Source organism: Astatotilapia calliptera, chromosome 11 (genome assembly GCF_900246225.1).
Source record: "Astatotilapia calliptera chromosome 11, fAstCal1.2, whole genome shotgun sequence".
Classification (NCBI taxonomy): domain Eukaryota; kingdom Metazoa; phylum Chordata; class Actinopteri; order Cichliformes; family Cichlidae; genus Astatotilapia; species Astatotilapia calliptera.
In genome coordinates, this window is record NC_039312.1 from 34,811,436 (window position 1) to 34,952,963 (window position 141,528).

The window sequence follows — 141,528 nt, forward strand, 5'->3', positions numbered from 1 at the left end:
AGGACGATCAGCTTCCATCCTGAAGCGAAAGCTTGCGTTGTCTCCCTGCTGAACATCTCTGATCTGTAAAGTGCAGTTTGTCTTCTTGTCTCCCAGATATTGATAACGAGGATCGATGTTTGCTGAGTTACTGTCATACACAGATGGCATGCTGCCCTGACAGAGTACATGGTTCTTACACCAGCGGACTCTGACGATCTTTAGAGGAACTTCTCTCTGACCATCACTGAAAGACTTCCGAGGTGTGAAGGTGCAGGGGAGGGTGACAGTGGACCCTCTGACAGCACAGGTAGACGTGAAAGGATAGACCACAGTTTGAGCCACAGCACCTGTGTGTGAAATATACAAAGCTGGTCAGATTAAACAAAGAATCATGGCAGGGTATTCTGGGTAGTTGTTATGGTTGCACACAAACTATCAACACAACTTTTTTTTATGAACATAACTCCAAATTTCGAGTTACTTTTCTCAAAATTTCTGGTTTTTGACACTACGGGCTTCCATACTGTAGTGTCTGCTGTTATACTGACAGGAACAAAGTCAGGTACTGATGAGTTAGCGGTTACTAATTGTACCTGCTAACTGTTTTATATTTTCTCATCACCTGTACTGCAGCAAGCCACTAGAGGGCGACTGTGATATTAAAGGCTTCGTGCAGTCCAGATCAGAGGGTTAAGATCACTTGAAAAATGGCAAAAAATCATGTTTTGCATGGTTGGATCTTAACAAGGTTCCAGGTCGAGCTTCAACATGAAACAAGGAGAAATGAGAGTGAAACAAAACATTTTTTGAACATGCAATTTATTGACAACACTGATTAAACTGAAACAGGGTGTTTCGAAAAACAAAAATACCCACAATTTAAACTCCATAAAACCAGTTTTAGACACCAGCACACAAACAACGGTAGTTCCTCTACTTTCTAACAAGAGTTTTTGATACGATGCAAAATAAGTAAATAAGACAAACTGTAGAGATGAAGACAGAAACACATCTGATAAGCAGGAAAACGTTGGCCGGAAAGAAGAACGAAGGAACTCAAGTGTCCCAACAACTTCCTCAAATAACTGCCTGACTGTTCACCAGGTTCCCAGCGCCGAGCAGCACCGATCTCAGGAAGGAGGTACGAGAAGATCCATGAGCAAATAAAAAAATAAATAAGTGCCAATAATAAAATCAATGACTGCACAATATTAACTGTAAAGTTTTTCTATCAAGTAAATGTGACGTCAGTCAGAAATAATGAGTCTGCTACAAAATGTTTGTGTGAAAACAAAGTAACGTAAAATAACTTCTCCTTTTGATTTCCCCTCAGCAGCTTTGAGGTGGCTACAATGATCACATCCAGCTGCTCGATCACTTATTGATCTTCTACATTCACACTCACATCTCTGACATGTGGTTTCTGCTTTTGCGCCTTTAAACAGGATTTGGATGCAGAGCAGCAGCAGCGAGCGAGTCAAAGGAAAACTCTGAACCCTGTTTCCACTGATCGTCACTAAAACAGGATCAAAATAAGACTTCAGTCTTACCTGCCAGCAGGAACATGAAGCTCCACAGAAGCTTTTTGTCCCAACCTGCCATCCTTAGTTTCTGCTGAGGCTCTGCTGCAGTCAGAGGAGCGAGCAGAGAGTAAAGAGCTGGATGATGAAATGAGGCTGAAGAGTTGTCTTTGTGAATCTGTCGTTTCTTTTATGGTCACTTCCTGAAACCACGTGATTCATTTAAAAAATAGAAACAGTTTGCAGAAACTCAGAGACCAAAGCACTCTGAGCTGCAGGAGGAGGGTTTCATGTTCATTAGATTTGCAACATGCAACAAAGAGAACAAGAACGTTGTGTAAAAATCTTTGTTTCTTGTTTTATTCAAAGTTCTCTGTTTCATCATTTGCATGAAATCTCTGCTGAACATTGAAAACAAGTGTGGACACAAAGAAAGAAGATTGTTTCAGTAGTTCATCGCTAACAATCTAGGAAGTGTCCCAGCCTGATGTGCAGAAGCTCCAGATGTTGGTTTCATGTGTCAGCACCAATCGTCAGAGCTGACGACTGACGATGGTAATTAACACGTTTATCCAGTGAAATGCGTTAACGTGAATACATGACATATTATTTTTATCTCTTTATTTTTTTGCATTGGCTGCATCGAAACAAATAAAGATTGTTATGATCAGTAGATTTTCTCTCATCTAACCTGCACCGAGGATCCTGTACACAGGAGCTTTTTTGTGTTTGAACAAACAGATGTGATGGATGAAGTCATCGCGGTTACTTCTTCAGGTTTATTTTCAGCGTCTCCGTCATGATTTTATTTCACTTCTTTAGTTTTTTTCTTTTTATATTTCTGTAAAGGTTAATTCAGCAGCATTTAGAAGCTCTTTAATGAAAATTACATTTTAAAGCTAAAATCTGATTATTGTTGTCATGCATGAATTTTCAAATTTCGATAGTTTTAGTGGTTAAACTTTATGATTGATTAATTTCTGACGTGCTGCTCAAATATAGATATAAAAATGTAAATTCAGCTTCCTGTTTGTCGAATTAAAAACAGTCGAGATTTTAGTTTTAGTTTAGTTTTTTTTTTTTACATAATTCTGAAATATTTATGTTTTGTTGTTTTCACGACAGGTTTAGTCTCAAACACGTTTCCGTCCCTGCAGGCAGAGTCTGACATCACGTCCTGTCTGCTCATCCTCAGAAGCTTGTGCCATCATCTAATGTTTCACAACTTTGTCCTACACTAAAGGCATTTGTGAGGGATGATTAAACAGACGTCAGAGCAGATTAAAACATTAATATAGTCGATGTTTTCTCTTGTTTGTTTATCAAGAGGAAACAGGAACCCTCGAGAAATTTAAAGACAATCTTAAAATTTTTCATAAAAACTTTTTTACAACAAACAACAAAACACAGACAAATTAAAAAAATCATCATTTTTATTGCAATTAACATAGAAGAAAAATGAAAGTTATTTTTAATAAAGTAATGTGTTCATAACAAACAAAACATTTTGGACTAAAACAGAAGTCGTGACACTGAAACACAGACTGTATATAGAAGATGTCCAAAGGCCCATCGTGACGCCGCAGGTTCATGTTTTTAAGACTCTGTTTTGGTATTTTGACTCGAGATGTGACGAGCGAGGCGGCTCTAACAGTGAAACCGAGACCACCGCAGGCTCGTACGGCTTTTGGATCAATTAAAAATAGACTAAATGATACCTGAAAATAACAGGAGAACTACTTCCTCCTCTGAAGTTCTGCAATCAAGCTGCAAAACATCTGAGGAAGTCTTAATGTGTTGCTAATCTCACTGAGCCAGTGCAGGTATAAAAAAGTGGACTCGTGCAGCTGTGGCAGCCATGACAGGGTAAAGACAAGCCGGTTATTCATTTCCTTTTCTGCATATGTGGCGTCTGCGTGGACGGCTGAATGTGTGTGAATGCAGACAAAGTGCTTTTATGAAAGGGTGAATCAGGCGTGTTGTGTAAAGTGCTTAAAGTGCTCGAGTAAAGCAGAAGAAGTATGGAAATGAACCCCACAAAGCAAAGTTTTAGCTTTTGTTCTCAGAACAACCTGATCAGAGAAAAGCAGCTCAGACTCTGAAGAGTACAAAGTCTGCATTGTTGCATTTTTCCTCGTCCTGGTTTAATGAGCGCTGTAAGAAGAAGTGTGCTGGGTCCTTCACTCAGACTCGAGTTTCAAACCAGCTTCCAGATGACTGAGAAAATAATGAAGTGGAATAACAGAGAGAGTGTGGAGCAGATCATGGCCCAGAAACAAATAATTCGATTGTGAGTTATTCCCGATATGGACAGCGTTCCAGTTTGGACTGAGCTGCATTCATGACTTCCTCCACCTTACAGCACACATGCAGCACCACAGAGCTGCAGATACGCCTTCGACTCATCTCTCTGAAGTTTTTTAATAGTTCTGTATAAAGTCAGAGTCGAGCCGCAGCTTCATCAAACAGATTTACACAAACTGCCACAGCTCACAGCTTCCTGCAGCTGATTGGTGGATGGAGGGAGTGAGAGAGCTGCGATTCATCCTCGACTGGACACTGAGGAATAGACAACGTCATCGCTGGCCGCCTGCAGGCGCCTACGAAGCAAAAATAAAAGAAAATGATCTGATGACAGCTCATGCATGCAGCATAGACAGACACTTCTGTGGTGTTATTGTGATACGTTGTGCCGAAATAAAGTTTAATCTTTCATCGCTGTCTGTTTGTCGCAGCGGCTTCAGTGTCACAGCCACAAATCTGAGCTGTCTGTTGTTTGTGTGACGACACAAACGTGAGTGTTTAAACGTTTCCGGGTCCTACCTGGCCCCCTGTTTCTTCTGTTTGAACTGGACGGAGGCATAGCTGACGTCCTCCGCGGCTCGGCCGGGTTCCTGCTGCTGAGCCGCCTCAGTTTGTGCAGACGTCACCATGTTGCTGTAGATGCTATCAGGATGCTGAGAACCACAGCAGGGAAACAAAGAGATCAGACGACTGAAGGTCCAGAATCAAAGCAGCACACTTTCAATCAATGCACATGTTTTGAACTCGAGCTTGCTAAAATAATAACCTATACAGAATGTCACATCCTATAAGATTCATTCATAGTAAAGTCCTCCCATCACCCACTCACCTTCTGCTCTGGATCACCTCCCACAGCCCTCTGATCCTCTGCTGCTGCCAGCTTCCTGCAACAGTATCAGTATTTATGAGAATCACACAACAGGACTGTAGAAAACAGACACAATGTGATTATAAATCACACACATTAGTAGGTTAGGAGTTAGGAAACATGCTGTGACGTCAGACTTGATCAGCTGATATTGTATTGGTTGTATTGTCTCTTATTAATATGAAAAACTACTCAGATTATTAAGTATTTAACAGAACGTTTGCCAACTGTCTCTTAATCAGCTCTTTCATTCTTGGGCTGCAGTTTGTACCTTTCCTGCATGAGCCTGTGGTGGAAATGTCTTCATTCATGTAAAGGAAAATATTAACATCAGGAAGCATAATAATTTCTAAACGTTATCACGCTGTGCTTCTGCATTTTTCTCATTTATTTAAAGGGATTTGATCAGATGATATTTTCCAGATTGACATAAATATATAGCAAACACGTTTTATTTTATTATTAATTATTTAAAAAAATAAACCTTTATATATTTAAGGTGAACGTGTGCTTCGTGTTTACTGAGGATGAAGTTTGAAATCCACACCAACTTCACATAATTTGCTTCTTTGCTAAAGTAAAACCACAAAAACATGAAATACTTCAAACACTCTGTTTCTGCACCTTTTGATGATGAAGGTGAAGAGTACGAGCAGGATCACAGCCAGCAGGAGACCAAACACCACACCAAGTACCAGACGAAGGACACCATCAGCTGTTAGAACAAACAACAGATCATGAGTGACATCACTGGGTGCTGCGATTTGGGATTTACAGATTCATGAAAGTGAACAAAGCTCTTCACGTGTTTTACATGTGGTTCTTTCATTAGCTGAGTATAAAAACAGTGTGTGCATGAAGGAGTTTTTCCAGATACAAATGTCCCAGTTTTATTCTGCTGCTGATCTGGAGATGATTTGGTGTCAGGCTGAGCATCATTGTGTGTTTGCAGTTTGATGACGTCTTCAAAATTGTTTCAGAAAACTGAACAAACCTCCAGCCTCCACCTGCAGGCTGTATGGCTCAGAGAGAGTCTTCATGTTCTTCTTCAGAGCACAGGTGTAGTTCCCAGAATCCTCTGCAGTCAGAGGGCTGAGATGGAGGGAGGGGCCAGTGTCTGAGAGGGCGTGGCCATCTTTGAACCACGTGACTTCCAGTTGGTGGAAAGTGCAGACTGAAGCGCAGAGCAGTGTGACGTTTTCACCTCTGCTCAACTTTTTATCATCACTGGAGCTGATTATTCTCATTTTAGACGAATCTAAAATCAAAGTGTTCATATTACTTCACACTTATTAATTCTTAATGATGAATGATTATTTGCAGAATTAAGATTTTTGGTTCTCACCAACAACTGTGACATTCACTCCTGTCTGGTTAGTAAAATGTCCTTCAGGATGATCAGCTTCCATCCTGAAGCGAAAGCTTCCTTTGTCTCTCTGCTGAACATCTCTGATCTGTAAAGTGCAGTTTGTCTTCTTGTCTCCCAGATATTGATAACGAGGATCGATGTTTGCTGAGTTACTGTCATACACAGATGGAGTGCTGCCCTGACAGATCGCATGGTTCTTACACCAGCGGACTCTGACGATCTTTAGAGGAACTTCTCTCTGACCATCACTGAAAGACTTCCGAGGTGTGAAGGTGCAGGGGAGGGTGACAGTGGACCCTCTGACAGCACAGGTAGACGTGAAAGGATAGACCACAGTTTGAGCCACAGCACCTGTGTGTGAAATATACAAAGCTGGTCAGATTAAACAAAGAATCATGGCAGGGTATTCTGGGTAGTTGTTATGGTTGCACACAAACTATCAACACAACTTTTTTATGATTGGTTTGCATCAAAATTCAGTTTTTACACATTGAACCTGCAGTTCAACCTTCAAACAGTCACTCATGCTGTGATATGATGCTACGTGCAGCAGTTCACTGCAGCCCTGCAGACTCTGAAACACAGAGTGACCTGCTATAAACAAACGGCTGCAAACTTTCTATAGGTCATTATTGCTTATGTTGATGATTAAGTTCTTTTTTTAAATTACAAAAACTCTGGACACTAAAGGATTATGTTTATTCCCTACAGACAGAGCAGCAACAAGGATGGGGAATATATGCTGAGAATATAGCAGGATCACAGCTGGATAACCTCATCTGGCTGTTTATGATGAGCAGGAAGCTCCTCTAACCTCATCCTGTTTTAAACCACACCACAATGTTTCCCTGAGCCAAACCAAACCTGAACCAACAAACAGCGGTCTATGTTTGGAAACCAGGAGAGAATGGACATTTTGATTCTATTCCTCCCAACAAGGTATGTAAATTTCTACAGAAGATGTATTTTCATAATACTGATGGTGCAATACAATTTATGTTGAGCGGCTTTACTTTTGTACAAGGTGAAGTGTTTGCTATGTGCCAGGGAGCTGGGATATAACAACAACACCTCATCCATGCTTAGGCACTACAGAGCTTTGCATGAGAATAAGGGGGACACCGATTGTGGAGCAAGACCAGGTGAGCCATCAAATGCAATGATAATAAGATAAGATAAGATAAGATAGAACTTTATTAATCCCTCGGGTGGGTTCCTCTGGGAAATTCGATTTCCAAAAAGCACAGCAACGACCGAAGTTACAGTTACAGAATTGTCACACACACACACACACACACACACACACACACACACACACACACACACACATATATATAAATACAGAGACAAATATAAATAAAATATACAAAGGGGATAAATAGAATAAATAGGAATAAAAAATAAAAATACAAGTGAATTGCACATTTCAAGTATTGAGTCTATTGCACTGTTGACTATTTACAAAAAGTATTGCACAAGGTATTGCACAGTGAGGTGAAGAGGCACTACAGCTTAGTTGTTCCCCCCTCCTTTGTCCCCCTGTCTCCCCTCCCTCTCCCCTCCAGAGAGGAGTTAAACAGTCTGATGGCGTGTGGGACAAAGGAGTTTTTAAGTCTGTTAGTTCTTGTCTTGGGGAGAAGCAACCTGTCACTGAACAGACTCTTCTGGTTGTTAATGGCCGTGTGCAGAGGATGCCCAGCATTGTCCATAATGTCCATCAGTTCCTTTAATGTCCTTTTCTCTGCCACTGTCACCAGAGTGTCCAGCTTCATGCCGACCACAGAGCTAGCCCTCCTGATCAGTTTCTCCAGCCTGGATGAGTCCTTCTTTGCTGTGCTGCTCCCCCAGCACACCACAGCATAGAAAAGTACTCCAGCAACCACCGACTGGTAAAACATCCTCAGGAGCTTCCTGCAGATGTTAAAAGACCTCAGCCTCCTGAGGAAGTACAGTCGGCTTTGGGCTTTTTTATACAGGTGCTCTGTGTTGCATGACCAGTCCAGTTTGTTGTCCACCCACAGCCCGAGGTACTTGTACTTGTTGACCACCTCCACCTCCTCCCCCTCTATCTGAACCGGCAGTGGACCTGCTCTGGACCTCCCGAAGTCCACAACCAGTTCCTTAGTCTTTGAGGTGTTGAGTTGCAGGTGGTTTGTGTGACTCCATGCGACAAAGTTCCTCACCAGACTTCTGTACTCCTCTTCCTGATCATCCCAGATACACCCCATGATGGCCGTGTCATCTGCAAACTTCTGAATGTGGCATAATTCAGAGTTGTAGCAGAAGTCAGAGGTGTACAGGGTGAAGAGAAGAGGGGACAGCACAGTTCCCTGTGGTGCTCCTGTGCTGCTGACCACAGTGTCAGACGTGATGTCCTTCAGCCTGACGTACTGTGGTCTGTCGGTGAGGTAGTTGGAGATCCAAGCCACCAGGCAGGGGTCCACCTCCATCCTGTTCAGTTTTTCCTGAAGCATACAGGGCCGGATGGTATTAAAGGCACTGGAAAAGTCAAGAAACAGGATCCTGACCGTGCCTTTTCCCCCATCCAGGTGTGAGTGGGCTCTGTGTAGGAGGTACAGGATGGCATCCTCCACTCCGACACCCGCCTTGTATGCAAACTGTAGTGGGTCCTGGGCATGTTGTACCTGTGGTCGGAGGAGGTTGAGGAAGAGCCGCTCTAGAGTCTTCATAAGATGTGACGTCAGTGCCACCGGTCGGAAGTTATTCAGCTCATTGGGCCGGTTCCTTTTGGGGACCGGGACGATGCAGGATGTCTTCCATAGGGCGGGCACTCTCCCCAGTCGCAGACTGAGGTTGAAGACTCGTTGTAGCGGCTCCCCAAGTTCAGCAGCACACGCCTTTAGCATCCTAGGACACACCTTGTCTGGGCCTGCTGCCTTTCATGCTGTAATGTTACTAAATGATATAACAATATTATACAGCTGTTATAAGTTACGTGTGTGATATTTATATCTGTGCTTTGTCTTTATTGTCTTTCCTCAGGAGAACAATCTCAAATAGATGAAGACCTGGTTACCATGGTGATTGAGGACTCACAGCCATTTAGCATTGTGGAGGACAAAGGAGTTAAAAGATTTGTTAAATCATTAAATCCCAGCTATGTTCTCCCCACTAAAGGTTATAAAAGCAGTGAAAATTTAGTTTTTACAGAATAAAATGTGAACAGGCAGGACTGAGGCTAAAGCCTCAGTCTGTAGCTGTCCATACCTCAACGTTACAAAAGCACAACTACTGTCCACACCCCAACCACACCTCACCTCACAGTAAATGATCATTTCCATTTCAAGCATTTCCAAATAATCATTTCCCATACTGCCACTATAAATATACACAGTATACTGCCATCACTACAATATACATGTTTTACACACTCCTTTTGTTGTTGACATTTACAGGCTGTGTGCAAAAGGCCACACTCTTCAAATTCATGCCAGCTATTATTTTTACGTCCAGTAGGTGTCCTGCTAGAGCAAATGAAGCTTCATGAAGCTTTGCGTTGGGGTGAACCAATTGGATGAAAAGCTTCAGTGCTTCATGGGGCTTCATCTGCCCATCACTAGTTGAACCTGTAGTTTGGTGTATTGTCAGCCCTACCTGTGTCTGTCCTTGGTGATCTGTTCATGTCCCCGTGTTGTGCTGTAAAACAGTCTGGGTGTTTCCTGTTTTACTTTGTAGGTCTGTGTCTCATTATGCCCATTAGTTCCAGCTGTGTCCCCTCCTGTGTGCCATTTCCTCATTACCTGGTGTGTGTATTTATAGTTGGTGTCTGCCTGTGCTCCTCGTCGGCTTGTCTGCATTCGTCTGTGTGTCTCTGCTTTAATCTGCATTCCTCTGCGTTCTATGGTGTTTCGTTCCTGTCTCTGCGGCGCTCTGCCCCGCACCCCTTTTGTATGGTCTCAGGTTTGTCTTTAGTTTCTCCCAGTTTAGGTTTGTAATTGCTCATGCTGCGTTGATTGTTTTTGCCACCACCACCTCTGTGAATAAACGTCACTCGTATCATCAGTTTGCTGCATCTTGGGTCCTCCTTTTCCACGAAAAGGACCCACACAGCTTCCTCCGCCAGCCGTGACAGTGATAAAGTGATAGATCTTTCAGCCCAATTCTACTTTTTCTGCATAATCCATCATACAAAATGTAATCAGATGGAAAAGTCTCTTTTTAAAACTTGTTTTATTAGTTTTAATCTTTTAACTTTATGCATCAAGCAAACATTTAATTATATGCAACATTCTCTGACTGGAAGAAATTAGTTTAACATTTAAACCTATTTTCTGCACATTCCAGCACATAAAATAAAATATTTTTTGTGTTTACACTCACTCTTTCAAATAGATGCAAGTAAAACACAGCAGAAAATAAATAAAGTCAAAGACTCAGCGCTCCTGTTGCTCTATTTTCACCTGTAATGCAGGAGTGGGGTAGGCGGAGGTTTACCCTGGTGCAGGTGTGCCGCGGTCAGTGGAAGAATCCGTGAGTTTCTCTGTGAGTTTCCCATTACGTCGTAGCTACTCGGTGCTTGTTTGGAAGTTTAGGGGTTTTTTCGCTGTAAAAAGAAGTTTTCTTCCCACGCACAGCGGACACTAATGTTTTTGTCACTTTTTATGGAATCAAACTCAAAGTAAGGTCAGTACTTCCACGCTTTAAACGCTGCACGCTCATACTCTCTCCCACACTCGATATATGATCCATTGTTGATCTGCACACAGCTGTTGTCACGAACGTCGCACTCGCTTACGTCACTGTCGTGAGACATTCTCGCAAAAAATCACGGTTTTAGTAACGCAGTGACGCAGCGTTCCTACGGGAAAGTAACGGTAATCTAATTACCGTTTTTGCAATAGTAATCCCTTACTTTACTCGTTACCTGTAACTTTACTTTACGCGTTACCTCGTTACCTTGTTACAAGGTAACGCGTTACTGCCCATCTCTGGTCTTGATGCATGCTCAATATTCCAGGCAAGGAAATCCCAAAACATGGATTCTGTTCATCTGGACGTTTTCAGCGGGAGAAACGTTTCATCATCATCATCCAAGTGACTTCTTCAGTCTCAGCTGACTGCAGGTTTCCAACCTTACACATAATGACTGACACTGGCACCAAACTATGGGCCGAGAGGTCAGTTTCATGCTCATTGATATGCATGACTATTGATCAACGGTGATTTATCAGTCGTCCGGAAAACACAGGTGAAGCACCGGGCAGCAAAGTGGCATTAAACAGGCCCAGCTCACCTGTGTAAGAGCTGCACCAGCTTTCAGAGCACCAACAGCAACAAGCTTTTATTTACAGAGCTTATCTACACAACTGACAGCACAACAGGGAAGAAGGAAAAGAGAAGTAATGAGAACAGACGAGTTTTTATATGACTGCTCCAATAATACTGCAGTAAAAGTACTCTGTTAAAGTAAACGTGGGTTTAAAGTTTCCGTCACTAACAGATAGAAATAATCCGTCTGTTATAAAATACTCGAGTTTGAATAAAAACTAATTTAGAAAGCCTTCTCCTTTCCCCTCCAGCAGCTTTGAGCTCTTCGAAACGATCGTTAACCCTCCGTGTGATAATATCAGCTTGTTTCACATCGTTATTAAGTCTACGTGATTCGAATCATTTCTCAGATTTAATACGTTTGTAGATTTAGAAACAGTTTGCAGACCGAGCAGCAGTGAGTGAGCGAAAGCACAACTTCACAGATCCGTCATTAACAAGAATAAAAACATCTTTTCAGTTTTACCTGCCAGCAGGAACACGAAGCTCCACAGAATCATCTCACCACAAACTGACATGTTCGGGTTTCTGTTGAGCTTCTCCGGGTTTCGTCTGTAATCAGAGGAGAGGGCAGAGAGCGAAGCTGAGAAATGATGATGTCTCGTTTTTGTTTTGAGGAACTCTCCTCTCTGACTTGGCTCTGGTAGTCTGACCAGCCCCGCTCCTTTTGGAGTTACTTCCTTTCACATTTTATATGCGATCAGGCCTGAAATCATTCGTGCAAAGAAAAAGAAAAAACGAGAAAAGAAAATCAGTTTATTGCAAACAGACTGAAAGATTCTCAACAAGATGAAGTTTGTTTTTATCACAGAAACACAAGAGAGTTGTCAGTCTGGAAATAAATGAAGCACTGCTTTGAAAATGAAAAATTCTGCAAGGTTTTTTCTTCCTCTTTTCTATTTCAGAAGCACAAGGAGATATTGCAACAGAGGACAGAGAGTTTTCACAATCATGAGCTCTGCAGAGCAAATATAGATCTAAAAAGGTTTCAGACCGACACAAGTGCAGAGTAAAGGACAGACAGCATAACGAGGAGAGGGGATCAGGAAGAGGCAAAGAACGGGTTTTAACCCAGTGGGACCCCAGAGGGTTAATCCAGACATGACTTTCAGGACAGAGAAACAGCATTTCAGTCTGGATGGAGGCTGAAACATAAAAATGAAGCTATATTTATGAACCTATCCCCCTTGTTATGGATATGGTCCACATCAGATGCATCTGTGGTTCAGCTCTCTGAGGTTTATCAGTAGTTCAGCTAAAACTAACGTCACAAAAAGCTGCAACTTCAACAAAGCGCCAAACAGATCAGCTCGATCTGCAGCTTCTCCTGTGGTCGCTGCGTTTACTTCGGCTTCTGTGAGTGTGACTAAGAAGTGGCTTCAGCTTCGACTGGCTACTGAAGAGCGGACCACAGCAACGTCAGCTTCCTCCACAGAAGAAAGGACAAAGTTATAAAAGGGACTAAAACTGCAAATGAATGCATCAGAGGACATCCACTCAACACTCAGTCAGAATAGATCACACACACACAAGCACAAAATGTTAACGTACACAGATGTGGAGTTTCCATCTGCACAGCTGAAACATCTGTCCATCCTCCCCGTCCTCCTGTGTCGTTTGTTTGGCATGGACGGTGGAGATGATGTCCAGATGCTGATGTCCCCCACAGCTCGGCTGCTTTCACGTTGGCCACCTTCGTGTTGGGCGTTGCTGAAGACCGCAGACAGAAATAAAAACACAGAACGCTCTTCAGGAGTTAACTCTTTGCAGGGTTGTTCTGCATCCTGAATTTTGCTCATTTTTAGTGAACACAAAATTCACATTTTTGCTCTTCCTGTTCATCATTAGGACAACAAACTCCTCCAGAAGCCTCAAGATTCTTAAATTCTTATATCCTGTATTTGTATCATTGTTGTGCCTCATCGTTACATCTAAACGATGCTAAGAATACACTTATTTATTTTGTGGGTTTGATTGTGTGAAGTCATCTTACAGGAACTGCTTTCTCGCTGACCTGCTTCTCCAAAATTGCCCAGAAACGTTTCTTTTTTTGGTACTTCCTCTGAAAACAGCCTTTCACGCTCGAATCAGCCCACGTCCTCAAGGTGAGAAATTAAAAAAAGAAACCGTTTTTTCTGAGCTGCATCCTGCTGGTGCAGTTTCATCGGCACGGATGTTTCCTGCTAAAAAATTCCATATTTACGAAATGATGCAACAAGAACAAAAGTGCTGCTCAGGGAAGCTTTTCAGTATTTATCCTTCTCCCTCTGAGCGAGAATGTGAACAAGAGTGCAGAGTACAGTGCAGAATACAGTGTACAGAGTACAGAGTACAGAGTAGAGTACAGTATAGAGTACAGAATACAGTACAGAGTAGAGTGCAGAGTAGAGTACAGAGTAGAGTACAGAATAGAGTACAGAATACAGTACAGAGTACAGAGTACAGAGTACAGAGTAGAGTACAGAGTACAGAGTAGAGTACAGAGGGTCTCCAGAGGGTTCAGTCAGACATGTTTTGCAGACCAGTGTCAGTGAAGAAATTATTTAAATTACACAAACATAAGAGACAAACTCACACTTCCAGTCGTCACAGTCGCAGACGGTGCTGAGAGGAGGCTCCAGCACCCGAATGTAGACAAAAAGCGCAGAAACAAACTCAGTATTACGTGAAAGCGAGACGTTTATTATGGCTGATGGAGAAATACAAGGAGAACGGAGAAAACAACTACAACAAAAACTGGAAAAACTCAACATGAAAAACTCTAAATGTGAAACTTGGCATACATAGATACCTGGAACATGGAGACTTGACGCACAAGACAACAGACGACGTGACACTGAACAGAGGAAGACAGAGGACCTAAATGCAGCAGGTCCAGTTAGCATCAGCTGAAGGTCGTCAGGTCCTGCACAGATCACCTGAGGCTGAGAAGAGTCCCACAGGTCTGGAAAACCTCCTGTGTGCTACCAGTGCCAAGGACTCCACATCCCAATGACCTCAACAGCTACAGGCCGGTGGCTCTGACATCCCACCCGATCAAGACCCTGGACACCGGTCCTGGTTCAGCCCGTGGTGAGCTCATCACTGGAACCACTTCACCTGGAGACCGCTGGGAGCACTGTGTTCATGTTCTTTGATTTCTCCAGTGCCTTCAACACCATTCTTCCCACAGTCCTGAAGGACAAGCTGGAGACTCAGGAGTGGACCGTCACCTCACTACATGGATCCTAGACTACCTCACTACGGTATGTGAGGACTCAGGGCTGTGTGTCGGACAGTACGGGGGCCCCACAGGGAACGCTTCTGGCTCCGTTCCTCTTCACCATCTACACTGCAGACTTCTCCCACAACTCCACCCAGTGCTTCCTGCAGAAATTATTTGACGTCTCTATAATAGTCGGCCTTATCACTGATGGGGACGACAAAGAGTACCAAGAACTGACCCACGGTTTTGTGGACTGGTGCCGGCAGAACTACCTCCAGATCAACACCAGTAAAACCACGGAGCTGGTGGTAGACCTCCACAGGCACAAACATCCTCCACCGCCACCACCGAACATCCAAGGTATGGATCTTATCTTATCTTATCTTATCTTATCTTATCTTATCTTATCTTATCTTACACAGAAGAGTAATGAGGGAAGTGGAAACACCTGGAAACACAGCTGACACAAATGAACATGATGCCACAGGGGAAGCAAAACTAAACACACTGAACATGGAAACACAAGACTGATTGACAACTGGACGTGGGAAACACAGACATGAAGCATAAAGCACACTGGGAAGATTGAATGATACACAAGGAGAGGAACATGGAAACAGATAAGGGGAATGAAGATATAACTAAAAATCATGCAGGAGGACAAGACAGGCTTTCACAGGAAACAGAAAACAACACACACACAGGGGAGCATGGATGAAATTGTATCTAAACAAACCTAACTAAGACACACTAATAACAACACACGAACTTACCATTACTCTGATACATCATAAGAAATCAAATATACAAAATAAACTTGCTGCGTCACAGACTGAGCGCCCTGACAACAGAGCTCGGTACACTCAGTACTGTACGTGAATGTGATGTCTCATAGTGTGAGAAAACAAACCAGACAGCAACCAAAACCCAGAAGGCAGACACGCCCAACAACTGAGCTTTCAGTAGAGACGCGTCGAGCCTTGACGCTGCCAGTGATGCTGATCTTGAACAAAGCACGATTCCTCTGCAGGGCCTGCAAGAAGCAGCTGCCAAACCAACACGTAGCCCCCCAGGCAGGGTGGACGGGGTCATCACACTAGAACAATACCATTGTAGTACTGATGGAGGCTGTGAAGGAGATTTATGAATTTATCCAACTGCCTGCACCACAGAGCATGAAAGTCAGACTGCAGCAGATCAACACAAAGTGCTGCAGAGCTTCCTGCAGCTTCTCCTGTGGTCAGTGTGGCTCCTTTTAGTTTGTGGGTGAGATTGTGACTTCAGCCTCGACTGGCTAGTGAAGAGTAGACGACGGCATTATCGACTTCCTCCACGTGCCTGTGAAAACCAAGAGAAAACTCCACATGAGCGCCATAAAAACATCTGGGGTTAGAGTGAGCGCCCACATCTGGCTCCCAACAGGGCTGAGCCCCCCGCACCACAGTTACACCACTGTAATGTTTGCAGACGATACCACGGTGGGGGGACTCATTTCTTGGGGGGGGGGTGAGTCAGTCTACTGCGTTCTTTTATTCTTCTTTTGCAGATTTGTGTCTCTATTTTGTTGTTCAATGTTTCATTGCTACAATGACAATAAAGATTCTGATTGTGATGATTGGAAAATTCCATATGTGAAAAAATAAAGAGCCACGAAGTCCAAGAGTTAGAATTAACTGCTGTTTGTAGCTACTGTTAGCTGTTAGCTGTGTTTTATGTTTGTAGGGTAAACGAACAAGTAAAAACAAGTAACAAGTAATAATGATGTTTGTAACTTTTATTCATTTTAATTTAGTTCCTCTGATTTTCTTCTTACGTGTCTGTTTCTCACCTGAAAATCTAAAACACTACAAGCATCAAGCAAAGTCTTTCCATCCTCACAGCTGAACAGCTGTCGGTCCTACCTGCTCCTCTCATGGCTGTGTCTGAACTGCACCGAGGCGTAGCTGACGTCCTCCACAGCTCGGCTGGTTTCCTGTCGGTGACTTTCTTCTTGGATGCTGCTGTAGATGTCATGAGGATGCTGAAAACAGCCAGAAATACAGACGCGTGTAAAGCCATCACTGCCGAGCTCCCCGGCCCGATCCCTAACCGTATGAACCAATATCTTACGATCAACTATTATTATGTTTTTGACCATTAATTGCAAAGACTTTGGAGAACCATTAAAGGAAAACAACGTTTAGGATTACAGTCACTGAGAACCATTTAGATTTCACGTAGTCGTAGACAGATCATAATCTCCCCTCTGTGCTCATTTAAGATGAAATATTCTACGAGAGTCCGAAATTATCTTTGAAATCATAACTCACCTTTGGCTCCGTCTCACCTCCATCAGCTCTCTGATGCTCTGCTGCTGCCAGCTTCCTGTAACAATATGACTGTCATGTCAACAGGAACCAGAAGATCTATCGAAAATCATGAATGTAGAAAATCAGGGGCAAAGAGAAATTGCATTATCATGCAAAAAAAACCAAAACATTTATGTGTTTTGTTGTTTCTGTGTGTCTGCAGCTGATTTCCCACAAACTCAGGCAGCTTCCACGGTTGTCCTTTCACACAAACACAGCAGGAGCTTATCTGCTTTGTGTACACCAGTGGAAATAGTGTGAATTAGGAGAAGTAGCTGCTCGGACGGAGTGAGCAGGAGGCCGTGCTGAACCAGAGTTTTTACCACATTTCTCACATGTAACTCACAGAAAACATAAACTGACCTTGACTTGCTGCCTCGACATTATTTTGTCTTATTGTATCACAATTATGTGCCAGAGACCAGCTTCGCTTCCCCTTCTCCTCCGTTGTGGTCATCAGCACATAACAATAATTTAATGTAATTCTTTCTTGGATACTTGTTTGTCTTTTGACTGTTACGCACAACAGATTCTTTCATTATGCAAAAGTTTAATAATGAACAGACTAAATTCATCTTCTCAGATCGAGGTTTAGAACATTTTGAACCCAAAATATCTTTTCTGCACTGTGGTGAAAGTTTATGCACCGAATTGTATGATTTCTGTGTAAAAGTGTGCTTTAAACATCTTTCATTTTATACATTACTATCATAATCCTAGAGCAGTTCAGAGCTGCAATGCTTGTGTAAAAATAAACGCAGAGTTGACAGTTCTCGCTGCTGCTTCTCGCACTTACATTTGGGGAAATGACTTATATAAAAATGCAGGCAAGTATTCATCAATACTTCGTGTTTATAGTTCTGATATGTTTCCGCTCATGTTCAAAACTTTCTGCACACAAAACATGTCACACACGTCTGTGTTTCCTGTGACTTTTTGGGATCATTATCATTAAAATAACACTCATAAAATAAAACAAAAAATATAATTTACAGTGTGTGTGTGTGTGTGTGTGTGTGTGTGTGTGTGTGTGTGTGTGTGTGTGTCCTTTAAGATTCTTTACACATTAAAAACCACCAAAATGTTAAAAATTTTAAATGTAGAAGAAACATAAAGTGTGATTTGTACCTTCTGATGATGAAGATGAAGAGTATGAATGCGATGACAGCCAGCAGGACACCCGACACCACGCCGACTATCAGAGGCAGGTTACCATCAACTGTAAAAATCAGAAATAATTCATAAAGAAATTTACAAATAAAGAAACAGACTAGACAAAAATCCCCTTGTTCTCCAAAAAACTGTAAACTTTTATTTATTTTTGCATCATTTATGGTTACGTTGTTTGTGGTTTTCCATATAATTTATCATGAAGATATCTAGAAATCCTCACACACCAGTCTGGTTTCCCTTCATCGGCTTACTGTGGAAATTCAAATGTTTTTAAATATTTTAATTGCATTTAAATCCCTGCAAAGCCCGACTCCTCCCCACATAACAGACCTGCTGAGACCTTGTTGCTCTCTGCGTTTTAACTGTTCAATACTGTGCGTTTAAATCCAGAGGTGACCAGGCTTGCAGCTGTGGCGCCTCTGAAACAGTCTTCATCAGAACGGCTGAATTAGTGGTTTGTTTTAAACAGCAGCTGAAGCTCATTTTTAGAGGCTCACTCCTTCTTTATCTTTCACACTCTGGCTACTTTACACCGAATATCCATGAACGAATAGAAGTATGCTTGAATCTCTCTGTTCTATAAAGTGCTCTACTGACTGACATCAGCCCACTCTGCTGTGTATTAGAGAAACGCCTGCAGTGTATTTACAGTTTGTGTAATATCTGAAAAAGATACCAGGCTGTCGTTCCTCCGCCTCCACCTGCAGGCTGTACGGCTCAGAGAGAGTCTCCATGATGCTCTTCAGAGCACAGGTGTAGTTCCCAGAATCCTCTGCAGTCACATTGTCGAGCTCAAGAGAGGAGCCAGTGTCTGAGAGGGCGTGGCCATCTTTGAACCAGGTGACCTCCAGTTGGTGGAAAGTGCAGTCTGAAGCACAGAGCAGTGTGACGTTTTCACCTCTGCTCAACTTTTTATCATCACTGGAGCTGATTATTCTCATTTTAGACCCATCTAAAATCAAAGTGATCATTAGTTTCATTGAACGCTCATTTATGTTTTTTTTATTAATGTCAGGATATTTTTCTCTCACCAACAACCGTGACATTCACTCCTGTCTTGTTAGTAAAATGTCCTTCAGGATGATCAGCTTCCATCCTGAAGCGAAAGCTTGCGTTGTCTCTCTGCTGAACATCTCTGATCTGTAAAGTGCAGTTTGTCTTCTTGTCTCCCAGATATTGATAACGAGGATCGATGTTTGCTGGGTTACTGTCATACACAGATGGAGTGCTGCCCTGACAGACTGGATGGTTCTTACACCAGCGGACTCTGATGATCTTTAGAGGAACTTCTCTCTGACCATCACTGAAAGACTTCCGAGGTGTGAAGGTGCAGGGGAGGGTGGCAGTGGACCCTCTGACAGCACAGGTAGACGTGAAAGGATAGACCACAGTTTGACCCACAGCACCTGGAAACAGATGGTATAGAAGTAATTATATGTATATGTTCACAGGCGTGAGTTTCTCAAAATGGGCTCATTGAGTGCAGCACGGATAAGATCTTGGAGAGGCTACGGCTGCTGTGAACACTCAGAATAAGATCTCTGACTGCAGACTGGATACATCTCGGAAGGGCTCGCTCGGAATAACATCTCTGGGCGCAAATTGGATGACATCTCGGGGAGGCACACTGCCGTGAGTTCTCAGAATCGGCTCCTTGAGCACAAGAAATGACAACATCACAGAACGCAAGTATGGCGAAGCTCGCGGCTCTCCGACGGGAGATTGAGAGACCGGTGTTGGACTGTAGAACTGCTTTGAAATTCATATGAGCTGTTCGCACTAAAGTAAAAAATACCATCACTTCATGCGGAGACCCTCTCGGCACCAGCTGCAAGGCCGGAGCTGAACAAAACACCCTGATGACGACTGTGTTGAGTCTGTTCCTTCCCATTCCATGCAAGGCCACCTGGGTTGGCTGGAAGACTGTTTACTTAGCCTGGCAGGACGAAGGACACTGTCTCAGCTGAACTATGGACACGCACACACATACATATACTGATAAGCACTCACTGACGCATCACCCTCCCTATCCCGGATCCAACGCCACCTCCAACGCTTACCTCCCCTCTGATGTGGACATCGGGTCAGCTGGAGGCGCAGTCGAAGATTGTAGCGGTCCCAGATCAGATGTACACACTGGAACTCTTCCCCATGTTGCTGTCTGTGTTTATTGTGCTATGGTGTGTTGATATCTGTGCATTCCTGTATTATCCTTCTGTGTTACACATTTTGATGTTTTTTTCCTGCTACCCGGCCTGACCTGTCTCCCCAATGTGATGTTTCTGTATTGTATGTACGGTCGGCAAGGTCTGTCATCTCGGTTGTGGGCAAAAGACCTGCAACTGACAAATAAAGGCTATCTCATCATCTCGTCACTATAACTACTGATGCAATAACACATGCTGAAGCCCACCGTAACATCCTGCAAGTGTTCCAAGGAACACAACACGTATTAAACATGCAAACCATCATTTCACTAGCTGGGCCCACGTCCTCGTTTTAGGTTTGACAGTGTTTGAGTAGGTAAAGGTGATGCTTGGACATGAATTGAGCTGCGGTTTGGGGAAGGCCTCCAAGGATGGAGTGGGGCACGTAAACGAGAATGAACAGCTTGCAGAAACCTATATAGATGACAACAGGAAGGAGCGTGTTTAGAGGCGTGGTCCTGCTCCTGAAATTTTGATACATAATCTCCAACGAATAAAGCTCACGTGTGCTTTGCATGGTTCACTGTTAAGGTAGCGGGCCACTGATAGCGCCATCTAGTGGTCGCTATGACACTGAAAGGCCTACATGAGGACATCAGGCCATGTAGTTTATCGAGTATGGAGGGCGCTGAGCTAGAAGGATGTTCAAACCATGGACTTATTATTGTATAGCAACAAAAAACATGTATAAGAAATAAAGTGTTTTTCTCTCTGTCTATCGATTTCCTCACACACCAGTGTTTGTTCTCCCTCACATCTCCGGCCTGACATACGAGCAGATGAGTTGAGGATGTACAGCCTGTGAAATGAAATTATACGTCTATCTGTACTTATATTGCAAAATTAAATATTGAAGCAGTTACTCAGCTACATTTACCTGAAAGCTTTAATCATTCGTGTGTTACATTAGGATTGTGCCACGAAGAGTTTATGATGTTGTGTAATATTGTGTTAAAGTAAACTTTCTTCAACCTCTTTTGACTGAGATTCATTATAGATATTATTATGTAAACATTTCTGCGAGTTTTCTGAATTCCTGCAGAGTGAAGTAAGACTCACTGACAGCTGTCACACACACCACACAACACTTATTAGGCTCAGGCAGCAGTTACTTTGTCGCATTTGTCACAGTAAGTTTAAACTGTTTTTTGTTTTTTTTTTCATTAATGAATGAAATGTTAAAAAAAGCAAATATGTTTCATAGCAGTGCAGCCAGGGTCATCATTTCAGCAAAAAGAGAAAAACAATGAGGTCATAAATTCTTTTACACTAATAAATCTGCTCAGACGCCCTTCTGCTTTCTTCTTTCCTGTTCCTGTGACAGTGTCGGCTTTCTCTGGAGGTTAAAAACTAATAAAAGCATCACTTCAGTCTCACCTGTCAGGAGGAACATGAAGCTCCACAGAGTCTTTTCAGTGCAAACTGCCATTCTCAGTCCTCTGCTGACGTCCTTCAGTTTAACCTTCTGCTGCTTCTGCTGGAGCGAGAGAGAGAGCGATGGCTAACAAGCAATTGTCTGGTGGTGTTTGTGACTGTCTGTCCCAATGTCACTTTCAAACTTCCTTTTATTTCAGCAACTCTTTTCTCTTTGACTCTGTTTCGTAAAGTTGCTAACTCCCTCTTTTAAAGTAACTTCCTTTCTTACAAAACGCTGTCACTGTTTTTAACGTAATTTCTAAAAACAGTGACAGTGTGAAGCAACTCCCATCATGCAGCAGTAAGAGGTGTTTCTTTCCACTGTTGAACCTGTGGTGGTGGTTGGAGAAACATCAGTGACCAGGTTATGTTGGCGTCGCCCCCACTGATGGACACACTTTGTCCTAGTTTGTGTGGCCTTACGAACCCAACAGTGAGATCTTAAGAGATCCAGCCTGCGGCTCTTCAATGGGGTGTCACAGGGTCCCCAGAAAAAAACATTGTAAATGTAAAATAATAAAATAAATATTCTTCTGTAGCAATAACAAAGTATAACATAAATTATTCTGTAGCAATTACACAAGAATATCCAGTAATGTCCCTGCCTACAATTAAACACATTCACTTACCGAAAATCATCTGCTGTGGCAAACGGCTGCAAGCCTTTGACCACAAACTGAGTCACTGCTCGGTGACGTTCGTCTATCCCGGCCTGAAAGGAGACGCTACCGGTAGACTGCAGCGAGAACTGCCAGCATCTGAGCCAGACTCTGTCTCATCATGGTCACTAAATGCACAGTAATGGCAGGTTTGTAATAAGGCAGATCGCGCTAACATAATATGTTAGTTGATTATTGACCTGCCGCATTAACGGGAGAGGACGTGCAAACGTTACCGCTGCTGCTGGGTTGAGATTCACGAGTCCAGAATTAAAAACACGACATTCATTTAAGGTCATCGCGTGTTTGTGAGCAAATGCTTTTGCATATTCGTAGTGTTTCCTCCCTTAAATGAAATATCTACTTTGCAAGTATTGCAAGTTTCCCTGTTGTCATCCGTTCTCGTAAAGTGTAATCAAACTTTTTAGTGTTTGAGCCGCTTAGGCGCCGTGTTTCCTGTTAGGTAAATGACGCTCCGCAACGTGGTGACGTCATTCGGGGCGACTGGAATCGATAAGGGAATCGTTTGCAAAAATGGCAAACAATTCCAAGGAACTGAAACAGTGGGAACCGGTTCTCAACAAGAACCGGTTTTCGATACCCATCCCTACTGATAACATCCGACAATGAGTTGAAACATTAACTTGTTATTTATTCCTGCTTAAAACAGGTTATTAATGGTTACAAAATCTTATTTGGTTTTCGTATGTACCTGTTTTCAGTGATATCAACTTTAATAGTTGTTAATAGTTAACACTATGTATTAACAGACCTCTCTGCATTAAATCATCCCTGTTATTAATCTCTGTCTCTCTTCCACAGCATGTCTTTATCCTGTCTTCCTTCTTTCACCCCAACCAATCACAGCAGATGGCCCCGCCCCTCCCTGAGCCTGGCTCTGCCGGAGGTTTCTTCCTGTTAAAAGGGAGTTTTTCCTTCCCACTGTCGCCAAAGTGCTCATAGGGTTTCTCCATTTCCTCTGTGGAATATTTACCTTACAGTATACAACACCTTGACACAACTGTTATTGTGATTTGGTGCTGTATAAATAAAACTTAGTTGAATTGAATTCCTGCTACTTCTGGTTTATACTGGTTTTGCTACTTGATGCTGTGCTCTTGAAGCAGATATGTTTAAGGGCCCTGTTAAAGGTAAAAATAGTGACACTAATGCTGAGTGTTGACCAGAGACGATGTAAGAGAGAGACATTAAAAACTCGTGAGCTGAAATCTACTGAAGAATTCTGAAACATAAGCAAAACATCCAGTGGAAGAAATAAAAACTCAGAAAACTTTGAGCCTTGTTGTTTATGTGCTGACCACTGAAATAAAGGTTTACATAGATAACACTGTCATGATGGTGAGGTTTGATTTTAGAAGGACTTGACTTGGACTTCTGATTCAATTCAGTTTAATTTATATACATCACCAATAAACAGCAATAACCATTCAAGGCACCCTGTACTCTAACGCTAACGCCAGCACATGCTCGACGAATATGTAAGCTCACATTTTTGGCTCCACTCCTAATTTTACAGCTTATTAAGAGACTTCCTGTACAGGTACATGGTTCCCTGGAGGAATTCCTCCCTTTTCTCATCCTTGCTTTTATCATTATAAACATCCATCATGTATCTGTGCATCTCTTTGGTATCGACAGGGCTCCACAGGCCCTCCTCCACCATCAGCTGCAGTTCATGCTCCATAGATGTTTTGTATTTGTTTCCAGATTCGGACTTTGGGTCCACTCTGGACATGCAGACGTAGCCCCCTGAAGGAGAAAAAAACAACAAAACCACAACAATTTATGACCTTTTTCGTTTTTTTGAAAAACAGAAAGTTTGCTCAGGTTTGCTGGACACTGTAGGATGTGCTCCAACGTCAGGAGAGCATGAGTCCTCTGCCACATGCTGTCACATATCGTGTGTTTTTATTCATCTGAGGTCCCATTTACTGTCATTTGAAGACCCAACAACAACCAGATTATTTTTATATATATATACCAGCACGCCCCTGCGGGCGGTTTATCCTTCTAGCTCGGGTCCTCTACCAGAGGCCTGGGAGCATGAGGGTCCTGCGCAGTATCTTAGCTGTTCCCAGGACCCAGTAAGGGTCCTAAGGCTATGCTAAGCAAGCCTACTGCAGACATGAGCGAGACAGATAAATATGAAGGCATGCCGGCTCGGACATTGCCCGGATCAACAAGGTCCGCGTCAGGTGTTGAAGAACCAGGGCACCCTGACGAAAAGTGGGCGTTGTTGGAATGCTACTACGCAAGTAACCCCGGCGGAAGGGGCTACATGAATAGGATGAGGGACCTATGGATTCTTCGATACCCAACATCCACAATGACGGCGAAACAACTAGTAGCTCAGTGTTCCAACATTCGAAAGAAGGGACTGCTCTCACAGCTAGAGATTGACGAGGTACAACACAAATGCTACGGCAAGGAGGAGTCAGGACGCCAGGTCAGGGGGGAGATATCATCACCCCCACCCGAGATTGGGTACATAGCCCCAAGTGCGATAGGAGAAGGATCGTTGAGTGCGAGAGGAACTGACCTGAAAAATAGGATCATGGCCAAGCTTGAAACCTGGATCCCCCGTAGCCGGTTACCAAGATTACGTGAAGTACCCTCAGAAGGTCTGCTAGATGATGTTAATGCAGCACTACAGACAATACCTACAACCACGATTACCGACACTAACAAGCTGATCTACAATACGGCAGCAGTGATCAGTGAGATGCTTGGCTACAAGTTGAACAGCCACAAGGGGCAGTACCCTCCATGGAGAAGGAGGCTAGAGGGCAAGATCAAAGTAGCACGGAGGGAGGTTAGCCAACTAACGGAGTTGCAGAAAGGTGCGACAAAGAAGGTGCATAAGAAATACAGCAAGCTGTCCATAGCTGAGGCCTTGGAAACTGCCAAGCAAAGACTCACAGCCTTGGCCAGCCGCTTGAGGAGGTACACCAGAGAGATAGAAGGCAGGAGAATAAACCAGCTGTTCGCCACAGAACCAGCAAAGGTGTACTCTCAGTGGCAAGGGAACAATAATAATAAGAGAACAGCACCACCAAGGCCGGAGATGGAGCATACTGGAAGAGCATATGGGAGAAGGACGCAACCCATAACGGCAATGCTCAGTGGCTAGTGGATCTGCGGGCAGACCACAGCGACCTCCCTGAACAGGGTCCAGTAACCACAGTGGCAGATATCCAAGAAAGGGTCTCCAGTATGAACAGTTGGACAGCACCAGGGCCCGACATGGTTCACGCCTACTGGCTGAAGAAGCTAACTGCACTCCACGAGCGTCTGGCAGCACAAATGAACCAGCTGCTAGTTAACGAGAGACACCCGGAATGGCTAACCGAAGGTCGAACGGTCCTCATCCCCAAGGACCCCAAGAAGGGACCGGTCCCCTCCAACTACCGACCAATAACCTGCCTCAGTACTACATGGAAGCTCCTGTCAGGCATCATATCGGCTAAGATGAACAGGCACATGGGTCAATACATGAGCGGGACACAGAAAGGAATTGGCAAGAATACCAGAGGCGCAAAACACCAGCTACTGGTAGACAGAACAGTCAGCCGAGACTGCAAGACCAGACTGACCAACCTGTGCACTGCCTGGATTGATTACAAGAAGGCCTATGACTCAGTGCCCCACAGCTGGATACTGGAATGCTTAGAATTGTACAAGATCAATGGGACCCTAAGAGCCTTCATCAGGAACTCAATGGGGATGTGGCGTACAACACTAGAGGCCAACTCCAAGCCCATAGCACAAGTCACCATCAAGTGTGGGATCTACCAAGGAGATGCTCTGTCCCCACTGCTGTTCTGCATAGGCCTGAACCCCCTCAGTGAGATCATTAACAAGACTGGCTACGGATACCGACTACGGAACGGAGCAGTTGTCAGCCACCTCCTGTACATGGATGACATCAAGCTGTATGCCAAGAGTGAACGAGACATCGATTCACTGATCCACACTACCAGGCTATACAGCAATGACATTGGAATGTCGTTCGGACTGGAGAAGTGTAGTCGGATGGTAACAAAGAGAGGGAAGGTAGTCAGAACTGAGGGGATTGAACTACCAGAAGGCAACATTGCAGACATAGAGGACAGTTACAAGTACCTGGGGATCCCGCAGGCGAATGGGAACCATGAAGAGGCCGCTAGAAAAGCTGCAACCACCAAGTACCTGCAGAGGGTCAGGCAAGTCCTGAGGAGTCAGCTGAATGGTAAGAACAAGATCCGGGCCATCAACACGTACGCCCTGCCCGTGATCAGGTACCCTGCTGGGGTAATAGGCTGGCCAAAGGAGGAGATAGAAGCCACTGACATAAAGACAAGAAAGCTCCTTACCATGCATGGAGGGTTTCACCCCAAGTCCAGCACCCTGAGGCTGTACGCTAAGCGGAAGGAAGGGGGCCGGGGACGGGTGAGTGTCAGCACCACAGTCCAGGATGAGACAACGAACATCCAAGAATACATTGGGAAGATGGCCCCAAATGACCGAGTGCTCAGTGAATACCTCAGGCAGCAGAAACCCAAGAAAGAGGAGGAAGACGAGGAACCATCATGGAAGGACAGGCCCCTGCACGGTATGTACCACCGGCAGATAGAGGAGGTGGCTGATATCCAGAAATCCTACCAGTGGCTGGACAAAGCTGGACTGAAAGACAGCACAGAGGCACTAATCATGGCAGCACAAGAACAAGCTCTGAGCACAAGATCCATAGAGGCTGGGGTCTATCACACCAGGCAAGACCCCAGGTGCAGGCTGTGTAAAGATGCCCCAGAGACAATCCAGCACATAACAGCAGGGTGCAAGATGCTAGCAGGCAAGGCATACATGGAACGCCATAACCAAGTGGCCGGCATAGTGTACAGGAACATCTGTGCCGAGTATAACCTGGAAGTCCCGAGGTCAAAATGGGAGATGCCCCCAAGGGTGGTGGAGAATGACCGAGCTAAGATCCTGTGGGACTTCCAGATACAGACGGACAAAATGGTGGTGGCTAACCAACCGGACATAGTGGTGGTAGACAAACAGAAGAAGACGGCCGTAGTGATCGATGTAGCGGTTCCGAATGACAGCAATATCAGGAAGAAGGAACACGAGAAGCTGGAGAAATACCAAGGGCTCAGAGAAGAGCTCGAGAGGATGTGGAGGGTGAAGGTAATGGTGGTCCCCGTGGTAATTGGAGCACTAGGTGCGGTGACTCCCAAGCTAGGCGAGTGGCTCCAGCAGATCCCGGGAATAACATCGGAGATCTCTGTCCAGAAGAGCGCAGTCCTGGGAACAGCTAAGATACTGCGCAGGACCCTCAAGCTCCCAGGCCTCTGGTAGAGGACCCGAGCTTGAAGGATAAACCGCCCGCAGCGGCGTGCTGGGTGTTGTTGTTTTTTGTTTTGTTATTTATATATATCCTTAGCAGGTGTGTGGTGGTCTGTCTAAAAATCTCCAAAGGTTTATTCTGTTCATCTGGACGTAGCGTTTTGTGGGAGAAACGTTTCGTCACTCATCCAATTGACTTCTTCAGTCTCAGCTGACTGCAGGTTTCCAATCTTATAAACAGGACATTTGCATAATGACTGAAACCAGCCCACTGAAGGAACAATGGCCTGGGAGGTCAGTTCCTTCATTATGATTATGCAAATTCTCATGACCATTGATCAGCAACGCATACAGATCAGTACTTAAAGGTCTGACTCTCATCATCCACTGGAGGATAAACTGGGTTTCATCAGTGAGTAAATGTGGTTATCCCGGCTGGATGTTTGTCAAAGTTGGGAAGGCGCCAAAAGAAAGCTCCAACTGATCCAGGAGAGAAGGACAACCGCTGCCTGAGCGAAAACCTGTAGTGATCCCATATGTGTCAGGAGTATCGGAGCAGCTGAGATGCATTTTTTCTAAACACCGGGTCTCTGTGGCTTTCAATCCCCAAAACACGCTGCGCCAAAAACTGGTCCACCCCAAGGATCGGGTCCCCCGACACAAACAGAGTAACATAGTGTACGCTGTTAAGTGCAGGAGGATTGCCAGGATTTATACATCGGGGAAACCAAACAACCTCTGGCAAAGCGGATGGCACAACACAGAAGAGCCACCTCGTCAGGCCAGGACTCTGCAATCTATTTACACCCACAGGCCAGTGGACACTCTTTCAATGATGAGGATGTAACATCCTGGACAGTGAGGAACGCTGGTTTGAGGGCGGAGTCAAGGAGGCCAGTTATGTGAAAAGGGAAAGACCATCTCTGAATCGAGGAGGGGGTCTAAGGGTACATCTGTCCCCATCTTACAATGCTGTGATTGCAGCCATTCCCCAACTCTCTGTGAATGGGACTCATGGCCTTTGATCAGTGGCCTTTGATCAGTGGTTGTTGATCAGTGGTCATGACAATTTGCATAATTAAGATTAAGGAACTGACCTCCCAGCCCATTGTTCCTTCAGTGGGCTGGTTTCAGTCATTATGCAAATGTGCTGTTTATAAGGTTGGAAACCTGCAGTCAGCTGAGACTGAAGAAGTCAATTGGATGAGCGACAAAACGTTTCTCCCACTGAAAACGTCCGGATGAACAGAATCCACTTTTGGAGATTTACTTACCTGAATGCATGCATCAAGACGTCTTCTAAAAATCACATCACAGCATTGATTATGTTATTATTGAAAGCTAAAGAAGAGTCTGAGTTCATCACATCAGATAAATGGTTTTAGATTAAATGGAAAAAAAATATCTCACTCAGATTAACATCAGTTTGTTTGTTTGAAAGTTGGTTGGTTACCTGGTTTAGTAGCTTTGCAGAGCTCCCTGATAACGCTGACCGGCACGTAATCATCACGTAAAGCACCAGTAATGATCACCACATCAAACCCACCTGAAACCAGAAGCAGACCAGGAGGGAGAGGAGTTAGTAAAATGAGTTATTTAGAGTTATTAGTTAGAGAGAAGTTAGTTACAGAGGAGTTAGAGGAGTTAGTTGTTTTGGGGTGAAAAGTTGGCATTGTCACGTTGTGGGTTTTTCTACGTTTTGGTTCCTCTTTTGTTTTGCACTTCTTTCTCGTGTAATGTTCTCGTGTTCCTTCCTCTATCGTGTCTTTGCAGTAAAGCCTCCTGTGTTCCTCTGTAAGTGTTTTTAGTTTTAATCTTCATCTCATGGATAGTTTCCTGTTTTACTCTGTGAGGTTTTTTCATGTCTTGTTTTTGCTTTTACTGTTTGTCTTCCCCCCCTCTTTCTTCTGTTTCTGATCCGTGATGCGCTGCAGTTTCAGACCATTATTGACATAAATATATTTTGAGCATCTAACTAATCGATATCCTCAATAAAAGTATTTTTTATATTTATAAAATTAAATAGGTAGCAAAAGTTTTGACTACATCAGCATTAGCACCGCCCCCTGACTGTAGCAAATGAATGATCAAATAGTTAATAGTTAAGTAATTAACTATCTTTTAAAGTAAAAAAAAAACATTTTTAAGTTATTAATGACCAATTTCATTACTTATGTATTTATTTAGTTTTTTTATTTTGGCACTTTCAGTCCCCCATATTCTATAAAACCTCAGGTGTTGTTATTCTCAATTGTGCTGTTTTACTATCAGCTGGCGGTGCTGTCTTCTTGTCTGTGGTGCTAATGTGTCTGTCGGGTTATCTGCTTTGTTAGCTCAGAGTGTGAGTGTGATGTACCAGTCTGTGCAGGCAGCGGGTCTGTTCCCAGTAAGGCCAGTTTGAGCTCCCGATAAAGGCCACTCTTAGCAGCTTGTTCCAGCATGCCCTTACTACCATCCACTCCCACAAAGTGTTTGAAGCCGAGGTCAAACATCTAAATACAGAGAAAAGACGATCAGTTCTGAGCCTGCTCCATGAACTCTGGATGTTCGTCTGAGGATGAATTTCACAGATTTTGAATAAGTGCTGAAATTTCCCACTTTCAAAAAGAATCACACGTAAGACGGTGAGTTCATGTTTGCATTTACTATTTTACAAAACTGATTTGGGATTCATTAAAATGTTATTGTTTTTCCATAATTAGATCAATCTGAACATGTCCTCACGAGTGATTCATAAAAATGCTGACCACAGTAAAACTTCCTGAATCCCATTTGTGACATCAGCATTTTAAACATCTACAGGTCTCAAATCAGCTCGGAGTGACGGCTCCTTCCAGCTATTGGAAGGTGCCACCTTCCAGAGTTTTCCAGTTATTGGTTCACCAGTTTTGCAGCCAGTCCAGATCCGCAGGCCACATCGAGAACCTGAGCGTCTCCACGACTTCCACAGAAGTGATTGTTCAGAAAATCTACGGCCAGCTGTGGTGCTCTGTACTTCATTGTCTCTGAATCCTGTCAACATAAAGCAGCGGAAAAAACAAAGTATTCTTATTGGCTGTTGGGATTTAGGCTGTCCAGTGCTGTTTTTGTCACACCCACATGTTTCAGATCATCAAACAAATGTGAACATTAGACAAACCGAGTAAACTGAAAATTTTTATTGATGATTTCATTTATTAGGGGAAAAACTTCCCAAATCTCCCTGCAACAATTGTCCCATAAATAATAACTAGTTGTGCCACACTTGGCGACAAGACCTGAAGTCAAGTGTTTGTGTTATCCTGCCACGAGTCTTTCACGTGTCTGCGGAGGAGCTCTGCTTACTCTTCTTTACAGAATTATTTGAATTTCCAGTTGTTTTCCAGCATGAGCAGCCTCTTTACGGCAATGCTCTGCTTGCTTTTTTCTTGTGACCTCCTGTGACATCATAACCATCTTCATCAGTTTTCCCGCGCTGCTCTCCTCCCTGAGTGTGTCCTGTCCTGCTCTCTTTCCTGTGGGACAGATGTCGCTCTCCCTCACGTATCCTCTGAAGCGTTTACATTTGGCACTCAGAGTGTCTCCACTAAATCAGATCTGATGGTGAATGTTCGGTGTTCATCGGGTCAGCTGTGCCACACAGAGTTTAGGTTTCAACGGCTCAATCTTCTGTAATAATGAAACTCTCCTCTGGATCGATCCTCCGTCGTCGGGGCTTTGTAACGCATTTCAGAGAGAAATAAGATGCGCTTACACTTTATTATTTCGTTCAGGAGTTTCTGCCTCATGAAACGACCTGACTGCATCTTTTTATATAAACTGGCATTTTTATAAATGAATCATTAGCTGATTTGCTCCACTGCTTTCAGTCATACAGCTGCGTCTCTTTGGTGAACTCTGGCAGCAGAGAACAGAGCGCACTGCGACCTAATCTGGGCTCGATAGATGACGATGCCAGCTCTGAGCGCTCATTTTGTATTTAAAACTTTCTTAGATTAAATAATCTGCTCTTACAACTCAATGTCAAACGAATAAACTGTGAACATTTCATCTGGTTTATCGAAGAACAAGAACAGCAGCTCACTCCGTCAGCTCCACACCTGTGAGTTTAGGGTTAGCGGGAGAAAATCTCAGGTCCAATCTGAAAGTTTTCGGGGGTTTTTGCTTGAGGTCAGGGCGGAAACATTCTGATTATTTGAGAAGAAACAAAGAAGAAACGGTAAGAACTGGTCTTCACTGCCAGACGGAGTCCAAAGACCAGTTAAAGCGCGTTTGATATTTATTTATTGGTTCACACAGTCAGCCCAGGAGGCCTTTCTTTCTCCTCACCTGTTCGTACGTCTCAGCCCAGCTGTTGTAAAAATCCGTAGTCTGCTGCGGATCGAAGCCTTCGCAGGACTGAAACATGACCCTCATATCGTCCACAGTTCTTCTGGAGCCCGACATGATGAGGAGCTGAGCTCAGACCTGGAGAGAGTGCAGCGGACTCACTGACACGTAGAGACCCGACTAACCTGACTGTGCCCCCCGGGCAGGTATGCACCACAAGTATCTTCGACACAGACAGGCTGCGTTGGTTTTAGCTGACTGCAGGAGAAAAATAAATGTTTAAGGTAAAGTATGACGACGGTTGATAGCTGTGGGTTTTTATTAATTACAGTGATCGATAAAAACGAACGATTCTCCGAGTCTGAGGCTGCAGTCCAAGCTGTTTAAAGGGATGACATCACTCATAAAAACATAAAACCATTTATTTTCTGAACACATGCACATTCCAGGGTTTGGGCTGCTGTGACTTCACATCTGAAAGAATACGAAGCATAAATGAAATGGATTCCTGAGTCTCTCTGCCTCTCATGGTGTAATGTAAAAAAGACCAAACATGGCAGCTCCTTTAAACTCGATGAGGATAAGAGTGAGCGGCTTCTAACAGATGAACAATGAGGTGACACTGAAAACGAACTAATCATTTGTCTGTTCTTCTGATATGTGTTTCCTTCAGGTGATGATCACTAAATGATTGCTCTCTTCAGATACTTTGTTACAGTTAAACACAATCAGATTTTCTCTGACCTGACTGATCGCTCTCTTCACATCTGTCAGACATTCAGTCCCCTACAGATGTGAGACTGTAACTTCTCATCCTGCTTGGTTTCATTGTAATTTATGAAATAGTTACGAGTTCCAACTCTTTTTAAAACGTGGACACCGATGTTACAGACATGAATTTACTTTACTTACTTTAGTGAAGAGCAGGTTTACACAGCCTACTTGTACTTTGTTGAAGTATTTGTGCTACTTTTGACTTTTACTCTGCTAATTTGAATCCAAATGTCATACTTTGTCATTTATTTTGCTGATCTTCAAGTCACAACACATCACAATCGCCTGCCAGTTTGTTACTCATGTAAATCATCTGTGACTCACATGTTACAAGCAACTCAAGCCAAGTTTAAACCCAGCAAAACAGTTTTTGTTGGCAGGTATTTCAGAAACTGTGGATCTGCTGTAATTCTCCCACAGTCGGGCCTGTCAAAACCTGAAAAAACCTGAAGGGAAGCCAGTATAGGAGAAATATGCTCTCTTTCTACTTACAACATGTGCTCAGCTCGGGTAACTAAAGCTATGCTGTCTGGTAAGGTAAGAACAGACATGGTAATGCACATGTGTTTGACAGTTTATTTCCAGCAAAACGTTCAGAACATTTTCATGCTTTCGAGCAGGTGTGACATTGTACAAGTACAGTGTCCTGGATTCGACAAGTGGCACAAAAACAAAGCAATGGAGGCCCAGTAGAGTGCAATCAGATGAAGAGTTTATTAAGAACACACGTGTGGGAAGAAGTACACAGCATCACATCTGCGGACTTCTTCTGCCACAAATACACAGAGAATGGTTTATATAACGTCAGCGTTAAACGCCCCTTCACGCGTTCTGATAACATATTTTGTATTTCTAAGAACATCATTTGCATTTTGTACAGACAATGAGCAATTTTGAGAGCTAAGGTCAGACACAGAAGTTCCTCTTTCTAACATCTTTTCCCAAATATGGCGATGATTTCAGGCCCTGGAGGTTCCCGTGGACTTTTCTTCCTTTTGACCCATCTTCTGTCACCTGTTACTAAGCAAACTCAAATGCCAAAGGCTACAACAAGAAGCTGAATACATTCAGGCCTTCACTCAAGCCTGTTTCTAGATTATATGTACTATATGTGTTTTGTAAGCGTGTATGCAGTTTTAACCTTCTGTTGCTCTAAGTCACCTACAATAGACTGCCCAAACAAAGCTTGAGACCTTCGATTGACTGAGCAGAATACACTTCTTTAATGAGCACAAAATGCCATGTGTATAAAATGGTCTTAGCTGTAGCTGTAATAAAAAGTTAATGTAAAGCCAGCAGGTTTTAATAAACATCTTAATGCAGTATCAATACTATAGATTATATCATTAATAATGCAGAATATATTGGAGCCATAAAATAATTACCTGTTCCTGTTGTGGAATTAAAGAAAGTTTAATCCACAGATCATGTAATGATAGTGAAGACAGCTAGAAGAACATCAGTCAATAAAATTCATCAACATGAGAATAAATCAAACCGAAACCTTGTCAGGCTACATTCAGCACAAGTGGGGACAAAGAACAAGGGGACAAGCTCTATTTTAAGATTAAGGGATGAATTCATTCAGCCTATGAACGTCAGCCAATAAGAATTAGGAAACGTTTAGACCGTGTCACAGTCTTCCTCCCCAGAGTATCCAGGAGGCTCCGTTGGACCCACTCTGTGGAAAATCTTCCCATCAGGCTGCGTCTTCCACGTCAGCTTCACCTCCTCCGTGATCCCTTCCTCGCCCAGCTTCACCTTCAGCTGAAACACAGTTTTCATATATCAACAGAAGCTCCTCACTGACTGGTCGAGGTGAATGAAGTTTTTATCGCTATAAAGTGCGACTGATTCACGATGACAGGTCTGGCTGCAGTTCTTTGATGTCCACCACATGCTCCTTGATAATTTACAAAAATAAAGTTAAAAAGTAAGATTTTGTTTATATAACACCTCCCATGATAAATATCACAACCGGCAGCAATAAAGGCTCCAAAAGAAAACCTGGCGGTACACCGCAGGAAGGAGAAGGACCTGCGCACAGAGCCAAACATCATTCAGGCAGAGAAGCGCTCCAGAACAGACCCTGATCTCAGCCTTTCAAGGATAACACGATGGTCAGCAGTATCAAATTCTAAAATGAGGGCAATATGAAAGTGTGCAATGTTGAGATTGATCTGTAACTGCAAAGAAAAGAAGGGTCAAGGACTTTATCAGGGTCCAGTGAAAATATTCATAGCGAGCACACGGAGAATAAATGGAAAAAATAATAAGTTTAGACTCAGAGATATCAAAACTACGGAAGCCCGTCTCTGCCACTACAAAAAAACAGTATCAATAACTTGAAATTTTGAGTGATTAACTTTAAATTTCGACTTACTTCAAAACTTTGAGTTAATAAATCGAAATTTTCGAGTTAGCGCTGCCGATCAGTAATCTACGTGAATGACGTCATTTCCTTGTCAGCCGGAAGCTGAAGCCCTCAGCTGCAGCCAGTCATGAATGCAAACATTGCTGATCATTTTCACCGTGGCTTCACAAATGATGAAATCCCTATGCTATTAGCTGAATCACATGGCGTTACTATCAGCAAACTCTCGAATGCGCTAATTTGTTGCGATCCGGTTTTGAGTGATTACTGATTGGCAGCGCTAACTCAAAATTTTGAGAAAAGTAAGTCAAAATTTCAAGTTACTGTTCTAGAAATTTCGAGTTAAGGATTGTTTTTAGTGGCAGAAACGGGCTTCCATTCCCTTTTTCCAGGTCTCAGCAGCTTCTTAGTCGGCTGTATTGTGAGATACTTTTAAATTTACCCGGTAACTAAGGCAAGCAGCATGGTGGTGCAGCGCTTGCAGTTTCACTTTGCAGCATAAGATCGTGGGTTTGAATCCATGGACTGGTCTTCGTGTGCTCTCTGGAGCTCCATTCATTTGATATTTTATTTTTTTAATTGGATTATAGTTGCAGGAATGCGACTTCCTGTACCTGCATTTATTATTACAGTTATTATAGCTGTGCGCTCACTGAGTCAGGGCATCGCGTGTCCTCTGACCTGCTGCAGGATGGATTCTTGCACTGTCGGGTCGTTCAGGTCTGCAGATCCCACCCTCAGCTGAACCTTCACGTTGTACTTCACGTTGTGCGTCACGTTGTATGTCATGTTCTTCTCTGCGGGCTTGACATCTGCAGTGAAATAAGAAGTCACCAGACCAGGAAGATCATACTCTGAGGAAGCAGTGATGAAGGACCCACCTTGGTAACAGAGGAACTCATGATTCTTGTTACAGTCTTCACCGAACCAGAAAGCTGATGACGTTTCCATCAAGGCACAGTCCTTACCATCCTTAGGCTCTCCAGATTTCCAGTTTGTGTACGTGGCATTGCTTCCATCTAACCACCCCCACGATGTTTTGTACAAACCAATCCAAGCAGTTTGGGTGTTTATAATGTTTGACAGCATCAGAGCAGTGATCTTGATGTTGTCCTGCTCTGTGTTGATGCTTATCAGGTCTGTGTACTTCTCCCTGCAGTAAGACTGAGCAGCAGACCAATTCATTGGTGTCTGAACCAGGATTTGATCATGTGTTGCACCTGAACAAGGAAAAAATAGACAGATTCACACCAGTGACTGTTCTTTAGAGACAGTCTGATGCTTATGTTCTTTTCTGTTTGCAGTACTTTCACTTGTGATGTTTTTAAGTGCAGCATCTTGCATGAGTATAGACTTTGTTTGATGCTGATGTTGGTGAATTTAAAAATAACTCACCACTGTAACAGATGAAATGATTCTGAACTGTACAATCTCTGGTAGACCAGAACCCAGACTGAGATATTATGACACACTGTCCCGTCCCTGGCTCATTCCCGGCCCATTTCCTGAACCAGGATGACTGAACCTGGCCTGTTTGAGACCATTTCCACATGTTCCTGAAGAGTCCGATCCAAATGTGTCCTCCTGATGCTGCCTGCTGGGCTTCCGAGTTATTGGCCGGTCCCTGGATGTTAGCGAGGTCGGTGTACGTCTGTCTGCACTTTTGGAAAGCTTCATACCAGTTCAGTGATTGACTGACGTAGTGGAACTGAACAGGCTGAAGATCACAGACCACCACACAACCTGAGCGACGACACGGGAAACAGTCAAAAGATTCTCTGTAGATTAAAAAATCAAAACGGTGCTCGAACCCTTTAAAATGTTGTTTGTTTGTTTGTTTGTCATTATAAAGTCACATGAAATGCAAAGTTACAAACAGGACTCTCAGTCTCGACTTGAGGTGACTGTTGTGATTCGGTGCCTTCTACATGAAATATCATCTGTGCATCATTTAATCATATGGACCACCTCGAGTACCAACTCTGTGATTGAGGCCTAATGATTTGAGGACAGAATCGCTAATTTGACATTGAACTTCTCCATATAACAAAGTATTCTAGAGTGAAACTTGAGTCATGCAAGAGGACGATGGTCCCATCACAGCAGCATCTGAAAAAAGTCCCAGAAAGTTGATTCTGTTCATCTGGATGTTTTCAGCGGGAGAAACGTTTCATCATCATCAGCTGACTGCAGGTCTCCAACCTTGTAACCAGAACATTTACATAATGACTGAAACCAGCCAACTGAGGGAACAATGGGCTGGGACGTCAGCTCCCTGATCATTAATATCCAAATAGTCATGACCATTTGTTATGACCCGGCTCGAAATGACCGTAACAAGAGCGGGGTGTCCCATGACTTCCCTGTTAGGATGTTTTTGAGTTTATTATATTATTTATACTTTCTAAATGGTAAATGACCTGTATTTATACAGCGCTTTACTAGTCCCTAAGGACCCCAAAGCACTTTACACATCCAGTCACACACACATTCACACACTGGTGATGGCAGCTACATTGTAACCACAGCCGCCCTGGGGCGCACTGACAGAGGCGAGGCTGCCAGACACTGGCGCCACCGGGCCCTCTGACCACCACCAGTAGGCAACGGGTGAAGTGTCTTGCCCAAGGACACAACAACCGAGACTGTCCAAGCTGGGGCTCGAACCGGCAACCTTCCGATTACAAGGCGAACGCCCAACTCTTGAGCCACGATCGCCCTGATTCTAGTCTTTGGTTTCTTTGAGTTCTGTCTTATGGTTTATGTCTGTCTTCTCTAGTTGCTCTGTCTCCAGTTCACGTCTCTGTGTATCCTTAGTTCCTATATCCCCGTGTCCAGTCAGTGTCAGTGTCTGCCCTGGTCCCACTGTAGTGCCTGCATGTGAGTCTGTGTCTTTGTTCAGTCTGTGTTATGTGTTTCCTGTTTTACTTTGAAGGTCTCTGTCTTATCTCAGTATGTTCAGTTTACGCTTCCTTTGTCTCGTCAGTTCTGATTTGCCCCAGCTGTGTTTCCCTCCTGTTATTCATTCCCTGATTGCTCCCTCTGTGTATTTAAGCCCTGTGTTTCTCTGTGTCCGTGTTGTGATCTACCGTTTACCAAATGGTGTGTTCTGTCTGTCCTCCGGTGTTAGTTTATTTTGATTGTTTCCAGTTATGTTATATTTGAGTGTAACATTAAAGCGGTTTTGAGTTCACATCTGTCTCTGGAGTCTGCACCTTGGGTCCTTTTCCTGTCTGCACACAGCCATCACATAACATTCCCACGCCCAAACAGACACAGCCACAGCATCGGACTTTTAACAACGGTTTATTCACAACAATGGCACTCACGGTAGTGGGAGTGTATAATTTCGGGGTGAGCTAAGGCCAACACAACAAACAAAACTCAACCTAGGCTTCGGTTCCCCTCTGACCTGTTTACGGAAAAGAAAGAAATAACACAGTCTGACCTCCCTGGTCTAAAAACACAGGAGAAAAGAAGGCTTCCCAAAATAATCGGCAGCTCACCCCTACTTGCTCCGCACTTCACACACATGCCCGACCTTTTATCTAAATAGCTATGGCTGCGGCTGCTCCGTCCGGACCTGAGGCAAGTGCACGGGAAGTCTGCCACACCCCCCCGCACCGCAGCTCTTCGGTCGCCCTTTTATAGTCCATGTCCACAGCAGGAACGAGTTACATCAGGCCGTGGCCCTGCACAGGTGAATCTGCATACACACGTTAAGAAACAGAGAACCCACCAACACACGCACGTAACACCATTGATCAATGATTAATTCTTTGATCAATAACCACGAGTACCATTCACAGAGAGTTGGAGAATGGCTGCAATCACAGCGTGTATGTCACAGCATGACAGATGCACCCTTGGGCCCCCTCCTCGACTCAGAGATGGTCTTTACACAAATGGCCTCCTTGACTGAAGAAGTCAGTTGGATGAGTGACGAAACGTTTTTCCCACTGAAGACGCGTCAAGATGAATTTCATATAATTATGTTCCTGTGAATTTGAACTTGGCAGAACAAGCTATGGGTGTGGTCCGCTTTATTTATTATCATGTCCTAGCAGCGTGTGCTTTTGAAGCCCTTGAAAGAGCAGTTTGCAACTTTACTTTTTCCCAGGGTTTAGTTGGTAGGTGACAGGAGGCAGATTCTACAGTCATGGTACAACATTGTGACTTCAACAGTTCTTTGATGGAATAATTTCACTGACCTGAGAGCAGCAGGAGGATCACTCCACGTCCAATCATGACTGAGAGCTGAAAGACCGTGAAGATGTCGTCATTAATATCATTTGCAGCAGATCACGAAAGCAGCAGCATCAGAGCAGACTCAGACTCCAAAATATAATTACACAGAGCTCTACTTAAAATATATTACTTTTTATTAAAATGTTTACTTAGCCCATGTAGGAGGTACATTTTTAGACAAGTTACTACAGTCAGCGCAGTCAGCAGCCTCACCTGAGATGCAAAGTAATGTAACTGCAGGTTCAGAGTAAACTGCACAGACGTCAGTATCACAAAAAGAAGGATGGATACAAAAAAACCTTTCTTTTCATCATTAGCACAAAGTTTTCAAACATCCACAGAGCTCAGACAGGAACAGAAACGTGATGTAAGTGGGCAATATTCTTATCAGGGACATGTTGTGCACGGGCACAGTGAGGAGTGGACCCAAATGCAGACAAATTAAACGTGAAGACAGAACTGGATACTAACGAAATGCGAGCCGTTTAATAAGGCTGATGAAACAAAACAAAGGGGCAAAGGTGAAACAACATGAAACTAAACAATAATCTAAGCTGGCAGAGCTAAGGTAAAGCAAACGGACATGAAAACCTGGACACGAGGAACGTGGAACACAGACAGATATGTAGTGATGTGACGTTCTGTATCGAGGCTTCGAAGCGTGTGTCGAGTAATGGAGGGGGCGTTTCCGCGAAGCGCGTATCGAGGCTTGCTTCATTTATGGGAGGAGCTGAAAATGATGACGTCCGAAGCCTCGCTGCCCGGCTGTACCACGTGACTGGTTCAGGAAGCGGTTCGAACTTTGCCGCGAGCTATGACAGCGATATAAACCCCTCAGACTTCATTCAAAAATGTGGGTGTTTGATGGAGAGTTGCGGTTAGAGAGAGTTAGAGACAGTTTAGAAAAAAAAGAAATCGCCTACGACCTGCCACAGTGGAGAAACTGTTGTTTTTAAATAAAAACCAATGATGTGTCCCCTAAACACTAATCACTGTCCTTGCCTCAATGTTACAAAAGCACAACCACTGTCCACACCTCACAGTATATGATCATTTCCATTTCAAGCATTTCCAAATAATCATTTCCCATACTGCCACTATAAATATACACAGTATACTGCCATCACTACAATATAGATGTTTTACACACTCCTTTTGTTGTTGACATTTACAGGCTGTGTGCAAAATGCCACACTCTTCAAATTCATGCCAGCTATTATTTTTACGTCCAGTAGGTGTCCTGCTAGAGCAAATGAAGCTTCATGAAGCTTCGCGTTAGGGTGAACCAATTGGATGAAAAGCTTCAGTGCTTCATGGGGCTTCATCTGCCCATCACTACAGATATGGGAAGATTAACAGGCAATCCGACAAAGACTGAATGACAGCTAAACCAAAGGAAAGGAAACACACGGGGAGCACAGCTGGGACGAATGAACATAACGGCAAGACAGGAGGAAGCGAGCTGAACACGCTGAACATGGGATACGAGACTGTCAAAATAAAACAGGAAGTGCAGAGAAGCAGACCCGAGACACACAGGCTTGACATAACCTCAGGGAAATAGAAACGGGAGATCGAGCACGGACATAACTTTAGCTGCGTTCACTCTGCAGGTCTTGATGCTCAATTCCGATTTTTTGATCAAATCCGATTTTTTTTGTCTGCTCGTTCACACTACAAATAAAATGTGACAGCAAACGCGCTCTAGTGTGAACGCTCAAAGCGGCCGCATGCGCAAAAGAAGACGTCACACACAACGCGCTCTGTTTAGACCCAGAGCAAACCGTATTGTTTGACTGCTGGCCCTTAATATAAAGACTTCGGACTTCACGTTTCCCAATTTTTGCTTTAAGTTATTTTGTTATTTACATAATAATGTAAATAACCTAATAATGATCCTTATTGCTGTTTGAGAGGAGCGCTGCTTCAAAGGATAGCTTATACAGTACAAAGAAAATGTTCACGTTTCTCCAACGTTGTCTTCACTGGATGGACAGGAAGCGTTCGCGATGTCTTCTCTGGAGCTGATAATTGGCGTCTGTCTTGTGTCGGTGACATAAAAGACAGATTTAATGCGACATGACCATCAAACAGCAGTCGCTTTCTTTCTTTCTTTCTTTCTTTCTTTCTTTCTTTCTTTCTTTCTTTCTTTCTTTCTTTCTTTCTTTCTTTCTTTCTTTCTTTTTTTCGCCTGTCCCATTTGGTTCTTTAGCCGTCAGAATTGTTGTCTGAAGACCAACAAGGAGACCCAATGGATTTATTTTGCCAAATGGATCATCGTGGCATTGCCGTATTGGTCCATTTGATCGACCTTTGTTTTTATTATTTATTATATTTTATTTTCAGATGTTACAGACGGGACAGACATGAGTGAGGGATAGGAAAGGGAGAGAGAAAGAGGAAGGAAAAGAAAAACAGAAGGGGAGAGGGACAGCAAGAAAGGGGGGGAGAAAAAAAATCTCCTGGATCACCTGTTGAGAGAAGAAGAATAGAAAACAAGCAAAAAAAACCCAAAACCAAAGCAACATACTAAACACAACACCATCGCATTAATCTAGCTAAGTGTAAACAGCAGTAAATACTAAATATTCAATGTTGTTGTGCAGCACGCAGGACAGACAGCGCACAATGTGCTTTGAAGTAGCAGCCAAGAAAGGTGTAATTTAAGTCTACGAGCAGTGAACACCCGTGTGCACACCTGTGTGGATCAGCGCGCTTGTATTCAAATGGTTTCCACATGTAATGGTCTGCAAGAGGATGTAGCGAGCCATAGCCCCGTCCCCCAGGGCATGAAGCAGGCATGGAGGAGATCCAGGCCCCAGACATCCAGAGGCCTCAGAGTGCGAGAGCCCAAGGAGGACCACCGGAAGGGCATCCGTGCCACCCTCATGGGAAGGGCTGAGGTTCCTCAGACGAGGCGTCACCCAGTAGCCACCGAGCAGAAGCTAGAGGGGGCTGCACCGGCGTGCCCGCCGGCTCTGCCGGCAGCCAGCTGTGCCAGAGTGAATTGAGCCGCAGGCCCAGAGGCCGGAGGCCCGAGGGCCCCCCGCACCCCGGAGGAGGCCTGACCGAGCAACAGGCGCCAGGCCCCGCCAGGTAGCCACCGGGAGTGAGCCGGTACATACCTGAGTGCCCAGCCCCGGACACCAAGAACCACCAATGCACCGACCCCTGAGGGCATCAGTCACCGGCAGGGAGTGTGGTGAGGGGAGACAGGCCTTGGAGGGCCTGGGAGTTCCCAGAGAGGTGGAGTCTAAGACCCGACCTGACATATAGACACAGACACAAACATGCATTCCCACCCTCATGCACACATATACAAACACTCAGCACTCACCCAACGTAAGGATTGACATAAATGGACATGTACACACAATCACACTCCCCAAACATACTCTATACCCCGGGTCCAGGTACCCTCACCCCCAGAGGGGGAAACAGAACCCAGACCAAAGAGATGTTACCCTTCCCCCCGGGGTGGAGGCAAGCAGACTGTCCCAGGCTCCGCAGCAGCAGGGAGGCCAATCGGACAGCCAACATCTCCTCCCAGCCCCCCCGCCCCGATGGCTAGCAGAGAACGGGGGTGTGTGAAGACCACACACCTCCCTCCTCCCGCTCATGTGTAGTGTTGCTGCGTGTTGTTCTCAAGTGCATTTAAAACAAGGGAGAGCATGGTGCTGCTGCCAGAGAGCAGCAGGTGTCAGCACGGCCCCTCCCGAGAACCCTCAATGTCTACATGGATTTCAAATTGAGAGGTGGGCACCGGCGCCAGAGGTAGGTTTGAGTACACCAACCGTCCACTGGACGCCGTTAACGTGCCCCGCTTTCTAAAACATCGGATATGTATCGGATTCAGGACCACATACGAAAGTGACCCAGATCGGATTTGAAAATATCGGATTTGTGCCGTTCACACTGTCATACCATGATCCGATATGGGTCGCAGAGGGTCAGAAAAATCGGATTTGATGCGCTTTCGCCTGCAATGTGAACGTAGCCTAAGAAACAAATACAGAGAACATGACAGCAGGGAGACACACATGACAGACAGAAGGACACGACGGGAGACGTGTAGCCAAGATGAGACGAGACCCAGAGGGAGACAAAGACAGCACTGAGACACACAAAGGGAGACTTAAACACAGGGGACATGACAAAGTGGGGAAGAAGACACACACATAAACAGAGACACACAGAGAGGGACACAAAGGACAAAGACACAAGCGGAGCCTAATAACAGAGAACTGGTCATAAGTAAGCTGAGAGACGTAGTAAGAGTGAAGTCAGAAATAACCAGTTAAACAAAAATAATCATAATAATACACAACAGAAAAGTCAATGAGGCTCTGCCAGATTAGCTACATGATAAAACAATAATAAACATGCAAAGGTATCATCTCTGTCCAGTGAGCTTCTGTTGAGGTTTGTTCATGAGAGCAATGACGTACCTGAGACGAGGAGCTGCAGGCGGGCTGATGGACTGACCGCTCAAAATTCTCCATCTGATATAAATCTGATGTTTCTGCCTCCTCCCACATCAACATGAAGTATGTAAAACCAGATGAAGTGTGAGTAATCGTTCATTAGAGTCCATTTGTTTAGAAGATGACATATTCAAACTTGCTGCAGATGCAAACGGGTTGTTAATTACAGCTAAATGAGGTCATAAGTGTCCATCCGTGAAACAAAGACGGAGCTCGTGCACAACAAGCAGGATGTCGAGGGGTTTCCCTCAGTTTCCGTCAGTTTCCCTCAGTTTTCCTTCAGTTTTAAGTCTCAGACTCGTCCCTTTACCAAACCTTTATCCAAACGTCACATTTTCCGTGTTTCTTCTGCATTGTTTGTCTTTAACGACGGACACGCTTGAAACATTGGTGTCTTCATTTGAATTGGAAGCAGCATTTTGTGTGTTTGCCTTTTGTGTTTGCATAGATGTTAGAGACTTTCTGGCTGACAACTTCAGGGTTATTTGAGTAATGTTGTAATTAAGATAATTCCCTTGAAGGCTTTACGCATCATCTAAACAAATCTGTGATGAGCAGGATGGAGACACAACCTGAGACATTTAAATCCTAGTCATAAAAACATCCTAATGGCTCACTCACTTCATTCATTGATGTTGGAGCAGTCATTTGTTTTCCAACATTTTAGTGTTGCTGCATCTCCTCGTGTTGTATTCGAAAACTGCAGATATAAAATTTTCATTCATCATTTGCTTTGCATGTGTTTTATGCAAACATGGTTTTCTGTGTAAAAAGCAAAGTTTCACTCCAACGATGAAATCAACCTGACATTTTACTGAATGAAAAAGAAGAAGAAGTGACATCAGAAATATTTGCTCATGTTGAATTTGATACCTGCAACACGTTACGTCCAAAATAAATCAATAAATACAAATAAAAGTTTCCCGATGTCTGATGACACGTCGCCCGTCCTCAGGCCTGATGGATTGATCCAACACTCCATGTAATACACTACTGTGTGTGTGTGTGTGCGTGTGTGTGTGTGTGTGTGTGTGTGTGTGTGCGTGTGTGTGTGTGTGTGTGTGTGCGTGTGTGTGTGTGTGTGTGTGTGTGTGTGTGTGTGTCATGGATTGATTTGTGTCCACTTCAGTGCTGTGACTGACTTTGTGTGACATCAAAGTAAAATGATAAATGCACGAAAGAGTCAAAAGAGTTCAGACTAAACATGTAAACACAGAAAAACAAAAACAGTCTTCCATCTCTCCGGTTTCTCATTTAAAGGCCTGGAGACCAAATATAAACATTTTATGGGAATAACATTTTTCTTCTGATTGTTTTTTAATCATGTGTTTTGTTAAAGTTTGGGACGCTCCAGCATCACGTTTGTGTTCGCAGCGCCGTGATAGCGGTCCTTAAATGATCAGGCAGCATGCTGGCATTTTGTGGACAAAAAGCTTCCCTACAAGAAAAAGGAAAGAAAAGAGACACATTACAATCAATAAATTGATCAAACAGGAGAAGCGTTGCTCTTCTGAGGCTGTAAAATTGCTGCGTGACGGATGAGTGAAACGCTCTCACAGCCTCTTCTCAGCAGCTTTGTCTCATAAAGGAGGAAAAAAAACTACTAACAATGCTAACAATTTGTTTTTGATGCACTGATGCAGCTGAAAGAAGCTTAGTTTATTACATCTATATTGGTTCTGGAGTGTGACATGACCGTGACTTATAATCCTGCAGCTTCTACTTTGAGATGAGAGACGAGACTATTGTTCATCTCACAGACTGCATCCATAGGATCTCCTTAATTTTTGGAAGAGGTGAAATAGTTACGGCCTGGGGCGATGCTGTCTCCGTGTGTTCACATCTGGTTTGGAGAGAAGTCACGACAGGGCGCAGTAACCCCAGTATTTCAGGAAAACAGAGTATAAAGTTTACGCCTGTTTTGACGACTGTCAGTAAGGTTGTAGCAGAAACCTTGATTTGTGGTGACAGTCGAGCCGACCGCAGAGATTAGCGTGGCGGACAGACAAACTGAGTGTGACGCATGTTTGGGTAAACTGTTTCATCTTTCTGGTGACTGGAAGATAAACTTATCGCTCATCAGAGCGGGGATAGCGCAGGTCAGTAGGTGGAGTGGTTACCTCATGATCGGAAGGTCGGGGTTCGACTCCACTGAACGGCTACCCTGAGGTACCCCTGAGCAAGGTGCCGTCCCTACACGCTGCTCCCCGGGCGCTGCATTGGTGGCTGCCCACTGCTTCACTGGGTGAATGGGCTCAATGCAGAGGAGTCATATCCCTATGGGAGACTAACACACACACAGTGGGTCAGAGCCCTGACTGTGCCCCTCAAGTAGCGCCACTCACTCGACCTCCACGGCACTGTGCAGCGTGCTTCCTGATGGTCTAAGTAGAACCTGTCTGGTGTGATCAGTGAACGACCCAAAGGTCATGTGCTCTCCTGTGTCGGGCTGAATGAAAGGCTCCATATTGGTCTCAGTGTTCAGATAAACTCAAACGGACGAGTAGGGATGGGTACCAGTATCCGGTGCCATGATCTGTCATAAACGGTAGTAACCAGACCGAAAAGCAGCGCACATTTCGGTGCTTTATTTCGGTGCTTTTTTTTCCTGAGCTGTGATACACTTTAGATTCTAGCCAATCGTTTTATGTTTCCGAGGATAGTAGGCGGGTCCAGGTACGTACGTTCTTTTAGAGCAGAGCTACAGATTAAAAATGCCCAAAGCGAAGCGGTCAAAGTCTGGCTGTACTTCACAGCAAAAGATGCAAACTCAGCAGCAACAAGTGCTTTAAGCTGATACTGTGATACTGTCAAAGGAGGTAACACCTCAAATCCGATGAAACACCTGGCGACGCATAGCGTTTTTTAAAAAAGTCGAGAAATGCGTCGTATTTGATAGCTTGCTGCGAGACCTCACACCGAGCACATCTACTGCGGGTGTGGTGCCTGTTATCGGACCCGGAGTTAGCAACATCCCCCAAAAACCCGAAGAGGAGAGTCCTGGCCCCTAGCCCTGCCAGTGTAGCAGAAATGATGAGGATGATGATGCAGCAGCAGCCGTTCTTCTCTGCGTGAGTATCTTAATGTTGTTCGTGTGTAATTTACGTTGAGTAGGCTAACCACGTTATTACATTAATGCATGTAAGGTGAACTAGCAAACATCATCATAGCTACATGCAGCTGTCTTCTTGTTTGATGGCAGATACTCCCTTCACCCTGGACAAAAAGGCTAAAATGACCAAAGAAAAAGTGGAAAACAGTTAAACATGAGAGGTTTTTGGACAAAGTTTGTGTTTTTTCCATTGTTTAAGCTTCCAGCCAAGAGTGATACCATATATGCCCCATAGCTGCAGAAAAGGCTAACATTGTTATCTTTTTACAAAAAACAGCTGAACATGAGAGGTTTTTGGACAAAGTTTGTGTTCTCCATTCTTTAAGCACCGGTTCGAGCACCGTTTAAGCACCGGCACCGTTTCAAAAGTACCGGTTTGGCACCGGTATCGGATAAAACCTAAACGATACCCATTCCTACGGACGAGTCATGTTTCACATGTGTGACCATGACAGAGACGTTGTCTCTATTCTGTGTTTGCAGGCCCTTGGGCTCAAATATATGCAGGCTGCTGCCACACTGTTTGACACCTTTGATAAGGAAAAATAAACCAGTTTATTTCCAGTGCAATACTTCAGTTACCAGTCAAGTCAAACAGTGATGAGCAGTGCATGATCACATCCCCAGTTCATATACTTCAACAATCACCTTAGGTCAAAGCATTACTGTCGCACATACCTGTAGACACAAAATGCTGCGACTGTATATGATGCGAACATAAAGAAGCACGAGCACAAATATTCTTGGCACGCTGTTTGTCTGCTGTGTCAGATACCAGGATCCATGTAGATGTGCTGTACTGTGATTAGAATATTTACCCATGTTTCTCGCTTTATTTACAAACACAAAACTGTCTGATTGAGTTTATTTAGATCAACATTCACAAATGGGAGAACTTTATGAGAGCTGCTGTAATCAGCTGTGCGACAGCATTATTTACTCTCGCTGCTAAAGGAGGGAATAAAGGAAGCATCCAAGCTCCTTTCCTAAGCTCTCATCATGACCGCCATGCAGCTGCTTCGGGGTCACTTCACACAGGAGGAAACCTTCATGAGCAACAGAGGTTTTGATTGGACGATCCGTTTTAAACCGTTTGATTTTTGGATTTTTCCTGTGTTTCTCAGATCTCTCTTTAATGGTTCCCAGTAAACTTATGCTCACCTAAATGTTTTTCCTGAATATACAGGCCTCAACACATCTTCGTGACTTCGTGTTGTCCTATCAGAGCACTTCGCTCTCAGACGGCAGACTTATTTGTGGCTCTTTGAGGTTCCGAATGAGAGAGTTGGGCTGAGCTATCAGCTCTCCTGTGGAACCGCGTGCTGTTTGGCCTTTAAACTTTCCTTCTTTTGACTGTGACCCTGAGTCATCTTTTAATTATTATGCTGCAGGTTCAGGTTGCTGGAGCACTGAGCGCTGCTCCCTCACGCTCCTCTGCTTCACTTCCTGAACTGTTTGTTTCTCTGCCGCAGCGTCTTTATTTGCCTCTCTGGGAGGAGTGTTGCTGTGAGCTGTCACCTCGTAATCTTCTTGTTCCTCTTTTGTAACCAGGAGTAGTTGGGTTAAGACAAGTATACCCAAACAGTTTGAACATAGCAGCACTGCATCAATACTTAAGCAATACTGCAATATTTTCACTGATCCATTTAAATGGAAAGTCTACCTCATTAGTCTCTTGTCTCTGTGAGTCTCGGTTTTAAATCCCTCGACTGTCACATTTGGCTCAATGCAATGTTTCCAGTTTTAAGCAGTTAATAAAAGCTCCCATCGGTGGAACAGCTGCAAGGTCCCGTTAGTGATCTGATGTTTTCCTGAACAGTGAAGACTGGTGTGTTCAAATGTGAGGCCTGTTTGCTTCATCATTTATTATTAATTTTGCTGTTTTAAATGACAATATTAGAGAACTGTCACGGCGGGGTGCGCCGGTGTGAGGAAAGAGGTAGACCCAGATGCAGACACGGTGGAGACAAAACGTAGTTTCAGAAATAAAGCGAGCCTTTATTGGCTGATTGCAGAAGAAAAAACAAGGAACTAGAGAAACTAAGGAGGCTATGAACACTGTTAACAAAAAGGCTGTAACACTCAGTGAAAAACTATGCCAAGAACACTGAGTAAACTAGAAACACAGAGAAACAATGGAGTAAACCTATGAAAGCTGTGGTGAGGTTAACAGACGCTCTGACACTGACTGAGTGGAACACACAGACTAAATACACATAAGGAATGACCAAAGGAAGTAGAATCACATGGGGAAAACAGCTGACAGCAATTAATACAATGACAGGACAAACTAAACATAATAAACACAAAACTCTTTCAAAATAAAACAGGAAACATAAGGAGATCCAGACATGACTTGAACTTGACAAACAAAGAAAACTTAGAGATGAAACATGGCAGAATGTAACCAGATAAACCGAAATGAAACGAGACTAAAAAGAAGAACAAAACACCAAGAAACTCAGAATACTGGGTCACATGACCCAGGAACATGACAAGAACACGGAAAAAACAATATTGTAGTTCCAATTTGGCACAAAGTTGAATTTCACACTACTGTAAAATAAATAAAATAAGTCACATAGATTCATCTTTTTAAAAAAGAAGAATCCTCAACATGAAATTCTGACTCACAGAAAAATTTATTTTCATTCAACTTTCACGGCTGATTGAGTAAATACGACAAGTCACACCACAAACACAAAAATATCAGCAGCGTCTAATCTGAACAGAACAAAATTCTTTCTCGATGGCACTAAGTATAATATTACAGGCTTACAAGCAAAATACTGTCCGAATAAGACATAAAGGATTTTTCCTTTCATAATTAAATTATCACAAAGCAAAATTAAAACCTCAAAGTGCTCAGAGCGCAACAGAAAACTACAAGTTACTAAATGTTTTTTATTACTAAAATGTTGTTATGTTTACACTTTTTCCGACTGTTATTACAGGTTTTAGTGCGACATAGAGGATGACATCATCTGATTCCCGAGCTTCTGCTTGAGCTTATGCAAAAAAAGATGCGAAACAAAAACTTGGTAACTTACCCGACACAAAGATGCCGACGCTCTGTTCAGCATCAAAACTCTCCATCTGATATAAATCTGATCGTTCCTCCTCCCACGCCTATCAGAAGGTCCTCGTGTAACGTCCATTTGATGCTCGCAGTCATTTAAAGTGAAGATGACTTATTCAAATGTTATTACAGATGCAAACAGGCTGAAGAGATAGTGCGAGATAAATGAGGTCAGGAGTGTCTTCTTCATGTGTCCCGTACCTCTTTATTAAAGTGCGTTTCAAACCAGCACATCTGCTGCATCATCTATCAGTAACTATGGAAACGTTTGGAAACGGCGGCGGCGTCCTCTGAACTGAAAGCAGCTTTTTGGGTGTTTTTACACCCAAAATCTTTTTGCCTGAGAACTTCAGTGATATTTGAATATTATTATAATTATGATAATTCTGTCACAGGAGTGTTCAGGCTCGATTCCTCCTCTGAACCAATCAGTGATGAGCAGGACGAGGATGCAGCCTGGGACAATTTACATCTCAATCCTTATTTTAATGGAAACACAAAATGCTCGTACTTTGTCTCAAACCTTCATTTTGTCGTTAAATTTAAACTGGATCAAATGATTCAAACTCCAGTCACCCGTCTCCACGTTACAGTTAACTGAAAACTGCAGGAAGCGAATATATCGACCTGGGAAGTGTTTTGTTTTGTTAAATGCATGTAAGTACTAAAAAAGACAAAAATCTTAGGAACTCTGCACAACAGAGCTGTGGGCTCTAACAACAAGAATAGCAAAGGTCCACCCTTAAAGATGGATCATCGCGGCACAGCGGTTAGTACTCGTACCTCACAGGAAGGAGGTTACTGGTTTGAATCTGCTGGTCAGTTCGTTCTGTGCCAAGCTTCCAGGGTTCACAAAAGGAGTTTGTCTGCATGAGTTTCTGGTAAGAGTCCAAAGAGATGCTTCTCAGGTTAACTGGTAATTTTAACTGGTCAAAACTTTGAATGTGAGCATTATAAACCTTGAACAAAAAGTAAGGAAATTTGTGTTTGCTTTGTTAATGCTGATTCGCCTTCAGAATTAATAAAGTTCTATGAGATGGGCCCGGATTTATCTCAGACTGTTCAGGAGCTCAGTGGTCCAGATGTGGGCAGAGATCCAGGACACCATCTTTTACGTGTCGGGAGTGAGAACGGGTTGAAATATTTTACTTTACAGAGGTTTTTTTTCTAATTTAACACTGCAGTGATGGCTCTCATACAAATTGATCAGCTCCTACTCAATGAGTAAGTTTTCTAAACTGAGTTAATTCTGCAGTTTCAAATTTGTTTCATAAGGAGTTTTTGTTGCATCCTGTTGTAGTTTAATCACTGAACGTCATGGATCAGCAGTGTGAAAGGAAGGATGTGGACCCAAATGCAGGACTTGGGACGCGGGACTTAAACTCAAAATTACAACTTAATCAATGGCCAAGAACACAAAAGGGGACTAATGAGAACCAACTCGCATGTCAGTGGTAACAAAAATAACAAGAAGAGAAGCTCATAAAGCCATAAAAATGCACAAACACGAGATTTGAGAACACAGAGAACAAAACTAAAGAAGCTCCTCCTCATTCTCTCTGTTTTGGTCTTAAGGGAGCACAGACGCTTCCGGACCTCAGTGACCAGAGTTGCTGGGATGGGAGAGGTCCATCGTGACCTTCATGCTTTGGTCTTGCACGCTTGGTGTAGACGGACCGCAGGTTCCCGGGTCCACACCTGGTCCTAGAACACAGGTACAGCTGTTTCCTGTCATTCTGCTTCAGCGGTTTGTGGACATATAAGTACACTTCCTGTTTATTATCTAACACTGTAATGACGCAGCCTGGGGCGGGGTCTCCGCTCCCGCGAGTACCAAGTGGACCCTCGCAGTGATGAGGATGCTGTGATGATGTCTCACTCTGTTCACATTTCTGGAAACCACAAATTTCAGACGGATTATAAAGGAAAAGGCTCTTTTGTGTTTTTAGTTTACTTTAAATATGATGTAATAAATATATTTGAATCTTCACTACAGAAATTGACATTTTCTTTATATAGAATATGGACACATTTTGAATTGACTACATTTTAGTTTTGATCTTTTGTTTCTGTAGTCACATAATCAACAAGTACTGCCACACTTAAAAATCTGTATCATCCAAGTTACGTTATGGGGCATAATATCTAACTGAATTTATGAAATTAATATCTGTCTCTCTTCCACGGCATGTCTTTATCCTGTCTTCCTTCTCTCACCCCAACCAATCACAGCAGATGGCCCCGCCCCTCCCTGAGCCTGGTTCTGTCAGAGGTTTCTTCCTGTTAAAAGGGAGTTTTTCCTTCCCACTGTCGCCAAAGTTCTTGTTCATAGGGGGTCATATGCTGGTTGGGTTTCTCTGTATCTATTATTGTAGGGTCGACCTTACAATATAAAGCACCTTGAGGCGACTGTTACTGGGATTTGGCGCTTTATTAATAAAACTGAATTGAATTGAAAAACGTTGTATAAATCTCTCTGAGTAATCCAGGAGAGCAGAAAGGTGCTGTATGAGAATCATTTACCATTTATTGTTATCATTATTGTTATTATGCTCATCTGAGAGGTCTCATGTGGAAAGCAAAGCTCTGTAGGCTCGAGGTCACACAGTTCACATCTCAGATAAATAAACTATGTCTGACTAGACCTGAAAATGTTAATTCCTGCTAAGCTGAACTGTTATAATTCACATTACTGACACATGGGTTCTTCTTGTTTGCAGCAGGCTGACAGATGAGGTCAGGCTGGAGCTTCTGTGGACTGTGATGTTTGCAGACGACACTGTGATCTGCAGTGAGAGTAGGGAGAAGGTGGAGGAGAGCCTGGAGAGGTGGAGGTCTGCTCTTAGAGACAAGACAAATTAAAGTCAGTAGAAAGAAAACAGAATCCATCTGTGTGAATGAGACGGAGACCAGTGCGAAGGTCAGAACTTATTTCTATTAGTTTTATTGTCACAGTTGACCACATATTATTTTGTTTTTTATTTGTTTTTGAGGAGAAGATTTGGCTTCTTTTTCGTTCTTTTAATTTTATAATTTATTTTCTTTGCTAGTCATTATTTTTTATGAAAGAAGAAAATGTGGAAACCCTGTTCTGTCAGCAATAAATAAAAGACGGGAAGGTCTGCTTAGCTGACATCTCTGCAACACAGCACAGAATTCATTTAAGAAGTTTCTCGGTTTTTTTTTCAAACAAGGATTTTACAAAAATAAAAGTAAAAAAATCACCAAACATATTCAGCATAAACCTTTACATTCACACACTGCATCAAAATTATGCAGCCAAACTTATTTGCAAGCAAAAACGTTTTATGAGATTTATAAGATCTGTACTTTTCCTTATATTTATATATATTTTAAACATTTCTAATTCTTTAATATTTATATGTAAAAAGAAAAATAAAGATAATATGTAGTTTTAGAATGTACTTTTTGTCCTTGTCCTTTTAAAAAATAAAGATTCCACAACAATAAAAAATAAATGAGACACGTTGGCGCAGGAATCCTGCTTTGAGTGAGTCATCTTGTTTTTAGACAACCTTTGGCCAGCCTCATCGCGAGCTCCTCCGCGCAGACTCCCTGCATCCTAACGGGAGCATCACTGCGCACCGACACGGAGACCGACGCAGCGAGCGGACGACACCTCCGTCAGCCGATGTATGAAGGCTTCCTTTCCCGGATCAGCGGCTTGTTTTCGGTGATTCTCTTCTCATCCGTCGCTCCTCTATGGATGTGAAGTAAAAGCGGGCGGTAGTCAGTCGGTGTCTTCTCATCTCTGCGCTCTTTCTCCCCGCTCGGTCAGGACCGCATCCTGCCCCGATCCACAAAATGGCGGATATCAGCGAGCTGGGACCCGCCTACGGTGAGATCCAGGCCCTTTTGGTCTTCGTATCTTTTCCATCTCACCCACATCCACCGTGTTTAAATGGCCTCACTGCGTTAGGCTGTGGGGTGTACTGGGGTCAAATGCTGTGACATATTTAACGGATGCCTGCAGCAGGTGAATAAAGCGGCCGCACAGCCCATCACATCCAGTCTTTCCTTTCATGCTTCAGGGGTGGAGCGGGTCATCTTCCCGTGACTGGCACCACTGCCAGGCCGGTCAAATGAGCTCACACGGTGATTTTGTGACCGCAGCCATGTTTGAGTGGACGGTGTTGGGGAAAGATGACCGTCCTCTAAGTCATCATTTCACTGCCACGGAAAAAAGTGCGTGGGGTTTAAACGAGGCCTCGCGCGTGCCTCTGCATCATCGGTGACAAATTAAAAATAACAGCAGCCCGCGCGGGGGAGAAAAACAGGGCGTTCTCGCGGCGCTCCCACGCACGGTCTGCCTCGCTCTCGTGCGTGAGCGCGCGCCCGTCGGGGTGTGTATGGGTGACGTCATGTCTGTGCTCTCCGAGTGAAAAAACCTTTTAAATCAGTTTAATCGTCGCGTGGGAGCTGATCAGCGAAAGGAAAATAAAGTAAACGACGATTACGTCATCGATGAAGCGCCTTTTAATACAAATGAGCTGAAGATCCAGACTTACACCACATCTTATATATACTGGCTGATAAATGCAGTTAATCGATTGGCTGATTGTGGTGCGATCATAAAACTGGATGATGGTGTTTCTGTGGAAAATTATAATTGCTCCTAGTTTTCTGACATTTTTAGATAAAAATCTATATTGAAGGTTTCTGTTGTTTGCTGGTTTAAAGGACCCAGTAAAGAGCTCTGTCTGTGGTGAGCCTGAACATCCACCCAGAAGACACTCAGCCACTTTATTAGGCACAGCTTGCTAGCACTGGGTTGGGCTCCCTTTTACCTTCACAGCTGCTCTAAGTCGTCATGCCACACATTCAACATTTGGTCTATGATCACATGACATCATCACACAGCTGCTGCAGATTTGCCGGCAGTGTCCACGATGAGAATCTCCAGCTTCACCACATCCCAGAGGTGCTCGACTGGACTGAGATCTGAGCCCAGTGGAGTCACCATCATGTTAAAGAAACCAGTTTGAGGTGATCTGCAGTTTGTGACGTGGTCTGTTACGCTGCCGGAAGCAGCCATCGGCAGATGGGCCACTGTGGTAGTATTAAGGAGATGCACAAGATCAGCTAACAGTGCTCAGTTAGCTTTGGGGTTTTAACGATCTTTTTCGTTAAGGAGCCCAAAGTGTGCAACCAAACCACACCTTTACCTCACCAGGCTGAACCACTGAGTCGGCTTCCTGTTCTTGACGGGAGCGGTGCCTGGTGGACTCTTCCACATTCAGCAAAGAGTCTTGACTGCATCCCTCAGTGCACTGAGTCGCTCCTGCGTGTTTGGCTGAGGACATATTTGCATATTTGCAATTCCAAGCAGTTGAATGGGTGTGCCTAATAAAGTGGCTCGTATAGTATGTGACAGGAAGTTCTGTCCTAAAGATCTGGTTTCACCGACAGAAGCTGCAAATAAGCAGAACGAGGGAGCTTTAAAATGACAGGTTAAGACTTCTGAATCAATCCACTGTATTATTCAGGAGCTCGTTGATCCACATACCGATCAGCTGAGGTTATGGATCAGCTCAGGACGGTGCTGATTGGAAAAGAGCTTTTGGTGTGAAGAAATGGTGGCTTCCAATGATTATGTGAACAAATCATTGAGCGTAAAGACAATCAATCACCTTCTGCATTCGTTTTAGCTGCAAAGCTACAAAGCTGTGCGCTTGAATGGTTTGTTCTGCTTCCCTGCAGAGCGAGAGTTCATGTTGAACCCCAGTTTAGTTGAGCTCCGATGACTCAGAGAACCTTTAGTCAGCAAATTTAATCCAGATTAATCAAACCAACAGGCGTCACTGGGCCCACTGAAGGGCTGTGCAGAGTGCAGAGTTAGCATCCATACATTCTGGACTTTACTGCATTTTTTCATAATGTCTGAATCCCACTGACGAGTTTGATATTAGACATTAAATTCTCTTCATTGTCAGTTTAAATTGGGGGGGGGGTTCAGTAAAATTATTATATAGTTACACCTCCAACCTTAAAATAAAGATGTTGTTCCCCACAAACTAGAACGAGCTCGACGCACCTCACATACCAGACATAGAAGCTGTGTGCAGGGAGCCTGAGGACGGCTGTGCAGACAGCTGTCTGTAGCTGTCAGCAGGGGGTCTCAGCGCTGCACAGCTCAGGTGCCCGTTAGTTGTTAATTAACTGGAGCTCTCTTTCTCTTTCCCCGTGGCTCCCACTTCCTGCAGGTCACCTGAGGCGCCGCTCTGTGTCCATCTGGGCCAAAAAACTCCCACTGTGTTATTTATTATCTGTATTGTTCAAGTGTACAGACACATCTTTAATATTCAGTAAGTTCGTTGCATTTACTTAAGTGAATCGATATGTTAAATAATCACAATTAAACCTGAAAAATTGTGATTATGTTTCTTTCCACAATCAGACAAACGAATACGTCTCATGCAGCACGGACTTCCTGTCGTATCCTCCAGTCATTAAATATCTGGATGTGAGCAATTACAGTTATTGGACACTTTTTCCTGTAATCGAGTGTAATCAGTCAGAGACAAAGGTCAGAACAGACACAGGTTACAGATGAACTGGTTACTCCGTGAGAAATCACATTAAGTGATGATTTAAACTGCTGAGAATAAACCGAGCAGATCAGAGACTGTGAGCTTCTCCTCAGTGTGTGTGTGTGTGTGTGTGAGCAGGAGCGTGTATTCATATCTTTGTGGGGACCAAAAATTGGAAGTTTTAGGGGACCAACAGCCCTTATAGGGACCGAAAATCGTGGTCCCCACAAGTTTGAAGGCATTGTTGAGACTCAAAATGTGGTTTTAGTGTCAGGGTTGCAGAGGGGTTATGGTTAAGTTTAGGGTAAGTGGCTCAGGAAAGCATTATGTCAATTAGATGTCCCCACAAGATATGAATGCCCAACATGTGTGTGTGTGTGTGTGTGTCCCAGAGTTGCCAGGCAGCGAGCTCAGCTGCTTTCAGCTCTTTCCAAAACATGACATCATCTGATGGAGTCTGAATGAAAAGCGAGAACAAACAGGAAGGAGGATTTTCTGGACTTTGATTCTGCAGCTTTTACACTTTGAGCAGCGACTCTGTGTCCGTCACCTCAGCAGCAGAAACACGTCAGACCTGCATATGAGTCAAAACACTGACAGCAAAGAGGAAACAGGGAGGCTTCAAGTGTGTGACACAGTGTACCAGGCACAGACTGCGTGAAGCTGTAAATGCTGTAACCACAGCTAATCACACAGTTCACTTCATCAACACGAGCAGTTTATTGTTTTATTCATATTTTATTTAGCGTTGTTTCCTTTAATCTGACTGAAACACGCGCTGATGTGGTTCTGACGCAGCCGTTTCTGTCACCAGCAGCAGTGTCCCGCCTGCAGAAGAATCTGATTGGTTACTCATCACAATTTAAAGCCTATAGGAGCCAAACAAAGTAGGTCATTCATTCTGGAGCAGCTCTGCTGAGCTGTGATGGAGACACAATAGCAGATGTTGGTGAAGTTGCAGTAAATAGATTTTACTAATGAAGCTTCTTAGATTTGATGGAGTTCTTCACCTCAGTTCTGCTCTTGCTCTTGTGTGTTTTTTCACCTCTCTTTGGCTTTTGTTCTGCGGTTGTGTGTTTATTTCATTCAGCGAGGTTGCTTTTCATGTTTTGGCTGCTGTGGAAATGCCAAGGGCAGCCTCGCACTACGGGGCTGCTTCAGGCTGTGTGGCAGTGTTTAGGAGTCTGGAGCCTTCCAATGAGAGGTGGATACACTCTGCTAACGTTGCATCCTCCACCTGGGGTGGAGAGATTCTGGGACATGAGGACTTTCAGAGAACAGTGTGTAAAGTGGCAGAAACACGAGCTCCCTGCAGCTTTCCAAGAATCCCAGTGACTCAGTGGATCAATTGAAAAGGTTTTTCTCGCACTAGTTTTCTGGGATGGACATTTACTAACTGCGTCCTCTCTCTGTGGATGCTTTGCGTCCGGCCTGATCACCGACATATTGAAGCTACAGCTCGCTACGTTTTGCTTTAGCTGCTGGGTAGCACACTGAATTCTACCTCAGCATTCAGTGAATACCAAGTCAGTCAGTACATCAGTGCAGTTTCTCTGGGAAAGCTACTGTGTGTGTGTGTGCGTGTGTGTGTGTGTGTGTGTGTGTGTGTGTGTGTGTGTGTGTGTGTGTGTGTGTGCGTGCGCGCGCGCGTAGCATCAGTGTGCCCTTGTGTGACTCACAACAATACTCTTTTATACCCAGCAAACAAAGAGCTCCACAAACCCCGCCTCTCTGCTCTTCCTCCGCCCAGTGCTCAGATGTTTCTAATGAGATCCTCGGAGAGTCGATGTGGTGACTTCACTCTGTGTTACTGTTTTTAAATATGCTGTCACCGACTGCGCTGCCCTAGCTGCTGTAGGATGCTACAGTCTGCGCTCTCTGGTGGTCCCAGTGCTCGAATATCTCCACCTCTTAGATTTGGATTATATGGAAGGGAAACACTGACGGTCTCTGTGAGGACTGCAGCGATTCACCAAATAACTAACTAGCTAACTACAGAAGTTAAAATAAAAGTGTGCGTCTGCAGACCAACTGTTAACGTAGCTTGACTTAGCTTCAAATCGGGCAGCTGAAATCAGACGGCAGCTTTCTTACTTCCTGTCAGTGAACCTGAAGCGAGCAGGGGAGAGGCTAAAGGAGGGCACGGGGGGCACTATGCTGCAGATTATCATTTCTATAAAATCTAAGTAAATAAAGTAAAAACACAAATGGGTCAGTGCAACACTGAAGTATTATTAACATTAATTATTAACATCCACACCGTCTCAACATGTGTTTTACACACTGTTGCAGTCATCACATGCTCCTTTAAATCTCACACACACAAGGACTCACACATGAAGACAGTAAAGCTACATCATAGGGCTGGGCGATATATCGAGTTTTTTAAAAATATCGATATATTTTCATACGAGATATAAGATGTGACCATATCGTTTATATCGATATAGTCTATGTTACGTTATAATTATACTTGTGGAGCCGCAGGTTTGCCTCTCTTTCGTCCACTTTTGTCTCTACACAACGTTACTCGGCCTGGCCTCTCCTTCACTGAACACAACTCCGCCTCCCCCATAGCTTCACCTGCAGGCAATGACAAGATGAAAGCGGAAAATCTCCGTTAGCGAGTTACTGTGCGTGGGGCTGGACGGCGTCAACGTGTTAGCGAGCTAACCGCGCTAACGAGCTAAACGCGCTAACGACATGCAGCCAGGAGGTGCTGCACGGCCTAAAATCCTTTCATTTTCTCAAAAATCGACAGCGCGCCTTATGTATGAATTCTGGTTGTGCTTACTGACCGCGAACCGATTTTATGTGGTACACAGCGCTCAGCAATCTGTCAAATGTTCTAATATGACTTTGCTAAGCTACGGAGCTGCACGGCTTGATGGATTGTCGGAGGATTACGGCTACCGGGGAGGAGCCTCGCGGAGTGATACGTACTGTGCTTCAACGTAATATTACCGTACTGTGTGTGTATAAGGACCACAAATGGCACCTGTTCAGAGACGTGGTGCAGCTGTGAAGTCTGTCTCTTTGTTATTATGCTCAGCGTCTGTTAGTTTACATTTTGACTGCACAATTGTGAGCTTTTTGTTACGCACAAAAACAACATTGTTTTCTTTTATTTATGGACCATGATTATTTAATAAATGCTGATAATTTATTTTTGAGTAATTTCTTCATGTACATCTACGCTGTATGTAAATAAAAGTGCCCGTGTGACATCTGGGACACAGTGTGACTAAGAACTCTCTTTTTGTTCTTAACTTATGGCTTTAAAAAAAAATCGAGATATATATCTTATATCGCCATCCAGCTAAAAAATATCGAGATATGAATTTTGGGTCATATCGCCCAGCCCTACTACATCATACACGAGGCAGTGATACGCCTCCCAAAATACAGAGTAAAGACTATTTTCTGTCTCATTTTATATTTAATTACTGTTTTTATTATTTAATTATTTTTGCACTTGAGAAAATAAACATAAACACACTACAAGCGTTACGCTGGCACGTTATGTAAACCACTCAAAGTACTGCGATTTCTAAAATGGAAAAAATTAACAGTTTATTTAAGATTTGTTTTGAATATTTACTGTTGCTGATTAATAAGACGACTACTTCGTATCCGATTACTCGATATTCAAAAGTCCTCTTGGCTCCGCCCACAAACAGATGTTAATTGGGCAAAGCGTTCGGTTATATTTGGTTACTCGGTTTAGTGTTTTTAATTATTTGTCCTCCTGATAACTGCAGTTTGTTCTCCCAGTGAGGGATTATTCTGAAAGTCCTGGACCCTGCTGTGCGGTGGATGGCAGACTTCAGGGTTACAAATGGCGTCACACTGGGATAAACTGCGTGTTTGTGTGTTGACTGAACAGCAGCCTGTTGTGTCTGACTCACTCCACTGTCGCTCTCTCTCTCGCAGCCATGTCTCCGGTGCTGGCGGGCTTCCTGGGGGCTGGTGTTTTGGTTTTGGTCGTGGTGGTTCTGGTGCTGCTCTGGTCCTTCTGTCAGCGCCGTTACCTCCGAATCTCTGGGCGCTACAAGCTGCACGGGGACCGTTACTATGACTCGGAGGATCCGCCCTACAAGTTTATCCACATGCTAAAGGGGATCAGCATTTACCCAGAATCCCTCAGCAGCAGCAAAAGGATCGTGCGCGGCATCCGGCGTGCCGACCGTTCCGACCGTGACGGAGAGCGAGGCTGCACCACAGCGGGCACCGCCGGGAGGGGGATGGTGCTTGTGGACGCTGAGAACAACATCCTGGATGTCCCCGGTCAGCTGCAGATGAGTCACCTGGTCCCTCCTGCCGGCGCGGACGCCGCCCACGGCCAGGGTCGGCTGGAGCGGGCTTTACCGGTCCGTGCTGACTACTGCTGCCTGGACAGCAGCTCAGCCAGCAGCAGCCAGACCAGCAGTAAGACGGCGTCCCCCTTTACCCCCGCCTCCTCAGAGCCCGAGCCCGAGCCCAGCTTGGGCTCCATCAGCCTCACCGTCGACTACAACTTCCCCAAGAAGGCTCTGGTAGTGACCATCGTCGGCGCCCGGGGCCTCCCCGCCATGGACGAGCAGGCGGGTAGTTCAGACCCCTACGTGAAGATGACCATCCTCCCCGAGAAGAAGCACCGCGTCAAGACCCGCGTCCTGAGGAAGACCCTGGACCCACTGTTTGATGAGACCTTCACTTTCTACGGCGTGGCCTACAGCTCGCTGCCTGAGCTCACCCTGCACTTCCTGGTCCTCAGCTTTGACCGCTTTGCCCGCGATGATGTCATCGGGGAGGCAGTGGTGCCGCTGAAGGGCGTGGACCCGAGCACGGGCCGAGTCCACCTGAGCCAGCAGATCACCAAGAGGAACATGCAGGTGAGCGAGGCTTTGCTGCAGCTGTAATAAAACTAATGGTAGTTGTATTTGAAACAGTCGTGGAACAGACTTCTAGTCTGATCCCAGATTAGGGCTGCCACGATTAGTCGACTAGTCACGATTACGTCGACTATCAAAATCGTCGACGACTGATTTAATAGTCGACGCGTCGTTTGAAGCTTTGTAAGATCCCAAAAGACGCAGGAATAAGTAGCAGGATTTAAGAGTGTAATAACGGACTGAAACAGAAGATGGCAGCACTGCATGTACAAGGATGCCAGCTGCCGTTAAACTCCGACGAAGAAGAAGCAGCTGTGTCCCAGAATTCATAGCGCAGCCCAGCTCAGTTTCCAACAATGGCGGCAGCTAGTTAGTTTTAATATTACTCTTATTATTCTTTCTGGGTCACAAAATAAACGTTTAACATATTTTCAGGCTTGAATGTAGCTGTGTAAACCTCAAATATCTGCTCAGTTTATCAAGACACCACATATTTTCAAAAGCGCTCCGACGTTTTCGGAGACGTCTGTTACCCACTAGCTCGATAGCTAGCCGGGGGCCATGAGAGCACCGGACTCCCGGCAGATCGTTTTCAAACCCACCGCCCTACTCAGGTTAAACATATACAAGTCACTTAGATAACTTAAAAATGTTATTGTTTGGCTTTTTTCAGTATTTTATTTGTTCCTGAGTAAATCGGCTGAGTTTATTAAACTCCACCGAAACAATCTGCACATTTAATTAAAATGTAATAAACTATCATCTTGTCTTTATTGTTAGTTAGCACAGACCTTAAACACTTAAAGCTGTAAGCTGATGATAGTTATATAAGAGCAGATGCTGCTGGTGCAATAAGCTGTACTTTTACGTTCAATGGATGATGATCTGATTAGTCGACTAATCGCAAAAATAATCGGTGACTAGTCGACTATCAAAATAATCGTTTGTGGCAGCCCTATCCCAGATCAGCACTGAAACAGTGCCCTCATATAAATATGTTTCTGATGTAATCTCCAAAAGTTGAGTCTGTTCATCTGGATGTTTTCAGAGAAACGTTTCGTCACTCATCCAGGTGACGTCTTCAGTCTCAGTCAGCTGAGACTGAAGACGTCACCTGGATGAGTGACGAAACGTTTCTCCCACTGAAAACGCTACGTGTGTGTGAATGTGTGTGTGACTGGATGTGTAGAGCGCTTTGGGGTCCTTAGGCACTAGTAAAGCGCTATACAAATACAGGCCATTTACTTTCCTGGATGATGGAGATGCATCAAGACGTTTCTGATGTACTGTATTTGTATACAGCTGAAGTCACAGTTAGTGACTCTCATATGCAGCAGGAAGCAGCAACATAATAGTGACGTGATGTCCAGCCCATTTTTCTTAACCAATAAAGTTCTCAGTTTCTAATAAATATAAAATCATGTTCACAGTTGGGTCTGTTTTTGGTTGTTTCCATCCTAAATGACAGAGTTAGAAGTCACATGAGGCTAAAGCTTCCTGTTAGTGTTTGCACTCATGATTGACAGCAGTGGTCCTGGCACTTTACATACGTGACTAACTGACCCTGTTGTCTGCTCTCTGCGTTACCATGGCAGCCAGCTGCTCAGTCTGTGTCAGTGACAGCCTCGCTGTTGTTCCGTCTCTTATCAGTTTAATGTTGGATCGTCAAACATGCGAGCAGTGGACGAGAGAAAACACCGTAAACAAGAAACAGTCACCCGGATACAACGCTAACTTTGTTCCCTCTGTTGTGTGTTTTAGTGCGAGAGTCGTGGAGAGCTGCTGGCGTCTCTGTCCTACCAGCCGGTGTCTCATCGCCTCAGCGTGGTCGTCCTGAAGGCTCGACACCTCCCCAAGATGGACATCACCGGCCTGTCAGCCAGTGAGTAGAAAGCAGGACAGAGAGCAGGAAGACGCTCAGCGTTCAGTCTGACTTGCTTAGAAGATATTTTTCTGTTTTTTGAGGCACAGTCAATGTTGTGGTTGGAACATGCAGCATGGAGCGAGTCGGCCTAAAGCACCTGAATTGATTGATTTATTCATAAACTATCCACGCATATCCAAACACCCCCTGATAAACAACATGCTATAGAGCTGCTGTGCAATTGTTGTTTGTTCTTATATTGATGTAAGAGGATATTTGTCAAACATCGAAGCTTGATCTTAGACCGTTCTCCTTCTGTCCTCAGACCCCTATGTGAAGGTGAACGTCTTCTATGGCCGTAAGCGCATCGCCAAGAAGAAGACCCACGTGAAGAAGTGCACGCTAAACCCGGTCTTCAATGAGTCCTTCATCTACGACATCCCGCCCGAGCTTCTGCCCGAGATCTCTGTGGAGTTCCTGGTGGTCGACTTCGACCGGACCACCAAGAACGAGGTCCTGGGTCGCCTCCTGCTCGGCCTCCACAGCCCCTCCCCCTCTGGAGCCTCCCACTGGAGGGACGTGTGCGAAAACCCCCGCCGGCAGATCTCCAAATGGCACAACCTGAGCGAGTACTGAGGGAGGAGCACCGCCCAAAACCAGCCGACACCACCCACTGGCTGGGACTCCACCAGTGAAGCCACTGGGAAATAAAGACTCAGTGTACAGCACATACACACACACAGACACACACATACATAAAACAACACAGTCACACTGTTGTGATCATAGGTAAACTCTCTCCCTCTATTATCTCTCTACCACAACTACATCTGCAAGTATAAGAAGAATCCTGCAGCTCTTTACAGCCAGTAAACAAACCATGACGTCCATCTCTAAGACTGTTCTCGTGTCTCCTCTGGCTGTCGATGTGTGTCGACGGGGGAAGGAATGCTCAAATATGATTAAAAGAAATGTGAGAAAAAAGAAAAAGTTCCCCCTCTTGCTGTTGTTGCCATGCAGTTCATTGCATGTCCGTCTGAAAAGAAAAAAAAATCACTCCAAATGAAGAGTTGAGATCTGTGACATCACCACGGCAGGAAGAAATTTCAGCTCTGATAGAAAATATGATGAAAATACTGCATATAAACTGAAACGCTGAATATATCCAAGTAACGATTGCTCCTCTGGAGGACCAAACACTGCTGCAAAGAGTCGCTGCGACGCTCAGTCAACGTTCCATTTGCAGGATAGTTGCTGTTGTCAGACAGCAGCGTGCTTCTGCCTGCAGATCATTTTCACCCACCGCTCCTGCAGCAGATCGTACGACCGCACCCGACCCCGGAGGAAGTGCACTCGGCCTCGTTTCAACGGGGATTCAGGACCATCAGAACCTCCTGACTGACCCTAGATCGTGTGAAATCAGCTCCTGCTCTTGAAGACTGAAAGATTATGTAAAATACTTGTTTGTAACATGAATGCATTCCTCTAATTTAGGCTGCGAGTGACGCAGAGGGCGGCTGTGGTGCCTGATGATGTTTCAGCTGTTCTATCTTCAGAACTAAAACTAAAAGAGAAGCTAGTTTACCACAGGAGTGCTGTAGTTACGATGAGGATAACACTCGCTTTAAATGATGGGAGGTAAATAAGAACTTCAGGGCTTAAAACTGAAACCAATGTGGAAGTGCTAAAACCTGCAGCTCCTCTAAACACTGTTCTGGCAGCTGGGTGACAATTCAGAAAAGAAAACAACCAAAATAAAGTCTGAAAACCTGAAAGGACATTAAAAAGCAATGAAATCTGCAGCATACAGCAGTTAATGACTAGAATTCAGCTGACCGTCGAAAGTACAAAAAGTCTTTATAGTTCGACTACCTCTTTGATGCTAAAAGTAGCGTAACCAGAAACATCAGATGTAGCTTTTGTTGCTTACGACTCTTGCTGGAAAACGCTGAATATCCTGAAATGCAACAGTCCACATTCTACAGAAAAGCACTTTACTGTCATGTGACAAAAGTCCACCAAGTAATGTGTGTAAGGGCTGTTCAGTACACGCATTCAGAACTAATTAAGGCTTGTTTATAAAAGACTAATTCAGCGTTTTGACCCAGTCACTGTTGATTTATCGAGGTCTTTAAAAGCTCTGATGGCAGGCGTCCACTCCAAAGGTCAGACTTCCATCTTGGACATAAAAGTTGGATGTAGGTACCGTGACATCAGCTTTTGGTCCCTGTGAAATCGAGGGAACTGAACACTCCTGCTTTTTAACTCTCATAAAAAATGACATCATGCTGCGTTCATAAAGACCTAAACTGTCAGGTGAAATGATAAATTCATCATGAAGGTGATAACAAGTAGGATTTCATTTCCTCAGTTCTTTCAGACTTCGGGCTTCTTATTCCAGCCCTCGCTGCCCCCTGCTGGTCATTAGAGGGAACTGCTTCCACATTGGGTTCACTTTTCAGACTCTGAACTTATGTTCATCTTCTGTATCCAGTCTTTATTTCTGCTGATTAGGCTCCACCTTCTCGTCTAAATATGGTCATCCTGGCACTAAACGCCGATGCTAAGGATGGGATGTGAAACATGCTCGGCGACCACGGCAGCGCTCCTCTGCTTCACTGCGCTGGTCTCATTTTGTACATTTCCCTCTCCTCCATCACACTGAGACTCTGATTTGCACTGCTTTGTAAAGCGTATCTCTCCCCCTGTGAATGTTCCCCTGCAGCCAGCTGGTGGCGCTGTTTTATATTACTTTGTTCCTACAAGCCCAGTGAATGTGTCTGAGGTGACGTTGGACTTTGGCTTCATGTTTTCTTACTGACGAGTTTGTTTGAGTGATGACACACTGTGAGTTTAGTCTCGAAAGCACATTTTAACCCCAGTTTAACTTTAACCTTGAATCTGCTCAACAGCTTGCTTACTAGTGCAGAGAGTAATAAAGTTTGTGTAAGTTTCACTTTGAATCATAGAGAGGTGAAGAAAACGCCACCTGAAGCCGGATCTCCATCGACGCCCTCGGATTCAAACTGTGACCTGCTGGCGGACGGACAGACAGACTGAGTGTACATTTGTACAGATGTGAAGATGTTTGCTGGTTTCCTTCCTGTCCGATGTTCTCAGAGCTTTAGTGTGTTTGAGCGCCCCCTGCTGTAGACCTGGATGCTAACCTCTGTGTTGGGTTTGTTAACACTCATTGGACGTACAAATAAAAACAAGTTATCCATGACGGCCGCGCCTGAACGCTCATTTCACTTTATTTACACTTGATCGTTTATTTTATGGGTCCAAGGTGGCGTGATATTAAGAATATTGTATATTGTCAACACAAACAATGGCAGATTTAATTGGCTCTATAAGGCATTATCACGCAGAGGTGGGACCAAGTCATTGTTTTGCAAGTCTCAAGTCAAGTCTCAAGTCTTTATCCTCAAGTCACAAGTCAAGTCTCAAGTAATGTCAGGCCAGTCAGAGTCGAGTCTCAAGTCACTGGTGTAAAAGTCCGAGTAAAGTCACAAGTCTGACATTTTGAATTTCGAGTCCTTTCGAGTCTTTAAAAAAGAAAAAAAGCACGTTGCAGTTATGCTAAATGTAAATGTTAGACCATGTGATTTTTAAATCTGTGTTTTTCTCAACACATGACAAAATAGTGAACTTAGAAAATATACACAAATTGTGAAATTGCACCTCTTTAAAATGCAGCTCAATTAAACCTAGCTCCAAGAATAATTTTCACCGACAGTTCTGAGATAAGCTGCATGTTATTCTTGGATGCGCTTGTAGGACCGGCTTTAAAATTTCATGACAAAAATATCATACACATTTAAAAAAAACTGCATCACCAACGTAGCCTGGAAAACATTTGCTAGTTAGATGAAGTCATGATCTCATCGTAGCAAGAGAGAAGCACCGCCTACGTTCTTTATGCAACTTCTTGAAAGTTGGAAGCTGCTCCATCTGTCTGTGATTCTCTTCTTGCATGTTTTGCATATTGCATTTCGGTTTTTTGTTGACTACTTCATAGTTTATGTACCTGAAAAAAATATCTCCTTGCAGCATTTTTGAGCGTTTTTTTTTTCTTTTTAAAAAAAAATCTGGTTAATTTGATTGGCTGTGCTACAGCTCACGCACACATACGTACGGAGTGTGGTTTGAATAAATGAATCAATTGAATTAATGGTGCACACTTTCTATATAATATAATATGCGTGTTAAATTTTATATTTGGGGTGAAATATCAAGTCCCAGGTCATTGGTGTAAAAGTCCAAGTCAAGTCACAGTCTTAGAACATTTTTTCAAGTCAAGTCTAAAGTCATAAAATTAACGACTCGAGTCTGACTGGAGTCCAAGTCATGTGACTCGAGTCCACACCTCTGTTATCACGTCAACCTGCAGATCATTCTAGCATATCTAAATCTTTACGTGGTACTTTCTATATGCTGGCAGTACACACCTCACTTGTAAGGGTCATAGTTTCTACGTTACAGGGTTTTTTGTCAGTCTTTGACGTGTCGACCTCATTGGATGGAAGCCAGTTTTAATTGGATTGTCACAATGACATCACTCTATGCCTCTAATAAGTTTAAATACGTTTTTTCACTGTGAATGACGCAGTTTTGATATTAGTAGTGTGTAAGCCATTTTAACCATTAACTTTATTTGAAGGAGTTTTATTAAAGTGAGGAGCTGTATCAGTAAGTGTGCACCGGACGTTTTAATAAGAGAAAAATGCAGCATGTCACCAGATTTTCACATCATTTAAAGATTGAGAAGATGTCTTTCTTAGAAATCACCAGAGCCAGTGTCATCTGACCTTTGATGATCCCTGTCACATGAACGTTTCTCAGAAACTCTGACACTGGTTCCTTCATCCCGCCTCTCTCTGAGCATACTCTGACTGCATTTACCCAAGAAGACACTGACGTGGTCCACGGAGAGTGAAACGCCTGTAATGACACAGATATAAACGATTAACCTGCTAACAAAAAAAAAAAGTGAAAACCTTTTACATAATATTCTTTCAGTGGTTTTGTAGAGTCTCCGGCAGGCTGCTGCTGATGTTTGCTGATCGTGTTGAAGCATGACCTCATTACTTTCACATTTTACATTAACAGTGAGCCAGTGTTTTCTTGTTTTTATGTTTTCAGACTTGTATCTTATTTGAAGTTCCTGAATTGAGTCATGCAGCTACAACAATTTGTAGGGTAGATTACAAAATGTCACTGCTATGTATCAAGTGACAGAAATATCGGTTGTGTCACGTACGCCTCACAGTTACAGGAACACGGTCACGATCGATGCGTGAACACCAAACCTGAGCAAAACACTGGGAGACATTAGCTGATGAAGGCAGATTCAAAACACCAAGCTGGCCATGGTGAAACCACTCCAGGATTCATAACAAGCTTCGGTAACGAGCGGACCAACAAGCCTTAGTACTGATTTGATAATATCATTTTTTTTAAATCAGTCAAGAAGAAGCCAGTCAGTCACTCCTTACCTTGCAGCTTCCTGTTTCAAAGTGGCCACACCCCCACCTGTAAGCCTGATCAGTTACAGCTTCCTGTTTCAAAGTGGCCACACCCCCACCTGTAAGCCTGATCAGTTACAGCTTCCTGTTTCAAAGTGGCCACACCCCCACCTGTAAGCCTGATCAGTTACAGCTTCCTGTTTCAAAGTGGCCACACCCCCACCTGTAAGCCCGCTCCTGTGTCTCGTTCCCTCATTACTTCCTTGTGTATTTCAGCCTTGTGTTTTCCTCTGTCCGTTGTTGCCTCTCAGGGCTGTGTGTTATCGCCTTATTGTTCATTTTGAGTTCTGCGGTTCCACTTGAAAGTTTTGTGTTTTCCCTGTTTGTAATTTTAGAGTTTTTGCCACAGCCAATAAAGCGGCCTCTTACTGTTCAAGCTTTTGTTTGAGTCCTCATCCTGCCTGCAACACAGCTAACCTGGACAGTATCGGATCGATACTAGCCTGATCAGATCAATACTTCTCTCCTCTGCGTTCAGCTCGTGGCTCCAGTACATCAGAACGCAGACGTGGCTGTGCAAACGCCGCTCTGCCCGTCCTCCACTAACATTTTGCATTTTAGATGTTTTAAAAAAGGCCTTAGTTTTAGAGGAAGTCTAAACATAGACCAGAGGGTGCTGCAGAAAGAGTTTAATGTCTTTAACTTTACGTCTGTTTGAAAGGCTTCGATCAGTTGTTGGTTTATAGTTTCGTCAGCTTATTATTACCTTTATTCTGGATATTTCTGCTGATATTTTCCGGTGGAGCGTTGTGACTATCAGCTGGATTTACAGTATTTATATTTTGTGTTGCGTTTCCCTCGGCTCTCAGTTTCCTGTACTTTCCCCCTGAATGACCCTTTTGATTCAGAGGTAATTGATTAGTCAGAGACATGTACAGCAGTGCAATCATTGAATTTCCCCATTAAAGTCTAAAACCTCAGTGACATCACACCACGCTCCAGCCAATCTGGTCGCTGTTTATTAACCTCAAATCCCAGGAGCACTCTTTATCTACAGATTATAAAGTCAGAGTGTCTTCATGATTTTTGTCATCGTGACTCGGCTCAGCTGCTTCATCAACAGTCCTCTAATGGGGTAAGACTCTCCTGTGTGTCTGTGTTAGAGTTAAAACAGAAACTCTGTTACTGGCGCCTTGTAAAACCTGATGCTTGCAGGCACCAGAAGCTCTTCCTGAGTTTGGGACGATCAGCTCAGGACTCTGTGTGAAGTTTCCTTTCTCATCTGTGGGAAACAGCAGCTTTAAATGCTGTTTTTTATGTGTTGGCTTTGAATTCTCCATTTATTACCTGTTCTGTTCTCATACACAGCAAAATCTCCAGTGTTAAATTAACACTGGAGAGTGTCTATATGGGTCCAGTCCTCTGAGTGTTCAATACAACACTGTTGAGTGTTAAATTTACACCTTTGACAGTGTTATATGTTTAATAGTGACCTAGTCAGTTTTGAAGATTAACAAAGACTAACACTGAGCAGTGCTGATCTTCTAACACTGGAAAATAACTCAAAATGTTAGAAATATTCCAGTGTTAGAAAACCAGCACTGCTCAGTGTTGGTCTTTGCTAATCTTCAAAACTGACTAGGTTACTTTCCACCTGTCAGATGGTTGGTGGTTTGCTCCCTGGCAAATTAACCTGCTTTACGGTTACACAAGTAGTGTTTAGAGAAAAAGTAAGTGCATGGTTAAAGAAAATGTTTCATGTTAACAAAATGACAATTTTTTAAATCATCTGGAAATAAAAATTTTATTGTGTTTGAGCATGTATTCATATCTTTGTGGGGACCAAAAACTAATAATTGACTATACTTGAGGGGACCAACAGCGTAATGGGGACCAGAATCCTGGACGGCATTTTTACACTCAAAATGTGGTTTTAGTGTCAGAGTTACAATTAGGTAATGTTTGGGGAAAGCATTACGTCACTTAGATGCCCCCACAAGATATGAATACCCGAGTGTGTGTGTGTGTGTGTGTGTGTGTGTGTGTGTGTGTGTGCTGGCACACTGGAATATTCAGCCGCTTTTCTTTGCCTGTACAGTAACACATTTTTGTGTAATAACACTCGTACGTTCTGAATGTTTTACCGTTGCATAAGTTGCAAGTTTATGTTGTGACCCCGCTCTACACTTCTGTGCGCTGTAAATCCTTTAATTTATTTATTTTCTGCGTATTGTTCATTTTCTTTAATTTAATTATTCTATTTTACTTATTTCTTTGTAGTGAAGTAAGAATCTTATTGCCCAGCGTAACCTGAGCGGTGCGGAGGACAACAAACTTCTTCATTCAAAGTTTATTGCAGATAACAGTAACTACCTTTGCTCCTTCTGAAGAAATTATGATGGGACCCTAAAAAAATTACTACGTACAATAATGGATTTCTATACATTTTACATCAGATGAAAATGTTTGTTGTAAGATTCAGATAATTATTTATTAAAAGTGAGACATTTTAAATGAGAATAAGAAAGTATATCTCTGTGCCCCCCTCTCCCTGTTAATGCCCTACCTGCCCCCCTGGCAACACTTTGCTAGACCCGCCCCTGCACAGTTACCAGCTGTCAGCTACATAGAAAAGGATCCTGGTGTTATTTGTCTCTCAGAAACAGTTCATAACTTCCCTTCAACTCATTCATCCAGCCAGTCCAGCTATGCATGTAACCCAACTAATACCTGTGGTCACTGCTTAACTTTAACGTTGCGAAGCTGCCAATTTACCGCTCAGTCTACATCCCCACCCTCACCGATGGTCACAAGCTCTGGGTAGCGACCAAAGGATGAGGTCATGGATACAAATGAGTTTCCTTGGAAGAGAGTTCGGCAGAATATGGATGGATGATTTCCAATGATCCCAGTCTGAATTGTGGGATTATTTCCACTTCATCCATGTTGAGTAGTTTAAATAGACGTTGCTGAAAATCAAAAACAGCAACAAACAAATAAAGAAAAAGTCAAAAAAAGTTCCCTCATGCAGAAAACTGCAAAATACCGATTATGTGTCTGAAATACAGAACGTTTATCTTGGTGCAATAGTTTTCCTCGTGATGTTTTTAGGTGACTTATTGAAGGTGCTTTCCATTTTCCACAGAGACGACTTGTAAAGCTGAAACTCAGATGATGCAAACTCAAGATAATTTTCTCCCTGTAAAGTCTTCACGCCGTTTCTCTGCGCTCTCGTTTTAAAGAAAGGCTTTTGTGCTGCGTCTGAGCCGCTGTGTGCTCGGCGGCTGGAGCGGATGGTGCGAAGAAAAGACGATTTTCATGCTGGCTTTGGTCGAACAGTCGTGAGCTTTGTGGAGGCTTGGCAGCTGACTGCCTCATGCTGATGTGAAGGTCGTGGAGGCGAGTCTGATCTGTGACCTCTGTTTGTTTTTTCTCAGATTTGGCGAAAGAGAAATGTCATCTCATCCAGATCATGAGGTGAGCTAAGAGCGAACATACTTAGGCTTTGCCCAAACGTTTCTCCAGCTCCTCCACAGAAGAGGAGGAAGGGATTCGATCTGTGGAAGCATGAGCAACAAATGATGAAATACAGAATGAATGGGAATAAAAGAACAACGTGATCTGTGTTTGTATCGATATATAAGTATGTGAAAAAGTATTTGTGAGGTGGAGGTGGGCTCGGATCATTGTCCTGCTGCATAACCTGAGGGAGCTTTAGCTCCAATGCCCAAATATTCCAGTATTCCCAGTTCCAGCTTTAAAAAACCCCATTGTAGTCCTGATGAGGTGTAACGGTTTTCCTCCTCGTGTTTCAGACCAATGCCGTCCTGAGAGCTTCCCATCTGCCTCTGGTTCGCTCAGCGTTACAGATGGTGACTTCGATGTACTCGGGGGTCAAAGCTCGCAACCGTCTGCTGGGTCTGATGGGAGGAATGGCCGAGGTCGGAGTTCGCAGCTTTTCCCAAGAGGCCATGAGACGAGCCACGCCCCTCCTGCAGAGTTTGGAGCCACAGAGTACGTGACAGCACTGCTGGCACCGTTAGCTTCATCTCACCTAATCACAGTTTCGCTGCCTCTGAATCGTGTTTGTCTTGTTCTCCACAGTCGATGCTGCCAACAGTTTTGCTCTCGTTGGTCTTGATCACCTGGAGAAAACCTATCCGATCCTGAACCAGTCAACAGACGAGGTCAGTACCTGCTACAGATGTGATGTTTCTGTTGTGGTCATGTCACAAACTTTTCTTTGCACTGCTGCCAGTTAAGGTAACGGTAAATTTCTGCACTAGAGTACGAGCGAGCAGCCAGGCTGTCGAAACAACAGGATCCAACGGAAGAAAGGCTCAGCATTGTTTTAAAAGGCTATACACGGATCATTTAAAATCATCACCTTTATGTAAAATTTAAGTAATAAATGTAGTTTTTCCATCCAGCTTAAAGTCCTTCAGACATCACTCAAAGGATTCAGTTGTAGTGTCAGGTGTTTGTCTAGAACAGGACACCTGGGGGCAGAAATCACCTGGAGAAAGCCTCTGGGCACTTCCTGCTCAGCAGCCGACACACAGAGAGCTGCTCTGAGGAGGTGGTGGAAACCAAACCTGGAGCTCAAAGAGATTCATTAGGCAGGCCCAAACAGGACTGTAGATAATTGTAAAGTGTCTCACATGCTTCAGCTGCCCCCAGGTGGATCGTATCAGTTTGATCTCCTCCAACATTTGCAGTGTCTCTGAGCCTGTTAAAGGCTTAATGTGCAAAGACGACTCTTAAAAACCATTTACAATGTCAGGGAAGGCTGCTGCCTGATGTTACAGGGACTTTAAATCGCTGTAAATGCCTGCCTCTGATCAGGTTATGACTCACCTGAAGGACGCCTTCTTCCTGACCCTGGATGACGTGCAGCTGTGGGTGGTGGACGGCCTGGACGCAGCTCTGGATCAGCTGGAGCGTCTGGCCAACGTAGGCCGGGTGGCTGTGCAGCAGCTGCAGAACACTCAGGTGGGCCAGGCCGCCATGTCGGGACTCGATGACGTGCTGAGTCGCGTGGAGGACGCCACCGCCTACTACCTGCCCCTCCCACCCACACTGCGTGAGTATGAGGAGGGTTGTAGTGCTCTTTGGCAAAACAGCTATTTTTCTGTAAGTCTGAGAGATTTAAGCTAATGTTGCCTCACCTGTAGTTATCGTGTTATCACACAGAAATGCATCCCTGCAGCTCATATTTCAGACGAGATTATCGAGAATCAACTTTTTTCTGTGGAAAACGTGTGTTTTAGTGTGAGTACATATCTTTGTGGGGCAAAATCCCCACAAGTTTGAAGGCATTTTTGAGACTCGAAATGTGGTTTTAGAGTCAGGGTCATGGTTAAGGTCAGGGGCTGGGAAAGCGTTATGTCGATTAGATGTCTGCAAAAGATAGGAGTACTTGACACTGTGGCTGTATCCCAATTCAGGGTCTGCAGCCTTAAAGGCCGCATTTCAAGGCCGATTACGTCACAGCGGCGCGCCGAAGGCTGTCCCAATTCAAAGGCTGCTCGAAGTGCGGCCCTCAAATGCGTCCTTCATTTCCCTGAATTTTAAGGCTGTGGCAGTGTAGACTTCGCGGTCCCATATATCCCCACAATTCATAGCGCGGCAGTCGGTGTGGAGAATTCTGCCGCAGACGGCAGAAGCGGAGCGGCCGAAGAGTAAACTGTGAAAAGTAAGTACTGAATATGATGTCACTTATTTATGTGCAAATGTTTAATAACGAAGAACATTAAAACATTACTGTTGGCCACATGTCTTGTGGCCTCTGACAGTGGACTCATCTCTGTGCTTGTCCTGCTAGACCTCAGTGCAGCGTTCGATACTGTCGACCATAATATCCTATTAGACGATTAGAACATGCTGTAGGTATTACAGGTACTGCACTGCAGTGGTTTGTATCATATCTATCTAATAGACTCCAGTTTGTGCATGTAAATGGAGAGTCCTCTTCACACACTGAGGTTAATTATGGAGTTCCACAGGGTTCAGTGCTAGGACCAATTCTGTTTACATTATACATGCTTCCCTTAGGCAGCATCATTAGAAGACATAGCATACATTTACACTGCTATGCTGATGACACCCAGCTCTATCTGTCCATGAAGCCAGATAACACACACCAATGAGTTAAACTGCAGGAATGTCTTAAAGACATAAAGACCTGGATGGCCGCTAACTTTCTGCTTCTTAATTCAGATCAAACTGAGGTTATTGTACTCGGCCCTGAAAAGCTTAGAAATATGGTATCTAACCAGATTCTTACTCTGGATGGCATTACCTTGGCCTCCAGTAACGCTGTGAGGAACCTTGGAGTCATTTTTGACCAGGACATGTCCTTCAACGCACATATTAAACAAATATGTAAGACTGCGTTCTTCCATTTGTGCAACATCTCTAAAGTTAGAAATATCCTGTCTCAGAGTGACGCTGAAAAACTAGTTCATGCATTTATTACTTCCAGGCTGGACGACTGTAATTCATTATTATCAGGATGTCCTAAAAACTCCCTGAAAAGCCTTCAGCTGATCCAAAATACTGCAGCAAGAGTCCTGACAGGGACTAGAAAGAGAGCAGATTGCTCCTGTTTTGGCTTCCTGTTAAATCCAGAATTGAATTCAAAATCCTGCTCCTCACATACAAGGTCTTAAATAATCAGGCCCCATCTTATCTTAATGACCTTGTAGTACCATATCACCCTATTAGAGCACTTCGCTCTCGCTCTGCAGGCCTACTTGTTGTTCCTAGAGTATTTAAAAGTAGAATGGGAGGCAGAGCCTTCAGTTTTCAGGCCCCTCTTCTGTGGAACCAGCTTCCAGTTTGGATTCAGGAGACAGACACTATCTCTACTTTCAAGATTAGGCTTCAAACTTTCCTTTTTGCTAAAGCATATAGTTAGGGCTGGACCAGGTGACCCTGAATCCTCCCTTAGTTATGCTGCAATAGACGTAGGCTGCCGGGGATTCCCATGATGCATTGAGTTTTTCCTTTCCAGTCACCTTTCTCACTCACTATGTGTTAACAGACCTCTCTGCATTGAATCATATCTGTTAATAACCTCTGTCTCTCTTCCACAGCATGTCTTTATCCTGTCTTCCTTCTCTCACGCCAACCGGTCACAGCAGATGGCCCCGCCCCTCCCTGAGCCTGGTTCTGCCGGAGGTTTCTTCCTGTTAAAAGGGAGTTTTTCCTTCCCACTGTCGCCAAAGTGCTGCTCAAAGGGGGTCATATGATTGTTGGGTTTTTCTCTGTATCTATGAAGCGCCTTGAGGCGACTTTTGTTGTGATTTGGCGCTATATAAATAAAATTGAATTGAATTGAATGTCGGCGAAGTTATGTGACATTAGTGACGTTTGCACTAACTTGGTTTTAAAGCCTTTACTTTAAAATATACGCCGTTCAATAGCTGAGCTTAATCTTACAGAGAATGATCAAAGCTCATGTAGAAAGAAACAAATGAACAAAAGATTTTCTCCTTCATTTCTGTCAAACAAAGCTGTATGACACGTTTCCAGCTGTTAGTATCATGGTTGCTAGGCAACCTGGGCAGCGCAACGGAGGCTAGACCGTCCCAATACACAAGCCTTGCACTTCCGGCCTTAGCGGTCTTTGAGTACGCGGCCCTTGAGGATCGTTGAGGCTGCATACTTTAAGGCTGCAGACCCTGAATTGGGATACAGCCTGTGTCTGCGTGTGGGATATTTTTCTGCAGAATTCAACCAGCAGAGGGAGCCGAAGCTCTGCTGACTCCCCAAACTGCTGCTGGCGACTTCAGCTCTTTATGCTGATAATAGCCAACGAACCAATCAGAGAGCAGAGTCCTCAGTGTCACATGTTGACGCCAATAACACTGAAGGTGACAGGATCAAAACCTCACTTCATGTGACACTCTGAGGAAATTTCTAGACTGAGTGTGTTCACCGTTTGTCTTTATATCTATGTGAGGCCTGGTTGGAATTTTAAAACAGCGAGGACATTTGAGCTGTGTCACCGAAAGTGTTTTTAAAATCTTCTTATTGTAGGTCAGGGGCGTCAAATGCAAGGGCCACACCAGGAAATGAGACCAGACATGAAGTTTCTGAACATGCTTTAATGTCATGTGAAATGCACGTCCTGCCCAGACTCCAGTTCAGCACGAGTTCTACAAACGTTACTTTTGATGGCTGCTTGCTGTAACCTATCTTTATGAATGCAAAGCCTTCTGCCTCTGAACGTCTCTGCCATCCATCAGGTCAGGAATGGGAGCTGAGGGTGCAGCAGTACGAGAGTGAAGACGATGGCGATGAGCCCAGTATGTGGACGAGGGTCCGCAGCCTCCTGCTGACTCTCAGCCTGCAGCTTTATCACCGCCTGATGAAGATCAGAGAGCAGCTGCAGAGAGCCGTCAGGGCGATGGGAGACGCTGCCGACAAGGTGAGAGCAAACCAAACTCCCGCAGAACTCGGTGTGTGATGTTTAACGTGAAAGGAAACACGACAGAGTTGTGGGGTTTGTTTAGGCGACCTGAATGCCAGTGAGAGAAGAAATCAGATTCATTTTAAGGTCCGGAAGACCTGGGATCTAATCCACATAAACCTAAAAGAGGAACCAAATCTAAACTAAACTACATCTAAACATGTTGGAGGATCTCAACAGTTCCCCCAACGAAATGGCAAGTCCAGAGAGCGTGAGTTCTTAGAAATTCTTTCACATACCCAGCAGACATCCTCGCGTGGACCCACTTTTGGTAGCTGTGGGTGAACTGTGGGCCTGTGTGGGCAGAAAAAACCCACACTTATCCCACACTGACCTGAGTGGCTGTGCTCACCGCAACTTTGTCCTTTGGGGCCTCAGAAAGGGGCTTCTATGGGCACACTACTACACTGCCCAGCTGGGGCACATCTGGACCTTATAGTGCAGGATTCATTCCATGTAATCTGAATCATATCCAGTAATTTGATTGATAAAATCAATCCCCCAGCTGAGTTTGGGCTGCAGATAAATGATAAATGGCCTGTATTTGTATAGCGCTTTACTAGTCCCTAAGAACCCCAAAGCGCTTTACACATCCGGTCATCCACACATTCACACACTGGTGATGAAGCTACATTGTAGCCACAGCCACCCTGGGGCGCACTGACAGAGGCAAGGCTGCCGGACACTGGCGCCACCGGGCCCTCTGACCACCACCAGTAGGCAACGGGTGAAGTGTCTTGCCCAAGGACACAACGACCGAGACTGTCCAAGCCGGGGCTCGAACCGGCAACCTTCCGATTACAAGACGAACTCCCAACTCTTGAGCCACGATCGCCTCAAGAGTTGGGATAAAAGTATAACAACTTGGACGTAGCTTCCAGGTCCTGTCTTCTGACTTATGACCAGCAGGGGGCGATATCTATGATCTCCTAGCTTCTCTGGGCTCGGCCGCGTGTTTCACATGATACTGAATAAACGTTTTAGACAGTTTTGTAAACATTGCGTATTTTAAGACTCACAAAGGAGGATTATCGAACAACAACAACAGCCAACAACCTCGAAGTTTGATGGTCCCATCGATTTAAAACACCACGAAGGCGATGATGAAAAAACACATCACAAGGTCAAAAAACAGGACTTCAGGACCCTGGGGCTGATGTCACCAGAGGAATTAAAACATTTAAACCTTTTCTAATGATGATGATGATGATAAGTATCTGTCAATCACACTTTCCAGGTTTTTACTTTAAACCTGTCTTTATGTTTGAATGTGAGGAACTGACTGTGACAGTCACACTTTAAAAATACAAACAAAAGTCCTCATAATTATGACGAGCACATGAGGAAATATGTCCACCTGGGCCAAACTAAACTGCACGTTTCTGTGTCCTGAGATAATTTGAGTCCAGTGTGTTCTCGTTTTGTTGTTAATGTTAGTTTCAGTTATTTAGCCTCCTAAGACCCGAACTCTTCCACAGCAGCATTTTTAATTTCTCTTTGATATTTGGGCTGATTGGGTCCTGATGAATGTAAAAACAAAAAATTAGCAGATTTTTTTTTTGCCTAATTTTTGTTTCTAACAAAAATAAGAGCCACATATGAGGATATTCATTTTAAATTTTGATAGAAGAGTAGCATATAATGTCCTCGTAAGTGGATATCAGGCCCTTGTAGAGCAAAATTGAGTATTTTGGTCTAAATAACCCAAAATGTGATGTCAACATATGTGGAGGCCAGGTCCTAGGAGGTTAAAGCTTTTAGTTTTCTGTGTTATTTTTAGTAGCGTTCACCTTTGACTCGTCCTCCTCAGTTTATCCTAAAACCCCCACGTTTCTCCTCCCAGCAGCTTTTATGACTCTCAGGCTGGGACCAGCGTTTATCGCTGAGAGGCGGCGGCAGCAAGCTCTTCCCTAAAACAAACGTTTCTGTCATTTTCACCATGATAGAAATCTTCTGCCGTCCAGAACAAACAAACGAGGAGACGTGAAGCAGCTGCTGTAAGACGAGTGGTCTCGTTTATCTAGCTCTGTGAGGACCAGTTGTTAAAAAATGAAAGCAAATTAGCCCAACACACAGGTCTGTCTGAGGGTTCAGAGGTCGACACGCGAAGTTTCCGATACAAAAGTCCAACCTGTTCAAAGTGTCTTTCTTTTCTTTTTATCCAATTCAACATAAAATATCCAATAAACCTGAAGAAACATGATTCAGAAGTGACTGTGCAAACCAATGAAACCATCCCAGAAGCTGTGGGATGAAACTGCACTTAAAATGGGACGTAAGACATTAAAAAAACACCTCATGCACGCCTGACAAGTCAGAAATGTTCCAACTTAAGAATCTTGGAACATTTTGGCCAGTTTGTCCAGAAAGTCCTAAAACTGAGAACATAGAAACCTGAACAACAGCCCTACAAACTGAAATATGAAACGTCAGACAGGATAAGAGCGGCAGGATGTTTCTCAGACACCTACATGTGTGCTCATTACACCTGGGAGCGCCAAAGTGTGTGTGTGTGTGTGTGTGTGTATGTGTGTGTGTGTGTGTTGGCGGCAGCTACATGACTGGACACACACGCACACACACACACACACACACATCAGACTCAGTTTGATCGAGTACAGATTAGCGTTGTTATGTGAGCAGATAAATTGAGAAGAATTTTAAACGAGAAGAATCCAAAGAGAGAAAACGTGACTCGACACTAAAACATGAATGAAAGCAATGGGAGGAAGCTCCAGCCTGCTCGGTGCAGGTGTTGCAGGCACACCTGTATTCACGGCGCTGTAATGACAACAGGAAACGGCTCATAAAGACATCTCCGAGGTCACTTTGACTTTGGCCTCCGGGCCTCACGTGTAAATGTTTTTTAGGGTGTGGATGAGAACAGAAAATAAATATCAGCGTCAGTTTAGATGTCCTGCTGTTAAAGAAAACACAAGTGTTCTCTGAATAGCGAGGGATGGATTGATGGCACACAGATGGGAGTCTCCTGCCTTCGGGAAAATGAGCTCCATTAAAGATAAATGGATGTGCTTCCTCAGCAGACGGCTGTAATCTAAGCGGAGCTCGCTGCCTACGTGCCGCGTGGAGCGTCTGAGCTGATGGGGCGATAACGGCCGAGTGTGGTCTGCTCAGACTCACGGCCTCAGCTTGTTTAAAACATCATCAGCGACATGCAGAGCGACACAGATCTACATCATGATATTCAGCCTCTGCCCTCAAAGTGCACAATGAGAAGTTTATCTGTGGGTGATTTTAACTGTATTTCACAGATGCAACCTGTTACTTTACGCTACACTGAGAAACACTCATTACACTACACTCAGTGTTTGTACAGAAGCAGTTTTTGTAGCGTTGCCTCTACAGGACAGTTTAAATCACAAGTGCAGACTGTCAGCGTCACTTCAAGGAGTTTAAAATTTGTCATGAATTGTTCTGGACTTTCATTCATTTTTATGTACAATAACTGGACAGACTAACTTTAATTTTAAGGACTGGTTTAACTACTTTAATACTAGTCAGTCTAAACTGTGAGGCGCTTTCACCTGCTGCCATTCATGCCCACGCCATCACCCTGCTGGTGTCTGCTTCAGCTCACGAGCTCTTTCTCTGCTTCTGCTTTTCCCATCATTCAGCTCCAACTTCATCTTGGTTTCTGTGCCGGCTTTTTTTCTGGCTAATCCAAGTTTTCCTAAGTCGGGTCTGTCCTTCTTGTTCTTCAGTGGAGTGCAGTCTATCGTAAACTCTGTATTTCCACTCATGTCCCGATTCAGACCTCATCATCGCGTTCTTCACTCGCTCCCATGTTGTGCGGAGGTTTTCTTAAACAAGGACAGACGTCTGCACCACGATTTGTCTCCTGTGTGTTTCAGACCTTTCAGTGTTGCTGATCCCGTTGGTGGATTCCTTCTTTTTGAGACTTTTTAAGCAGATTGTGGATTTTTGCTGTTCTTATTTTGGTTTAATTTTGGTTTTTCATGGTAATAACGGCCACCTTCACTTCAACTGCCTGTCAGTCAATTGTTTAAGTACCTTTAAACTCAGGAGTTTAGATCATTCCTAAACCATTAATGCAATTTTATCTTTAATGCAAATGATAATTCGCACTCAAAACACATCTTGATATTCATATCTTCAAGATTAGGCTTCAAACTTTCCTTTTTGCTAAAGCATATAGTTAGGGCTGGACCAGGTGACCCTGAATCCTCCCTTAGTTATGCTGCAAAAGATGTAGGCTGCCGGGGATTCCCATGATGCATTGAGTTTTTCTTCTTCACTCACTATGTATTAACAGACCTCTCTGCACTGAATCATGTCTGTTATTAACCTCTGTCTCTCTTCCACAGCATGTCTTTATCCCGTCTTCCTTCTCTCACCCCAACCAATCACAGCAGATGGCCCCGCCCCTCCCTGAGCCTGGTTCTGCCGGAGGTTTCTTCCTGTTAAAAGGGAGTTTTTCCTTCCCACTGTCGCCAAAGTGCTGCTTATAGGGCGTCATATGATTGTTGGGTTTGTCTCTGTATGTAGTATTGTAGGATCTACCTGACATTATAAAGCACCCTGAGGTGACTTTTGTTGTAATTTGGCGCTGTATAAATAAAAATAAATTGAATCTTTGTGGGGACCAAAATGATATGAATACCCGACGTGTGTGTGTGTGTAAAGATGCACACAGAGGATTGTGAAGTTATTTGAATGAAAGGCAGAAACGTGACAATGTTTGTCTAGATTGTGTTTGTGCATTACGTCGTCCTGATCACTGAGCCAAACACTGACTGCGCCCAGTGTTATTGTAGGTCTCTATCTCACCGTATAAAACGCCTTGAGGCGTCTGTTGTTGTGATTTGGTTTTATAAAATCAAACTGATTGAATTAGACCTGCTGCTGAAGCTCCACGTGTTGCTGCTTTGATAGCACCATTACTGCGTGCAGCACCACGGGAAAGCAAAGACCTTCACAGTTTTGGTGCAGCCTTCTGAACTGAAGCATCGTGATTCACCGCATGCAGTAGAAGTAGTGAGGAGCGATAAAACGAGTTGGATGCCCTAAAATGTTTCAGCTCTTTGAGTTTTAATGAGTCTTTTATCAAAAGCATCTTTGGTGTGAGGAAACACTGAACTCTATCCTTTCCCCTGTGAAACATGAAAGGCTTCTGTGGTGTTTTTACTTCACCAGTGAGCAGTTTGTTTCTTCTTGCTGGTATCTGGCCGTGCTGTGAAAGGCACGTCGCAGTGACCCTGCAAAAGCCTGTCATCTCCTCCACAGTGTGACTTATAAGCACAGGCTGGTCACATTTCTGAGGCTCGGCTGTGGGCGCAGCCGTCCTGTTTCATTCAGACTAATGAGGACGTGTCTCTGCAGGTGAGCTGGTCAACATGTTGTTGTGTCAGCAGCAATCAGCCGCCTCATTAGCCTGTCGCTGTGCGCTCACGTGTTCAAGTGGCTGTTTGTCAGCAGCACAGAAGGTCACGGCCCGCTGTCTCAGTTTGACCCAAATACCCGAACCCCAAATTTCCCAGGACAGACCTGAGAACATTTTGTATTCGGAGAGAAAAACAACAATCTCTGCGTAAATATCTCGTTACGCATCCTGGCTTGTCTCTGATTGGTCGGCTGATGCTCAGTCAGCTGTCACTCCAATAAACAGGACCAAAGACTGGAAGCATAAATTCCAAAATGTTCCTCCTGCTGTTTATTTTTAGCACCACTTGCTTTTCTCCCAACTTTTTTGCTGCGAATACTTTTCATGAAATAGTAAAATATCTCAGTTCGAATATGAGTTTATGAGATGTGCAAATTATTGCATTCATACTTTGTTTACATTTTACACAGCATCCAAACTTATCTGCAGTTTGTGTTGTATGTATGTTATATGCAATTACATTGGCCCAAATCTAAATTAGACAGAGTTTTGTCTCTCGGTGAGCCCTGAGTGTTTAACCTGCAGAGATGAAGTAAATGCAGACGAGGCAAGGAAGAGGAAAAGGGAGCGCAGAAGGAAAGCAGCAAGTATAAAAGAGAAGGTGGCGAGGGAAGTAAGAAAAATGAGAAAGGAAATGATGTTTCACATAAAGGATGATGGGATGGAAGGTTGTCTGTGTGTGCGGCTACTGCAGGTAGGGGAAAATCTAGACAGTGTGGAGTGAACGTCGGACAGGAAACAATCAGTGTCCTGATGTATAATTACACTTTGATCCTTTTCCTTTTAAGTAAGTGATGCAGATTGTTGCTGTGAGCCTTTCTGGAGTGAGGCAAACAAACATAATTCCTCTTATTACTGAACTTTCATCCACATAATGCAGTGTTGCCACGAGTTTACAGGCAGGCGAAATAAATGAATGGATGTTTTTATCATCTAAGAGCCCAAATTCCAGGTTTGAAGCTGTTGCTTATGGACCAGATTACGTGTCACTGTGATCCTGAAACAAGATATTTTTTATTAGTTTATAGTCTTCAAAAGAAGTATTCAGCTGGAGGCATGGTTCTTCTAAATACCAGTACAAACTGGAGTCCTTTCACATGTGAGTGTAGTTAATTCAGTGCTTTTCCTCCACAAAATAAATGCATCACTGATTACATTTGGGGACGTGTGACAGACGGGCCCTCATCTCATTCCTGCTGTTCCTGCCGTCTTTGTTCCTGAGCAATCCCTCCTCACGCGTTGCTTTCTGTGTCCTCACGTGTCGCTCTGCTTCCAGCTGGTACCGGTCCAATTTTTCTCCCCCGTTGTGTCCCAGAAAATTTGCTGTCTCCGTAAACTCTGAGAGGTTTACGGAGAGTTTATGCCAACGAAAAGACACGAGTGTCCCAGTTCGTGTATGGCACTCACTTATTACAGATTTAAGGAAAGTGCAGAGAGGCCCCACTGAACAGTAACACAGTATTTCACTACACAGATCAGAATTCATCACCGGGGTAAAGGAACTCAATCAAGCTGTTTGCGAACTTTCTTCATAATAACACCAAAAACTAAATCCTGGAGATCCTCGGGTACTGTGATCTGTTCCCAGATGGTGTTGCATGTTTGATCCACCTTCTCATTGATCCAGGCTTGGAACTGGGACTGGGAGTAGCTTATGACCCCATGAGGTTGGGTTTGTGTCTCCTCCTGGTCTCAGAATTGTTGAATGTGTTAGCCATGCATAGGTCCATTGCACCTGTCCATGATGGGTCATGTTTAGGCTACTAACAGATACATGTATGTGTTTACTGTAAAACAGCTGTAAGGAATTCTGGTTTATGTGACAGAAAAGTTAAAGGAGGTGAAAAGACAGAAGCTGAAGAACAAAGCAGCTAGAGGAGTGAAAAAGTCGAATTCTTCCGAGTTCATTCACCATTTTAGTAAGTTTACTGCTGAAGAGACACAAGATTCATGGATGTTCTAACAACAGCACCTGTTCCCTGCAGGTTGGTCTGCTTCGGGTCCTCAAGTTGTCCGGTGACCTGCTGCAATTCCTGCATGGCCTCCTGGTGGCGCTGGTGTACCAAGCAGAGGCCCTCAGAGAGGCCTCTCTGAATGCGGTCAGAGTTCGGGCGACCATGTTGGCAGAGCTGCGTGTGGTTCGTCTGGTCCGAGCAGTACCCCTCCAAATCCAGGAGCTGCTTCAAGAGCTGAGGGAAGTGGCCAAGATCATCCTTCAGTTCGTGTTCAACACCACACCACTTTACGACATGGTGAGTAGAAAGCACCTGCAACACACCTGTAACACACCTGAGACATGTCGGGATTTCCAACTCCACTCCCCATTTGTTTTCAGCTGCAGAAGCCATCTCCTCAGGAGGTGGAGGAATTCTTGAACCAAGAGGAGCTTGTATCCGACAACTCGTCTCGTCGTGGCTCCAGTAACAGCCTCTTCCTGAAGGCCATGGACGGCCGTCCTCGCCGCCGCCGGAGCCTGTACTCCCGCGCTGCACGAGGTTCCGGGGGTCCTGTGAGCCCCGACCCAACTAATGGCTGTCGTCGCTCGAGTCTAAAGGAGCCCCAAGCCGCAGAGGTGGAGGGCACGCCCCTCCCTTCCGAAGGCGCCGCCCTTCGACGGCCATCTGCCGCCGAGCTGCTCCTCGCCCCGCTCAAACAGTTCGTCTCCCAGAGCCAGAAGGCCTTCGAGTACCTGACCCCCAACTCCTCCGAAAATGCTGCCAACGCTACAGAAACAACCGACTCCTAAACACCATGCTGAGGTTTGACCCCACCCTTATCCCCCACCGACCGCGGCCTTTGACCCCGACCCCCGAGCGATTACAGCCGGCCACCTCAGTCCTGGATGATCAGACGAACCTGCCTCAGCTGCTGCTGGTTTGTGCGTTCGTGTTCAGCCGCAAAGCTGTCACCAAATTATCATTTGATCGCTGACGCCGTTCTCGCTGTGGACAGGCGGCAACATGCAAAACCTACAAGAGGTTTCCTAAAGGAGGTTTTTAAGACAGAAGAAATAAAAAAGGGCCCAAGACCGATTCGTATGGGACGCCTCCCAAAAAACACGGTCACATGAATCTAGAGTATCAGCCTGCATCAATGTAATTCCAGAGAAAACTCTGTCATTAGGTTTAATTGGGTTTAATGTCGAGCCACAAAGTCCCAAATAATCCCAGATCTGTTTCACATTTAGCAGAAAATGTTCTATATTTATTTCACAATTCTTTCAAATATGTTAAATGTATGCTGTTCATAATCTGCTTTGCTTTGTAGAAGAAGCAAGAAGCCTTTAGCCACATTTCATAACCTTTTTCCAGTCACAGAGTTGATGAGATGTGACTGAAAGCTGTTTTGTTTTTTTGGTCAACGTGTAGCTTGGTTATGATGTTATTTTGTGTTTTGCTCCTGATAATCAAGCACTGATGCAAAGTAGTGATGAAGGCTCTGTGTTGTTGGTTGGAGATGTGTGGATGGGTTTGATACCAAGACTTGTTGGGTAGACGAATGTTCGCCAAGTTCTGAACTTTATTATGTAAAAAAGACAGATGCAGCAGAATCTAGTCAAAGTGATCAGCGGTGGTTGTAATTGTCCAAAATATCAAGCACTTTGAAATATTTCACGTTCAAACCTGTCAGGAAGTGACCCGTTTTATTTGGACAGAAATTTGCTGAAACTCATTTAATCTCTTTTAATTAATATAGTTTTGATAATTTAGAAGTTATCATTGGTTTTATGGTTGTCACTCTTGTCTGTATGAAACCACTTATGTAAACGATGATCTGAAAGTGTTTCTGACTGAGCCACAAGTTCAAATAAAAGCTTCGTCAAACCTCAGAGGACTGAACAGTGACTTTGGTTCATGTTGTTTATTCAGGTTTGAATTTCAGGGGGAAAAATTTCTGTACAACACTGATATGAATAAATAGATTTATGTACAAAAAGAAACATTCATTTTACAGTACAGATAGGTTCTTTTGTTCTCATATATCCCAGATAGCTGGGTCAGCTGACGGCGGGCCACTCGTTCATCCAGGAGCTAAAAACAGACTGAACCCAGCATTCCTGCAGGTCCATGATGGTGTAAGTTTAGTGTCTGGAGAACCTGATAACCTGTTTGAAATCACAGCCAGAAAAAACGCTGATCGTCAGTCAGTGAGCGAGTTCACATCTAAACCAGTTTTTTAATCCAACAGAAATGTAAGTAGCTGATGAATTAAAGACGTCCGTCTGACACACAAAACTTTCCGACATTCCCACCAGGCTGCAGAGTCCTGATGATTTCAGATGTTTCAAGGGGAACTCGAGAATTTGTTGAGCTTTTAAAATATTTTCTGAAACAATGCAAATTTAGTGCATGCTTGCTACCTTAGCATGCTAAAGACTATACACAAGGCTAATGCTAGTCAGTGTTTTTGCACGTTTGGTCACAAACCAAAGAATGGAGCACATAATGTCGGCCCTATTACAACACTATTGGTTCGATAGAATGGTTACCAGAATTTAATCAGAGGAGGTTACGTGACTGAAGTCAGTCGGGTTCACGCTCTTCGGTGCTGGAAGAGTTCGTCAGCTCATCGGATGGAAGAGCATCCTGCCTGTGCGGCTAATGGAAAAGTCAGAGGACCACCTGTGTAATTAGGATTCATCCTCTGAGGAAGAAACTTTGTGTCAGTGTCTGATAAGTGCCGAGATATTCATCGCCTCTCTGCTAGCTGAGCTAAAGGTCTTCAGCTCCAGCTGCCCCTCTTTATTCTGAAACAACTTTTCTCTGACCAGCTTTACCGTCGACCTTCCAATAAAGAATCGTTCTCTCAACCTCCTCAGCCCGTCTCGTATCTGACCTTTGACTTCACTCAGGAGGCATCTGACAGGAAATTCTCGCCCTGACGTTTTCATCTCATCAGAATGAGCAAAAACAACCTTTGCATGTTGAGTCTACTCCGCCCGTTTCTTTGCAAACACTGCAGACACGCTCCTGACGATCCCTCGGACGCCGGCCATGCTTTTTCTTATAGCTCGTGTCTCTTTCACGAGGTCGACCAGGCGGTGAAACACCAGCAGGACGCCGTGGTACGTCTCTGCCGCGGACACCTCGAAGAAGCCACACTGTTGGGACAAGGCGAGCAACCGTCCCTCCTTGCCAGAGACGCTGCGGTGCCGCTGCAGGTCGCGTTTGTTTGCCACGATGATGATGGGGACAGAGGACGGCTTCCTGCTTCGACGTATCTGCTGCAGCTGCTGCTGGACAATGTCGAAGCTGCTGCGATCACACATGTTGTAGACGAGGATCATCCCGTCAGCCCACTGCAGCTGTTTGTCGCTGACGGAGGAACTCTTCTCTCCGGGCTGTGGAGAAAGCAAACGCACAAACTCTAAAATTCATGCTCACATCATTATTTATGGTGTTAATATGCAAATTTGTGCAAAAAGGTTCCCCAAACTAATCTGTCGAACTAAACTAACCACACGCTCGATATAAACGATTGGTCCTCAGTCTGCATTCTGTCTATTGACCATCAGGGGGCGACTCTTCTGACGTTCCTTGGTATAGAGCTCTATTGGAGACACTTGACCTATGACCTTAGCAAACACTTTCCCCATGTTTATTTTATTAATCATGTTTACCTCAGATTTAAGATGCCCTTTAATCACCATGGATACTGATGTGTGGTACCTGCTCCATCTTTAGCACTGACCTTTATTATATTTTTCAAATCTGTTTGCTCAGCCACAATTTGGGAACCAAAAAGGTGTTTTAATATAAAGGATCACATTTTAAAGAGCTGGAAATACACCTGTGTGTGTGCGAGGTGCAGCCAGGTGGAGACCTACCTGTGCATACTGAGAGTCCCAGATGTTGAAGCAGATCTCCTGCCCATCAATTCTGTCAACTCGGCTGTAAACTGACTCTGAAAGAACGCGAGATAAAGGGGAAGCGTGAATAAATATTCATAGTACTGACACTGAATAATGATTTCGATCAGTCGGAGCATGTGAACACAGACGTTCTCTCTGACTGAGCAGACAGAGCTCTCACCGATGTCGCCGTACTCGCTGATGAATCTCCTGGTCAGAAATCTGACGGTGAGAGCTGCACAGAGAGAAAAGATCATTAGATCAAAGAAAACACTGCAAAGTAAAAACAGAAATCAGAACATTGAAATATGTTCATAGCTGACTACAGAGCTGCTTCCTCTGAGCAACATTTGAGCTAGAAAACTAGAAATGAAGTGAAAATACGAGAAGAGAAACATAAAGAGGAGGATATTTCTAACGAATCAACATGAAAACGTTCTGTAAGCAAAGGTGAAATATTCTGGAAATGAGCCAGTTTGATCTTTACTCACCGGACTTGCCGACATTGTGAGCTCCGAGCAGCAGGATGTTCACCTCCACCCTCTGCTGGTTTCCCTCCATCGCCTCCATACGACTTTTCTCCTGTACCACCATCAGGAATCAGTTCAGGTTTGCTGACAATAGATGCCAAAGATCTGGAGGCGCCGCTTCAGATCGCCGGCTTATGTACCCCGTGTGGGCGGGGCTTCGGAGCTGTGAGTCACAGCCCAGTCTGACTGCAGCCCGTGCTTGGTGGAGGGTCTTATCTGGAGTCTTATTACAGCAGTAACGAGGCAGATATGGAGGCAGATATGAGCATCTTTGTGTACGTGCTTGTGTTGGTGTCTTTTTGAGGGTATTTCAGGGCTTTCACTAATTGTGGGAACATTTTAGGACATTTTTGCACCACTCTGATTGGTGGGTGGGGGTGGGAGTGGGGTGGTGGTGATATAATGACCTTTCTCTGTTGTTTACAACCTTTCTGCTTTTATACCATCTGACCTGTTTTGAAGTGAGGGGACATTGAGGGCGTGTCTCTGTCTCATTTTTCAGTTATTGGGACATTTTTGCATCGTGTGAAAATCTGCAGATTTGTGCAGCTGGGTTCGTCTCAGTGGGGAAAGACTATGTGCTGCAGAGCGCGTCGATTAAACGACGAGCTTCGTTTCTGTGCCTCTTTGGCTCCACCTGCTGGCTCCCAGCTGAACAACCTTATTCTTCCTGTTTTTCTTCAGCAGCCGCAGAACTTAACTGATTATTATTTTCCTCAACAAATCATTTAATTTGATATCAAATTTCATTTCATTTCCAACAAATTTAGACCAAGTTATCTGATCTTTATTCATTACTGGATCCCTCGGGGCCATATTTGGTGTATAAATCATGCAGACAAATATGTGACCTTTGTATCGTCGACTCTAAGACTCTCGAAGTCCTCGTGTACCTAAAAGTTTACACTTAATCATTTGGTTTAAACGCGGTTTGTCCCACCGCACGATTTTCAGCCTACTGAGAAATTTCAATAAGACAACGATCAAAGTCTCACGGGGTTTCCACAGCGGATGGTGCATTTGGCAGACTTTCACGGCATCCTGATGCAAGCACAAAGGAATTTGTGTTCCGAGTAAAGATGTGATTTACAGTCACGTGAAAAAAATATTTAATGGTATTTTTTAAAACACAGCCCAACATTTTCTTTGATAAAATGTACAGCCGAAGAAGAATCCACGTTTAGATTTGAATTCTTGTTCTGATTCCCGTTTCCCTTTTTCAGTAGATTTTTATTTTTTCGATGAGTCATCAAAGTAAAATTATTTCAAATTCCTAAAAAAAGGGAACATAAACACAGACTTTCACAATAAAGTTTGAACACAGGTATGTGCATGACATCGAACTGCGCACACAAAGAAACGAGTCAGCGTTCCCCAACCAACACCAGGGGAAACATGAACCGGCTCATTGGTTCCACAGACGTGTGACTGGGATCCGTTTGGACACGACAGCTTTGACATATAATTATTAAAGAAAGAGAAGACAGCGACATGAAGTGATTAGAAAACAAATCGCGTCATAAAGCTGGAATGAAAGAATAAACAACAGCTGAGACCTCAGCAGGATGTGAGTCAAATACTGAAGACAAAGATCAAATACAGAGTCGCCTGTTACAATAAATCACATGTCGACTGAATGTTCACAGTAAATACACGAGACTCATCTCAGATACAAAGCCAGTCAGTTATGGAAAAGAACGTTTATTTTAATGTTATATTTTTATATATGTTAAACAAAGTAAATTCTCTGCGTATTTCATCGTAAGAGAAAAAACAACGTTCGTGTAAAACATGAAATATCAAACGAGAAAACTCGGACTAACCTGTAAACATGTCACGCTACTCGCTGCAGGCGTGCGCGCCTCAGCTTTCAGGGGAAATACCAAAAATTAGAACACGTTATGGCTGATCAGCTGCCAAAGAGATGAAATCTGACAGTAGTAAAGGTAACAATACTGCCACCGAGGACTCGCTGTAATTACAAAAGTAACAGCTTCCTGTCTGAATGAACGTGTCACACTCACTTTACATAAGGCGGTAAAATCGAGCCCGGCACAAAGTCTCAGATGAAATCACCCGTTTAATGTTTATAAAGTCAGAGCGCTCACAGCACGGACACTGGGCCGATCGATGCCGCCATCATTTCATCCCCTTTTGAAGAAAAATGTGAAATACTGAAAAATTATTGCCTCTAAGATGTGACCACTCCCAGAAAAATGAACTTTTTCATACCAAAAATATTGTTTTAAGTTCAGACCAAAATCATCGATTACGACTCGCAGATGCAGCGAACTGAGTGCAGAAATACAGAAGCGCTGGCGAGGACGCGTCCCGCCCACCGCAGAGGAAACCTTTAGCGGTTCTTCACGCTGTCAGTGAGAGACGACGGGGTTAATACTCCTGTGGGGTTACACGCGGCGGCCACTCAGAAACTGACTTCATCATCAGCGGCTGGGTTTCCAGGTTCTGTGGGCGGCTTTAAATTAAGGCACATGGTGTTTCTGAAAAATGCTTTTTAAAGTTACTCGTGCTGTAACTGTCTACAGCTGCCTGCTGTGAGCTCAGATGCTTCCTGTACATCAGAGTGCAGCACACCTGGAGGAGCTCCCCCTGCACCCCTGGAGGAGCCCCTGCACATCTGGAGGAGCCCCTGCACATCTGGAGGAGCTCCAGCACCGAGCGCACAGAGCCGAGCTTCCACCGATCAAATCTGCATCAGGACAGGTTTTTATTTTCTTTGAGCCGCTGAAACTCTGATTTTGGTTTTTAAAAGCAGCGAGGAAACAAACCGATGAAGGCGGAGCAGACGAGCGTGTTTCCGGTCACACGCACGGTTAGTCGCGTCGTTTCCATCGCGCTACGTTCAGTCTCGCTGGGCTTTTCACACAAACTTATGACATCTGAAGACGGCCCCTTGCTACAGGAAACTGCGACGGGCAGTTTCTCCTTCATTTTATGTGTAAAGGTCATATACGAACTATTGCTGAGGTCACTCGTACATTCATGGGTTAAAAAAGAAAAAAAGCAGCTGTGCAGAGTTTTCTTGGTCATTTAAAACCTCCTCAGTCATCGTCTCTCTTTCTCCTCTTTGGACCAGGACTTCCCTTTAGATCCAGAAAGTCTCTCAGTCTCTTCCTGAAGTCCTCGAGTTTGGATTCCGGTATTAACCCTTCTTCTTTTTCCAACTTTAACCTCTCGTCTTCTCGGCCATGCTGCGATCTGCTTGCGTGTCCAGCGGCAGTTTGCGGGTTTGAGTTCGGTGCGGTGAGGAGTGAAGGATGGAGCTCCGAACTCAGAGTTTCCACCAACTTCATCCGGAAACTTTCCCGCAGTTTCTGCAACTCGTCGTCCTGAAAACAGCAGAGAGAAGGCAGAGTGACGGCTCGTCCTGCTGCTCAGTTATCTCAGCGAGTCTGCGCTGAAGCCGAGCGTCGGCAGCTCGGCGTCACTGAAAGAAGCCAAAGCTCGCGCGTCAGCTGCACGGCAAACATGGCTGCAGGCGGTGAAATCAGCCCTAAATTCTGATTATTTATTTTCAAATTATACGTCCAACATCTTCAGACGTGAAACACCTGTGAGGACGAGAAAGGAAGCCGGCGCATCGACGCCACACTCACAGCAGTGCTCGATGAGGTCGAGAATAATTAGCCGACACTAGCGGACAGGTATCACCTGAACAGGTAAGACTGACTCCAGGTCATTTTCCTGCTCTCTCTTTAAACTCGGGGAACTAACAGTAGCAGCAGGTTAACAGGAAGCACGGCTTTCGCAGCCGCTAAAAAGGCGCCGTATCCTTCAGGTTTCTTTGACGTTTCAGGGACAGGTGCCGCGGGGTGAGGGGCGGGGAAAAGCTGATCAGGACCACAGACTCTCACATCCACAGCACAACTCTGCTGCTCTTATCACCGAGGCAACGCCACTCAGGCTTCATGGTAAAACTCTGCCTCCTAGTGGTGAAAGTTTAAGGTACAGTTTTAAAACAAATACCTGCATAAAAAAGTTGGACGTTATGAAGGCGAGCCATATTTTACTTTGTGTCCTTATAACTGAGCAGCTGTGCTCACAAGCACAAACAGCCCTTTAGAGACCTGGATTATTATTATTATTATTATTATTAATGGAATAATTAATGTGTTTCATCCATCCGGCATTTTAATTTCATGATAGTATCAAAAAGTACAGTTTAACACCGTCTCATTAATTCATTAAAGAGAGACAAACAGTTCATCGGCTCCGTGTTTGACTCCACCTGCTCCGTGCGTACCTGAGAGGCGTCTTTAAACAGAGTCCACATGTCAGAGACGAGCTCCGCGGCCGTTTGATACGGAGGAGGCCGGCGGAGGGTCAGGCGGTCCGATATAGACTTCAGCCGAGACAAACCGCCAAACTGAAGAGAAGAAAACAGAAAGTCTTCATCGCTGTGACCTGATCAGGCTGCAGGAGCGCCACCTGCTGGTTCAACGACAGCTACAGGAGACCCTTTATTTTTCGTTTCCCAGGTTTATTTTCATTCATGCACCTTTTATGAAGTGTATAAACTTGTTAGCTGCTAAAAGCTTCTACTCTGACTGGAGCTTTGTTCAGACTGACCTGAGAGCACCGACTGCAGACTTCAACCTTCAGATGCAGAACGAGACACTCGCACCTCTGAAAAACAAAAACAGACACAACACACAAAACTTTAGAAGAAAATCTACCACAAACCGATGGAGACGAGAGTCACGTTGTGAAGTGAGGTTCATGAGTAAGCGTTTGTGAGCAGACGCTGACCCTGAGGCTCTGCAGACTGAGGCTGGTGCGCTGAAGTCTCTCGGTGCTGTAGGGGTCCGACGGGTCTGACAGGTTCTGACATAATGAACAGGCCCACTCTGACCTGCAGGACAAGGTCAAACAGCAGAGGTCACTTCACTGTGTGATGTTACTGACACTCATAGTATGCACTTCCTGCAGAGGTTTTGATGCTCAATCACCAGGTAAGGAAGACCCAAAGAGCTGATTCTGTTCATCTGGACGTTTCCAGAGAAACGTTTCGTCATCATCAGGTGACGTCTTCAGTCTCAGCTGACTGCAGGTCTCAATCTTATAAACAGGACATTTGCACAATGACTGAAACCAGCCCACTGAGGAACAACGGGCTGTGAGGTCAGTTCCTTCAGCATTAAGACTTGTCATGACAGCAATTTGCAGTACGGCTGTTCGATATAACCATATATATCCATCGTTTCATTTTACGCTATCGTTTGTTTCGTGGTGTCGAAAAATAAACTGTTTACGTCAATATTTTTTCATGTTCTGATGTCACTGTAGTGACTATATTCATTTCTTAAAGTTCTCTCTTTCTCTTATATGTAATATAACCACACTACAGACGGACAAGCGCCTGTTTTTATGCGTTGTCGTTAGCAACAACGACGGTAACAGCATCGCGTGTCCGCTTGTTTATGTTCCACATAAACCTTTCACAATAAAGCTCAAGATCCTGTTGAGACTTTTCAAAATAAACTGAATCACATGAAAGATGCAGATTATTTACGGATGAAAATTTAAAAAAAGAGCCGCCAGGAGCTAAAAAATAAACCTTAGACTCAAACGTTAGAACAGGCTTTTCCCCGCAGCACGCCGTGTAATAAATACTCACAAAGAAAACGGCGCCGTTACAACTTATGTCTAAAAATGTGTCGTTTCATGCATCGGTTAAAACACTCGACTCCAGCTGGAAACACTTCACACAAGTCGAGCTGCTCGAGATTCACAGAATTTACATAAATGTTAAACTTTTGTGACTTATATGGTTATCGGGACGATAGACGTCTTATATCGGGATATGAGATTTTGGTTAAATCACACAGCCTGATTTGCATATCAATGCTGAAGGAACTGACCTCCCAGCCCATTGTTCCCTCAGTGGGCTGTTTCAGTCATTATGTAAATGTCCTGTTTATAAGATTGAAACCTGCAGTCAGCTGAGGCTGAAGACGTCACCTGATGATGACGAAACGTTTCTCTGGAAACGTCCAGATGAACAGAATCAATGTTAAGAGACTTCCTGCAGAGGTTTCATAATAAAAGTAAATCAGGAAAGAGTTGAGTTTTGTTCATAATAACTTAAAATGAAAAAAAAAAAAACTTTTTGAATAGGCTTTAGATTGATTTTCAATCCAATGGTCACACATCAGTGGACTTCAGTCATCTTAAAGAAGCAAAAGGATAAAAATTATTTTTCTTACCAAAAGTCGAGTCCAACTGGGGGGACGTGGCAGTCTCTGTGGTATCCTCGACCACAGGCAGAGCAGATGATCGAAGTGCCGGGCGATGCACAAACCGAGCAGGCAAGAATCTCCAGGGTTATCGGAGAGTCTGGGGACGATTCCGGCTTCATGAAATCCTCTTTGTCAGCCGGCCCGTCTTCGGCATCGGACTGCAACGGAGCACAACGACGACAGTCTCTTAAAGCTGAGCGGTTCATTTTATAATCCAACTTTCTCAAGTTTGCCTGGGTTACAGATCGTGCATCCTACCTGACAGTCGTCGCTCATTTCCTCCAGGTAAATCTCATCTTCAGTCTCTCCAGGTAACAGACGAAAACTGGGAAGGGACCGTCCAAATCTTGGCAGGGACACAGGCAGTCTCAACACGGACACTTTGGGCTGCCACCGACTCAGACTGAAGTCCTCCTGTCCAATCACGGCGCTCAGCTCTTCGATGTCCTTGTCAGGAGTTACCAGTGTTGGTAAGTCGTCTTTTGGCTCGAGGGCGTTCGGTTTTGCTTCGTCAGAGACACAAGTGGCGTGCTCGGTTTCTTTCGTTTCCTGGACCTCCTCAGTATCTTGTATAGTGCTATCACAGCGAGAGTCAACCACCAAGCCCTCCACGGGAACCTGCTGAGTCTGTTCCTGAGGGGAGGGGGGATGAAGTGTGCTGTCGACTTCCTGAAGCGAGGACAAAGGGCTGCTGGGTAAAGCCGGGCTCGTATCCTCCATGGTTTGCTGCTCTGACGGTAACGTGCCGCTCGGTCCGTCGCAGCTAGAGTTTCCCGCAGAAGTCTCTGGACTCACTTCTGTGATGCTGCTTTCCTCGAGGCCGCTTCGTTTCTGCGCCGAGGCCGGATGGAAAGCGCGATGATCAGGCAGCCTGATGAGAGCAGTCTCGTTGAGCAGCACCTGATACATACTCTGAGTGTTGGTCAGCATGACGATGGTGGGCTGGTTCCAGTGAGGACCAGCGGTTTGGTTCAGAACCTGCAGTGGTTGGACGGGTTTAAGTGAGGATAGAAACTGACCCGCCGACAGGGGGAACGTGGAGCCGGCAGGCAGCATGCTGAGAACAACTGAGGAACGGGAGGCGTCAGTTTGGGGGAGGAACAAATAGCTGGGAGATGAACAACTGGTGGCGGAGGAGGGAGAACTGATGAAGGACGACAAGGTTGGAGTGATAGAGGGAGCGAAGATCTGTGATGTACTGAGACTGCTGACTGGAAAAAGCGAGTGAGACGTGTGGAGCAGCGAGCGAGACGTGTGGAGCAGCGAGCTGTGCGCCGCTGTGGAGCAGGTGGTGCTGGGCGGGGTGGCAGAGGAGGAGTATACGAAAGCTACAGAGGACGAAGTGGACGAGGAATTCCAAAGAGATGAAGGAATGCTGACGGGAACAGGCGAGGCAGCGTTACTGCTGGTCAGAACAGCAAAGGTGGATGTGGGTGGGCTGGTGGAGGAGGAGTTTATGGTTGTCGAGGAGGTGGTGGTGGCATCAGAGTTGACTGGAACAAGTAGGTTAGGATTACTGAAGTCACTTGTTTGGGGGAGGAGGCACCAGGAGGACACGGGACGGGCGGAGTTTAATGTGGAGGAGGTGGCTGGAGAACCAGCCAACACCATGCTTGAATGTGTAACAAGAGGTTTGAACTGATTCGGAGAGGCGCTCGGCGAGTTAGAAATCTGAGCAGGTGGGCAGGTGGAAGAGACGGTTGGAGGAGAAACAGATGAGAGGCAGGCGGAGGAGGACAGACGAAGATTAGACTGATCGTAGGGCAAGAGCCACGCCGAAGGGCGACACGTGGAACTATCTGGAACAACCAGGTTAGTGACACGGCTGTCGAGAGTCTGGAAAACAGACGCGGTGGTGGCTGCTGGACAGGTGGAGGTGGGAAGAGGGGTGGATAAGGAGGAGGGGGGAAACGCAGACAACTGATTGGTTAAATGTGGTGACGAGAAGCTACTGATGGTAACAGGTGTGTCGGGGGAGGTGTTGGCTTGAGCGATGGAGCCGGTGAACACTGGATTGGTGGAGGTGGAAGGAGTATAAGAGGAGGTGGAGGAGTGGGGAAACATGGAGGTTGTGGAGGATGGAGGAATAGTGGGCTGACTGGACACAAGTGCTGACAGACTGGGACGGGTGGAGATGAAAGGAGTGATGGAGGAGGGAAACATGGCGATCGTGGAGGACAGAGGAACGCTGGGCTGAGCAGACACAGACGTTGATGGTGGAGGGAGAACACTGGTAGTAGCTGGTGGGTTACAGTTCATAGCTTTGCCAGTTTGAGGGGTGCTGTCAGTGGGCAATGGAAAGGTGGAGGTGTGAGCAGGAGGGGTAATGGAAGTGGAGCAGCTGGATAAGAGCGTGCACAAAAGAGAGGCACGGCTGGTTGGAGCGCCTGGGGCATTACAGGATGGGGGGAGGGGCCTGTTGGAGGTTGCAGGAGAGGTGGCGGTTGGAGGGAGAGCATGACTCAACTGACCCGATGGGGAACTCGAGGGCGGAGATCGAGGATTGACCGAATCCTGAGTGCCAACCTGGTTGTGAGTGAGGAGATTATAAAGGGTTAGGTTGGGCGAAAATTTCCAAAGGGCCGAAGATGAACTTGACTGTGAGGATGGAGAAGGTGTAGCAGCACAGTCATCAGGAACAGGTGTAGCACTGGAACCGGCCGTCTCAGTTTGGGGGCCGGGGGATGCCAGACAGGTGGAGGGAGACTTGAAAGAAGTGGAGTCTGTTCCATGTGTGGGGGCAGATGAGGATGTAAACGACAGATGAAGCGAATGAGAAGCAGAGGCGCTGTCCATCACGGTGCTGGAGATGGGGTTGCAGGTGGAGGTGGGAGGAGGGGCAGCAGGAGTCGCCGGAGTTCCTGTGTTTTTATCCAAGGTTGGTGGCACAGCGAAAGGGATCCAGGAAACATGAAGGTTACCTGGAAACCGAAACAATGGAGGAAGAGGAGATGGAGGAGGGTGCAGCAATTATTTTCTCTCGATTAAACTACATCCAAACTCAAACAGCATCGACATGAACTCTGAGCTCGTAAAATGATTCGGTTTGGTTTCCACACGTACGGCCGAGCATCCGCTGCAAAGCTGAAGACAACATAACAAACAGATACACGAGCGGACTTACAAAGCTCAGAGAGGGTTTCCTCGTAACCCAACTTGGTAATGAGCTTCACTTCAGGCATTTTCAGAGGGGGGTCCGAGTCCTGATCTAGAAGCTCCTTCATTTGGGTTTTAATCTGGCAGAGAAAACAAAGCACGGATAAAATGGTTGGTTCACCGTCTACGCTCTACATCACCAGATTAACGTTTTCTGCACAACTTCTGTTTGTTTGCAACAGTGTTGCGTTTTGTTTTCAAAGATTTTTATAAACAATGATTATCTGATATGATTGGGGGACGCTCATAGGGATCCCTGTGCATGACTTAAGAGTCACATGATGTGCGAAACGTCCCTTTTTAGGGGTTTTAATCTTTGTTGAGCCAGATAAGGGAGGAAAGCCTGGCTTTGATGGACTTTAGTCTAACTCTGTGGGGACGTACCAGTGAGGACTGGCTCCTCCCACAGTTTCGCATCTACAGCAGACATTAGTGAAGATAGGCGACATCCATGAACATGGAAACAACTCCAGTCTCTTTGCTTCTAACTGTTGTTGTTAGATTTCTGTCATGACTGTTCATGTATGATTTACATGTTTAAACGTCTCTATCGCTCTGTAAAGACTTCAATATTCAATATTAGTCACACAGCATTTTGAGAGTCAGTGCGCCTCGCATGTTTTCATATTATGGTATGATGAGTACAGCTGCAGTGTGTCTGCCACATCTCTGTGTACCTGTGCGGTGTGTGAGAGCAGGGTCGGCAGGTCGGTGAGATTTCGGGCCTTTTCGAGCGTTTCCTTCATGGACATTTGGCTCTGCTGCAGCTGCTTCATCTTCACCATCCTCCCCTGAATCTGCTCACATTCCAGCTCATACACCTTCTACACACACACACACACACACACACACACACACACACACACACACACACACACACACACACACACACACACACACACACACACACACATCATTTTTTAGGCGCTCCATTTTTTTGTATTTTACCAGAAACGTTGGCGTGCGAGGCTGAGTGAGCACAGACGTTTGATACTGAGAGCAGCAGCAGATAAGACTCAAGGTTACGCTGAGGAGTGAAACTCACTGCAACAACTTCAGAGCACAGACTGAAAGACTTCTAAGAAACATCAGCAAGAAGAAAAATCTGTTCATAAATTCGGTTCCTATTTTGAGAAAAGATTTGAGTCACTTTCTAACAAATGAGAAACGTGCACTTGAAGCTGAGGCAGCGGATCAACTCTGGCTGCAGAAAACAAAGACTTAGATAGAGACGGGGACACTGCAGAGAGAAACAGGAAATGACATCAGCCTGCTAGATAGTCAACAATATTTAAAACAGCTGATGGATGTTACCTTTATGTCTTTGAGGAGTGACACCATTTTCGCTTTCAGAAGTTTAGCAAACGCGACGAATCCCGCCTGCAGCTCGGTCCTCAGACGAGACTCTGTTTGCTCGATGCTCTGCAGCCTGAAACACAGCAGAAGCACGAGGGGGGGTTATTTTCCAGAAAGTCCTCAGACGGGACAGCGAGCACCTGAGGAAGGTTCAAGTTATTAATACTAAGTAGGAATGAGGTGGCGAGCTTTACCGCGTGGAGACTCAGAACAGTGAAATTCAGTGAATGTAACACAAATTCTCTGAATGTTTCCAAACATGAAGATAACGAGTAAAAGTCTGTGTGAGGATTCACAGCAGCGCGGAGGCTGACAGTGGGAGCGTTTCACGTTAACGAGCAATAACGACTTCAAACCCGACGCAGTATGGTGATGGGAGATCAGGAGGAGGCCCTGCAGCCTGTGGCGAGTGACACTTTGATCCTTTCCTGCTCCGTGTTTGAGACGTCACAGGTCAGGATGTTTATCAAGCCACGCTGCACACTTTCCAAGGGCAGCCACACATTATTCCCGTCCACGCTCTTCTGCTTATCGTTGTCAGGGTCACGGGGGGGTGGAGCCTACCCCGCAGAGTACACCCTGGACAGGTCGCCGGTCTGTCGCAGGGCCAACACGTAGAGACTGACAACCATTCACACTCACACACAGTATTCCCGTTTAAGAGTATTTCCAGTGCCACTGTGTAAATTGAAATGTTGTTTTTTTGCCCTCTGTGGCAGATTTCAGGCCCACAAATGATTCGACCAACACAGAACTGAACGTACAGAGACGGTGTTTTTGTGTTGGCCGGTCTGCACACGGTTAAAGACACCCGCTCTGCTGCTCCTCTGTACATTTACTCATAATCTGCTAAACGAAAACACATTTAAGAAGATTAAAAACACTCGAGCTGCTGATATACATTTCTGTTTGGTTCTGTGGAGTAAGGATTTATTCTGCTGGTGAGCCATCGTCTTTTCAGGAAGTAAACAGTGAAATCATCAGTCGTACCTGGTCTCCATGTCCTGCAGACTCCGCCTCACCGTGTCCTCCTGCCTCGTCGTGGAATGAACGTACACGTCCAGCTGCTTCTTCAGGCTGACCACCGCCTCACTGACAAAGCGGTACCTGGAAACAAAAGCAGCTCACGGCTCAGTGTGCCGGCTCACGTCTGCACTACAACCACTTTAACTCGAGAACGCGTCCGACCCGGCTCACCTGTGGTTCATGTGAGTCGTCAGCTGGCAGTCTCTGCAGGTGAGCTGCTTACAGGTGAAGCAGATGAGTTGGAGTGGCTCAGATGGGTGGAGTCTGCAGAACTTGGTGGGAGAAGACAAGATGTTTCCTGAAGAGACACACACACACACACACACACACACAGATTATCACTTAGTTTGCTCACTGACCGTGATCTCGATGATTACTATAATATAACAGGTTGTAACAGATGAGGTAAAATCAGGTTCCCACTGAAACCGTCTCTGGACCGAGCGCCCAGACCTGAAACAAAGTATGAAAATAAAGTAAAATATGTAACAATGTAGTACAAATACTGAGTGTACGGTGTTTGATATTATCTGCGGGACTTTCCATTCGTTTCCACGTGTTGGGCTCAGAGCTCAGTGGAAGTTTGGCAGGTGAGGGAGACGCTGGAGTCCTGACACGCTAATGGTGTAAACACAGAAGCTGGAAAGCACCAGTGTTTCTGAGCTGAACACTGCAGAGACAGGCTGGGCTTAGCAGACCACTCCCCATTAAAGCGAGTCGTCGTTTCTACAGCTCGACCCGTCGGGTCAAAAAGACTAAACTCTGTCCGGCTGTTGGAGGATTCAGTTCTTCAACAATAAATAAAAACAGTGGACTGAAGCGCCTCTGGCTGCTCCTGCTCTTGGAACCATCACATCCTGTTTCATTTGTATCAAACTCCAATTCATGAACCAAATACTTCACAAGTTGTGGCTTACACACACTTGGATGTGCTTCTACACTTTTACAACATAAAAGATCTTTTTGAAGCTCGTCACTAAGTCAAAGGTCAACAGCGAGGGTCAGCTGACAGCAGAGAGCAGTTTCCCTCCAACAGAATCTGGATCTGGGTGTGGGTGGGGTTTTTTTACCTTCTGGCGGGTGATGGAGGAGCCTGTGTGATCTGGTCACCGTGACTCTGCGATGCGCCGACACACAGACGCTGCACAGAGCTTCATTACAGTCGAGACACCAACATGCGGCGGAGGCTGCGTCGCAGTTGCTGCACTGAGGAGATGAGAAGGCGGAGACGTTCACAGGTGAGACCGAACTCCAGCTGGAGGTCTTTTCTTTTATCAGTCAATTTAAATGCCATAAAAATCACACAAATTCACGTTTCCTGCACGTACGGACCACGGGAGATCCTGAAAGTGTGTCACAAGACAGAACGGTCTTCATAGGGCTCGTGGTGTCTTCACCAGCCTCACAGTGTTCTACGTGCATGCAAACACACACTCACACACATTTTCCACATGCTTGACTTTTGTTGCCATGATGCCAGGCATCTCAATGAGACTTTTTACCTGGATAAATAAAGGACTAATAATAATAAAATGCTGCTGCAGGATCATATGTGAATATTCTTTGGTTAAAAAGCTCAAAGCAGGAGATCCTGGTGCAGATACAGATAAATAAAATAAGGTTTGCTGGAGGTTCCCACGCCACCGTCTGAGTTACCTGCTGACTCAGGTTGTCTTCTGATGCTCCTGTCGCTTCCATGTTGCTCAGCAAAGTTGCTTCCTGAAAGACAGAAGCTGATGAAGTCCGGCAGCTATGATGAGAACATTTGTGGCGTTGGTGATGTGCCAATCTAATATGTGAATCAGTAATCAGTCTGATCCTGACACAAAAAGCTAGATCTGACATTGGTGACATGGTTCCCCTTTACTTTACCAGGCGACAGCAGCAGCTAGCGGGAGCGCTAACATAGCACGGAGGAAGTGATCCAAAGAAGCAGGTTCAACAAACTCTAAAATCAGAAACTCTTTGTTTTTGGTTCCAGAAAGGCTGATCACAGATTATGTGCAGGAGTAAAGAAAGTCATCATCAGTGGAGCTCTGATCCCAGGATTCCCCACAGCAAAGAGTAAATAAGGAGCAGAGCCTCCATGTTAGTCTTTGGACACAGTGCGCACCGTGATGTTCATCTTAATCAGGACGGGCTCGGGTCACTCTGTCATCATCATAAACATCCGCAACAGTTTATCAGCGTTTCAGTTTCTTAATCAAGTTTCATGTTGCCGACGGACGCCACAGGCTGTTTTTATAACACACCGTCTTTACTGTTTTATAACTTTATCTCATTTCAGCCTTCAGTGACAGACGGCAGCTTTCTCACAGACACGTAACTGAAAAAAATACAATTTGAATTTAAAGTTTTGTCTGTAAAGACAAACAAGCTGTAGGAAATTTCAAATCAATGTCTACATGTTGGTAATTTACATTTGAAATAGTTCAGCACAGTTTTGGAAGGATGGTCTCGTTAAATACAAACAGCTTACAGATCGTGGACAGAATAACAGTACGATCAGCTGTGATCAGATCCTGATCAGATATCATGCAACTGGATCCAGGTTGGAGTCTCCTGCCGTGTAGTCGGACCTACTGAGACTGATTTATGTGATTTATATTAATTTAAGAGACTGAATCTTTCAAAATGTTGAATTTATGAACAAATCGATACAAAATGTGAACACAGTGAAACTCACTTTAATCTCATTTCAGCCTCATCTTCACTCAGTGACGCAGGTCGTCCAAAGGGGGCACAGATATACGTATATATACCCTCACTGTGTTTACAGCCCCTTGCTGCACTTTAAGAAAATCTTCCAAGTGAACAGACTAAGCTCAGACAGTCTGTTACCATGGCAACTGACTCAGAGTTCACTCTCTTTAACAGTAAACCTGAGTTTCGCTCATCTGAGAGCTGCTATTAACGGTATTTGTAGTTTGAACGCTGATCATGAGTCTGCGCTCATGTTTGTGCGATGGTGCCGTTTTGTTGGTCACACAGCTGCAGCGTTCGTGCAGTCGCGTGGAGGACAGCGCAAAGGTTTCTGACTGCAACGCTGCTGCAGATGGACAGAAACAACTTTCTGGGAAACATCGTCCATTACGTCAGAGTCTGACCCCGCAGCTGTTGTAATAAAGGTCCATATGTGGCCTCTGCGGGCCCTCCAGAGCTGAGTCCACATACTACAGCAACCACGCTGCCACAGAAACAACCGCAACTCAGCGCGTCTCCTCTGAGCCACATCTGACACTGGGCTTCGTGGGTTTGTCACCCTCAAGTCCACCCTCACGGGGAAAACCGTTAGAGCCACACATAAAACACACGCAGGCGTGTCTGTGGAGGATCTCGGTCATCCAGGTCATGGAAGTTTCACCTCTCATCAGTCCTTCAGTTACAGGGTTTAGCGTGTCTCCACTAGTCACGTCACGGAGCGCGTCCCTGAGGGCCAAGGTGAGCCGAACATCATGTAAACACAGAGGAGCGTCCCAAACACCGCCATGACGTCATCGCGCGGGAAATGGAGTTTTTGCTTCCCACGGTCGCCAAGTGCTGGCTCGGGGCGTGGTCTGACGAGTGGCGCCGCGATTTGGCGCTGTGTAAATAAACCTGAGCTAGACCCGGACCCGAAACGCCGCTAAGGGGGCCGAGAGCCCCGTGTCAGAGACCAGCTCCGACACCGGAGGTTCAGCCGAGATGTCATGGACTCACCGTCACCGTCCGCTCCATCCACAGACACGCACACCGTCGACATTCACGGTAACACGAGTCCTCCCGGTTTAGCCTGGAACCAACAAGAACCGTTACAAACACAACACAGATATAACTTCCGCCCCGCTTCTTCTTCTGGTCCGCGCAGGTGACGTCCCGACTGTGAGCGTATTACCGCCACCTGCTGGTCGTCACCGGAAACCTGTGGTATTTACAGACCTGCTGCAGGTTTGGGAAACAGCGGAGCGTCAGAAACACGTTTATACACTCATCGACCACTTTGTTAGGTACACCTCGCTGCGAGTCCCTCACTAACATAAGGAAACACATTAGACATAAAAACACGTCATAAACATCAACCGTCACCTCTGTCCCGTTGTGTTGTTGTTATATTCATGGTGCTGGAAACCTTCCTCGGAGACGTGGGTCCACCACATCCCGGAGGTGCGCTGCTGGACTGAGATCAGGTGACTGTGGACCTTTCAACAGGTCAGTTTGCCCTCGTCTACCTGCCTGAATACACTGAGCTGCTGCCACGTGATTGGCTGGTTACATAATCAGGGCTCAACAGGTGTACCTAACAAAGTGTCCAGTGAGTGAATATATTGGATTTTAAATTTATTTTATTTTGTTAATATATATATTTACCTTTTTAAATGTATTATTATTTAAATACATTTGAGATGTTAACATGTTTTGAAAGTAATTTTATGTATTACTCTAAGATAATTAGCAAATTAGTAAAATAGAGTTTATTACTGGGAAATCGAGGTGGATAATAAAGAAAAGAAGGGGCGTGTCCTGTCTGTTTTCACTGTATCACTTCGCACCAAATGCAAAGATGCTAAAAACACAATTTTTTAAAAATAGATATCCTGATGTTACAACAAAACCGTGTCGGGCTGTGTCCTCAGTCTATAACAAGTTGAGCTTTTCTGCTCTTTCCAGAATTATAATAATTACAGCTTCACTCAAATATGGCTGAGGTGGTGAAGCAGCCCTGCAAACACACAAAACTCTGCTTCAGATTCAAATGAAGACACAAACCTGAGACCTGATGCAGCAGACGTGTTCAAGGTTTGATGCTGTGAGAAAAGCTTTATTACACTCACAGACTAGAAGTGCAGAAGAAGGTCAGAGAGGATGAATGCACGAGCACAGCTTACAGGGTATCACCTCAGTCTGGTTTCATGGTTTCACACTTCATTCCCTCACCATGTGGTGGTTGATGGAGGTCAGTCTGAGGACTCTTTGCTTCTCAAATGAATTTGAATAAGGCAGATTTTTGCATAAAGAAAAGACTCCTGATATCTTTAACCAAATAAACCTTAATGAGCGCTTACCTTTCCTGATACTACATCTGGATTTACATAAATTACGATGACCTTCTGATAGAGGAGCAGATGTTTATTATCTGGACGGTTTTAACTGTTTCCAGTTCAGCAGACTGGATGCTTCTCTTCATGTCAGCCGTTTTCTACATTTTGTGGCTCTATGAAGACAAGCTCACTAGAAAGAGAAGTGAGATGAAACATTCACTGATTCAGTCATTTAGCATCTTCTTGTAGCCATGGAAACGATTGTTATTGTAGGACTCACTGGGTTCATCAGTTGCACAAAGCACAGAAACGTGTCTCTCTTTCATATTGCAGCTGCTATCAGGCTCAGTACACAAACCTGAGCAACAGCATGAAGGTCGCCGCTCTGCTGGCATCAAACGCCTCTGATGAGGTCACCGTGCATGGAAATGGTTTGAACAGCAGCGGGTGTGGTCAGATGGCAGCAGTACCCAGCACAGACAATGGAGGTCGTGCTGGTCTGAAGCGAATCGTACCGATGGCGCAAACGTCAGGTAAATATGTGTGTTTTTGTCCTGTGTACTGTTTGTTTGTATACATGTCTTTCTTGCTGCTGTTACACCCAAATTTCCCCTTGTGGGACAATTAAAGGATTATTCTATTCTATTCTATTCTATTCTATTCTATTCTATTCTTTTCTAAATGGTTCAAACGGCTGTCGTGAAATCAATCCATGTAGAGCAGTGTCACAAACCATGGAAGCCCCAGAAAAGTGCAATCAAACGATGAGTTTATTAACAGCCCGGAGAAAACATCAACATATGTCTTCTGACCAACATACATGTTGTGGATACTTATAAAGCAGTGGGGTACACGCCCCCCACGGCGTCAATGACAGATTAAAATAGGTTCCAGACATTAGTCACAGTTAATCGTACATTTTTAATAGCTATAACAGACATAGAACTTCTCTTTTCTATAACACCTTCCATACAAGGTAATAAACTTCAAGCCCTCTGGGTCTCTGAGGCTAATTATTGACTCTGATCGTCTGTTACCAAGTAGAATAAAATATATTAAGACACCAAATGAGTTGAGGCCTCCGGCTGGACACATTCCTAGATTATATGTATTATATGTACTGTGAGCATGCATTGCAGTTATCCTTCTATGTTCTAGTTTCCCTCAGCATGGATCACCTGGACAGTCACGCCAGTGAAGCTTAAGACCCTCAATGAACCGAACATCAACTCAAAATAAGCTCAGATAGGCAATGTGTATAAAATACTTCTAACCGTACCTGTAATAAAAGTTAACATAATGGAAGGATCCTCAAATGGACATCTTCAATAAACAACTGTAATGCAGTATCAATACTGTGGGAAATATTATTAGATGAAATAATGCTGTAAAGAATGTTATTAATGCAGTTACAATGATGCAGATTATATGGCAGCAATAAAAGAATTTCTGTATCTCCACACGGCCCTTCATCACTCCGTCTGTGAGAGCGAGCACTGTGATGGTTTAGTCTGCACACTAGGACGGGATCAATGATTTATTCCCTGATTTTTTATTTTAGGTTACAAGCTGTAAAGATTCAGTGTTTGTCTGGATTTAAAATAATGTTACAGTCAAACAAAATGTTAGAGCTCTGGACAGAGTGCAGAACATGAATAATCAGTCTGTCTATGAGAGGTAACAGAGAACACGATAAACTATGTACTCGTGTTAAACTCGCGTTGATGATTGGGAGTCACTGGTCTTCATCCACTGACACCAAACACCAGTTCTGTATGGACCGCTAACCCTCACTGGTCTCATTGCTCTCCCGACTCTGTGATTAAACTCCAGGTCTGCTCTGCTCCCGTCTCTTCCAACAAAGGAACCTCTGGATTTATTTCTGGGAATAAACTGTTCAAATACTGTGCAATCATCATCTGTTTTTAGGTTTGGGTATACTTTAAATACGACAAAGCTGTGTTTCTGTGCTTTTTCCATGAACATTTGGACTCATGGTTGCTGCTTATTATCAACTAACTGTATTTTTTTTATCTCTTTCAGAAAAATCGAACCCATTAAAGCTGTAATTCTCGTGCTATCAGCTTAATGCATGATTAAAAAAGATATTTAGCAACAGTAACAGATTTCCCTTTTTTGGTTATCCGAGGGTTCGAGTAAAGAGGTGATCGTACACAAGTCCTCACTGTGTTTCTGTATGTAGCCGGTGTCCACACAAGAAAAGACCAGAGCCACAGAGGCTCCATGTAAACATATTACTCAGTTATATGTGAGGGGGCAACAAATCATTAACAAACTGGTTTAAATACATCATATAAAGTATAACTGTTTTCCTGATCTGACTGGAATTTGATGGAGAAAGTGCAGCTTCAGGTTGTTTAGTTCAAACTTAACTGTTAATAACTGAGTGAAACTGGATACATCCATGAGGCATTTTCTCTTATCTTCTTGCTGAATGATGACATATGGACCTTTGTTGAGTCCAAGCTTCAGATGAGTTCATTTTAAACATTTTGAACATTCTTCAGTCTCCCCAGCATTTTATTGCCAACTCATATACAGCTCCTCTTTAAGTTAAATAAATTCATCATTTATTGAAGCGGGGACAGGTTTCTGTTCAGCAGTCAGACCGACAGAGAGTCAGAGCTGTGTCGCATTTATTACAGTTTACACAATACAACACAACACCTCCCACCATAAAACCCCCCAATGGTTCTAAGACAAGGCACTGTGTGTGTGTGTCTATGTGTGTCTATGTGTGTGATGGGGGTGTGTTTGTGTGACCTCCTGCTCACCAAAAGGGTCATAAAAGCAGGAAGCTTACAACACAAGAAGCAGATCTGTCAGACAGGATGTATCTGCAATAAAACCTCCCCCAGCACAGAGAGGCTGAGGTGGTCAGGATCAAAGGAATGTCTTGATCCTGCTGCTTAAACTAAGACTTTACAAATTTAAGAAACACAATGACAACATTCAACAATTTGACTTAACAGTTTGATTTTAAATTTGACTGATTTATTTTAAGAGGCTGTGCACCACAGGCTTTTAAGGTGTGTCTGACAATCTGAGCTCTGATTTAACTGAAGAATCAAAGTAGAATAATCAAAATCATGAAATGTATTCAAATTAGTTTTATTGGCGCCCTGTTTGCCATCATAACCCGTAAGTTGTGAAAAAGTAGAGGCGTGTAAAGTTGTTCTTTTATTTAGTTCATAAAATAAGATGAAAATTACAAATTTCATGCATTGAGAAAAACAGCTGAAGAAGAAAAATCATAGTTATTAAAAAGAAAATCATTTGCACCTGTTTCCTGACACCACAGCAGGACCCTCAAAGCAGAGCGTCACCCTGCTCAGGAGAGTCGTGATTAGAGGTCCAGCAACACTAATCTACAGAGTAATTACTTTTCAAACATTACACATACATATACTCGATTACTAACCCTAATATACACAATAATTTAGGAGCTAGCTACTGATATTTGTCAGTCAGATAACTTCTAAAGATTAAAATACGTAATCGATTTATCATTAAAACATCAGCCAGTAATAATGAATACACAGATGATGTCACTTCCTGGTGTGCAGACTAAACCGACCCACAGTCTTCCTTCTCACAGTAAGCGGCTGTCTCCTCCTCTCTGTGGAAAACCTTCCCATCAGGCTGCGTCCTCCACCTCAGCCTCACCTCCTCAGTGACTCCTTGCTCCGCCAGCTTCTCCCTCACCTGAAACACAGTTTGCACACATTATGACAGTGTGTAAAATCAACAAGTGTTTGAAACCTGATGAAGACACAGTGACTGATTTATAACCAGCACAATCACCGAGGAGTCTGAAAATACCAGGATCACTGAACTTTCATTCTTAAATTCTTGAATTCATTACAAAACTGTTGTCATTGACTATTTTCTTTCTTGCTGACTGAGGACATGCAGACAAGAGGAAAATGCCACCAAATGATCCTCTGGTTTTTTAGTTTAAAGATGCAAGAGGCTGCAGTTTGGTGGGGCTCTGCTGCAGCTCTGCAGCAGGAACAGGGTGTCGTGTGTCCTCTGACCTGCTGCAGGATGGACTCTTGCACTGCGGGGTCGTTCAGGTCTGCAGAGCCCGCTCTCAGCTGAACCTTCACCCTGCGCTGCAACACTGGAGTTTGGACATCTGCAGAGAAACAACAAGCCGATCAGACCTGGAGGATCAGGCTCTGCAGTAACAGTGAGCACAGACTCACCCTGGTAGCAGAGGAAGGGGTGGGTATTATCGCATGGCTGGAAAAGCAACGATGATGATGATTGGTCCACCATCACACAGTCCCCATCTCCTGATTGCAAAGTCAGAGGCAGGAGCTGGACGTCGCTGCCATCGGACCACTCCCAGCTGTTGCTCAAACCAATCCAGGCATGTGACAAAGAGGGAATCAGCCATCTATTTCCATTCACTGAATAACTATCATACATGTGTGACGCCAGCAGAGTCACGATCTCCGTGTTGTTCACCACACTGTTGACAGTGCTCAGGTCTGTGTACCTCTCCCTGCAGTAGGACCGAGCGCCATGAAAGCTCCTCGAGTCCTGCACCAGGATGTAACGGCCAGCATCACCTGGAAGAGAAACGAGCAGACAGAGTCAGAGCACAGGCTGGAAATGTTCACCAACAACATTCGCCTTTTTTAAACTACAAACTGATATTTTTAAGAAATGCTGATCATGATATCTTTTCTTCGACTAAATGTGTTTTAGTTGTACATAATAATATAAATATATAAATATATCTATCTATCTGAGAGACTATTGTTCCTTCGTCGTGGTGCTTTTAGGTGCCGATGCCACTCACCGCTGTAACAGATGAAGTGCTTCTCTTCTGAACAGTCTCTGGTCGACCAGAATCCCAATGCAGATACCGTCACACACTTCCCCACACCAGGCTCGCCTGTGCCCCAGTTTGTGAAGGTTGATTTACCTGTTCCAGTATAAGACCACTTCCAGACCCTGAAGAGTCCGATCCAGAATTTTTGACTCCCCACCAGCCGTTGAGCCGCCATAGTTTCGTCTTTGCTGGTGAAGGTGGCGAGATCGGTGTACTTCTCTCTGCAGTAAAGCTGAGCTTCGGTCCAGGTCTTTGACTGAGTGACGAAGTGGAACTGTCTGTCGCACTGACCAGACTGAAACTGGCAAACGACCACATAACCTGAGAGACGACACAAGAGACAGCCCTGACTGCAAAAACACACGCCACCCAAAACGTCACCGATTATTCTGTGCCAGGAAAACTTCCGTTTATCGCTTTGACTCAACAAACTCTGCTCGTCTCCACTGATAACTGTGAATCGTTTTGATTTATTAACATCTGAAAAACCAAAGTGGTCCACAGGCGATCAACCACACAAAGTTTGATATTTTTGGCAATTAATTATTTTATGTCTGTTCAGGTATTCCACTCTTCTGCAGTCGAATAAAGAAGTCGTGAAAATAAAATTTCTCCAGATCAAAGTAAAATTAGCTCCAGTATACCTTCCTGGTTATACTGGAGGGAGTTTTTTCTTCCCACTGTCACCAAAGCGCTTGCTCACAGGGATCATCTGATTGTTGGGGTTTCTCTGTGTTACTGTAGAGTCTTTAACCAACTGTTGCTGTGATGTGGTGCTGTATAAATAAAACTGAACTGAACATTAGCTGCAGTTCCAGCAACAGAGTAAACCTCAAAACATTTATGCAATTTCTGCATCACTAACTGAATCTATATAAATTCCAGTGGCAATACAACACCAGCTGTTTGTGATGGCATAACGTCACAGCTTCATTCAGTCATGTTGGTGAGATACACTGAAATCAGGCTGTAAATAAAAGAATCAGTAAAACGTGGCACTTTACACAGAGACGCCACACATAACCTGCTCCAGACCAAGTTATGTGTTTATCATCAGTTGCTATGGTGATCTAGCAGGTGAAAAGATGAAAACAAGAAACTGACTTTAAGCTTGATAATCACACTCTCACCTCGTAGCACACAGTTTCAGTTTATTGTGGTTTGAGGCCGACAGGTCGCCACATATCCTTGTAACTAAATGTGTGAGAGTGAGACATGTTTGCTGACCTGAGAGCAGCAGGAGGAGCGCTTCACCACACTTCATGACGGACAGCTCGGAGACTGTAAGCACTTCTTCTGCAACCATTTCATCATGGACACAAAACGTCATCAGCATAGAGGGACACTTCTTTATTGTTACTGAGTTATTTCTCACTGTAAACTGTCAGCGTGTTCCTTTGTGGGAGTCTGAAGACATTATTTTCATGTGTTTAGCATCACATTCCTGTGATACAGGAAGGAGGATAATCACAGGCCTTAAATCAACCCTGGCATTACTCCTGTTTGTTCTCCAAATTGGGACGATTAATGATAGATGGGACCTTCTAGTCTACAGTTCCACAGTGACACTGACCTATCCCACCGGCTGACAGCAACAGCTCTGTCATGAACTTGAAACAGTGTTAAATTCCTGTTAAATCACTCAAACCAGACTTGAAGAACCAATGTGGCCCAATGAAGCCAATGTACAGATATTACAGACTGAATGATTCTTCCATCAACATGAATTATTACTCATCACTTCACATGAATATGAGACAAAAGAGAATCTCAGAACGTACCTGCAGTGAGGAGATGGGGTCAGCGTGTTTGTCCACGAGACACCCAGACTGTCCCTCTAAATATACATCTGTCCCTCCCTCCTCTTCCTCCTCTCTCAGAAAGTCATCAATAACTATGTAAAAACCCGGCACATGTTCTTAGACATATAGAAGTGTTCATTAAAGTCTATTTGGTTAAAAGATTTATGGAGTCGTTTCTGAATGCAAAAACAGGCATATAAATCTGAAGTTGACTTATTCACACTCATTTCAGATGCAAACGACTCGCCGATCAGAACAGGCTGTGACTGAAGTGTGAAGCTGTTAAATCAAAGAGATGGAAGATAGAAACTGTGAGCAGGACGTTGGGTCAGTTGATTTATTTTACTTCTCTCTTCAGTTTTACTCCATTAAAATGAAGTTGTATTAAAAGCTTTTGAATCTTATCATCATTTGTCAGTACAGACGGAAATCTTGGCATCTTCATTTGAATCTAAAGCAGAAGCATTTCGCGTGTTTGCATGGATACAGCACAGTCTCTCTGCCTCACCACTTTGTGGTTATTTGAGTAAAGCTGTAATTATATTATAACTCTGATAAAAGAGTGTTCAGATTCAACTCTTCATCTAAAATGATCTGTGCTGACCGACTGAAGACACGTTTTACATCTAACTTCTAATTGTACTGATTTGGCAGTTTTTATATTACAAATATTTAATATTAAGAATTTATTTTTTTCCTGCTTCTTGATTGTTACAATTCTCTGTAGTAATCATCACGTTGGCATCTTTTGTTTCAGTCAGGTTTCAGAGCTCATCACAGCACAGAAACAGCTTTAGTGAAGGTTACAAATGATCTTCTTATGGCCTCTGACAGTGGACTCATCTCTGTGCTTGTCCTGCTAGACCTCAGTGCAGCGTTCGATACTGTCGACCATAATATCCTATTAGAGCGATTAGAGCAGCTGTAGGTGTTACAGGTACTGCACTGCAGTGGTTTGTATCATATCTTGTTTGTTTTTTTGTTTTTTGTTTACAAATTTCAACTGTAGTACATTCCAGTACATTATCGATCACCATCGTCATCTTATCCACCACATTGAATTTCAAGATTTGTCCACATACAAGGCCACTCCTCCTCCTCCTTTGTTTCGCCTGGTTATAAATGTGAATTCATAACCCTCCAGTTCAAAGTCTGTTCCTTTTTCCATATTGATCCAAGTTTCTGATAAGGCAATGACACTAAATGGATGTGAAAACTGGTTAAGATATTCTTTGATATGATTAAAATTAGCATAGAGACTTCTACAGTTAAAGTGGATAATTGATCGTTTATTCTCAGTTTGAATCCTCTGATTGTAGTCTTCATTTGTATAGTAACAGCAGCTGTTATTGATAGATGAGAAGAAGTTGTTGTCTGGGTCTGTGTATTGTGATCCATAAAGTTAAATGTTTTCAGTTCCATTTGATCATATTCTGCAACTGTCTGACTGATGCAGCTGTTTCTTCCAGATGTATCTGAGTTCTTCCTTCCAGTGTGTGTCATAAGTGAGTGTGTGGTTGTCTGTTACCTTGTTTGTCATCCAGATCGTGTTGCTCACTGATATTTTTCGAGATCTGCCATGTTTTTTTTGCCTGTCCCAGATCTTTAGCCATCAGAATTGTTGTCTGAAGGCCAAGAAAGATGCCAAGCGGATTTACTTTACCAGGTGGATCATCATGGCCTTGCCATATTGGTCCATTTGATTGACCTTTATTATAATTATGAATTTATTTTATTTTCAGTTGCTACAAACGGGACAGACATGACTGGGGGATAGGACAGGGAGAAAGAATGAAAGAAAGAGAGGGAGAGAAAGAAAAACAGAGGAGGGGAGAAGAGACGGTGAGAAGGGGGGAAGAAAAAAACAGAAAAGCAAACAAAACACCTGGATCACCTGTATGGAGAAAAAAACCAGAAGAGAAAACAAACAACAAAGAGCAACATAATAAAAACAACACCATCACAATAAAGTAGCTAACAGTAGATAACAGTAGATACTTTTTTAATTTCACCTGTTGAGAAAGAAAAAAGAAAGCAAGCAGAAGAGAACAAGAGTAATAGAATAAACAACATCACAATGATATATGGGAATATGACAGTAAATACTAAATGTTAAACATTATTGTGCAGCACATAAGATCAACAGAACACAGTGTGCTTTGAGGTAGAAGCCAAAAAGGGTGTAGTTTGTGGGTGTGATCACCCGTGTGTACACCTGTGAGCATGGACGCGCTTGTTTTTTTTAAAAGGTTCCTTCATGTAATGATCTGCTAGAGGGTGTGGGGGGGCCACAGCCCCGTCCTCCAGGGCGTGAAGCAGGTATGGAGGAGATCAAAACTCCAGACATCCAGAGGCCCCAAAACACAAGAGACCAAGGAAGACCAACAGAGGGGCAGCCGCGCCACTGTCCCAGAAAGAGCTGAGGAGAGTCCCAGATGAGGGCTCACTCAGCAGCCGCGGAGCAGAAGCCAGGGGGAGTTGCAGTGACGCGCCTGTGAGCTCCGCCGGCAGCCAGCCGTGCCTGAGTGACCGAGCCCCAGGCCGAGAGGCCGTGGGCACCCCACCTCCGAAGTGGCCCGAGCGAGCCCCAGGCTCCAGGCCCCGATAAGCGGCCGCCAAGGAGTGAGCCGGTGTGTACCTGGACGCCCACCCCCAGACACAAAGAACCAACTCCTCCTCCGCCATGTTTTTAATGGTCAGAACTTTGGCTTCCTCTGGTGATCCGTTTAGTTTAATGAATATTTTACAGTTTGTCGTCCAAGTGCTTTGAAATGTTCCCAGCTTCTTAAGGTGTCGTGCTTTTGTGGCTATTTCAGCATTGTGTTTGGTTAGATGTTCATTGATAAAGACATTAGATCCTTTTAATTTTCTTCCTTGTTTCAGCAGCGTGTTCTTGTGCTTTCAATTTACAAATCTTAATATAATAGCCAGTTTGTTGCCCTTCCTCCTGGGAAGAGGGTGGCATGGTTCAAGGAAGTCCAAAAAACTCCCTGAAAAGCCTTCAGCTGATCCAAAATGCTGCAGCAAGAGTCCTGACAGGGACTAGAAAGAGAGCAGATTTCTCCTGTTTTGGCTTCCTGTTAAATCCAGAATTCAAAATCCTGCTCCTCACATACAAGGTCTTAAATAATCAGGCCCCATCTTATCTTAATGACCTTGTAGTACCATATCACCCTATTAGAGCACTTCGCTCTCACTCTGCAAATCAAATCAAATCAAATCAAATCAAAATTTATTTATATAGCACATATTAAAAACAACAGTGTTGACCATAGTGCTTCACAGTCAATAAAAACACGAGACAGTTAAAACAAACAATAGAAGAGGACAACAAACAATAGGTAACAACGCAACAAGCTAAAACAGCCAACTAGACAGAGTCAAAAGCCAAAGTAAAAAAATAAGTTTTAAGACGTAATTTAAAAGACTGGATAGACTCGGCAGTGCGAATATGAACGGGGAGGTTATTCCAGAGTCTGGGTGCCACGGATGCAAAGGCCCGGTCGCCTCTCGACTTCATTCGAGTCCTAGGTTGTGCTAGGAGCCTGTGGTTGGATGATCTAAGTGCCCTGTTGGGATTGTATGAATGGAGTAAATCAGAAAGATAACTGGGCGCTAAATTATTCAAAATATTAAAAGTGAACAAAAGAATTTTAAAATCTATACGATATTTAACAGGGAGCCAATGTAATTTGGCTAAAATTGGAGTTATGTGTTCATGAATTCTCGTACCTCTGCAGGCCTACTTGTTGTTCCTAGAGTATTTAAAAGTAGAATGGGAGGCAGAGCCTTCAGTTTTCAGGCCCCTCTTCTGTGGAACCAGCTTCCAGTTTGGATTCAGGAGACAGACACTATCTCTACTTTCAAGATTAGGCTTCAAACTTTCCTTTTTGCTAAAGCATATAGTTAGGGCTGGACCAGGTGACCCTGAATCCTCTCTTAGTTATGCTGCAATAGACGTAGGCTGCCGGGGATTCCCATGATGCATTGAGTTTTTCCTTTCCAGTCACCTTTCTCACTCACTATGTGTTAACAGACCTCTCTGCATTGAATCATATCTGTTATTAACCTCTGTCTCTCTTCCACAGCATGTCTTTATCCTGTCTTCCTTCTCTCACCCCAACCAATCACAGCAGATGGCCCCGCCCCTCCCTGAGCCTGGTTCTGCTGGAGGTTTCTTCCTGTTAAAAGGGAGTTTTTCCTTCCCACTGTCGCCAAAGTGCTGCTCATAGGGGGTCATATGATTGTTGGGTTTTTCTCTGTATCTATGAAGCGCCTTGAGGCGACTTTTGTTGTGATTTGGCGCTATATGAATAAAATTGAATTGAATTGAACTGAATTGAAAAATCCTGCTCCTCACATTAAATAGAATTAAACAAAATAGCTTTTTATTGTCGCTGAACATGTACAACGAAATTGTGGGTGCTCGACAACAACTGTGCAGAAATAAACAATTTGGAAGAACAGGTTGCAAAGTGCTTTGAAGTAGTGCAAACTGAGTCTGTGTGTGAGCGTCCTGAGTGATGAGGGTTACCCAGACCATGGCTCTGATTTGTGGGTGGGTGGTCAGGGTGGGGTGTGGGGGGAGGTGTGTGGGACCTGATTGAGCTGGGGTGCTGACCAGAGGGCAGCGGGTCAAAGAATTGTTGGGCAGGATGTGAGGGGTCACCTGTGATCAGTTTCTGGAAATATTCATTTGATTTATTAGGCTGTAGATTAGTAAGCATGTCCTGAAAGTCGTCCATGGCTATCTTTATTATACTGACTCTGCGTCTGACACTAACCACAACACAGGGTTTGGGACAGTTAGGTTCAGGGTCATCAGTGATGATGACCTCACAGGGTTAAAAAGCCCATCTCAACAGAGAAAGTTGATAACCGCTGTCTTTATTATCTCTTTAAGACTTTGTTGAGGCAGCTGACTCAAAGAAAGTCTGGCTGTGTTGAACTTTGTAGTATACAGTCTACAGACAAGATTAAATACTTATACAGCTTCCTTATTCTGCCTCCAAATTACTTGCCAAGTGTAAAAAATCTTGTATTTTCACTCAGGAAGTGAGCAACATCATGTGACCTTGGAAGGGGCGGGGCTACATGCATTTACACAGAAGCGTGGAGCGAGGAAGAGCCTGTTTCACCTGTGAGCTCAGTAAAAGGAAAGGATGAGTTTGGGCCCAGCAGCAGAAAAATTCCACTGAGTGAGCAGGAGTGTAATCATCATCGTCATATCCAAGGTGGAGCACCCACCCCCCTCCATCCATCCTCCGTTTACACTGCCCCTGCATCACGAGCACTGAGACACTACAGTGAATAAAGTTAAGGTGGACTCCCCATGTTACTTCCCTTCTTTTCATGCCAAATCTGTTGAGGGGCGCCTTAATTTAACTATCTATATTAAATTTTGTGTAACAAACTGGGATATTTAGAATAAAGCTATATATCGGAGCTACTTTATTATATTTTGTAACTTTGTAGCATATTATATTTTATTTATTGATTGTATTGGAGGAACTGTGACCACATTATTTCCTCTGGTATTAATAAAGCATTTTGATTCTGCTACCTCTGCAGCTCATTAGCTGCGCTCATTTAACCTGACTGAGCGTGACCAGTAGAAATAAAGGATCGAACTCAGTAATTCCTGGAAACCAGATCTTTGTTCAGCGTCAGCAAACCAGCAGCTTAGCCTGTAGCTGATGACTAAAAGGACCCACAGTGCTCAAACTGCACCTTTTTCATGATCCAGGGCAGGTCTGGCTTCTTCTTTCAGTGAAATTTAGTGGTGACTTTAAAATCAGTGCATTTTATTTGTCTGTGACTGAGCCTCCATCTTTGGGAGTGGTGCTGTGTGAGACTCTCAAAGCACGTTTTGCACTTTTAGAGGAGATGCACTAAAACTGTAACATCATTAAAAAGACGCTGAAGCCAAACAAACAAAGAACAAAATAAAAACTGTTTGTTCTCTATGATTGGAACTGACATGTGAAATGTGTCGGGTTGTGTCGTCATCATCACTGATTTGTTTGGAGGAGTCGAGCTTGAACGCTCTTTTCTCCCAATTCTAATAATGACAACATTATTCAAATAAGACTGAAGTGGTCGGGCAGACGTCAGTCTGTTTGCATCTGTAATAACTTTGAATAAGTCATCTTCAGTTAAACGACTCTGAGCATCTTTAAACAAATGCACTGTAATGAACACTGGGCTGCTTTCTAAAAAACCACTTTTACAAAGTCTCTGATGGACGTGGGAGGAGGAGCGAGGATGACATTTATATCAGATGAAGAGTTCTGACTGTGTCACAGCTGCACAGACGTCTCATCGTGTCGGGTATGTTCTGCATATGTTTGGTTTATTTGATAATCTCACACATTCATTGTCTGGTATTCTAATAAACAAAATGATGATAATTGAAGGAAGACAACATTTTTAAAGTTGAACGTTTCAAATGTTGAATATGTTTGATAGTTTTGTTTGAATGATTAGATTAGATAGAAATGGAGTGAATGACAGAGACAGCTGCCTCTTTGTTGATGCTGCTTTAAGTGTTATGATTAATAATGAACGAGCAGCTGCAGATGAGATTCATGAGGACGTCTTCACAGTTTTTCAGCTCTCAGTCATGAAGAGGTGTGGACTGATCCTGCTGCTGCTCTCAGGTCTGTGAACTCATCTCAGTCGCCTCATTTACAGTTTGAATAAAACTTTTGATGTCAGAAAATCAAAGAAAGCACAAAGTGAACTGCTCCATAGGGATTATTTTAAAGGTGTCTGTAAACGAGCTTCAAGCAGTCACAGAAACACTCGTACAATCTCCAAAGACCTTTGTCATGTCAACTAAACTTCTAAAGGTTTCTTTGGGTCCAGTTAGAAGTTTGATTGACAGTCTAATGGTCGGTAGTTTGTAAGAGTTTGTATAAAGTGAAGTAAAAGAGTAAAGAAAGAAAGGAGGGAAGAGTCAGTGCATGAACGTGGCTGTTTGTGTGCACTGCTGAGAAAAACACGTCTTGATTTTATTTTCTGTGTAGAAATCTGACTGAAAGCCTGAAACGCTGCAAACCCGTCAGCTCGCTGAAAAAGATCCTGACTGCTTTTACCACGTCCGTGTGCACGTTAGAGCAGGGCGATATGACCAAAAATATTTATCACGATATTTCATTTTCTTATCGTTGCCTAACATTGTACCGGTATTACCGTGAACGGTATAATATGGCCCAGCCCTAGTGCACGTGTTGTTCAGCTTTGAGAGCCACTAACACGTCGTTTTCCTTCATTGTGCACACTGAAGAGGAAAAATCGTCCAAATACATGTGCAATAAGGCCAGAGTGAAAAACAAACTTAGCACTGTTAAAGCAGCTTTTTAAGCTGATGTGAGAGTTTCGCCCTGGAGCAGGAAACCAGTGTGTAGGTGTCCACAGGCACCGTAAAACAGCTTTTAACCAGTACACGAGTTACACATCCTTTGAAGGACACATATATTAACATATATTCACGTCTTTAAAGATGTCAACAAAAAGTTTGCGTTGTGGTAGCATGTAAAGAATTTATTCTCCTGATGACTAAAATAGTCGAGCTGAGGTGAGTCTGTGACCGCGCTGACTGACTCGTGTCCTCTCAGGTTACGTGATGGTCTGCCATCTTCAGTCTGATCAGTTAGTCAGACAGCTCCACCTGGTTGACCTGCAGAAGTCCTGGAACGATGCTCAGCAATACTGCAGAGATGAGTACATTGACCTCGCCATCGTTAACAGCTCAGCTCTCATCCAGGAAGCCCAGAAAAGGGCGGGGAGCACCGAGGCGTGGATTGGACTCTCCAAGAGCGGCTGGAAATGGTCTCGCCTCGGTCCAGTTCAGTCATCCTGGTTTAACATGTGGTCACCGGGACAGCCAGGGACTGATGAGTGTGTTACAATATCTAGTGATGGATCATGGTCCACAAGACCGTGCTCAGCTACTTATTACTTTGTCTGCTATGACGGTGAGTGTTTCAGACTTTGGTACCAGGGTTTGACAAACTGAACATTTTAGCTGCAGGTTTGAATCCGTCTGATCTTTTGTTTCAGCTGCGACTAACAAACACATCCAGGTGAAGAACTCAATGACCTGGTCTGATGCTCAGTCTTACTGCAGACAGACGTACACAGACCTGAGCACCATCACCAACACGCAGGACAACAGCCAGGTCGCTTCTATGATGCCATCTTATTATCAAGCCTGGATTGGACTGTACAGAAAATACTGGACGTGGTCAAACTCGAGCACAGCCTCCAACCTGCCGTGGGGGCCCGGGCAGCCTGATGACAGCGTAAACTGTGCCACAATAGTCGGATCAACAGGCTCCTTCAACAGTCATAACTGTAGTGACCAACGCCCCTTCCTCTGCTCCAGAGGTGAGTCTGTCCTCTGTGTTTCTGCACAGTCTGGTCCTCCTGGGCTCATCCGGACACTCTTGGCACAGCACTGCCGATGCTTTGGGTGGCGCTGTCATTTAGTGTTTGCTCTGTCTGCGGTAGAGTATCACTTCCTGTTCCTGTTTCAACACAGGAACAGGAAGTAGTAGTTGAGTAGCTTATCTGCGTAGCAATTTAATTAAAAACCTTTAGATAACTTCTGTTTTCATAGTATAATCTTCACGTGCACCATGGCTACTTCACCTGTACCTCCTGCACTTTCTTGCTCATTGTGTCAGATGTTTAGTTACTCCTTTAGCAGTAATGATATCTGTAACAAATGTAACATATTTGCAGCTCTGGAGGCCAGGATTACTGAATTGGAGACTCGGCTTCGCACCCTTCATTCACCCGTAGCTAGCCAGGCCCCTGTAGCTGGTGCAGCCGAAGATAGCGTAGGCCCCGCTAGCTGTTCCCTGGCAGACCCCAAGCAGCTGGGGAAAGAGGGCGGCTGGGTGACGGTGAGGAGGAAGCATAGTCCTAAACAGAAGCCCCAGGTACACCACCAACCCGTTCATGTGTCTAACCGTTTTTCCCCACTCGGCGACACACCCGCCGGGGGTCAAACTCTGGTAATTGGTGATTCTGTTCTCAGACATGTGAAGCTAGAGACACCGGCAGGGGCCAGAGCAGGCGACATTGAAGGAAATTTAAAACTGCTGGCTAAGGGTAAACGTAAATTCAGTAAGATCATAATTCACGTCGGCAGTAATGACACCCGGTTACGCCAATCAGAGGTCACTAAAATCAATATTGAATCGGTGTGCAACTTTGCCAAAACAATGTGGGACTCTGTAGTTTTCTCTGGTCCCCTCCCCAATCAGACCAGGAGTGACATGTTTAGCCGCATGTTCTCCTTAAACTGCTGGCTGTCTGAGTGGTGTCCCAGAAACGATGTGGGCTTCATAGATAATTGGCAAACCTTCTGGAGGAAACCTGGTCTTGTTAGGAGAGACGGCATCCATCCCACTTTGGATGGAGCAGCTCTCATTTCTAGAAATATGGACAAATTTATTAAACCCCCCAAAATATGACTATCCAGAGTTGGGACCAGGAAGCAGAGTTGCAGTCTTACACGCCTCTCTGCAGCTTCTCTCCTCCTGCTACCCCCCCAAAAACCCATCTCCATAGAGACTGTGTCAGCTCCCAAACAGACAAAAAACAAACTAAAAACCAGCAACAAACAACTTAAACATAAACAATTACAAAGAAAGAACAATACAGTATCCACATCTGAACCAAAGAGTAAAACAGTGAAATGTGGATTATTAAATATTAGGTCTCTCTCCTCCAAGTCTCTGTTAGTACATGACTTAATAATTGATCAACAAATTGATCTACTATGCCTTACAGAAACCTGGTTGCAGCAGGATGATTATGTTAGTTTAAATGAATCAACACCCCCGAGTCATTCTAACTACCAGAAATCTCGAAGCACAGGCCGAGGGGGTGGTGTGCTGGGCTGGTTCTAGACAGGCATATATGAGGGGGCAGACAGAAATGTAAAGGGGGCACATGGTGGCAGCTGAGGCGAATGTGGGGTGCTCTGAATAACTGTTTTTGTCATGTAATTGGATTGCACTTTGTCAAACCTCTACCCTAAAACCTGACCAACTTGGGTGTCCCCCCTGAAGGCTCAGCTTCTGCAGGTCTAGATCTTAGTGTCACTGAGGCACACAAACCCCCTGACCACGTTAAGGTGGCAATCACTCAGGAGGAAAACTGAAAAACAAAATAAAAAATAATAAAATAAAATAATGCTCATCAGATTCTAACAATTCAAAACATGACATTTACCTTAACTGGATGCCCTATGTTAAATACATTTGAATCCAACCATAGTACTTCTCACTATTGCCAATATTAACAAAACTAAAAAGGGTAGGCCAAGTTATGAAAAAAGGGCACTTCTCCAACTCTTGAAAAATAGAAATAAAAAATACATTAAAATATCCATCCAGTTCTTTAAAACCAACAACATAAAATCTATCTTAATTTGATTGCCTAAGTAAAGTATCAAATCAATTTTATTTATATAGCACTTTTACATTATACATGCTTCCCTTAGGCAGTATCATTAGAAGACATAGCATACATTTACACTGCTATGCAGATGACACCCAGCTCTATCTGTGCATGAAGCCAGATAACACACACCAATGAGTTTCACTGCAGGAATGTCTTAAAGACATAAAGACCTGGATGGCCGCTAACTTTCTGCTTCTTAATTCAGATCAAACTGAGGTTATTGTACTCGGCCCTGAAAAGCCTAGAAATATGGTATCTAAGCAGATTCTTACTCTGGATGGCATTACCTTGGCCTCCAGTAACACTGTGAGGAACCTTGGAGTCATTTTTGACCAGGACATGTCCTTCAACGCACATATTAAACAAATATGTAAGACTGCGTTCTTCCATTTGCGCCCCTCCCTGAGCTCTGAGTTCTGCTGGAGGTTTCTTCCTGTTAAAAGGGAAAAAGTTTTTCCTTCTGACTGTCGCCAAAGTGCTTATTCATAGGGGGTCATTTGATTGCTTGGTTTTTTCTCTATATGTATTACTATAGGGTCTACCGCACAGTATAAAGCGCCTTGAGGCGACTGTTGTTGGGATTTAGTGATGTATAAATAAAATTGAATTGAATTGAATGGCCCTTTTCTTTCTCTGCAGATGTCAAACCTTCAGCCTCGAGGTCAGTGAAGGTTCAGCTGAGGGCGGGATCTGCAGACCTGAACGACCCCACAGTGCAAGAATCCATCCTGCAGCAGGTCAGAGGTCACACGGGCCCCGATACAAGGAACAGACCGCTATAACTACTGTGAAATGATAGAGAGCAGTGAGTCTGTGCAGGTTCAGGGACACGTGACAGCACACAGCTGCAGAGATACGGGGCTCGTGTAATGCAATCCCATCCATTTGTATTATTTAACCTTTTTAACTGGTAACTTGAAGAAGTCACTTAATTTCAGATTACTGTGAGGAGACGACGTGAACCAATGACAGGCAATGAGGCCTAATTCCAGACTTCAGTTTCATCCCCAGCCAGTTCATTTAGTTCATTTCCCCCAGAAACAGCACCAACAACGTTTTCTGCTCACTACAGAAACAACGGCTGATTAATGAGGAGCTTCTGTTAATGTGTGAAAACTGTGTTTCAGGTGACGGAGAAGCTGGTGGAGCAAGGAGTCACTGAGGAGGTGAAGCTGAGGTGGAGGACGCAGCCTGATGGGAAGGTTTTCCACAGAGAGGAGGAGACAGCCGCTTACAGTGAGAAGGAAGACTGTGGCGGTTTAGTCTGAACGTTATTGGCTGATGTTCCTCAGATGATCTGCTGTGTAATTCAACTTATTTCCATCTCTGTACTCTGACTGCTGGACTGTAACAGCGTAGCTTTGCATGACTGACAGTTGGAAATCATCCTTCTTTATCCTAAGCTCAGATCAGAGTGTCTGATGAGCTGTTTTATGCCTCTTTGTTTCTTCTGATTGGTGAAGCTAAAGTTTGCAGGTGAGCGGGTGGGCGGACCTTCTGTGTCTCAGATATAAATGTTCATGATATCCTGTCTCTACATATGAAAGTTCAAGAGGAGAAAAAGGTGAAACTGAGTGTTCAGAGCAGCCTGATGTCTGAGCTTTTTGACTTCATACTTTATAGTTCAAATGAGCACCCAGCAATATAACAGTAGATATGCCGTATATGTCAGTGAATCGCGCATTTATGCTCTCTATTATCATATTAAATATACATTTTTCTGTCTCAGAAATGTCTCTGCTGCTGTTTGATTCTGTAAACTACAGTCATGGCTCTGCATCCATCTTCATTGTAAACTCTATTCAATAAAGTCTATTGATATTTTATTGTCCTGTCAGAACTTTCAGTTGCTTCATTTTTATGCTCTTATTTTGAATTTGATGCCAGTAACCAGAGGTGGGACCAAGTCATTGTTTTGCAAGTCTCAAGTAAGTCTCAAGTCTTTATCCTCAAGTCTCAAGTCAAGTCTCAAGTAATGTCAGGCAAGTCAGAGTCGAGTCTCAAGTCACTGGTGTAAAAGTCCGAGTCAAGTCACAAGTCTGAAATTTTGAATTTCAAGTCCTTTCGAGTCATTAAAAAAAAAAAAAGAAAAAAGTATGTTGCAGTTATGCTAAATGTAAATATTAGACCATGTAATTTTTAAATCTGTGTTTTTCTCAACACATGACAAAATAGTGAACTTAGAAAATATACACAAATTGTGAAATTGCACCTCTTTAAAATGCAGCTCAATTAAACCTAGCTCCAAGAATAATTTTCACCGACAGTTCTGAGATAAGCTGCATGTTATTCTTGGATGCGGTTGTAGGACCGGCTTTAAAATCGCATGACAAAAATATCATACACATTAAAAAGAACTGCATCACCAACGTAGCCTGGACAACATTTGCTAGTTAGATGAAGTCAGCTATCTCATCTTAGCATATTTATATGCATATTTATAATCATACGGTTCTTGTGAGTGCATACACTCATGAAGTTTAGTAACTTCAGGTCACTGCAACAAGCCCAGGTACAGTTTACCGACGGATGGGTGCAGGACCTTGAAATGCACCGTGTAGAACGAAAGACCATCGTACGTATCATAAGTTTACCAGTCTCACAAATTGTCGTCATAAATACACATTCGTTAACCGTTTATTAATAGGACCTTTGAGCTCAACGGTAATTAATTAGTAGTGGAAATAATTTCTGGTAGCATCACAGAAATGTAGCAGTGACAATAATATTGTATGCTGTAATCGCACTGGGCAATTAGTGATACAAAACAACTGTTTTATCCTGTGAATAAAAGTATATGTTTTTGTCAATGTACCATAATAACAGAGGCGAAACGCAAAATTGTGTCAGGACAATTCACTATTTATGCACAATAAACAAAGGAGCATAGCGCAACAATTTCTGTTCAGCGCCAGACTTGCTTGTAACCTATATCACCAATTATGTTATGAAAATGACGTATTAACTACTAAAAAACACTGACCTTCGTGTAAATGCTTGGAGCAGACTAACCTGTGAGCTGGAGGGTTCTGGGACGTTATATTTGATCTTTGAATGGCTGCGATCCAGGCCATCCGTCGCGTCTTTGTTACTTCGGAAACATGGCTCGAACAATTTCTCTTCCACGACGTAATCCGATAACAACCGATCTCTTTACCCGTCGGCTTCCCGTGGCTGTCATGCGACCGGCTATTGCAGTTAATAATACAACAGCTTCTTGACATTTTTGTGTTTCTTTTTATCGCTGTATAACTGATTTCAATTGAAAGCCTGCGTGCGCTAGTACCGCTTGCCACGAGTTCCCAGAATCCTTTGCGGTTCTACCCGTGAATGACGTCACATTTTCAATCTCTATATAATATGCATGTTAAATTTTATATTTGGGGTAAAATATCAAGTCTTTTCAAGTAAACCGGTTCAAGTCCAATTCAAGTCCCAAGTCATTGGTGTAAAAGTCCAAGTCAAGTCACAAGTCTTAGAACATTTTTTCAAGTCAAGTCTAAAGTCATAAAATTAATGACTCGAGTCTGACTCGAGTCCAAGTCATGTGACTCGAGTCCACACCTCTGCCAGTAACACACATCATAAAGGCTGAGACAACATGAAGTTTAATGCTAAACAATAAGAGTCTCACATACAGTGAAGCTGATTGGCGGGACAGCAGTCACATGACTGGCTATGAAATCCCAGACAGACAATCCAACAGTTTGTGAAACATCTGAATGTAAAATGCTGAAAACTTCTGCTGCTCATCTGTTCACAGAAAAATCTGTGAAAGCGACGAGACGGCTGTGTGACGGTGATTTTCAAAATAAATTCAGATCAAATATTTTCTGTTTTAAAACACAAAGTGTTTCACAGTCTGATAAAACTCCACATCAAGACCAGAGTACCTGTCCACACAGCGGTGCATTCACTGCTGCACACACACACACACACACATTAGAGGAACAAAAGCCAAAAACAACAGGAAACAGATTAAAGCTCATCTATAAAATGAGTTTTCAGCAGTCGCTGCCCTGACATGGACGTGGCTGATGTGTTTACAGATTCTGCACTGTAACAAATGGCAGTGAAATTGACATATAAACCATGTAAAATCCCTACAGAAATGTATAGTAAACCCCAAAACATATTTTTCCTGTTTCAATCACATCGAATTTTTGTAAACTATTAAACAGAATGTTTTTGTTACATTTACAACATCAATGTGTGATTATAATCAAATTTATTTGTTAAAACTACAAATATTGGGAACAAAAACAGTGAAATACTTTAATATTCTAACAAAACAATTATGTTAATTTGACATGCAAATATTGTAAAAACTATAGTTTTAGTCAGTTGTTTTTAAAATACACGAATTATATGTAAGTCACTTTACAAGTTTATACTGTAGGCCTTTAACATGATTTCATGATTCATGAAATTATGCAAATTCAGGTATACGGCTAATAAAAATGTATTCACAGAAAATATCATTGTGAACCTGAGAGGTTACTTCTCTATTTTTATGCTATACAAAAATATACAATTATAATGACATTTTTTAATTATTCAGGCTTATTTGCAGCCTATTGTACAGTAACCTATAAGAAATTATTATTATCGATATCTTAGGTAAAACTTCTGTTCAGTCGTAATCCTGATATTCTTTATGTTTCTTTTAATTGTAATGTGATACTTAGACTAGACTACTGTTTTTGGGTTAGGTCAGCAATGTATCATATCACAGGCTAAACAACCTAACAGTGCCTTCCATAGGATGTCTATGGTGCCTCCTCTCCACAGAGCTGTAGCTACTGTAGCCTGCACTGTTAGGAGTTGGGTTCTGCTTATATGGTGTTTTTGTCTGTATGTGTTTTTGGTGCCTCCCTTTTTGTATAGGTAGGCGGGGCAGTGAGTCACTGAACCTGGCACACCTGTTACTCATCAGCTGCATTCTTCAGAAGTGTTCTTTAGGAGCTACCTGACAGAAGACTAGTGTCCGAGTATTGACGTTTTTGGAGAGTCTGTAATTCTGCCCCTGCCTGCTGGAGCCGTTGGATTATTTCTGGTGACTGTAAGAAGTTTTGTTTCCTCCCCAGGATTTCGCCTCGTCTGGAGGTTTTGGCAATAAACAGTACCAAGTAAGCTCTCTGTAAAGTCTACTTTAAGCTTTTCTCGGTTATCGGTTATCATTTTTTTAGATCGAGTGCACCTGTGTACCTGTGTGTGTTTCCGTCACCTGCACGTCCTGGCTCCGCGTCCACATTCATACTCTATTGTACATACTTTGTCCTTGTAAAACCTCCCCATCACTGTAAATAAACTGTCTTCACTGCAACTCTGCCTCCGTGCGTTCTGCTCCCTGGGTCCATCTGCTTTTGCCATAACACTGAGTGCGCCTAATTTTGAATGCGCATCTGTAGCTCGTCTCTGATTGGATAATGACGTGAGGGCGGGAGGAGCGGGAGAAGAGCTGCTAGTTCACGGCTACAGCTAACGAACCAGCAGCATGCACAGTCTGCAGAGTGGAGAGAGAACAGAAAACGTCGAGCTTTTACCAAGGACGTTTTTTAGGACAAATCACAAATATGCGATCTGTGGTTCATCTGAAAGTTTGCACGGTAAGTTTAACATCTAGGCTACTTTTTTCGAGACCAAAACATCACTAGCACCAGTTGATATTTAGACTAATACTTGATAACTTGGCGCTAGCATGCTAGTTCAGCTGAAAAGCACTGGCAAACTTTTTAAATACTAAAAATGGTCACCTGCGTCTTTTGTAAAAAGATATTGGTCACATTAAGAGGCTGTGTACAGTGGTCCTTCATGTGGTGTTTCGACAGAAGAACGGAGACGGGCTTGGTTTATCATGGAACGTGTATTCAGCAATAGTTCGCCATCCAAAACATATCACAATACACTTCTCTTCTTCTATCCTTCTATCACTATTAGTCACAGAGCCCCCTACTGGTAACTGAGTATATGTTCATATTCAGTCCCCCTGTAAAGCAACCCTTCACCATCTTAGCAGTGTATGTAAACATAACATCTCTCCTCATTCTCACAGAATTCTACTACCTCAGTATTACTTACTTAGCATGGTAACATTACTATTTGCACATAACATTATCAGTAGTAAACTTTGCAACCAGACAGCATTTCAATACTGCTTGCTGAACCTATTTCACCTATAACACTACTGGGTGTTTGAACAATACCTGTGATCTTAACATACCCATCTTGTTATGGTGCCTAAATCGTCCTTTATAATGAATACTTGTACAGTTAAGGTTACTGTAGTAACTGAACAACCTTAAGTCACAAAACTTCACAAATAAATCATAGTAAATCAATCATCTATTATACTTGGACCTCAGAACTAGCAGTATGGAACTTAACATTAGCACCCAACAGCTCAAGCATGTTATTTTCCCACTTTTTTTTTAAAACTCATTTCATTACATAATCCTTGGTCCAAGCTGGTAACTGTCTTGGTCTGTTAGGAACAGAAGGTCTTTTAGGAGTTTCTCTTGTGTTGTTTTCAACCTCTTCACCAGCCTGCAACGGCTCAGCATTCTCTGCTCGGCAGAGTGAGAGACGGGCTGCATTCCATCGCTTTCCATCACTCAAGATGAAGGTGCTCAGTCCAGTCTGTTGCTGCACTGGCAGTGGATCAGTGAACTGTCTCTCTCCCTTCCCCACTCGGAAAGGCTTACGTATCCGCACCCTGTCACCGACCACAAGCTGGGGAGGTTTTGCCCCCCTCTTAGCATCAGTGTAGCGTTTATTCCTACGTTGCTGGTGAAAGACTCTGGCCTGCATTGGTCATACTGTCCTGTGTCTTTGGGAAATGGCAGGACATTTAGCTTTGTTCTCATTGGTCTCCCTCTGAGAAGCTGAAACGGAGCTGCTCCAGTTGTTGCATGAGCTGTAGCACGGTAATTCTGTAGCATCTCTGTTACCGCGGGCTTCCACGGCTTCTGGGACACCTGTGCAGCCTGAACACAGTCCTTCAGTACTCTGTTGAATCTTTCAACACACCCGTTCGCTTGAGGGTGATACACACTTGTTCTAATGTGCTTGATGCCCCTTTCAAAGGCAGATGAAGTGAATTGTGGTCCATTATCTGTCGTAAGCTCACAAGGGTTTCCCTCCCGTGCAAAAACTGAAGACAAGAACCTAATAACAGTGTCTGTAGTAGCTGATGAAGTAAAGGCTACTTCTGGCCATTTGCTGAAGTAATCGACCAGCGTGATAGCAAACCTGCAGTCCTGCGACCCACGGTCAAAAGGTCCAACAATGTCAACGGCCACATGCTGAAAGGGACCATCTGGAAACGGAACCGGCTGTAGGGGAGCAGGAGCAGTTTTGGCCGTTTTGTCACACGATTGACAGACTGAGCACGATGACAGAATCGCATGGACTTGAGTATCCATGCATGGCCACCAGTAAAGCTCTCTGAAGAGCTGCTTTGTGCGAACTATGCCCTGGTGACCTTCGTGTGCGAGGCATATCACCTTTTCTCGCAGGGACCTTGGGACCACCAGACGTGTCCCCCGGAAAACCAACGGTGATTCCACAGCAAGTTCATGTCGCAACAGGAAATACGGCTGTATCTCAGGTGGGAGAGACCTTTTCACCTTAGGCCAGCCTGAGCGGATAACCTGTCGCAGCAGAGAAGGGTCAGGGCAGTCCTCACATTCAGCTTTAAAATCCGTCAACGGTGTCGCTGTCAAGAGAGGAGAAACTTCAGCTATCTCCAAGAATTACTAATAATAGTTAGTAATTCTTAGTTAGTAATAATAGTTAGTAATAGTTACTAATAAAACACTTCCCTGAAATTTAAGCTCTTTCTTTTTTTATACATTGATGTGTTCCCTGTTTGTGGGTTTAACAAACTTTAGAGCTTCATAGCCAGTCATTGTTAGTGCAAACCTTTCATTCTTTGGTTTAAACATGATGGACTTTAATCAAGCTATGCTGAACTCATAAGAGCTTTTAGCAGCCAAAACATTGTCCAGTTCATTTCGTAGTTCTGGGTAGGACGTGTATGTCCATGGTAGTTCCAGAAGAGGGCCGCATGTGTGTGCCACAGGTTGTCGTGCCAGTCCATCCACAGGCGTGAACAGTACCTCAACCTTGTCAACACAGATGACATCTGACCCAGTAAGAACCTGAACATCCTTCTGAGCCCTGTATCTTCAAGTCCTCTGATGTACTGGTGCAGAAATCTGAAGCTCTGCTTCTCTGCTTGAGTGGTGGGAGAGGCAGTAAGCAACTTCAAAAGCTTTCTCGTTGTTGGCTTTTTATCTTCATACATTAGTAGGACACGCACTGGAACGGTTTGCAGCCGAGTGTGAAGCAGCAGGAATGAGGATCAGCACCTCCAAATCTGAGGCCATGGTTCTCAGCCGGAAAAGGGTGGAGTGCCCACTCCGGGTCGGGGATGAGTTCCTGCCCCAAGTGGAGGAGTTCAAGTATCTCGGGGTCTTGTTCGCGAGTGATGGGAGAAGGGAGCCGGAGATCGACAGACGGATTGGGGCTGCAGCTGCAGTAATGCGGACGCTGCACCGGTCCGTCGTGGTGAAGAGGGAGCTGAGTGTAAAAGCGAAGCTCTCAATTTACCGGTCGATCTACGTCCCTACCCTCACCTATGGCCACGAGCTGTGGGTAGTGACCGAAAGAACGAGATCGCGGATACAAGCGGCAGAAATGAGCTTCCTCCGAAGGGTGGCTGGCCTCTCCCTTAGAGATAGGGTGAGAAGTTCGGCCATCCGGGAGGGGCTCAGAGTAGAGCAGCTGCTGCTCCACATCGAAAGGAGCCAGCTGAGGTGGTTCACGCATCTGACAAGGATGCCCCCTGGGCGCCTCCTGGGTGAGGTGTTCCAGGCATGTCCCACCGGGAGGAGGCCCCGGGGCAGACCCAGGACACGCTGGAGAGATTATATCTCTCGGCTGGCCTGGGAACGCCTTGGTATTCCCCCGGATAAGCTGGAGGAGGTGGCTGGGGAGAGGGAGGTCTGGGCCTCTTTGCTTAGGCTGCTGCCCCCGCGACCCGGCCTCGGATAAAGCGGATGAAGATGGATGGATGGATGGATGGATGGATGGATGGATGGATGGATATATATATATATATACATATATACACACACATATCACTGACTTTCAGCTCTTTGTGTTTGTGGATATATGACTGACTTTAATTATTAAACATTCGCACATAAATAACTGACGTCATATTCAGTACTTCTGACAGTTCACTCTTCGGCCGCTCCGTCTTATTAGGGAAATTCCACATACATAAATGTAAATTTCAAAACTCAACCCCATCATTTAATTTGTTTTTGATTGAAATTGAATATTACTTAAACTCTCTTAAATTAACTTCCAATAAAAAAGGTTTATCATTGATTGAAGTTCATTCAGAAATGTTTAAGGAATGAGCTGTCACAACTTTCAAGTACAAAGTTGTTATGAAGTCTGTCACATTCCCCCCCCCCCTTTTTTTTCTCCTTTATTTATTTATCCTTCTTATTTCATTGTACTCTATATTGTTACTCTTATTTGCCTTGTATGTCTACTGTACAAACTGAACTGGAATGACTGACTGTTCGCTTTATGATTTCAATAAAGTTTGGAAAAAAAAAAAAAACCCCTCTTCGGCCGCTCCCTTCTGCCGTATTTTGCGGCAAAATTATCCACACCCACTGCCGCGCTATGAATTGTGGGATATATGGGACCACGAAGCGTGCAAATTTAAAGAAGTCCATTTTAGAACTACAAAAATATTTACCCCTCCAATGAATTTATGAGAGACAGATTTAAATTTGTGTTAGACAACTGTTATATTTGTAAAACAACTTCGGAAACAACAGAGCACATGTTCTATGGATGTGTGACAATCCAGAATTTATGGAAATCTCTCCATGTCCTAATATTGTCCCAGTATGGATATATTGATTTTTGGTCTTTTCAAAATATTCAAATTGGAGTAATCCTAAAGGACAAAAATAGTGAGTTTTTAATTAACAATCTCATTATTATAACAAAGTATTACATACATAAATGCCGATATGCTAAATCCCCCCCTTCATGGCCTGCTCTTAAAAACGACCTCTCCCTGTTCCGTAAATCTCTTAAGCTAATAAATAAGTTCCAAGCAATCAAATTGCATAGATTTTTAGAAGAGTTTGATTTTTCTTAGCCCCTTATTTAAGTTATGAGTCTTGTTTATGGAACCTCACTTTTAGAGATTTTATGATCCCCATTGTCTTCTTTATTTCTATTCCTTGTTTTTCATTCTTTTTTTATTGTTATTTAGTTTTGTATTGGTTATTCATCTTTTTATATTATTATTATGTAGATGTGTGAATATGGATGTGTATGTATGCATGTGTATATGCATATATATGTATATATATGTGTGTGTGTATGTATGTTTACTTTCAGTTATTGTCGATTTCATTGTGTTCAATATTGTATAGGAGATGTGATTCTGTTCTGATTGATTTAATATGTCGCTTGTCTCTTTGAGATGGCCATTGTTATTGTTCTAAATAAAGTTCATAAAAAAAAAAAGTGTGTCACAGGTTGATCTGGCTGTAGGCTGTGGCACTTGGCCAGAGGTGGCGCTGGTTGACTCGAGTCCATGTTAGTGCACAAAGTAAACTGCTCGCTGTAGTTGTGAAGCAAAAACGCTGAAACCGGAGAAATAAACCGTGCGAGGGGAACGATAACGACGACAAGAGTCTCCCGATCGTTGAGTCTTGCTGTCCCGTGAACAACATCGGCGTGGCGTTAATTGTTTGCTGTTTTCGCGATCGCGTCGCGCATGAGGATATCACCAGATAAACTCGCCACATTTTTAAACATTTTGTTGTTCAACAGCATCAAGACTGACGGAGTGTGTTTGAGACAACCTCACAAGTGTCACAGGTGACACATTTGGCGTTTTTTTGCTGGTTTGTCGGTAGGAGCTCCTGAAACGCAAGACTGCCACACATCTGTTCGACTAACGCCAGTTGATCTAAACGCCAGTAGATCTGGAACACCGGCAGTGCAAACAGGGGTACGGGTGAAAGGCCCGTATCCTGAAATGGAGCAAGGACAAGACAAAAACCTCCCCCTTACCTTAATGCCTTTCCGTGTTGAACGTCGCTTTTATTGATATTTAACTAAACGAAGCTGAGCGCTGACGCGAAACATTAAAGTTCTTGTTGCGCAGTTTTGTTGTTTTTACTTTCGTTTCTTTCTTTTTGGACTCAGCTGGTAAGCAGAGTAAATGCTGCACACAGACAAACTCCAAATCTAACCTTAAAGTCTTATTTCATCCACTTTTTTAAATTAACCGAGGATGCGATCGCCACAGTGCTGCACACATTACTGAAGCACTTGGAACACAGGAACACCTATGCACGGCTCCTCTTTGTAGACTACAGCTCGGCTTTTAATACCATCCGGCCATACAAACTCCGTCCCAAACTCCACCAACTGGGACTTAACTCTTCTCTGTGCAACTGGATTGTGGACTTCCTCACTAACCGTAGACAGAGTGTCAGAGTGGGTAAGAACACCTCTTCCACCCTTGTGGTCAACACCGGTGCCCCTTAGGGGTGTGTTCTGAGCCCTCTGCTATACACTCTCTTCACCCATGACTGTATTTCCTCCTGCGCGTCCAATCTCATTGTTAAGTTTGCAGATGACACTACAGTGCTCGGACTTATATCCAACAATGATGAGACAAACTATAGGACAGAGGTGCAACAACTAGAGTCATGGTGCCACGACAATAACTTGGTCTTAAACACCAAAAAGACCAAGGAGATCATTGTAGATTTCCGGAAGAGGGGTCATAACAACCATCTGCCTCTCTTCATTGGCAGTGAGGCGGTGGAGAGGGTGAGCAGTTTTAAATTCTTGGGGGTAACTGTGACCGAGGACCTGTCCTGGGGCAACCATATCACCTCAGTTGTACGGAAGGCCCAACAGCGCCTCTACTACCTGAGGAGACTGCGGAGCGCACACATTCCCAGATCTCTGATGTTGAACTTCTACAACTGTGCCATCAGCAGCGTTCTGACGTATGGATTTCTAGTGTGGTTCCCCAGCTGCACCAAGGCCGATCAGCAAGCACTCCAGCGGGTGGTGAAAGAAGCTGGCAGAATTATTGGAACAAGTCTGCCAGAGATCAGTAATATCTTCCCCACTCGCTGTCTGAGGAGGGTGCACAGTATCCTGCGGGACCAACATCACCCTGCGCGCCACCTTTTCCATCTGCTGCCCTCAGGGAGAAGGTACAGGTCTATACAGGCCAGAACATCCAGACTGGCCAACAGCCTGTATCCACAGGCTGTGAGGCTCCTGAACTCTCTGCCCCCCTCTCACGGACAATAACCATATCCAACTTCTTAATAGCAATGAACTGGTCTGCATTGGTGCATCATATCTTTATTCTCTTCCCCCTCCTGCCCCCCCCCCTCTTTCTTAAATAGATAACTATCATATCTGATATCATATCTCACAGTACAATAATATTGAATGGGTTGCATTGTTGTATTTTGTCATGTTTCTCAGGTCTTTGTCTGAATTTCTACGAACATTATTGCTAAGGATTGTCTTATTGCATTGGAGTCACACTGGGTTAAATATGTACACTTGGGTTTTAAGGGGTATTTATTATTTTCTTCTTTTTTTGGGGTTGTATGGAAGCCCCAAACGCAATTTCATTGTTCTTGACAATGACAATAAATAAATAAATACTAAATACTAAATTGGATCAATGTACCGCCCTCTGCACGACATACTTACTATACAAATGCCACTGTGCTGAATGTTAATAACTGCCTTAGACGACAGCAATGGCAGCTCCTTGTCACAGTACTTCCTTGTTTTGCGTTGTTGCCATGTCTCAAGGGGAGGGGCGGAGCGTAACAAAAATTAGCATTGTGGTTGAAAATGGACGGAGAGGGCACAGTGATGTTGAATGTGAAGACCAACAAACAAAATAGTGTAAAATATAAAAAGCCCCCCAGAACGGCGCCTTTCTGTGGGGATTTATGTATTTGACACTTTTGTTAATATAAAACAGTGGCAATGGAGTTTAAAAGTGTGACTCTGTCATGTTTTACTGCTGCTGAGTTTTCAGCTGCAGATTGGTTTCATTTGGAAAAAGACTTTCACCACCAGGTGGCAGCATTTCACCAGAAGGTTTGAGTGTAGATCACACCAGGGGCGATTCTAGGATCAGAGCTTTGGGGGTGCTGAGCACCCAGACAGCTGCCCAGCCAGGCAAGATAAACCTGTCCCTGTCAGTCCCTGCATCCTTAAATGTTGTCCGAGTTGTCTCTGAATGTCTCCTTGGTGCATTTAAACCCCTGTTCCTCCCTGTCCTCATCGTCTGTTATCTTCGTCTCCATTATCAGTCATCATAATTTTACCATCTCTGTGCAAGTCTGCAAATTTCTTTATTAAATCATAAGATTCTTAAATTCATCAGGTCTCTCTGTGCCTGGGTCCTCGTCACAAAACATGACATCACTGTTTTGCACATTTGAACACAATTTAATCCACATTTGTGAAAGAAAAGAAAAACACTTTTTTGAAAAGTCTGTAACAAAACCATCAAATCTGATAAAGGTTATTTAAATGCTGCTAAAGAAGAATGGATTGGAATAGAAAACATACATGTGCTAACCTTAGTTACTGGGAGAATAATGAACGATGCTCACAGTGAGTAAGAAGTAAACAGTATAATACAGATACATAAAAAAAAACTCCCAAAACAGAATAAATTATTACAAAATATTAATAAAAAACTATAAAAATGGAGGCAACTTTGCCATCCTATGAGTATCTATGAGTTATGAGTTTCATGCTTTCATGGTGGTACTTAGGACAGCTTGACCTTTTATCAGGTGGTCCACACTGTAACAAGTGTGAGAAACACTGATAAGTGTCTGTGTGCTTTTGGAAAACATTTAAAGCTGCTGTACAGAATCTTTGAAACAAGCTTAAAACATTTTTAGAAACAGAGCATCTGCTTCTCTTTACAGCTGCTCGCTCCACCAGGGCTGTTTGGCTCTTTCTGATAGTGAGCACATGTGATGCACGTACTGCGGCAGTCATACAGACAACTGGACGGTCCAAACGTTGGCCGACCTGTTACTGGCTGAGGTTTTAGCAGAGCTGTGGCTGAACCACATACAAATATATCATTAATGCTTCAGCACCCCCAAAAATGGGCTAAAATCGCCCTAACTCCAAATGCTCAACCAGACCGCCGTCAGGTCTCGCACGCTACAGCCGCTCTATCACGTGACACATACTGCTCCGACGTGCTCCGAGTTACGCCACGTCGCAAGTTTTGTGAGGTACTTTCATTATATTTAATGGATCGGATTACATTTTTTTATTTCTCTCCGATGTCCGATCCAGTAATTTAGGTCAGTATCGGACCGATTCCCATACGTCATGTCGGATCGGTACATCTCTAAATGAAACTGAACAGATCTAAAGAAGGTGTTCCTGAAATTTGGCTTTATTAGAACAGGACGGATGGATGAGCACAGCCCTCTCAGCACAGGGCTGACAGGACTTATAAACCATAATGTACATCAAATACACAGTGACTTAAAAGAAATCAATAAATACACATACACTTCAACCGCTGCTTCCTCAGACTGCATGAGTAACAGGAACCACTCACTGTCGGATCTGTGAGCGCTAAAATGACTCTGTTACTAGAGCCATCCAGTCGTTCTCTAAAAGTGAACATTAACTTTCTTCAAAGTGCTTTAAAAGTCCAAACACCCACAGCTACAAACATCTGGCTGGCACTACCCCCTCTAGGTCTCCTGACCACAAGGGGGCAGTATATAACGGTATGCAACAAACATAAATCAACAAAATCACTTAAACAAAAGCTGAATTTGTGTCAAACAGTATTTGCCTGCACATAGAGCTTACATCTTTGTCTGTATATGTCATCGTTTCTGTGGTCAGTAGTAAAGTAACCGAGGTATTTCCCCTTTTTGAAAGAAAAAATGTGTAACCCCTGGACTAAAGAACAGATGCTCCAAGTGGGCGAGGTGCTAATTTTCAGATGGCAGGTCTACATCTAGAATCAAAATGAGCACAAACATCAACAACCAAAGTGAAGCATTAAGACAAAACAGAGCAATGTCACACAGGATCCACACATTTGGGCCACAAAATAGATGTAAATTGACTAAAGTAAGACACAAATCAGACAAAAACAGATGCAGCAGGATCACAAACAGACACATGTTGGCTACATGTTGATGCTAAATGACTAAAATCACACGTGCAACACTTTCTACATATTTGACAACAGAAGAAGAACACAAACAAAGTTGGAATGTATTTTTAATTATTTTAAATTTTTATTTTATGCCAAATTAGATATTTTGCATAATCAAGCACCAAATCACAAAGTCTCCTCCCTGTTTGTACTGTAAGGTCAAAACCCTACAGTACTACAGAGAACCCCAACAATCAAACGATCCCCCTCTGAGCAAGCACGAGGCGACTGTGGGGAAGAAAAACTCCCTTTTAACAGGAAGAAACTTCCAACGGAACCGGGCTCAGAAGGGACGGCCATCCGCTGCGACCGGTTGGGGGGGATGGAAATCAAAAAGGAGACGAGATGGCGTGAACTACAGTTGTTAGAATTTGGATTTGGTGCTAAAATTCTGCTTCAAGATGTTAAAAGAAGCAGGGCGGCGGGGAAAAGCCAGGATGGTCATTTCAATCATCTCTGGCTTTAGTGAACCATCTGAAGGGTTTTCGCAGAGTTTTTCCCAACGCTGAAAAAAACCTGGAAATTTTGGACTTTTTGGGAGGACCGGGGATGACTCCGAGGCGCATTTTTAGATGCTTTGTCAGAACCTCATCAAAAGACGCATCCTTTGCCATCGCAGCCTTTAACACAGTGTCTGGGGAGCCAAACTCCTTGATGAGGCATTTGGTCATTTTCTTGATGAACTTTTTCTTGTCCTTCATCAGACTTGTGACGGACTCTGTGCTGCTGAGTTCAGGCTGCATCAGATGTCTCAGACGCTTGAGGATCGCGTCAGGTTCTTTTGTAGTACATGCTGCCCTGGCAAAAAAGTGCTGAGTTTCAGGTTTGGATTTTCTGATGACTCTCATCATGAGGAGAACGGCGAGGTCACTGGAAATTTTCTCAGCATCAGAAGATGACGCTGATACAGACCTCATCTCTGACATGTCAGAGGAATCCTTGGGTGAGCCTGAAACACTGGCAGAGCGTTTTTGTGGGGAAATGCTCCCAGACTTTGGTGTCTGATCAGGTGACTGATCAGGTGACTGAAAAGGTACCACAAAGCATGTTTCTGGGGTACTGCTCCCAGACTTTGGTGACTGATCAGGTGACTGATCAGGTGACTGAAAAGGTACCACAAAGCATGTTTCTGGGGTACTGCTCCCAGACTTTGGTGACTGATCAGGTGTCTGATCAGGTGACTGATCAGGTGACTGAAAAGGTACCACAAAGCATGTTTCTGGGGTACTGCTCCCAGACTTTGGTGACTGATCAGGTGACTGATAAGGTACCAGAGAGCATTTTTCTGGGGTAATGCTCCCAGACTTTGGTGACTGATCAGGTGACTGATGAGGTGACTGATCAGGTACCAGAGAGCATTTTTCTGGGGTAATGCTCCCAGACTTTGGTGTTACAGGTGTCGTTTCTCTGTGGAATATGTTGAGCAAACCTGTGGAAGCTTCAGCTCAGGAAAATCTTGTTGCCATTGCTGTGATTCTTCACGTGATACAGTGATTTGGTGAGTGAATGTTTACTCTTATTCAAACTGTTTTTGTGGCTTCTCGCAGTTTAGCACCAGGTGCTAGCTAGCTAGTGTTAGCCTAGCATTGCTGCTGCCTCTCAGCTCATGTTACTTAAAAATGAACCCCACAGCTTATATAATTGGCCATGTTTGCACAGCCCTTTTTAAAAAATATGCTTTCATAACATTATTGTGTGTGGGGTGAAGGTCAGGGCTATCCAGACTGACAAGTGGGACACCTCCTGTGGGGAGGGAGCCTGAGATGGTCTAAATTGGGGTCTGTTCAATAGCAAATGCAGAAAAAAAATGTTTTAAGAAAGCAAGTAAGTTGGTGTTCTAAAAATCTGATTGTTTGCCTGCATGACAGCAGGAGAGATGAGTCAATCCGTCACTGAAGATGGTCACCTGCAGGTTCACGCTCATTGCATCTCCAACCCAAATCCACTGCCACTGTCCTTAAGGGAAGTTAAAGACTTTCTTCTGCACTTAACATTTGGATCAACTAAATCCATGACCGTCATTCAGGCAGTAATGCCTAGACTGGAAACAAACCATCCTTAAAATATTACTGCATACCAGCTTCTGTGTTTGAATGCAAAACAAATGTGTTGTTTAAACTAGAGACTGCACTTGTGACTGAACAATAAATACATTTATTTTGATTATATAAGTAATGTAAGTACAAAACAAAGTTGTGGAAAGCCTGAAAGTAGTTTCAGAATAATGAAATCTTTGTTTCATTGTCACATTCTAACAACGATGGTAATATAATTGTTTGTTGTTAAGCAGAACAGTGTCCAGTTTGTTGGCTCATATACTTTATGACATTTGAAAATCAAGTTTGGGCTGATTTTAACACCATTACAAGAACTGCAGTTAATTATTCTTTTTTAATCATATTTTTATTCAATATTAATATAAAACCTAATGTGATTTTAAAAACAGAAAAAAGTAAGTTAGCACAAATAGTTTTTAATTTAGTAGAACTTTGTTTGTCTGAAAGTAAACATTTAGTTCTGCACAGCCGCTGAATACTTGCAATGAATAAGTTTTCCTAACGTAGTTTTGCTCCATTTTTTGAGTTCTGGGAACAAATTGGATTTTGCATAGAGACTCTGTTTTTATTTGATAGTATTTGATTTTGGGGAGCTCAGACTTTCAGCTTTAACTGTTCAGGACCTGCAGATATTTAGAGGATTATGTATAACAGGGCAAAGAAAATCCATAAAAATACTTCATTTGTTAGATGTATGTTGTAGATTTGTTATTGTTATTTATGGTTCTCTGAAATACTGGCAACATTTCAAACTTGTACTGATGTACACAGTGTCTTGATGCATGCTCAATCATCCAGGTAAGGAAATCCCAAAAGGTTGATTCTGCTCACCTGGATGTTTTCAGTGCGAGAAACGTTTTGTCACTCACCCAGGTGACCTCTTCAGGCTCAGCTGGCTGCAGTCAGCTCCTCCCACTGAAACGTCCAGATGAACAGAATCAACCTTTTGGGATCCACAGTGTGGTACTTCAACAATTTATTATAATATTACACTTTAAGCTCAACACCCTTAGTTTTTATAATCTTCTGTTTATTTCAATGACAAATTTGAAAAAAGTAATTTTGCTCAAAGATCCAAACTGCAGCTTCTGTTTTTGAT

At 44.0% G+C, this 141,528-nt stretch overlaps 10 protein-coding genes across 15 annotated transcripts in view; 3 read left to right on the top strand and 7 right to left on the bottom strand.

The window, feature by feature from the left end:
• LOC113032244 (uncharacterized) overlaps positions 1–2,272 on the bottom strand; it is a 5,366-nt gene extending 3,094 nt beyond the window's left edge. For both annotated transcript variants that reach the window (XM_026185030.1, XM_026185029.1), the window contains exons 1-2: positions 1,533–2,272; positions 1–329 (exon numbers count right to left, since the gene is read on the bottom strand). The exon at positions 1–329 is cut by the window's left edge and continues 46 nt beyond it. In XM_026185030.1, the coding sequence (XP_026040815.1) occupies positions 1–329; positions 1,533–1,584 (381 nt within the window). In that variant the 5' untranslated portion in view covers positions 1,585–2,272. The remainder of the gene's footprint in view (positions 330–1,532) is intronic.
• An 874-nt stretch (positions 2,273–3,146) lies between these two features.
• LOC113032130 (myeloid cell surface antigen CD33-like) lies at positions 3,147–13,553 on the bottom strand. 3 transcript variants are annotated; one of them, XM_026184813.1, is made up of 9 exons: positions 13,347–13,551; positions 12,884–13,042; positions 11,799–11,884; positions 6,020–6,394; positions 5,669–5,932; positions 5,299–5,389; positions 4,636–4,690; positions 4,326–4,459; positions 3,147–4,102 (listed from the first exon to the last, which is right to left on the bottom strand). In XM_026184813.1, the coding sequence occupies exons 2-9, from the start codon at positions 12,958–12,960 to the stop codon at positions 4,045–4,047; spliced, it is 1,140 nt and encodes a 379-aa protein (XP_026040598.1). In that variant the 5' UTR covers positions 12,961–13,042; positions 13,347–13,551; the 3' UTR covers positions 3,147–4,044. The 3 variants fall into 3 exon arrangements, with proteins under 3 accessions (XP_026040598.1, XP_026040597.1, XP_026040599.1); XM_026184812.1 differs by having other exon boundaries at positions 12,884–13,553; XM_026184814.1 differs by lacking the exons at positions 11,799–11,884; positions 12,884–13,042; positions 13,347–13,551 and adding an exon at positions 9,659–9,735.
• Positions 13,554–15,027: 1,474 nt separating this feature from the next.
• LOC113032180 (leucine-rich repeats and immunoglobulin-like domains protein 1) lies at positions 15,028–19,000 on the bottom strand. Its single transcript, XM_026184889.1, has 5 exons — positions 18,735–19,000; positions 18,014–18,104; positions 16,847–16,901; positions 16,439–16,557; positions 15,028–15,875 (listed from the first exon to the last, which is right to left on the bottom strand). The coding sequence occupies exons 1-5, from the start codon at positions 18,997–18,999 to the stop codon at positions 15,818–15,820; spliced, it is 588 nt and encodes a 195-aa protein (XP_026040674.1). The 5' UTR covers position 19,000; the 3' UTR covers positions 15,028–15,817.
• Positions 19,001–23,628: 4,628 nt separating this feature from the next.
• Positions 23,629–32,172, bottom strand: LOC113031363 (methyltransferase-like protein 27). Its single transcript, XM_026183370.1, has 5 exons — positions 31,998–32,172; positions 30,573–30,701; positions 30,046–30,181; positions 29,143–29,235; positions 23,629–24,110 (listed from the first exon to the last, which is right to left on the bottom strand). Exons 1-5 carry the CDS (start codon positions 32,112–32,114, stop codon positions 23,872–23,874), a joined length of 714 nt encoding a protein of 237 aa, XP_026039155.1. The 5' UTR covers positions 32,115–32,172; the 3' UTR covers positions 23,629–23,871.
• A 2,222-nt stretch (positions 32,173–34,394) lies between these two features.
• On the bottom strand, positions 34,395–38,801 carry LOC113032853 (macrophage mannose receptor 1-like). Its single transcript, XM_026186003.1, has 5 exons — positions 38,729–38,801; positions 36,541–36,888; positions 36,027–36,365; positions 35,827–35,957; positions 34,395–34,538 (listed from the first exon to the last, which is right to left on the bottom strand). Exons 1-5 carry the CDS (start codon positions 38,799–38,801, stop codon positions 34,395–34,397), a joined length of 1,035 nt encoding a protein of 344 aa, XP_026041788.1.
• Positions 38,802–53,626: 14,825 nt separating this feature from the next.
• On the top strand, positions 53,627–66,583 carry syt11b (synaptotagmin XIb). The gene is made up of 4 exons (XM_026185286.1): positions 53,627–53,927; positions 60,553–61,493; positions 63,255–63,375; positions 63,683–66,583. Exons 1-4 carry the CDS (start codon positions 53,894–53,896, stop codon positions 63,991–63,993), a joined length of 1,407 nt encoding a protein of 468 aa, XP_026041071.1. The 5' UTR covers positions 53,627–53,893; the 3' UTR covers positions 63,994–66,583.
• A 3,344-nt stretch (positions 66,584–69,927) lies between these two features.
• Positions 69,928–86,568, top strand: plin6 (perilipin 6). The gene is made up of 8 exons (XM_026184129.1): positions 69,928–69,960; positions 72,263–72,302; positions 72,641–72,839; positions 72,930–73,012; positions 73,671–73,908; positions 77,078–77,259; positions 84,709–84,975; positions 85,059–86,568. Exons 1-8 carry the CDS (start codon positions 69,956–69,958, stop codon positions 85,467–85,469), a joined length of 1,425 nt encoding a protein of 474 aa, XP_026039914.1. The 5' UTR covers positions 69,928–69,955; the 3' UTR covers positions 85,470–86,568.
• Position 86,569: 1 nt separating this feature from the next.
• Positions 86,570–90,719, bottom strand: LOC113031753 (ras-like protein family member 11B). The gene is made up of 4 exons (XM_026184130.1): positions 89,066–90,719; positions 88,756–88,809; positions 88,551–88,627; positions 86,570–88,064 (listed from the first exon to the last, which is right to left on the bottom strand). Exons 1-4 carry the CDS (start codon positions 89,166–89,168, stop codon positions 87,654–87,656), a joined length of 645 nt encoding a protein of 214 aa, XP_026039915.1. The 5' UTR covers positions 89,169–90,719; the 3' UTR covers positions 86,570–87,653.
• A 70-nt stretch (positions 90,720–90,789) lies between these two features.
• On the bottom strand, positions 90,790–105,118 carry trim33l (tripartite motif containing 33, like). 3 transcript variants are annotated; one of them, XM_026184126.1, is made up of 15 exons: positions 104,968–105,118; positions 104,602–104,674; positions 102,559–102,621; positions 101,973–102,108; positions 101,074–101,200; positions 100,867–100,983; positions 99,835–99,949; positions 99,198–99,344; positions 98,489–98,600; positions 95,623–98,285; positions 95,332–95,522; positions 93,875–93,977; positions 93,695–93,751; positions 93,369–93,491; positions 90,790–92,454 (listed from the first exon to the last, which is right to left on the bottom strand). In XM_026184126.1, the coding sequence occupies exons 1-15, from the start codon at positions 105,036–105,038 to the stop codon at positions 92,167–92,169; spliced, it is 4,386 nt and encodes a 1,461-aa protein (XP_026039911.1). In that variant the 5' UTR covers positions 105,039–105,118; the 3' UTR covers positions 90,790–92,166. The 3 variants fall into 3 exon arrangements, with proteins under 3 accessions (XP_026039911.1, XP_026039913.1, XP_026039912.1); XM_026184128.1 differs by lacking the exon at positions 104,602–104,674 and having other exon boundaries at positions 104,968–105,012; XM_026184127.1 differs by lacking the exons at positions 104,602–104,674; positions 104,968–105,118 and adding an exon at positions 103,589–104,592.
• A 14,007-nt stretch (positions 105,119–119,125) lies between these two features.
• LOC113032533 (macrophage mannose receptor 1-like) lies at positions 119,126–124,132 on the top strand. Its single transcript, XM_026185503.1, has 4 exons — positions 119,126–119,245; positions 120,206–120,565; positions 120,651–120,977; positions 123,705–124,132. The coding sequence occupies exons 1-4, from the start codon at positions 119,137–119,139 to the stop codon at positions 123,845–123,847; spliced, it is 939 nt and encodes a 312-aa protein (XP_026041288.1). The 5' UTR covers positions 119,126–119,136; the 3' UTR covers positions 123,848–124,132.
• Positions 124,133–141,528: the final 17,396 nt, after the last annotated feature.

Coding starts and splice junctions, on each gene's coding strand:
- LOC113032130 (XM_026184812.1), bottom strand. CDS start 13,131: ATGAGCAAAATTCAGGATGCAGAACAACCCTGCAAAGAGTTAACTCCT. Junction 6,395..11,798: donor CTTCGTGTTCCTGCTGGCAG/GTAAAACTGAAA, acceptor TTTCACACACAG/GTGCTGTGGCTCAAACTGTG. Junction 4,103..4,325: donor CAGAAGAAACAGGGGGCCAG/GTAGGACCCGGA, acceptor TTTGCTTCGTAG/GCGCCTGCAGGCGGCCAGCG.
- LOC113032180 (XM_026184889.1), bottom strand. CDS start 18,999: ATGAGAATAATCAGCTCCAGTGATGATAAAAAGTTGAGCAGAGGTGAA. Junction 16,902..18,013: donor TTCATCTTCATCATCAGAAG/GTACAAATCACA, acceptor ATATTGTTACAG/GAAGCTGGCAGCAGCAGAGC. Junction 15,876..16,438: donor CACAGCCATGAGAGGAGCAG/GTAGGACCGACA, acceptor TGGTTTTCACAG/GCACGTGGAGGAAGTCGATA.
- LOC113031363 (XM_026183370.1), bottom strand. CDS start 32,114: ATGTCGGGCTCCAGAAGAACTGTGGACGATATGAGGGTCATGTTTCAG. Junction 30,702..31,997: donor GGGCTGAGACGTACGAACAG/GTGAGGAGAAAG, acceptor TTATGTTGACAG/GATTCAGAGACAATGAAGTA. Junction 29,236..30,045: donor CCCGCTGCCTGCACAGACTG/GTACATCACACT, acceptor TTCTGGTTTCAG/GTGGGTTTGATGTGGTGATC.
- LOC113032853 (XM_026186003.1), bottom strand. CDS start 38,801: ATGGACTATAAAAGGGCGACCGAAGAGCTGCGGTGCGGGGGGGTGTGG. Junction 36,889..38,728: donor TTCCCGTGCACTTGCCTCAG/GTCCGGACGGAG, acceptor GTCGTCGCTCAG/GTTGTGTGGTGGTCTGTGAT. Junction 35,958..36,026: donor TGAGTTCCTCTGTTACCAAG/GTGGGTCCTTCA, acceptor ATTTCACTGCAG/ATGTCAAGCCCGCAGAGAAG.
- syt11b (XM_026185286.1), top strand. CDS start 53,894: ATGGCGGATATCAGCGAGCTGGGACCCGCCTACG. Junction 53,928..60,552: donor CGAGCTGGGACCCGCCTACG/GTGAGATCCAGG, acceptor TCTCTCTCGCAG/CCATGTCTCCGGTGCTGGCG. Junction 61,494..63,254: donor TCACCAAGAGGAACATGCAG/GTGAGCGAGGCT, acceptor TGTGTGTTTTAG/TGCGAGAGTCGTGGAGAGCT.
- plin6 (XM_026184129.1), top strand. Junction 73,909..77,077: donor GCCCCTCCCACCCACACTGC/GTGAGTATGAGG, acceptor GCCATCCATCAG/GTCAGGAATGGGAGCTGAGG. Junction 77,260..84,708: donor TGGGAGACGCTGCCGACAAG/GTGAGAGCAAAC, acceptor TGTTCCCTGCAG/GTTGGTCTGCTTCGGGTCCT.
- LOC113031753 (XM_026184130.1), bottom strand. CDS start 89,168: ATGGTGGTACAGGAGAAAAGTCGTATGGAGGCGATGGAGGGAAACCAG. Junction 88,810..89,065: donor TCACAATGTCGGCAAGTCCG/GTGAGTAAAGAT, acceptor CTCTCTGTGCAG/CTCTCACCGTCAGATTTCTG. Junction 88,065..88,550: donor GGGACTCTCAGTATGCACAG/GTAGGTCTCCAC, acceptor CTTTCTCCACAG/CCCGGAGAGAAGAGTTCCTC.
- trim33l (XM_026184126.1), bottom strand. CDS start 105,038: ATGTGGTGGACCCACGTCTCCGAGGAAGGTTTCCAGCACCATGAATAT. Junction 99,950..100,866: donor CTGCAGGACATGGAGACCAG/GTACGACTGATG, acceptor GCTGTGTTTCAG/GCTGCAGAGCATCGAGCAAA. Junction 93,978..95,331: donor CCAGTTGGACTCGACTTTTG/GTAAGAAAAATA, acceptor CTTGTCCTGCAG/GTCAGAGTGGGCCTGTTCAT.
- LOC113032533 (XM_026185503.1), top strand. CDS start 119,137: ATGATTAATAATGAACGAGCAGCTGCAGATGAGATTCATGAGGACGTC. Junction 119,246..120,205: donor GATCCTGCTGCTGCTCTCAG/GTCTGTGAACTC, acceptor GTGTCCTCTCAG/GTTACGTGATGGTCTGCCAT. Junction 120,566..120,650: donor TTACTTTGTCTGCTATGACG/GTGAGTGTTTCA, acceptor CTTTTGTTTCAG/CTGCGACTAACAAACACATC.